The sequence below is a fragment of the Pelobates fuscus genome, chromosome 1, assembly GCF_036172605.1.
Source record: "Pelobates fuscus isolate aPelFus1 chromosome 1, aPelFus1.pri, whole genome shotgun sequence".
In the NCBI taxonomy this organism is placed as follows: Eukaryota; Metazoa; Chordata; class Amphibia; order Anura; family Pelobatidae; genus Pelobates; species Pelobates fuscus.
This window is the reverse complement of record NC_086317.1, coordinates 416538542-416660437: the sequence shown is the minus strand read 5'-3', so window position 1 is coordinate 416660437 and position 121896 is coordinate 416538542. Positions and strand designations below refer to the sequence as shown.

The 121896-nt window shown below is 41.8% G+C and overlaps 1 protein-coding gene across 1 annotated transcript; it reads right to left on the bottom strand.

The window, feature by feature from the left end:
• Nucleotides 1-9031: 9031 nt before the first annotated feature.
• ITGB7 (integrin subunit beta 7) lies at nucleotides 9032-113087 on the bottom strand. The gene is made up of 16 exons (XM_063428474.1): nucleotides 112999-113087; nucleotides 72419-72509; nucleotides 60087-60160; nucleotides 37222-37423; nucleotides 30905-31075; nucleotides 29970-30211; nucleotides 29456-29614; nucleotides 27930-28025; nucleotides 27343-27432; nucleotides 25396-25533; nucleotides 22971-23170; nucleotides 16533-16741; nucleotides 14595-14817; nucleotides 12162-12373; nucleotides 11407-11564; nucleotides 9032-10459 (listed from the first exon to the last, which is right to left on the bottom strand). The coding sequence occupies exons 2-16, from the start codon at nucleotides 72501-72503 to the stop codon at nucleotides 10397-10399; spliced, it is 2322 nt and encodes a 773-aa protein (XP_063284544.1). The 5' UTR covers nucleotides 72504-72509; nucleotides 112999-113087; the 3' UTR covers nucleotides 9032-10396.
• Nucleotides 113088-121896: the final 8809 nt, after the last annotated feature.

The window sequence follows — 121896 nt, the reverse complement described above, 5'->3', positions numbered from 1 at the left end:
TTGGCGCTATATAAATAATTGTAAATATTAATTGCCATCCAATTAAAGTTCAAGGCTGATCTAATTTTGCAGGCACTTGACATTGACTGGCTGATTAAACACGATCAATGTCAAGTAGCAACGCATGATGATTGGTCCACGGTTGTGGTCATAAGATTGGTCAAATAACATTCACAAAAACACAAAGTGCTGTGTACTCAAAAGGCACTTATATTCTAAGCAAGTTAAAACATATAAAATAATAGCAGCTACCGCATACATAAAGGAACTCTCATCCCCTATATAAAAAATACCTAAAAAAAAAGTAACAGAGAAACTGTGTGGAAAAATATGCGTTTTACCACTAGTTGTAATTGCGGAGCGCTTTACAAATATTTTACTCTTACCCCTAAGGGTTAATACAGCTTTTCAGATCCCTTAGGTTTAACACAACTTTTGGGAATCAGCTAAGCATCTAAAAGGAAAAACAATAAACCAAACATAGTGAAGTAAAGTATGGTACAACAAGAATTGTGCTTTTCAGAATGCACTCACAATGTATCTGAATAAACTGCGCCTTTAACTTTTTCATCCTGGGGATGTGTAAACTCCTTAATAAGTTGTTTCTTATTATTCGAGTTTTTACACGCTCTATTGAGATAATTTACTGGATATTGACCCAACTCCAGAAACTATTGTCCACCCAGGAGGTTTGTCCTTGTCGACTTTTGGCAAGTGATAGAACACAGGGATTTTGGGGTATGCTACATTTAGAAATCTGTATTCCTTCTGATTTAAAATTCCCAAACTTTTACCTTCTTCTACAAGTTTATCATATTCTGCTTTTATTTCTTTAGTTGGATCTTTAGTTAAAACCTTATAGGTATTCCCGTCACTAAGGAGCCTGAGAGCCTCATTTATATAATCTTCACTATCTAAAATCACAATCCCCTCCCCCCTGGCTTGAATTTCAGCAGAGCCTGTACCAATTTGAAGCCTAAAAGCAAAAGTCTGCTACTTGAAAGACAGCTGATGCTGGCACCAGGTCTAAATCCGGGAATTCTAAATCCTGAATCAAACTAACGAGACCTCGGAACTTGAGGCCGAGTGAGGAGTGAGGTGGAGGGCTGCCACCTTGCTTCCTTGTTCACTGCCCCACACTGGCTCTCCCACGCTGCAACTGACTCGTCCCGTTCCCCCCCTCCGTCCCCCCCCCATCACTGGACCAGTGGAGGTCATCCTGGTCCCCGCCAGCACACTTCTCTGCCGGGCCTGCTAATCTACATAGGCAATCAGCATCAAACCACTAAATACACCTAAGATGACGGCAACTTATGTTCCTGGACAACATGAGGCAGCAGAGGCGCACCTGAGGTGGAAAGAGGTCTTTCTGCTGGCTTATGAGGAGCCCTGCACACGCCTCTGTAGAGAGAAATATGCAGCTCAGCTTACCAACAGTTCACCCAGTGTTTTCACAGCCTGAAGGGTACCTGCATCCACGCCCCTCGATCGGCCATCATCATTCTGAGCAGCAAGATGTGAAGGGAGAGATCCCAGAATATGACTCACAGACTCTGATATGTGGAGTAACCACGGCTAAAGCCTTGCGAAAACGGCATGGAGAGGCTCCAAAATCTGGCGTGCTGCCCCCTAACCATATATGGGGATGGGAGTGCAAGACCAGGGAAACCCAACTTGCCACACTGAGCATCTCTTTGTGACATAGGCTGAAATCTTTCTGTTTTAAGTACGCAAGCCCACATTAAGCTTCTTAGTTCCCAACAGCCTCCATACTGTTTACTCTTGATTATTACAAATTATTTTGATTGCCTATCTTTAAATCCAATATTTTTTGTCTATCATGCAGGCCTAGCATATATGTCACTATATTGATATACTGACAGTATTTCTAAACAGGCCACTGGTAATTTTACATCATCTCTCAGAGTCTCTTGTAACTTCCTTACAGCGGCCTCAGTATAAGCAGCAACATACCTTATAGAACAGAAAATTATATATGCCAAGGTTTGAACCAAATTTTCAACCGGGGGGAGGGAGGTGGTACTGATGGATATAGAGAAAGATGTTGGGGAATCACAAAGACTTTTAAGTGACACTAAAACATATAAGAAACTCACCAAAGATCCTATCCATCGAAAAAGGTAAGGAAATGGGTTTTCTTAATAAAAAAGAATTTAAATATCACCTTTTATCACCTTCCAAAAATGCACAAAGATAAAGAGAACCCGCCTGGTAGACCTATAGTCTCAGGGATAGGGTCAATCTCACGTAGACTGTCCCAATATATCGATAAGTGTCTACAACCGATGGTTCAGAAATGCCCAAGTCACATTAAAGATTCTTTAGCTATTTTAAACATTCTAGAGGATTTTAACTGGGAGGATGATTTCAACTTAGTTACAGAGGACGTTAGCTAGCTCGTTATATACGAATATAACACATGAGAGGGGCTGCGAAGCTGTGAAACACTTTTTAGGTTACTTTGGAACATTTCCCCAACAACAAAGGGATTTTATTTTGGAAGGAATTTTATGGATTTTAAACAACAATTATTTTTGGTTCCAGGAAGAGTTTTACCTGCAGATTTGTGGGACAACGATGGGCACCAGGTTCGCCCCCAGTTATGCCAATTTATTAATATCCCATTGGGAATCTCAATGTATACATGAAAATGAGGACTGGGGTCGAGCCTGGTGCTCTACCGTCGTTATATTGATGATATCATTTTTATTTGGAGAGGAGATGAATTGTCCCTTAATAATTTTCTAATGTTTTTGAATTTGAGTAACTGGGGCATATCACTCACTATTTAGTGCAGTAAGTCCTCAGTGAATTTCCTTGATTTGAATATCTATGTGAAATATAATAAAATTAAAACACACACTTTGTTCAAACCAGTAGACGTTAATAGCTACATAGGTGAAAGTAGTTGTCACCTGTCTCATTGGCTATTAAATGTCCCCAAGTCTCAATTACTTAAGGTAAAAAGGAACTGTATGGAGGAGGCAGTATTCCAGGAACAGTCGCATAAAATTGTAGATGATTTCAAGGATAAAAGATACAAAGAGGAAACTCTAAAAAAAGCATATGAGGATGTAGCAAAGATGGAAAGACAACCCTTCTTAGAATACAAACACAAGAATCAAATAGAAAATGAAAACAAGGTAGCTCTGATCTGTGATTTTAACTGTGGAAGCAATATTTTCAAAAATATTGGCCCATATTATGGGGAGATGAGGTTCTTAACACTATACTCCCAGAGAAACCATTGATAATTTATAAAGGAGTCCCTAATCTGAAAAGAAATCTAATACATAGTCATATTAGACCCCGTAAAAGATTGAACATGTTTAAAGAACCAGCGGGATTTTAAGGATGCAGGATCTGTATTGCGTGTAGAAATACAGGTAGAAAAAGGAGATACCATAATGAATTTGGCAAACCGTCCGATACAACAGATAAACATCAGATTAAAGATCCTATTACGTGTCATTCGAAGGGGGTCATATATCTCATGACATGTACTTGTGGATTAAGGTATGTGGACAGAACATCGAAACTATTGAAAACCCGTATACAAGAACATAAGGAATATTAAGAATGGATTTGTAAAACATAGTTTGTCAGCTCATTTTAAAGATAAGCATAATCATTTTTTTTCGTCCCCCCTCCCTGCTTGATACATGGCAGGGAGGGGGGCTCTCACTCCCTGGTGGTCCAGTGGCATTGGCAGTTCAGTGGAGGAGGGCTGTCAGAGAGCGCTTACCTCTCCTGCAGCTCCTGTCAGCTCCCTTCTCCTCCCCGCCGGACCGGTCAGCACCTCTGTCAGCTCCCAGTGTAAGTCTCGCAAGAGCCTTACACTGGGAGCTGACAGAGGTGCTGACCGGACCGGCGCGGAGGAGGAGGAAGCTGACAGGAGCTGCAGGAGAGGTAAGTAACAGCTCTCTGCCAGCCCCCCTCCTACACAGCCCCTGGTCTGTATTATGGCAATGTAAATTGCCATAATACAGACATTGACTCGAGTATAAGTCGAGTTGGGGTTTTTCAGCACAAAATTCGGAAGTACCCGAATGTCTGAATTGCCGAAATTCGTCCGAATTCATATTTGGCCCGAATTGCACATGTCTAAACTCCAAGGAGGATACTTAACATCAAGAGGAAGCAGCTTGTTGTAACGAAAATATACCCCAACTCGCAGGATTCAACTTAACAAAAGACAACACAGAAGAGAGATACGTCTACCGGACCTTAGAATGGCCGGACTCGACGTATATGAGAGGAGACAGAGTCAGGAACGATCCGAGGTCAAGGACACAAAGAGACAGCGTAAACTAGGACTAACCGGGGTCTGGTACACAGTAAACATCAGGCCGGCAAACAGAACGGATAAGGATAAAGAGATAACGTAGTCAGAAACAAAGCCAAGGTCAATACGAAGGAACACAACTGAACACAACAAGCGCTAAAGGGAACTGCAACAGAAACCACGATAGGGCAAGGACTTAAGGGAAAAAGGTGAGTATAAGTACCTTCTAAATGAATGTGATTGTCTCCTGTCATATCCACTCCCCCAAAAGGTAAGTGTATGGGGAGTGTGGCATGACAGGGGCCAATGGGAGCCTTTTGCCAATTTAGGCTCCCACTGTTTCTTTAAGAGCGCGCCCGAGACCCGCGGCGCACTCTTAGATTCAGGCGGGACACATGACCGCTTCTCGCGGTCACTGCCCGCCTTCTTGTTGCAGCCGTCGGATGAGCCGCGCGCGGCTCGAAGAGAGGACCGCGGCCGTCTCCTGGATAAGGTAAGTAATGTTACAGTACCCCCCCCTGAGGACACGCCCTCCGGGCGGGTAGGGCCAGGTCTGGCAGGAAAACGAGAGTGGAAAGAACGCACAAGACGGGGAGCGTGAACAGCGTCAGCTGAAATCCAACTGCGCTCCTCAGGCCCTTCCAATGCACCAAGTACTGAAGTCGACCCCTAAGGAAACGAGAGTCAAGAACAGCAGAAACTTCGAATTCCTCGTGACCCTCCACAGAGACAGGAGGGGAAGGGGGAGTATGCTGGGTAAAGCAATTGCGTACATAAAGCTTCAACAATGAGGTGTGAAAGACATTAGGAATACGCAGATTCTTAGGAAGGCCCAAGGCATAAGAATATGATAAGGACCAATGAAGCGGGGAGCCAATTTCATAGAAGGCACCCGGAGGCGAATATTCCGCGTGGAAAGCAAAACCCTGTCCCCCACAACATAAGAAGGAGCCGCTCTGTGATGCTTGTCAGCCTGAGCCTTCTGGCGAGCAGCGGAACCCACCAAAGAACGCTGAACCTGCTCCCAAGTATTACGCAAACCAGCCAAATGCTCATCCAGAACTGGCATGCCCTGTGAGGAGAATGCAGCCGGTAGAACAACGGGATGCTGGCCATGGACAACGTAAAAAGGGCTTTTGCCAGAAGAATCATGAGTGGCGTTATTCCGAGCAAACTCAGCCCAAGGAAGAAGGTCAGACCAATTGTTCTGATGGTGGGACACAAAACAACAAAGGTACTGCTCCAGAGACTGGTTGGCACGTTCTGCAGCTCCATTAGACTGGGGATGGTAAGCGGAAGAAAATGAGAGAGAAATACCCATTTCTGAACAAAAGGCTTTCCAGAACCTGGAAATAAATTGGCTACCCCTATCAGACACAATAGATACGGGAATACCATGTAACCGGAATACCTCTCTAGCGAAGATAAGAGCTAGTTCCCTGGATGTGGGCAACTTTTGGAAAACCGATCTACTATCATCAAGATAACTGTGTAACCATTCGAAGGGGGTAATTCCACAATAAAATCCATGGATAGGTTAGACCAAGGTCTCTCGGGAACGGGTAATGGATGCAAAGCCCAATAGGAACCCTACGAGAAGATTTCATACAGGCACAAGTAGTACAAGCACCTATATAGTCAGTGACATCCTTGCGTAAGGAATCCCACCAAAAATACTGAGAAACAGCTGACATCGTTTTGGAAATACCAGGATGTCCAGCAGTTTTAGTATCATGATATAATGACAGAATATCCCGTCTCTCGGGAACATCAACGAACAATTTATCAATAGGCCTCTCACTAGGTGCCATGCTTTGTTTCGCCTGTATGGCCTGCAAGAGGGATGAAGAAATAGACAAAATAGTAGTAGTTATTATCCTGTCTGGGGGAATGACAGGAGTAACATCAATCTCCTGTTTGTCAGCAGTTTCGAACTGTCTGGACAGAGCGTCTGCTTTAATGTTACGATCACCTGGTCTATAGGTGATAATATAATTGAAACGGGACAAAAACAGTGACCACCTAGCCTGCCTAGAAGATAATCTTTTAGCTTCACCAAGGTAGGATAGGTTCTTGTGATCCGTAAAAATGAGGATAGGATCCTTAGTTCCTTCTAACAAGTGTCTCCATTCTTTAAGAGCTAAGATAATAGCAAGGAATTCGCGATTACCCACATCATAATTCTTTTCAGCTTTGGACATTTGTCTAGAAAAGAAGCCACAAGGATGCAATGGCTTTTCAGGCGACTCTCTTTGGGACAAAACAGCACCTACACCGATATCAGAAGCATCAACTTCAAGAATATAAGGCAGTGAGGGGATAGGATTCTGTAAAATAGGTGCAGAGGCGAATGGAGTTTTAAGAAATTCAAAAGCCTGAAGTGCCTCGGGAGACCAGATACGAGTATTACCACCCTTTTTTGTCATACGGGTGATAGGCGCTACAATAGAAGAAAAAACCCTTAATAAAGCGTCTATAATAGTTAGAGAAACCAAGAAAACGCTGAATGGCTTTCAAACCTTGTGGTAGAGGCCACTCTATGACAGCAGAAAGCTTCTGGGGATCCATACGAAAATCTTTGGCGGAAATCAAATACCCCAAAAACTGGACTTCGGATTGGTCAAATAAACATTTTTCTAGTTTACAATAAAGACCATTAGCAAGAAGGGTCTTCAGGACTGTTGTAACATGTCTGTGATGAGTGTGTAAATCTGTTGAATATATTAGTATGTCATATTAGTAAGTACACAATTACAAATGTGTGAATAAAGTCTCTTAAGACGTCATTAATAAATTCTTGAAATACTGCTGGGGCATTGCAAAGACCAAATGGCATAACAGTATACTCGTAATGACCGGATCTAGTGTTAAATGCCGTCTTCCATTCGTGGCCTTTCTTAATACGTATTAAATTGTATGCCCCTCTAAGGTCCAATTTAGTGAATACAGTAGCATGTTTCAGCCTGTCAAACAATTCTGTGATTAAAGGTATAGGGTATGCATTTTGATAGTGATTTTATTTAGACCTCTATAAATCGATACACGGTCTTAAATCACCTTCTTTCTTATATACGAAGAAGAACCCCGCTCCAGCCCACGAAGAGGATCTCCTAATGAACCCCTTTTCTAGTGATTCCTTAACATACTCCTCCATGATACGGTTTTCTTGAACAGATAAAGGGTACACCCTGCCCTTTGGAGGTATAGTGCCAGGCAATAAATCGATAGCACAATCATAGGGTCTGTGAGGTGGTAATTTATCAGCCTCCCTTTTATCGAATACAGTCTTGAGAAACAAGTACTGAGGAGGTATAACAGTAGACAAAGGAGGAGTAGTAGGAACATTAATAGAATTTAAAGGGGTGACTTTAATCATACAAGATTCGTGGCAGACTTTGCTCCATGATTTTAATTGCCCCGACTCCCAGTCGAAAATGGGATTGTGAGAACGTAGCCATGGGTACCCTAACACGATATGAGAAGAGGGAGAGGTGTTAACCTGGAACTGAACAGTCTCAAAGTATAAAACCCCTGTATACATGAATAATGGTACAGTTTCATGGGTAACAACTGGAGTACTTAAAGGTCTACCATCTATGGCCTCAATGGCCAAGGGTATCTCCCTTTCTCTGATGGGAATGTTGTTTTTCGTAACAAAACCAGAGTCTATGAAGTTCTCAGCAGCCCTGGAATCAACCAAGGCTAGTATGCTTTCAGCTATGCAACTCTCTCCCATATGAAGGGAAACAGGGAGAAGCAAACGGTTAGGAGGCAAGTTAGGAGACTTAGATATCACACCCAAGGCCAGTCCCCTATAAGGTCTTAGGTGCGATAGTTTTCCGGAAGCACAGGACATTCTTTATCAGAAACCATCTACTCATTGCACTTTACATTTTACCATTAGGATTTATTGCACTAGAAGCCATGTTGCTTTCTTTTCTCCCCAACCCTCTTCTTTTCCACATATGAAGATTATCTAAGAAAAAAGAGGTTAAGTGTCACCCGAGCACACGCAGCCAAATGTGATATGAGCCTGTCGAAAGTGGCTCTTTTCCATGTGAGTGTGCCTATTGAGATTTTACACTCCATGTATTTTTTGAACTTATTACACTATACTATTTTTTTTATATCTACAACTGTGAAAAGTTGTGTTAAACCTTAGGGCTCTGAAAAGCTTTTTTAACCCTTAGGGGTAAGCGTAAAATATTTGTAATGCGCTCCGCAATTGCAACTAGTGGTGAAACATATATTTTTTCCACACAGTCTTTAGTTTTTTAAATAATAATCACAAGACTGCACTTTAATTGTCTGAACAATTATCGAATCACCGAATTACGTTTGGTTAGTGTATTCTTTTTCAAACTAAATAACCAAAAACTGAAATTTTCAGTCTTTTTGCCATTTGTCCAAAGATGAATGCACTTGTCTACTCCCTGTCAACCTCATTATATGTGACTTGGCTGTGCCTTGACAGAAGTGGATTGTGATATCTTTTTTTTTTTTTTTGCTTATTTTTTTTATACACATTCTAAAGAAAAGAGCATATCATATATATTAAAAAAAAAAAAAAGGTGACCACAATTGTCACCATTCCAGCATCATCCTGGCATCAGTTGTAAATTGCCATAATACAGACAGTGACTCGAGTATAAACCGAGTTGGGGTTTTTCAGCACAAAAAATGTGCTGAAAAACTCGGCTTATACTCGAGTATATACGGTATATTAACAAACAATAAGTGAGGGACAATGGTGCACAGAGAATTAATGCCTCGTATACTTAGTACATACATATATATATAAAAATCCATAACAGAACATTGACTTCCATCAATCCTGAGGTTATATGAACAAGTGGTTTGTATACAACTTAATTTTCACATCCAAGACTTGTCTATTGCCCAGGATACAATAACAGATATAATCCAGTTTATGGGTCGACTGTTCAGCCCACCTGATGGGTACTATTGTACATATTGTGATTTATTATCTATATAATTTTACTAACATGCTAGTCAGCTTCAGCCTGGAGTGTAAAGTTACAAGTCAACCAGTTATTTATTTTTTATGGTTAATTACCTCCTCTAGGTTGTAAGTTCATTGAGTCCCTTCCACCTTTTGTTTCTGTTAACATTTATTTTTGTGTTATTTGCTGGTTATTCCCCATTGTAAAGTTGCAAAGTGTGGCAGAATATGTTGACCTCTATAATAATCCATCATTCTAGTTATTCATAAACCAGTGGTTATTAACTTTCTCTTTATCAAGACCCAAACGGTCTATGTAGCATTAGCATGGCAAGCTATTTAACTATAAAATTACCCCAGTAATCCGTTCTTCAGTTTGTACAATAGTATGTAGCAAAATAAATTCTGGAATACCTTAAGAAGACAGTTCTGCTACAGAAGACCATTTCTTTTTGGCAGCTGCCCGGTGCTTGATAAACATGATGTACCTGTTCTCTCCATTGGAGATTTAATAGAATTTCACGGGAAACCAATTTTGGTTCCTGACCCAGAGCTTACATTAAAAGATGAATACTACCTATATCCTGTTTAAACAAGAGGTGGTTTCTCATTTTCCTTTTTGTATTTTTGTTTACTATATATCCTCAAGGAAACTGCAGTTGCTCACATGAAAAAAGTATGGTATGCAGAAATACCACTTATTAAATATACCATGCTCCACTTATCTGTGGACCATTTTTTCCCCTTTATTATTCAAGCTAGAAGAGACCATTGTAATGAACCGATAGCACACAGTTCTTGAGTTGTTCTTTTGTATCCATGTACAATTTTTAAGGGGTTTTCAGTGTTTAAATTAAGGCATTCAGAACAAGTGTATTCCATCACATCAGGCATTCCATCAACTAATGTTATAATTATCAGGTTCTAATCTTGTTTCTTGCAGATATATCAAGGCAGGGTACCAGGGTTCCCAGAAGCAGTCAATACTTGTTCAATGGTGTGGGTTTACAGCTGTCAGCCACAGGTAAAGATACAAATATATAATCTCCAACCAACTTGTACTGGGCTTTAAAAAAAAAATGTACAAAACTGTTCCCAGCAGTCCAGATCACAAAAACTGTTATTCATTAATCCTGAAAATTTGGGTTCATCACGGTAGTTGTAGCACTTTTAAACAGTGGGTTATTGCTCTGAAAGAAAAAGTAGGGGGGAAATTATTTTTTGGTTGTCCTCTATCTGATTTAAAAAAAAAAAAATACTAACATATTGTGGATAAAACTTATAGTTATTTTGTCATTATGCAAACCAAGTAATCTTTGAATTTTGAAAAACGTTTTTCTTTTTTTTACACCAAAACCGATTCAGTATAGTGATCCTCTATTTCTCTCTTTTTTTTTAAATAAAACCACACAAGCTAAATTAATTATATTATCTTAATTGATTACTAAGTTGCAAGAGATCCAGTCTGCTTCAGTTGCTGTGTATGTTTGTACACCGTAGAACCTAATTTGATTTTAGAAATAAGAAGATGTAAGTGAAAAGATGTAAAAGGAGGGAAATCATCAATATGTTGAAAATATTTTCGGATACAGTTTTATGTTCTTTCACTATCTGCTCATCCTGTAGGAGCGAGGTGTTTAGTTTCCATGTCCAGGAGGACGTGGTCCTAGGAAGTCTAAGAAACAGGTCAATGACAGTGTGGTCTGACCATGATATGCAGTTTATGTCAATCATATCTACAGTTTGCATGCACAGTCTATCTACTAAAACCAAATTGATTCTTGAGTCTGTATAGTGGAGAGCTGAGAAAAACGAATAATCAACCGTATCTGGGTGTTGCACTCGCCACTCGAATGAATCAATTCCGAAAATTCCGTTTGTTCACAAATGAACAAAATCATACAAATTAAAATCATTTTAATAAGGATTTTAATTTCAGATGATTTGGTTAGTTTTTAAATTTACGGAATTTTCGTTAGGTGATTGCCAGGCATTTTATTCGGACAGATTTCTGAAAGCATGTTTTTGCATGTGTTTATTAGATGAGTATTTTGTGAAATAGTTACATCTAATAACATAACCGTAGTGCCATCTATTGGAAAACAGATTCTGTTTTTAGTTTGCGTTATTTACAGACCTCATTCCATCGTTCTTCATTTCTTGCTTTCTGGAAGCGTTTGTACTCTTGTCGGTCAATTACCTCCACTGCCACACGGTACGCTACGATGATCAACAGCCCAATCATTGCAGTGCCCAAAACCAGACCGATAATTAGATGTGTTTGATCTACAACCTCTGTGAGTAAATAAGAAAAAAAAACAGATTTAGAAAATATGTAAAGTATCATCCTCGTAAGTTCCAATACAAGCTGTGCATAGCTAAAGTTGGTGCCTTATAGGAATGTGAAATGAAAGGTGCTGAGAGTGAACTCATTCTAGAAAAGGAGATGCAAAGAGAATCACCCAGTGGAACCTTGGTAGGAAATTGGGGGGAGTGAGGGAGGTGGCAAGGACACTCCTGACACCACAACTGCTACAGATCACTGTAGGGGTTATGGTGCTTGAAATGTTCCTTTAACATAAAGGGACATATTTGTAAAGGCAACACAGGTGCTATTATTGAGCAAAGCGTAAGATGTTGTGAGTGATTTTTAAGAAAGCAAATAAAAGGCTAATCTTTGGGGGAACACTTTTGAGTATGTAAGGGTGGTAAGTATTAGATAAACATTAAAGGCTCTTAAGAGATGTTTAAAATAGATGTAGCTGTTTGATATACACAAACAATGCTTGCCGTGAGAGTAAATCCATAATATCCCATTGATGTATTTTCATTTGCTACCATCCCCCTTAATCATCAACATGTCCTCAATAATCCACTTTTCTTTTCTTTCACCTTTTTCCTTCACAAGAATATGAACCATTTTCCCATCTTCTGTGATATGGAATGTAATTAGAGAGTCCTCTTTCTTTTCCTGGCACCATCCTTCTCTGTCCTTCAATCTGGAATCTGACGCTTTGACCATGGTGACGTTAACATTTTCACATTTAGCAGAGCAAGTACTACTCAAGGGACCAGTTCCAAAGGCTTTGCACTCTGCACAGTGACTGCATGTCACAAGGAAAAATAAACAGAATGACTTGAAAAAATTAGAATTCATGCGCAGTCAAAATTACCAAAACATTCCTATTGAAGACAACAGCAAACGCAGAGCATTGGGTAAAGTCAATTATTCCAAAATGTTATTTTTATTTTTATTACAGTCAGAAATAGTGTACAAACGGTGGTAGTATTCTCTGAATGCAGATGCAATTTGATCAGGAGACTAAAGGAGCCATTTCTTGTTGTGATTTTGAAAATTCTTTCTTTAAGATGAGATTTTTAAAGTTGGTTAGATAGAAATTTATCTGCGTGGTTACCCTGATACTACCAATTTGTTTCAATTTGAGTAAGGTTTTGTTTGGTTTATGGTATAGGCAGACTCTAATGTTATTTCTAGTTTGAACAGACTGGATTATGATCAGACAGGGCCACTTTATGATTTTTTATCTTCTTACAAAGACTAGCAGTTGTGTTATAAGACATAATCATGTCAAGTCTGGAAAACGAGTGATGTCTATGTGAAAAGTGAGTGTATTCATTTCCAAAAGGAAACGTGTTCTCCACAGATCATATAGTTTGCATTTTCCAAAGGTATCTTGAAAAGATCTTGCCAACCACCTGGTTTTTGGATCAAGTTTTTGTCTTTAGCTTATCTTTTTCGACATTTACAATACAGTAAAAATCTCCAAAGAGTAGAAACGTACTCTTGATTCTATTGAGAAATTTATACAATATTCAGTTGATAGTGTACCTGTTTTTCATTAAGTGCATATACATTTGAAGAAAAAATATTTTATCGTTCAATTTGCATATCAGGAAAATAAATCTTCCTTTTGATCACATGTTTTCTGTATTCGTTCGTAATTAAAAACATTTGAAATAAGGATAGCGACTCCACATTTTTTACTATCTCTAAGAGAAGCCTTTATTACACTTGGATTTTTTTTTACTTAAAATTCTATTAGAATTATTGCCCTTCAAGTGAGTCTTCTGTATACCACATACATCTATATTGCTTTTATCAAGACAGTCTAGGAGAATGATTCTCTTTTGGGGTATATTGAGGCCTTTTACATTTAAAGTAACTATTTTTAATACATTATTCATGTAAATTCCCTAATAAATTCACTATCCAGAGTTGTCCACAGTCACCACAGGGCACACATACAAAAAAAAAAAAAAAAAAAGGGACAGCTATTCATCCCATCTATACATCCACCATGGGTCGCTTCCCATTTCCAGTCCCATTTATGAGACCAGGGAGAGATATCTAATACCTCCAATCTCGCCTTTTAAAAAAAAAATGTCCGCCGAGCAGGCGAGGACTCTTTATCCCTTATTTAGGGTAGGAGAGAGGAAAAAAAAGGATATTTTATCTAAAATAGGGGTGGGGAACCTTCGGCCCTCCAGATGTTCTGCACTACATTTCCCATAATGTTCTTACAGCCATAATGCTGGTAAAGTATCAAGGGAGATGTAGTCCAAAACATTTGGAGGGCCAAAGGTTCCCCACCACTGATCTAAAACATAAAAACACATCTTGTGAATTGACACATAATCATTTTAATATTTTAACCCATGTGTTCTCAGTGGTTATCTAGTCTATTATGGGATAAGTATTTATCCTATCGAGCCAACGTGAAGTTTTCCTTTAGGTTCCATAATTCTTACAAAAAATATTACTAAAGTGATATCCCCTTAACCAGGAGGGATTTCTATATAAATACATTTGTATTACAAGTGCGTATTAAGTAAAATGTATTGTATCTTTTGTGACCCTTTCTTTTCTCTTTACCTTTTGTTTATCCCTCTGTCTCTTTCCCTCTGTGTCATGTATATCAATGATTATTTAATAACAAAAAAAGGCTGAGTACTTAAGTTTTACTTATTCATTTTATAAGTGTATTTAAATTCAATCCCATTATTGTGTTACTCTTATTTATTTATTTTTGCTTATTCATTTTGTAAGTGTACTTAAATCCCCTTTCATGTGTTCATATGAAAAAAAGTTGTTAACTTTCTAACTTTATAAATGACTTGACAATGGTGACTACTATCAAACCACATTAAATGTATTTATAAATACAAGTTGTATAATGTAATTTATTACTAGCAAGCACATTGAGATAACAGCTTACAGACCCTAATAAGAAGCATGCAATGTTTATTTCTCTCCAAAGGTCTTTCACACGAGAGGGCCAATCACAAATACACCTGTGCGCTCACCTGTGTTTTTGGCATGGCGTCGGGCACTGAGGGCACTCTTTACACACTTTGTTGTGATACCCTTCCTCACAGATACACTTGTTGCACACACATCGTCCATGGCCGCTGCATATTCCTTCGCTGGTCATACATGCGCTTGTATCCAGACTGCAAGTGCAGTCATCGCCAGTGTAATTAGCCAAACATTTGCATTTCCCGCAGTCACAAATTCCTCTGGAAATACCTGGGTGAGAGAGGAATATTATATCTATGTGAGAATCTAGCTATCTAGCATCTATCTATCTATCTATCTGACCAATCTGAGTCCCCTTAATATATCAACATTTAATATATCTAGCTTACAATACATTATTCTATGTATGCTCCTTTAAATCACATGGAATCATATGAGAACCAAGAGAAATTGTATAGGTTTGACTCCAGGCACCATGCAAAAGCTTAGATATTTTTCCATTCCCCGAAAAAGATATCAGCTTACTATTAGCTTAGAGTTATAGCTCAGTGATCTAGAATGGTCATTATGGCACACATTCTTGCTGTAAACATTTTACATATTGTACAGGCATGCTTACATAAAGGCATTAACATATTTGTAAATATTCTCCATCCAGTATAATGGCTGCTAGTTGCATTAAAGAATGATAACTGCTACAATAGACCAACATTATCAGTATATGTCAATTCATCCTTGCAACAAAAACAAAACATCATAAATCTTTATTTTGAATTAAATATTGAAAATAGACATCCTTTTATTAGGTGGCTATATGTTAGGAGTCCATATAACCCCAACACAGATCTAGTCCCAATTCTAACAAGTAAAGACAGAAAAAGATAGAGAGACATATTGCCCTGGCTTAATGGAATATGTCAGAAGATGTAAAAAACTCCATGTCATATAAACATAGTCAGTCACCAAAGCTAGCTCTGTCCTGATACCAGAAATACACAAAACAGGGAATCCAGCCTGGTTCAGGTTAGAAATACACTCAAACTAGCCTGGGTGTGAATACTGAAGAAAAGGCTGAGTCAAAGCCAGAGAACACTAACTAAATACATTTAAGGCTCACCATACACTGCAAAGGGCAAGGAGAACAGAAATATTCCTTAAACTCCCAAGCACTATAACCACTGTCATCCTCTGTAGTGGTTATGGTGCCAGAAGTGCCATGGCATCCTCCTAAAGTAAGTAATCAAACCATTTAAGCATGACTTGACAACTTACCTTGAGACTGCCAGTGCCATCTCCAGTTAAGCTGGAAGCTGCTGCATGGAGGTTTTTTTTAGCTCCACTGAGCTAAGCCCTCCTGTTGCCTCGTCTGCAGCCGGAAGCTCCTCGGCTGAGCTAAGTCATGCACTGCGGATTTGGCTCATTGGCTGAAAGTGTCAGTAAGAATTCGAGATGTTTGATTTATGGTTTAAGAATTGTAGTTATATACTACAGATTAGGAAAGTGTCATAAACACTTATATCTCACTGAAATTGAGGCACATTATTCCAGCAACGGAACATTTCATGTGAGTGGCAGCTGATGGGAACAAGCATCTTCTTGCTCGATATGAGATCATCATGTATGAGATCCTATATAGAGGATTCCTTGGTCTTGTAGGAGCTTCCACTGACCAATGAGATGGGTTTCCAACAGATAAGGTTAGGAGCTGAGAGTAAGATGGTGGCTCCAAAGAGAGAGAATGAGAGGTTAAGATACATATGCCGACCTTTTCCCCAGGGCATCACAATGAAGTAGACATGTCACCTTGAGGTGGATTGCCTTTGTAAAAAATTGTTAAGACTCCATAAGTGAAAGATTTGCTATAAGCGATTGGCATGGGTAAATATAAGTTATATGTTATGAATCATTTAGATTACTTCTCAGAATAGCATCTAGAATGCAGTTTGCCTTTAAAATGTGCCGAGGGTGGTGTGAGATGTCTTTACCTCCACACACTTGGCCGTCATGTTTCTCACAGCCATTGTCGTCACAGTCACAAAATTCTCCTCTCACACCCATGTTGCATGCGCATCGTCCACATTCGCACCTTCCACGTCCATTGCAGGGCAGGGAATCCCCCACCCTGCAGTCTGATTCAGAGTCCTGCTTTTCTTGTTGACACTTGCACTGTTTTCCTCTGTAGCCATCGGGGCAGCTGAAAGGGAAGACAATACTGATCTATTACCATATGTTTCCTACAGATAGTCAGGTTCCATTATTTTATTATATAATTCCATGAACCTGGAAATTAAATTGGAAATCGGACAATAAATGGACTACAAATTTTCATATCTGTGCAAATCTTTTGTTAAAAAGCAAAATAAATCCATGACGGCACTCCTTTAGAAAGTGTAGCTCAGTGACATAACGTGGGGCATATTCAGGCAAAGCTCTACAATAGAACTATTCCTATGTGTGTGCTCAAAATACTACAATTAAGGACTTAATGAAGCTCAGCATCTTAGGTGACCCTAACATCAGTGCAAGATAATAATGAGAGAAGACCGTTAGTGATGTGGGGTCTGGTGGGGTAAAATTCTGCTTTGGCCACAGAAAACAAATATATCAGTGTAGTGGGAAGGAAGAGCTGTGACATAGACCAGCGGTTCCCAACCTATTTTGGGCCAAGTTACGCTTCATTGATATAAACATTTCTAATTCACTCCTTTTATTTTTTGTTTTTACCTTTAATCAGCAGCTTATAAATTCCACATTTACTTCTACTTTTAGCCAAACTGACAAGTTTCAATTAAACTTTAATGCTGATACTTATTTAAAAAAAAAAAAACTAAATTTGAACACTACATCTAACCAATTACAACTCTGGGGGTTATTATCAAACTGTTCTTCTCAAAAAGTGGTTTAACTGGGAATTATTTTCATTTTAATTTCTTTTGCTTAAACGGACACTCCAACCACAAAACCTTGAAAAAGACCTCTTAGTAGGTCGAAACGTTGCTGTTCTCCTTTTTGTTTCAATAAATCTGCCTGCGACTTTCACGCTTTGAGTGCCTGGGAATCTTTCTTGCTGCCTTGACGTGTTGGGATTGCTGGTCCAGTTCCGGAGCACCGGTGGCCGCTGGGAGTGAGTGCGGTTCCTGTGACTATTTTTACTCCAACCACAATGACCATTTCAGTGATTTGAAGTGGTCATGGTGGTAGGAGTCATTATGTGCAGTGTTTCAGCTTGAGACACTGCACATACTAAGCTATTGGCAATTATATGCCAGGAGCTACTTACACACCCAGCACGCATGGCTTCGACAGCCCAGAACTCTGTTCCGTGCTGCTTAATGTCAATTCCGTGCATAAATGTCTGTTGTCAGCATACACTGCACCCTGACAACAGATGTTAAAATCCCTTGCCTGCAAGGGGAAGGTAGATCTCCCCTCCCACCCTTCTTCAGACTCTGTGCTCCCTCACACCTTCCTCCATGTTCCATGATTTAAAAAAAAAACTCCCTCCTACCCACTATTAGAATCCTATTGTTGGACTGTGCGCAGCCCCAGTGGCGTTGGAGGTGGGTGCAGAAAACAGCACCAGGAGCTTCACCTGGTGCTGGACTGCAGGTAAATATTTTAAATAAATAGTTAAATAAATATTTTATTTGCATTCTTGAAAAAAGTGATTTAGTCAATATGCCACTTGTATAGGAATTATTTTAAAAACTTTTTCAAAATAGATAACTTCCAGCTAAATATTCTTAACAAAATCTTATTGATATGCTCCTTGTTAAAATAAGAACTAAAAAATCAAGACTTTACCCTTTTACAGCAAACTGTACAAATTTATTTATGTCATGCAATGATAACATAAAGCCAAACTATAAAAGTAGCACCCACATACTCTTGGCAATCCACTAAGAAAGTCTCCAACAAAAGACAAAATGAGTTTGGTTACCAAAGTACGCTAGGTACGCCAAGTATAGGAGAAAGAGCCTGCAGTGGATCAGTGTTAATTTTGGCGGCAAATTTCAATTTAGTTTTAGTCATAGTCTCTTGACTAAAAAGCCGTTTTATTTTTAGTCAAAGCCATCTGAGCTGTTGTAGTTTTAGTCTAGTCGACTAAATCTACTGGACATTTTAGTAGACATGACTAAAATCCAATTGGTTTAGTTAAAGCCTCTATCTGTCTCTCTTGTCCCTTCCCCAGCCCTTCTGTGTCTCTTTGTGTCCTCCCAGCCAGGGCCGGATTAACATAGGGGCTGATGGAGCTGCAGCTCCAGGCCCAGGCCCATGGAATAGGCCCATTTAAAAAAAAAAAAAAATTTTTTTTTTTTTTTTTTTTTTTAAACACACTACTCTTAGGTTTGCCACCTGACTGGTATTTTACTGGTTTGCCACCTGACTAGTATTTGAGGCTGCCAGGCCGTGCCAGTATTGCAGTAATAACGGCAATACAAATGCAGGTATTTTTCTCAGAATAAATGGAGATTACTCTGCAATACCAGCACCGGCCAGTAGGGGTCACTGTGTGTGGAGAGAGGCAGGGATAGGAAGTTACAGCATATCCCTGCCACTCTCTACTACTTACTGATCAGTGAGGGAGCAGCAACACAGCACAGAGTCCAGACTACAGCTCAGGTAAGAGAGGGATGGGGGGGGGGGGGGGAGGCAGCAGGGACACATGGGGACACTGAGACACTATGGGACTGAGACACTAGGGCACATATATGGACACAGACACTAGGGGACAAATGGGGACACAGACACTAGGGGACACTGAGACACTAGGACACATGGGGACACAGACACTGGGATACCTGGAAACACTGAAACACTTGGGGACACTGGAAAACATGGGGACACTGACACTAGGGGACTCATGGGGATGCTGTGAGACATAGGGACATTGGGAGACACTGAGACATTGGGACACAGAGACACTATGTCCCCATTTCTCCCAGTGTCCCCATGTCCCCCATCCAGTGTCCCATGTCTCTCAGTGTGCCTAGTGTCCCCATGTGTCCCAGTGTCCCCATGTATATGTCCACAACTGACCCCATGTCTCCCAGTGTCCCCAAGTGTCTGTCTCCCAGCCAGTGTCCCCAGTGTCCCCTAGTCTCCCAGTGTTCCCTAGTCTCCCAGTGTCTGTTCCCATGTCTCTGTGTCCCTATTGTCTTAGTGTCCCCATGTCTCCCAGTGTCTGTGTCCCTAGTGTCTCAGTGTCCTCATTTCTCCCAGTTTCCCTAAATGTTTCAGTGTCCCCATGTCTCTCAGTGTCCCCAGTATCCTAGTGACATGGGGACACACTGAGACATTGGGACACTGGGAGAAATGGGGACACTGAGAGACTAGGGGACTGGGCGACATGGGGACACTAACTCTGTTATGCATAGGGACACTGAGACACTGGGTGACTTGCGAGACTGAGACACTGGGAGCAATCCATCTATACAGCAGAATCAAACTGTGAGTAGTTTGTTGGTGATTTTACAGAATTTTCTCTGATTTCACTCCTTGTGATTAAACAAGACTGGTATTTTTTTCCAAGAAAGGTGGCAACCCTAACTACTCTTCACATACTCTTGCTTAAAAGAGCACTATAGGGTCAGGAACACAATCATGTATTTCTGACCCTATTATGTTAAAACCACCACCATGGCCCCTTCTTGCCTCCCTAAGTATAGTGAAATACAACGTAATAATGTATTCAAGTCTGCAGCTGCTGGCTCTGCCTCTGAACTGACTGTCTGCTGACATCATCAGAAGTGGTGGTCTGAGCAAATTACAATACTCTTCCCCATAGGATTGGCTGAGACTGTCAACTAGGCAGATCAAGGGCAGAGCCAGCACAATTCCAATCAGCATCTCCTCATAAAGATAAATTGAATCAATGCATCTGTATGAGGAAAGTTCAGTGTCTGCATGCAGAGGGTGGAGACACTGAATGGCAGTGCTGCACATTAGGCAGTACTGCCCCAGGAAGCACCTCTAGCAGCCATCTAAGGAGTGGCCAGTGGAGTTATTTTCTCTGAAAAGACAGTGTTTACTGCAAAAGGCCTGAATGGAATGATTCTACTTACCAGAACAAATACAATAAGCTGTAGTTGTTATGGTGACTATAGTGTTCCTTTAAGTTTGAAAGCTTAAGAGGGATGTATGGGAACAAAACTTGTGTGGACTGGCTGACAATAAAATTAGTTTAGATAATGCAGACGCTGGTCTCTCTAACACTGTGGCATGTCCCCTTTCTTCTACACTCACTACATACACCTTTTCTCTGTTTCAGACTATATACCAGGAACTTCTGCCTGCTAGTAAGAGACAAGTGGACATGTGAGTGCTAGGGGACAGTCCTTAAAAAGCATGGAGTGAACGCTACATTAGACGCATTTATGTCAAGCTTAGGGTGCTGCCTGCATAGTATGCCCTTAGTTGGACAGCCTGTAGGATTGGCAGGCAGCCTGACATGCATTCATGCTAGGCTGTCCTTCAAATTCTTTGGACAGACATGCCCCCTTTTTGGGCATGTTCTCCCCTTTTGGCAGGTCTTGTCACGTGATTCGCACCAGTGGCCCACCTTTTACCCCGCCCATTGACTTCCTGCTTCACTGGACACTGCTGTTAGGGGTTATGGATTTACTTGAAAGATGAAAGCAAAAATTAGAGAGAGATTAGAATAGAGTATGTGTTTTCTTATAGCCGCATCCTATGAGTTTCCCTCCAGCACCATCTCTATCAGATACATGACGCTTGGGAGGTATGACTGTTTTAGTGTTTTTGGTCAATAAGATTACGTAATTAGGCCCATCATAATTGTCAGCACCAGGCCCAGTGTGCTCTTAATCCGGCCCTGCTCCCAGCCCCTCCAGGTGTCTCTCCCCCAATCCCTGGTCCATTTCTTATGCTCCCTCCACAGACCCTCTGTGTTAATTTTGGCGTCAAATTTCAATTTAGTTTTAGTCATAGTCTTTTGATAAAAATGCAATTTTAGTTTTAGTCTTATTTTAGTCATCTGAATTGTTTTAGATTTAGTCGTATTTTAGTTGACTAAATCTCAAAATTTTTAGTCGACTAAAATTGTTGGTCGACAAAATTAACACTGCAGTGGATGCAAGTATTGAATCTCCTCTCAGCTCTCCTTTCCTCTCCCTCTTTTCTGATGCCTATTGCAAACAGCTCATTGTTTGCAAAGCAAATTTCAGAAATTACCATTGGGGAGAACTTTTGATAAGGGGACAAACATGATTTAGATTTTTTTACTCTTTAACCCCTTAACCCCTTAAGGACCAATCTTCTGGAATAAAAGGGAATCATGACATGTCACACATGTCATGTGTCCTTAAGGGGTTAAGGACACATGACATGTGTGACACGTCATGATTCCCTTTTATTCCAGAAGTTTGGTCCTTAAGGGGTTAAAGCTGCTACAACACAAGTTTAAGGTGTACTTTATTAACAGATATTTGACTGCCATTTGATAATCTGTCTTTTTAATTTTTTTATAATCATTTCATACTGCTGTTATTGTTATATTGTTTAAGTCTGCGAGTGAAACATTTGTATCTACTAAGAAGGAAAGGAATTCTTAGAGGGGCTCAGTCTGTGATATATTTGGATCCTTACATATAATTGACTTTCACACACCATGGGATGTTTTATAAATATGATATTGTTGGACTATACACTACTGCACCATGTGTGCTCCTATGTGTATTATTTTTCTGATAGATAGAAAAAAGAAAGTGAAAATTGGTTCCATATTTCAGTATAAGATGTGGAGAAATTATTTACATGATTGGGATTTATTCACTAAATGCTGAATTTTAGTGTTTTTTTTTTTTTAAAGAACTAAAAATTTTAGAATGAAATAGTCAAGCTGTGACAGCCAAGTTTGAGATTTTTTTTTTTCTAAATTTTGTAATTGCATTTTCAGTTCGCTATAGTCAGCAGTGAACAAGCTCTTCTGTGATTTTTGCTGCCCTACATTTATTAATCATGTCATATTTGATGCTTTTACAGCGGCTCTGTAAATTTCAGGGGTCCTTGAAAATTTTACAAAGACCTTTAAAGATGAAGTTTAATTTTTGTATGTGTCAGCCAAGTGTAGCCAAAAGTAGATATACATTACTTACCTGAAGCTCTTGCACCAGTACGAGAGTTCCACACAGAGGTCTATAGACTATCTCGCAAGGCATGGGATTCTCTGAAGACCTCCTTGACCTTCTCTGAGAGTCTTATGATATCTTTTGATTGTGTTGGATTTTCAATTAAATTTTATTTCATGAGTATTTCATGAAGATTTTATCTTTATGCAGTACTTATAAAATGACCAGAAGTGAGAGTCATTTACAGCATCTTTTTAAAATTGAGTTAGCTAATTGGCCATTGCCAAAATATCTAAGCAAGCTGGATGGAAATGGACTTATTAAATAATTTACCTGCAGACGCCACAGCTGTAGTTACCCAGACCTTCGTTGCAGTAAGAAGAGAACTCCTCATTATCCCCACAATTACAGTCACACAATGGCTCAATATGCACATTCAATTCCTCATTGAACCCAAGTACACGAAGCTTGAAGCTCTGTGCCCCATCTTGGCAGATTCTCCTGTTTGCCCACACTGTCACATCAAACTCTACCTGCAGGGGGCACAAGTGGAAAGAGCAGAGTAAATAATAACCACTATCTTAGTTGATATTCATGATGTTAAAATGTTTAACTAGTGCTCATATAGCATTTTGTTCCAGTACTACAATCTTCAAAGAAAAAAATATCAAAAGCGTTATGCACGGCCAATCTAAATTAAGCCTTCACTTTATAACAAAGGCCTCCATTTTGTCCAAATTATTTGGTTCAAAAACAGTTTATAAACATGGACTGTTTTTTTAGGACGATTTTTTTTCTGAATTTCAGATTTATTTTTTTAGTCAACAACAAATTGGTCGGCTGCTTGAGAAAGAACTGCAGATAAATTTGCATTGGAATGACATTTATCAGCCCTTTTCAATGACTAATCCTGTTTAAAAATATATAATAAACCAAAAAGATTAAATAAAAGCCTATGGTAGCGGTCAAAATTACCCCCACATTAGTATAAGGGAGCTTATACGACCACTGACCATGTGAGGTCATATCCACACAATAGCAAGAAGCCACTAGCATCTCACTGTAATAAACTAGCAACTGGCCAGCTATTGCAGGAGTCCGACAACTTTACATCACACTGATTCTTAGGGCTAAGTAGAACATGACTTCATCTTTTTGGTTGCCTATTCGTCACAAGAGTGGCATGTCCACCCATCTTTTGTAATTAATTATAACATCCCCCCAGCGCTAATGGGTGGAGGCTGGGAGGACATTAGATCCGTCCTCCCCGATTAATGATATCAGTAGCTCCCACCCGCCCACAATTTGTATTTTTATTTACATATATTTTTGCTTACTTATATTTTTTTTATGTATTTTAATATGCTTTTTAAAGTTTAAAAACCCTGATGTCCTTTTTGTGTAAGACTATAGTGTTCATGATGCACTAACCTGGTAATTTACTAATCATTAAATAACATAATCATAAGAACATAACAAGTATTAACCCTTTAATAACAATTTCAAAATGGCTCTATGCTTTTATTCAGTATTTGTCGACACTGGCCTGTAAAGTCCAACCTGTCAGATTTTAAGGGTCGTTTACTAAAGGGAGAAATTAAAGTGACTTTCAAATTTGAGGCCACACTAACTAAAAGCATAGCTAACTTAGAGACATTTCCAGTTCAGCTGTTTTGACCATAAAGGCCTACTCTAACCACCATGACCGCCTCATTGCTTAGAAATGCTCATGGTGGTAGGAATCAGTATGTGAACTTGATATCCTGCACATTCTGAGATATTGGCACTTCTGTACTGGAGGCTTGTTGCACCTCCGGCACACATGCCGTACATCAATTCTATGCCTTGAGGAAGCCTCGATGTGTCCTCATTTTCTCCCTTCTTTAGTTCCCCCCTCCCAATCAGCCCAATTTGTTTTTTTTAATTTCCCTTTTGCCTCCCTCTCTGTCTCCTTCCCCACCCCTGCCTCCCTCAGCTTGTTGAGCCAGTTAAGAGAGGGACCTAAAATAAAATGCTTATACTCATTTTCCTGTGACTTGGACACCCACAGCTCCTACAAACGAATGTAGCGTCCTTGTTACCTGCAACTACTTGCTAACTCCTTGTCTGCCTGTATGTGTTCCATTCATTAACACTTTTTCCCGATTTTAATTCTCTGTTAACCTTGTACACATAAATAAAGAATTTGGAGGGGGAACAAAGAGTTTGAGTGATCCTTTAAGTGTGACATTCACTTAAGTAAAAAAAAGTCTGAACAAGTAATCTATATATTGTGCTAGCAGAATTTCTAGGAAATGTATAGATTGTGATTAAAAACTCCCCATACCTGTCAATAAATCAAGTGACAGGGGATTGAATGACAGGAGAGAGCCGGAAAAACCCCCAATAGGCCTTAAACCATTTATTTGCTGAGATGAACCTGTCGTGTCAGGTGCACTTTAAATTAAAGGAAATATATTTTATTTACATTCTGGTTTAGCAATCTGATGGAACCTCTGTTTTTTTGTTAATATTAAGTTCATAATCAATGTTCTGTCTGAAATTAATATCAGCTTTAAAAAAAAAAAAAAAAAAAACATATTAAATATAAGCAGCAGAAAAGGAATTATCTAAAACCAATAATCTACTATTACCATTACATCTCAAACTGTACATTCCCTTGCTTAGTATCGAATATTTACCTCACATTACCTTGAAATAGCGGGGAATCCCCCAGCTCAGAATACGTTTTTTGTATGTAAAAGTTGTGGTTACTTACCGCCTGGTTAATTTTGACGCCAGAGCATTGCCCTGTGGGTTGTCCCTTGCTAGATGAGTCAGGACAGTGAGAATCAAACAATATATTGATCCCTTTAGGGAGATTTGAACGCTCCAAGTTCACAGTGGAAGATAAGTTCTAGAAGATAATAAATACATAGATGTCAGGAATTATTGTCAATAGTAAATTCTGATCCAAACGTTTTACAGATTATCAATCAACCATGAAAATCACACTGATTGACATCAGCCATAATCAGAATACCCAACAGTTTCATTAAAATGATCACAGTGTGTGGTCTTCATCATCGTGTGCATAAAGAAAACAAAATATATACTTACAGTAAAAATGTCATGGGTAAGGTTTCTAAGCTGTATATAACTTAAATAGGGCTATTGCTAATGAGCTCATTTTTATTTTATTTTTTTAATCTGAATGTAACTGCTGTAACCAAATCCATACAAATCCACCCCCAGCATCGGCATCCTGTGAAGTAGGCTGTCATTGGGAAAGGTAAAAAATAGGTAGACCAGTGATGCAAATCACATCACTGGCCCTGCCTAAAGGGGTGGACCTGTCTGGCAAAAAGAGAGCAGGTCTGCCCGAAGAACTGGAAGGTCAGCCTGGCATAAATATATGACAGGCTGCCAGCCAATTAAGGATGGTCTAGGCAGACAGTGCTATTTCAGAACCCTGAGTTTGGCAAGTGTGTTTAATTATTCATTCACTCTATGCTTTCTGGGGACAATTCCCTGGTGTCCCCCAGCACTCACTTGTCCAATCCTCTCCTTCCCTTCTTACTAGGAGGCTGGAGCTCCTGGTATTCAGTCAGACACAGAAAAAATGTGGATGTAGTAAGTGTAGAATTAAGGGGTCATGTCACATTGTTATTTACACAGTGTGCAAAGTCAGCTTAACTATAACTATTTTATAGTCACCAGACTATGCAAGTTTTGCTCCTCTACAATCCTCCTAAGTTACAATACTTAATTCCCTCTGCACAAGGCAAGAGCATTGGAAATTTAGTGTAAAAAAGGGCATGTCTGTTCCTATACTCCCTAGCCAGTGCTATCAACCAGTGTTAATTTTGGCGGCAAATTTCAATTTAGTTTTAGTCATAGTCTTTTGACAAAAATCCATTTTAGTTTTAGTTGTAATTTAATCATCTGAATTGTGTTCCTTTTAGTCTCATTTTAGTCGACTAGATCTCCAGTAGATATTAGTCGATGTAACTAAAATCTAATTTGTTTAGTTAAAGCCTCTATCTGTCTCTTTTGCCCTCAGACAGCCGGCAAGGTTTTTATTTGCTTCTGGTAGCTCCATGGAACCAACGGAAGTGGTAGGCACACACTGGGCTACACACCTGCCTCCACCACTTCTCAATGAACTGTATTACAGCTTATTGAGAAGACCCAGAAATTCATGATTGTGTGCGCGACTGCAGATTAAATATAGACTTCTCAATGAGAAACTTGTCATTGTTCAGTTTAGCAAAGACAGCATATCTGCAGCTTTTGCAAGTTTTTTTTTTTTTACATGCAGCCAAATGAGATATATAGAAAAAAATGCAAGCATTAAAAAATGTCAATGGAGTGTTAATTTTAAAAACTAACTGTGAAAACTTTGTTAAATATAACTGAATTGGAAAATTCTTCAATTCAATATTTTTGGGCTTTCACAGTCCATGTTCTGGGTTTTTCATCTACAAGAACATGACAAACAAACCCCCTTTAATCCTTTCAGTTCCAGGGTAAAACAAATGACTCATTATCGGAACATTCCTTGCATGATAATTGATCCTAATGTAGTTTATAAGGTGGACCTATCTGTTGTAATATACAACAACTTAAAATGTTACATGAACATAAAATGTTTGTAATTTCCCTGCTTTAAAAGACATTACAATCTCTAACATTTATTGTGATTTATCCCGCAGAAGAGACTTACGTTATAGGCTTCAGAGATGAGGTTCACTACATTGCTTGAATCCTTTGTCAATTCTCCAACCACAGATTTTGGAATCAGTTTGCTCAGCTCCTGCTCTTGGGATATCACATGGAAAACAAATAATGGCTTCTTTGATATATGATATAAAAGTACAGAAAATGTGTGGGTAAATTCGCCTGGATGCGAGTCTTTTATGAGACTTGGAAACCAAATTGGAAATACATAAAGTAGTTTTCTATTCCTGCCCAAAATCCATTATTACCTAAGCAAGTGCCACATACCGGGGTAAATTTAATTTGACAATTAAAGGCTGGAAGACAAACTGGCTTTCTGCATCGCTTTCTATGTGCGTTGCAGTTGATTTCACAGGCAAGAGCTCTTGACCATAAGCCAACAAGACATTGGTCTGTGCGTCTAGGAAGATCAGATGGCTCTGTTAAACCAGACCTACAGAACACAATGAATTTCAGAACTGAAATAATCAACAGTCTGTGTGTCACATATTTTATGTCTATATTCGTAGGAGAAATGCAATCACCCCAAACTAGATAGTTACACCCCCGATTGCTGCCATTGCACGTACTCACCTCATACGTGGAGATCACATCATTGGTGACAGCAAAGATAGGCTGAATATTAGCGGATGAGAGGACATGAGCTAAATGGCCAACTGAGGGATAATCCTGAAAAAGGAACATTCGAGAAGGTGATACATTTGTTTCATCCACAAAATACCCTTATTTACAAATATATTGACCATATATGCAAATTTCCGAATTTTAATGGTTTCAGTCATCTTTCAGATTGATTGTTCGCAGTTTACCTTTCTGTATTGGGTTTATAGTTTAGTTTATGATGTTTTAGGACAGCAATTTTATCATAGGTAAAGATTGGGCTACAAAAAATATTCTATCTGCAATGATTATACATACAGCTTCAACCTCCCCTTTTTTATATATGTCTATTTTCAGGATTTCTGCTGACAGTCATTGGTTTTGCAGGGGGCGTTCAGATTCTCTAGGCCCTAAAGAGAAGCTTGCATATTGTCCTGAATGTAGCTTGTGTATTATTCTGGGTTGTTGTTGGGTAACAGCACCAGTAGGTGGAGTTGTAGCTCAAAAATGTTTGATGCCCAACTATATTTAAAATTTACCAGCCAGCACTGAGTAAGGTTGACAAGAGAGCAGAGCTATATCTCAGGAATGCAGGGCTCCAAGGACAGGGGATGTACTTTTATTTTTTAATGAAGTTTTAGGGCAGTGGATAGTGGTGTAAAATATTTGTCCACCGTTATCTCTTTGTGGGTTTTATTTCCAGTAGCTTAAACTTTATAGATTAAATGGAAGGTTTAAATAAAAAAAAAAGTAAGATATTACCTGCCTTGGAAAGATCTAACATAGTTCTAGAAGGTTTTGAAGTTCCAACAGGAGACAGTCATCTTTAAATCACACAGACTGTCAGAGCGTACTACAACGTGACTCTTCTCCATTGTTTTGGTTGCCTACTCACTTCATAGCTGACTCACAGTTTCTGTTATTTTCTTTGATTGGAAGATGATAAATATCTTCTTATTTAGATTTTGGTTTAAAGGGACACTATAGGCACACAGACCACTTCAGCTCATTGAAGTTGTCTGGGTGCAGTGTCCCAGGTCCCTTAACTCTGCAATGGTAATTAGTACAGTTTTTGAGAAACTACAATAATTGCCTTTAAGGTTTGACGCCACCTCTAGTGGCTGTCTATCTATCAGGGGGACTTTTAGTTGCCTAAATACACGTTGGACGTTCTCATGCTATGCAACGTTTCTGGCATAATAGTTTCTCTTTAAATTGATTTCAGTTTGTTCTTGTATTATTATGTTTTGAGTTCATTGTTCCCACTGTTTCCTTCTTTAAAAAATTTACAAAACTTGGCAATGACCACACGCTTTTGAAACACCAGTTACATGGTATTTCATCTTCATTCTTCTTCTAATGATGTCTGTTTTGTATTTTTATTTCATTGCTATGCATTCAACCATATTCAACCACTATGAGCATGTTAAAATTTGCCATATTGCTAATAAAATTGCCTTATAAAGAAATTGAGTTTTCCACTTTGAAAAATCACTCACATAAATGTTGCTGTGGTCATATTCTCCATTTTCATTTAAATGGCAGTGACCATCGGTTGGCAAGTAAATACCGGCTAACTTTCCATCTCCAGCTGTATGAAAGACATCATCTGAGGCAAACACCAAGAGACGAGTAACATTCCTCCATCCAATGCGATCCTGGAGAAGAGATAAAAGAAATGTCTAGTTCAAGGGTTTTAAATTTGGTAATTAAAAGCCGTAACCCTGTCAAAATGTTTCTATTTCTCTAATTTTGGTGCAATTCTGCAATCCTACAATTTGCATTATGTGATTGAGCAATGAGCTTAGAATCACCATGTCCTTAAATTACTCCTTAACCCCTTAAGGACCAGACTTCTGGAATAAAAGGGAATCATGACATGTCAGACATGTCATGTATCCTTAAGGGGTTAAAGAGGGTTACTTTTAGGTCAGCCTGCTGATCAACCAGTTGTGGTAAGGTCTAACTGTAAATAACATTGAGATTGAATTACATTCCAAATTGGAACCTTACCGTGCATACAGCCGCCTGTAGCATGGCATCTAATCCACCCTCTGGAGAATCCAGATTACCAGAGATGTTTTCTGCACTGACCCGCATTTCAAACAAGGTGAGGTTGGAGGTCAGATCCAGCACATGCCGATAGCTGAATGGTGGTTGGCAACGCTCTGTACGAGATGGGCATGGGTTCTGCAGCTTGGATTTCATTGTACTTACATAGGGAAGCACTGTCTTATCCACAAAGGAACCAAAACCTGCAAAAGTAAAATTGTTAATCATCTACCAGTTCTATTAACCTCCAGACCCTGTGATAAAACACTTAAAAAAAATACTAAGTAAACTATAATTATCATTATGTAAAAGTATATTTAGCCATGGTTACCCATGATATTTCCATCATACAGAGATTATTTGATTACTGACTCTCGAGCAACCAAGAATAGTACTTGTGTGAAAGGAATACTGAACAAATGTTACAGAAATAACCATAAAGATCAATTTAATTGGATACATATTTAACACATGCATTCTTTGCCATTTGCTCACGGAAAGGGGCTTAACCTTGACTCCAATTTCTAAGCATTTCTTCTTAGGAGGACATACCTCAGACAACTGTGAATTCCAAAATTGGTTTGGTTATTTACTTAACCAAGAAGTGTCGGTAATTCACCAGAGGTCTTCAAAATATAATCAAATTGCAAACAAATAATTTTTTTTTTTTTCACCTTGGCCATTTTTGTCTTACGTTTTAAATTATCTAGTAAATGATATACGATATACAAGTTCTGGTTAAATATAAGACACTCTGATACTCTGACAGGGAGCTGGAGAAGACTTTCAGAATTAAGGAAGAAATTCAGCACAGTTTGTATTAATTTACATTGGAGTTTTATTTGTGTATTTCTCCTGGAAAAGGAGTTTTCAAACAAATATACATTATGTCTTACCAATGCGCACAGATTTGGTGACTTCGTTAAGAGCCCTCTGAATGTCACTACCCAACTTCTTCACATTTTCTAAATCATCCTTCATGGAGTATGACAAGTCCATCAGGTAATAAAGATCTATCGGATAACCCTCAGCACGTTTGAACTTCACCCGAAATTTCTTCTTTTCTTCTAAAATTCAGAAATAGGACAGGAAGTTTAAACAGTCATTGCACTCCACAGTGTATGAATGGTAGATAAAGTAATTTCATCCAAAAGGTGGATCACTTAACGTAAACATGCAACGTTAATTATGTTTACAATGTAACCTTCTATACAGTGACATGCAATAAGTTCACATCAAAGTGTATACAAAAAGAGATTCAGACTGCGCTTAAAGTGCATATGGATTCAGTGTTGAGAAATATATTGCCATCCAATGGTGTATCACACAAAAATACGATTACAATCCCAGGGAGAAGTTTCTTCAAAATACCGCAGGAGAAAAGAACTAATAAAGAATAATGCAAACACCATATAAAAGGCTGTGGACAGGCTCAGAATTACCACGGCTGAGTGCGATTGCTTAGCTGTGGTATATGAAGCGCTGCACATAGCTCATCTTACAGTCTTTGGCCACTAATTGTTGCCCTAGCTAATGGAGGGATTCCTTAGGTATTGTCAGGGTACCTGAGGTCTCTACCTTTGAGAAGGGTAGAGACTTAGTTGTTTATCCGTCTAGACACGCCATATCTCCCGTTCCTCGCGGTCCATCCAGTCATTCTAACGCTGGCCGCAAGGGATCCGCTTCCTTTTCTAACATGACGCTCGATACGTGACGTCTTGACGCTATCCCGAGCGACCTGGCACTCTATTGGCTTTATCCTATCAGCACCCAGCAGAGGCGTGTCTACTCTCCGGACTCAGGGTATTTAAGCTTACTTCTCTCGTCAGCTCATTGCCCTGTCGTGGTTCTAGCTTGTCTAGTCACTCAGTGCTCTTGTATTCTAGTATTCTCTTTGGTTCTGACCCGGCTTGTTGTACTATTCTGCTTATCTCTGTTATCCCTCTGACCCGGCTTGTCTCTCGCTTACCTGTCTTCTCGTTCCCTCGACCTCGGCTTGTCTCTGACTATTCTCTGTTATTCTCTGTACGTTAGTCCGGCCATTCTAAGGCCCGGTATACGTACCTTTCTACTGTTAGTACTCTGCGTGTTGGATCCCTGTCCCGATCCTGACATTACGACAGGGCCAATGGATCCTGCAGGTACTAACAGTCAGCTTGGTTCTTCCGACCCCAGGTTTGATGCCATGGAACACAGGATGGATCAGATGGCCCTAGCACTACAGGCGCTTTTGTCTCGTGCTAGTAACCCACCAGAGGAGACACGTACTCCTTCGATCTCTCCTGTAAGTTCAGGTCTAGAAGTAGCTACTGTAGGTGCTTCTTCTCGTATTACTCCACCAGTACGTTATGGCGGTTCTCCTGAGAAGTGTCGTGGCTTTTTGAACCATATCAGCATCCATTTCGAATTACAACCCCGCTCCTATCCTACAGATAGAGCGAAGGTTGGATTTATTGTTACGTTACTCATTGAGAAGGCTCTGAGATGGGCTAATCCTTTATGGGAGAATGATAACCCGTTAGTCTATAACTATAATGCCTTTGTAGCTGCTTTTAAAAGAACGTTTGACCCCCCTGGTAGGAAGGTCAATGCAGCTAGATTACTGTTGCGCCTTAGACAGGAAAATCGAACACTTGTGGATTATGCACTAGAGTTCAGATCCTTGGCGGCAGAAGTTAAGTGGAACGAACAGGCTTATATAGATGTATTTTTAAATGGGCTATCAGATGTAATCCTTGACGAGGTCGCTACTAGAGAGCTTCCTGAGAGTTTGGAGGATTTAATTTCTTTTATCTCTCGCATTGATGAACGCTTAAGAGAGAGGCAGAACACTCGAGATAGGACTCGTAGACCCTCCTTTAAACTAGCTCCTGCATTTCGAAATTCTGAGATCGAGACCTCACGTTTCCCTGAGCCTATGCAGATAGGTAATACTCACCTCACAGAGGAGGAGAGACAGTACAGGAGAAGGGAGGGTTTATGTATGTACTGTGGAGTCAGAGGTCATTTACGCCTAAATTGTCCCAATCGTTCGGGAAACGCTCGCACCTAAGTTTCTCTAGAGGACAGGCCTTGGGTGTATCTATTTTGTCCTCTGTTCACAATTATAAAGATCACAGGCTTCTGTTACCCGTTTCTTTGACTTGGGAGAAGGGAGTAGTAAAAACCATGGCTTTGATCGATTCTGGAGCCGCTGAGAGCTTTATCGATCAAGTTTTTGTTAACAAGCATACTATCCCATCCCAGTTAAGGGAGACACCCCTGGCCGTTGAGGCCATAGATGGTAGACCTTTACTTGAGCCTGTTATTTTCCGTGAGACCATACCTGTGAATTTAACTGTTGGTATCTTGCATGAGGAAGATCTATCCCTGTTGATCATTTCCTCTCCTTCTATTCCCATAGTCCTGGGGTACTCCTGGTTAAAGAGACATAACCCTATCATTAATTGGGAGTTAGGGGAGATAGTTTCATGGGGTCAGAATTGCCAAGAGAAGTGTTTGCGGAGGGTCTCGCCTCTTTGCCTGGCAAACACGTCGGCTAGCTCCTCTAATCCTACAGAGATACAAATACCGCCTCAGTACCTGGATTTAAAGGCAGTATTTGATAAAAAGAGAGCCGATACCTTACCTCCACACAGATCCTTTGATTGCAAGATTAACCTACTCCCTGGTACCATGCCTCCCAGGGGTCATGTATACCCGTTATCTACTAAGGAGAATTCAGTTCTAGAGGAGTATATTCACGAGAATTTAGACAAGGGATTCATTAGGAGATCCTCCTCCCCTGCCGGGGCTGGATTTTTTTTTGTTAAAAAGAAGGATGGTTCACTTAGGCCTTGTATTGATTATCGAGGTTTGAACAAGATAACCATTAGGAATGCTTATCCCATTCCTTTGATTACTGAACTCTTTGATCGTTTAAAGGGTTCTAACATTTTCACTAAGTTAGACCTCAGAGGGGCGTACAACTTGGTGAGAGTCCAGCAGGGACACGAGTGGATGACGGCGTTCAATACTCGTTACGGTCATTATGAATATACTGTAATGCCTTTTGGGTTATGTAATGCACCGGCTGTATTCCAGGATCTGATAAATGAGGTTCTTAGGGAATTTCAGCATGAGTGTGTCATTGTATACCTGGACGATATACTCATTCATTCTAGAGAGATTGAGACTCACCACGAACAAGTTAGAAGGGTTTTGCACAAACTTCTTCAACATGGTCTGTACTGCAAATTGGAGAAATGTAGTTTCGATCAATCCCAAGTAAATTTCCTCGGTTATGTGATCTCTGGGGAGGGATTTAAGATGGACCCGGATAAACTTCAGTCCATTCTGGATTGGCCTCTACCCAAGGGTCTCAAGGCCGTTCAGAGATTTATTGGGTTCTCCAATTATTATAGGCGCTTTATTAAGGGGTATTCTTCTATTATTGCGCCCATCACCAATATGACCAAACAGGGGGCTGATACTAAGAATTGGTCCACGGAAGCTCTCCTTGCTTTCAAAACTCTCAAGGAGCTTTTTGCTTCCGCCCCAATTTTAGTTCACCCTAATACCACTCTTCCTTTCCTACTTGAGGTAGACGCTTCGGAGACTGGCATAGGTGCTATCCTATCCCAAAGGCTAGGTGTGGATAAACCATTACATCCATGTGGATTTTTTTCTAAAAAATTGTCTGGTACTGAGAGCAGATATGACATTGGTGACAGAGAACTACTAGCTGTTATCAAGGCTTTAAAAGAATGGAGACATTTATTGGAAGGGACATTACATCCTGTTACTATTTTAACGGATCACAAGAACTTGTCCTATATTGGAGAGGCCAAGCGATTGTCTTCCAGGCAAGCTCGTTGGTCGTTATTCCTCACCCATTTCAATTACATTCTTACTTATAGGCCTGGTTCAAAGAATTCTAAAGCCGATGCTCTATCTCGCCAATATGAACCTTTGGCTTCTTCTGAACCGGTTCTATCCTCTATAGTACCCCAATGCAATATTATTGCTAACACGAGTCTTAAAATCCATTCTCCGTTGCTTGCCCAGATCTTGAACTTACAGCATCTGGCACCTGGACAGACTCCTGAGGGGAGAAAATTCGTTCCTCCTGAACTCCAACTGGAGCTCTTACAGTGTTTCCATGAAAGCAAGGTGGCTGGTCATCCTGGCATTCGCAAGACTTATTCCCTGATCTCCAAGGATTTCTGGTGGCCTTCCTTACGAAAGGATATTAAGGAGTTCGTCGGAGCTTGCGAGACTTGTACCAGGACTAAACAGCCTCACGCATCTCCTTGTGGTTTGTTGCTTCCCTTGGACATTCCTGAGAAACCATGGTCCTGTTTGGCCATGGACTTTATTGTGGATTTACCTGCTTCCAAGAGACAGACTGTTATTCTTACGGTGGTGGATAGATTCACTAAGATGGCTCATTTTGTGCCGTTGCCTAAACTCCCCACGTCTCCTGAATTGGCGGAGATTTTTGCGAGAGAAGTTTTTCGCTTACATGGGATACCTTCTGAAATCGTTTCTGATAGAGGCTCTCAATTTGTCTCACGATTCTGGAGATCCTTCTGTTCTCAATTAGGTATCAAATTGAACTTTTCCTCTGCATATCACCCTCAGTCTAACGGAGCCGCTGAGCGTACTAATCAAAAGATTGAACAATATCTGCGCTGCTTTGTTTCCGAACACCAGGATGATTGGGTCGGTTTGATTCCTTGGGCAGAGTTCGCACACAATAATCTCGTTTGTGATTCTACTCGTTCCAGCCCCTTCTTCATGAACTATGGCTTTCATCCTTCCATTTTTCCTTCGGTCTCTTCTTCCCAAGGAGTACCGTCGGTCGATGATCATGTCGCCAATCTGAAGAAGTTGTGGGATCAGACTCGTCAAATTCTCCTGCATAATTCTATGTTGTTCAAAAAACACGCTGATAAACACAGAAGGGCGGCTCCAGTTTTTGTCCCTGGGGATAGAGTATGGCTGAGTACCAAGAACATTCGTTTAAAAGTTCCCTCTATGAAATTTTGCGCCTCGATACATAGGCCCTTACAGGGTTTTGTCTCGTATCAACCCGGTTGCGTATCGCCTAGCCCTGCCATCGGCCTTACGTATTCCCAACTCCTTTCATGTGTCTTTGCTGAAACCACTGATTTGCAACAGATTCTCCTCTACGGTTTCCTCACCTCGTTCGGTTCAGGTAGACGGTCAGGAGGAGTACGAGGTCAACTCCATTATCAACTCCCGATTCTCCCGGGGAGGATTACAGTATCTGGTCGACTGGAAGGGATATGGTCCTGAGGAGAGGAGTTGGGTACCTCAGGAGGATGTTCATGCTCCCCGTCTCCGCAGGGCATTTCACTCCCGCTTCCCATCCCGTCCCGGTTCCTTCCGCCCGGTGGGCGTATCTGAGAGGGGGGGTACTGTCAGGGTACCTGAGGTCTCTACCTTTGAGAAGGGTAGAGACTTAGTTGTTTATCCGTCTAGACACGCCATATCTCCCGTTCCTCGCGGTCCATCCAGTCATTCTAACGCTGGCCGCAAGGGATCCGCTTCCTTTTCTAACATGACGCTCGATACGTGACGTCTTGACGCTATCCCGAGCGACCTGGCACTCTATTGGCTTTATCCTATCAGCACCCAGCAGAGGCGTGTCTACTCTCCGGACTCAGGGTATTTAAGCTTACTTCTCTCGTCAGCTCATTGCCCTGTCGTGGTTCTAGCTTGTCTAGTCACTCAGTGCTCTTGTATTCTAGTATTCTCTTTGGTTCTGACCCGGCTTGTTGTACTATTCTGCTTATCTCTGTTATCCCTCTGACCCGGCTTGTCTCTCGCTTACCTGTCTTCTCGTTCCCTCGACCTCGGCTTGTCTCTGACTATTCTCTGTTATTCTCTGTACGTTAGTCCGGCCATTCTAAGGCCCGGTATACGTACCTTTCTACTGTTAGTACTCTGCGTGTTGGATCCCTGTCCCGATCCTGACAGGTATCCAATGATACCTGGGACTCCATGGTACCAGCAGGTTCCAAGGAGCAGTGTGAGTCTAAGCCAAGGGAGGTGTGGCTACAGCTGCATAAACAAAGTGATTTAACTCCTAAAATGCAGATCATTGAGCAGTCATCTACACACAAAAAAAACACTTAATTAAGCCTATGTTATGTTGGTGCTTAGAGTATCCCTCTAAGAGATACAATGTGATCATTATGATTCTCACCAGGGCGAAGCTTCAGGTGGACACTTTGAGGAGCTAGCTGTGTGACCACCTCCTGGTCAGCACTGTCACTCAGAGGAGTGTCCTTTATAATGTTCACAACCCCCTTGGGTTGTATCAGATGCTCTGAGTCACATCCTCTTTGCTGAAGCTCCAAAGCTGTTGCACATCGAGATCCTTCTGACTCCCCTCCTTTTGTGAAATTCTGTTTTGAGAAATTGGAAAACAAAATAAGAAACAGAGAGAAACAGAGGGTAATATAATAGAAAATGGCTAAAAAGTGATCTGAAGTTTACATTGCTCTTCATTACAATATATGAGTCACTAAATAATAATTAATTTGGAATTTTTGATCTTGGTCTAGAAGATTGCTATGTAGAAGTATAGATGCAGGCATAGGCAACCTTCAGCACTCCAGATTCAATGGACAACTTCTGCCCTCATGCTTTGCCAGCATTATGGCTGTAACAGCATTATGGTAGGTGTAGTCCACAAGATCTGGAGTGCTGAAGGCTGCCTACATCAGATCTATTCTATACAAATATTGTGCAGATCGAAAAGAAAAATGTTTTGTTATTTCATCAAGTCAACAAGTTTAAGGGGCTGGGTTGCAATGAGCGCCAAGATTGTCTGGTCATTATTTATTAACCAAGTCATACATTTACAAACTCTAAACTCTCATGCTATATATGATCCTCATGAAATACATTTAAAGCGGCACTGTCATGGCCACATCCATTTTTTATTTAACCCCCCTCCCAACTACACTAAATCTAATTGTCCCCTAGTTACTCCCAAATCCCTGTAGATCCCCCACCTTTTTTAAAACTTTATTTTGTGACCGGACCTAGGTTCTGGGCGCCACCATCTTAGTGTGGGCAGATGAAGGACTCGTCATCTGCCCACACTAGATAGCACTGTGAAATTCCCGCTCATGCCAAGTTAAACACTTGGGCATTCGGACGGGAATTTCATCCATTCATTCATTCGTTAGAAAGACAAATAAATGAATAGGAATTTCAAACGAATGAAAGGAGACCTCTTCGTTTGTTCGTTCAGTTTATTACAAGGAGGGAGCTACCGGCTCACTGCTCACTCCTAGTAATATGTGAAGATAGAAGCTGCAGGGAGCAGTGCTCCCCACCACTTCCTAACCCCTCCCCATGGCCCCCCCATCATTCTATGACCCCAATATTAGCATAAGGGAGATTAAAATCTCCTGAATGCCCCTACTTGCTATGCTGCAAGTAGGGGCATGTCTACTAAACAGTGAGCGACCAGTGGCTGCTCACTGTTAAACAAACAAAAAAAGACCCACACTCTCCGAATCAAATAAAGAATAGGTTTGCCATGGTGAGGCATCTTCTAAAATAATTAACAGGGGAGGACAAAGTGTCCCTCCCCAGGCCCCACCCATGATCAGTGGGTGGGGGCCCTAAATAACAAAAAAGGCGGACATACTGCCTCACCCCAGCCCCCACCCATGAGTGGCGGGTGGGGGCCCCAAGTAACAAAATGGGGGGACCTATTGTCTCCCCCTCCAGACCCCACCCATGAGCGGCGGGAGAGGGCCAAAAGTAACAAAAGTTGGGGCATACTGCCTTCCCCCGGCCCCCACCCATGAGCGGTGGGTAGGGGCTCTAAGTGGGGGCTCTAAGTAACAAAAGCAGACCTATTGTCTGCTCCCCAGCCCCCACTTATAAGTGGCAGGTGGGGGCCCTAAGTAACAAAAGAGGGGGGACCCATAGTCTCCACCCCCCTGGCCCCCACTCATAAGCCCTGCCCATGCCCCATGCCTTCCCACGCCCTGCAATTTGACTGAGAGCTCTCTGATTGGTTGGTTTAAGCCTATCAATAAGAGTCCTCTGATAGGTAAATTTGAGACTTGCAAGTTACCAACCAGAGCACTCTTATTGATTGGCTTAAACCAACCAATCAGAGCACTCTAAATCAAATTGCAGGGCATGGGAAAGCTTTACAAGCTGGGTGAAGATGGATTTTTTTTTTGGGGCGTCAGGGTTTTCTTTTTTCTGCGTGGTTTTTTTTGCACTTTTTTTTTGTTTGTTTTTAATTCGGCGGGAATTATGGCTTTTTATTTGTCCCTTTTAGGGCTGAAAAAAAGAAGGTTTAAGAAAAAAAGAAGACATCTAATAAGTAGTAAGTATAATTTTTTTTATTTACAGGTATTTCATTTTTTGTTCCCCCCTGACTATTTTATTTAGGGTGAGGGGGTAAGTAGGGTTTAATTTTATTGTGGAGGGGGGTGACTAGGGGCTTGGGGACCCATAGTCACTTGTGGGGGGTATTTTTTATAGTTAGCCTCCACCTGCTGTTTATGGGAGGGGGTGGGGGGGGACAATAGGTCCCCCCCTTTTGCCCTCCACCTGCCGCTTATGAGTGGGGGCTGGGGGGACGTTAGGTCCCTCGTTCAGTTTAATAGCCCCCACTCAGACAGCATGGGTGGGGGCTCGGGAGGGGAGATACTATGTCTGTAGCAGAATGTCCCTTTTTCATTCCCTTTGTTCAGCTGTCCATACACCTCGTTCGTTTACCGAACCCATCTGTGTGGTTCCTGCTATTCGTTGAACTTTCGTGGAGTTCTGAGATATTAAAATATGTTTTATGCTGTTTTACAGTATTGTATATTTTCTGTACCTGGGAGATAATGTAATGAAAGAGTTGTTCTTACTCAATTATCTCCCAGGCACAGAGGAGGAGTTTGTAAATTATTTACTTGTCCCTTGTCCCCACAGGGAAAACCCTTGGAATGTAATTTAAGAAACCCCTTGCATGGGGAGTTACATAAAAGCCAGCTGTGGCTGAATAAAAATCAGTTGGCTCCCAGAACTGCCTGTCGTCCAGTTACTGGGGGGATTGTGCCTTGGATATCGTATTGCTTCTTCAGCTACAAGGAGTCTACAGCAGAGATATTGATGCTGAATATTGGAGCTCCGCTACAATGTCCTCCTCCTTTATTATTATTGTCCTTTATTATTATTGTCCTTTATTATTTCTATAGGAGGGGGGTTGTTTCTTTTTTTTTTTTACAGCAGTGAGCAGGCTGCTCACTGTTTAGTAGACATGCCCCTACTCGCAGTATAGCGATGTTCTCATTCTGTTAGGGCGAAATTTGGTAGTTTCGCTGTCCTATCTATGTGACAGGACGTTTGGGAATACTGACAGGAAACACCGCGAGATCACGGAGGAAAGGGTGGGTATTGCGGGAAAATGTATTTGACCCACAGGAAGAGGGTCAAAGTGGGTCAAGTGTATGAAAAATACATAAGACAAAGTAATCCCTAGATGAGATAGGAAGAAACAGAGAACAGATCCTGAGAGAGGGAGAGAAGAGGAAGCAATTGGGGAAAGGTAAGTTCATTTGACAGTGCCGATTTAAGTACTGAAAACAGAAATGCTGCTTTTCCCATAGGTATTTAAAATTACATGAACTAATTGGGAGCTTTTTCTCTAGAATGACCATACTGTTTTGCAGAACAAAGATGCAACTTCCTGAATATAACTGACTTAACAACAAGTTTGCTCTTATTCACCTGTGCTTAGCCAAAATGCTAACCACATATTTATCAGAACTACATTTCAGCATAGATGAGAGATACAGTGCATAAGTGTGAATTATTGATGGAAAACACTAGAAGTTCACAAACATTCAACTTCAGAGTTCCCAGAGCTTTCAAGCTATATGTTCATCCAACACAGTGGCGTCACTAGGGTTAGTGTCACCCGGTGCGGTAACTCACAGTGTCACCCCAACCCATCCATGTCCCTTAGTGTTCCTCTCCCCTCCCTCCCCTGTCCTTTAGTATTCCTTTCCCCTCCCTCCTTTGTCCATTTGTGTTCCTTTATCCCCCCCTTACTTGTCTTTTAGTGCCCCCCATTCCCATTAATATTCCTCCCCCCCTTAGTGTTCCTCTCCCTTCTCCTTTACTGGTCCACCCCCACCTATGTTTCTTTTCCCTTCCGTCCCCTGTACCTTAGTGCCCCCCCCCCCCTTAATGTTCCGCTCTCTCCTCCCTAGTGTCTCCCCCTTGTCCCATAGTGTTCTTTCCCCCCCCCAACGAATGTCCCATAGTGTTCTTTCCTCACCCCTCTCCTGTCCCATAGTGTGTTTTCTCCTCCCCTGTCCCATAGTGTTCTTTCTACCTCCTCCCCCGCCCATGACGTTTCCCCACCCCGCACCCCCCCCCCCCCCCCCCGGGCCAAAAGTATTCTTTCCTCCCCGTCCCATAGTGTTCTTCCCCCGCTCCCCTCCCCTGTCCGATAATGTTCCTTCCTCCTGTCCCCAGTGCGTCTCCTACCTATCTGGTAGCGTGGCCGGGCGGAGCAGACCGCGGTACAGGAGCTTCAGTTTCCTGTACCTGGGGGGACTGACAGGAATAGCTCTCTTTGTGACGCCACTGATCCAACATACCTTCATACAATTTTGCTAAATAAATAATAAATAAACTGTGTATAGCTGGCTAACCATGGTAGCAGAACATGTTAATTAGCTCCTCCTCTCATCTAATAGGATAGGAAAAGATGCAGAAATGAGTTAAAGGGACAATATAATTAACAAAACAACTGTAGCTTAATGAAGCAATTTTGGTTTATAAATCATGTCGCTTCAGTCTCAGTGCTCAGTTCTCTGCCAGTTCTCTGTCATTAAGGAGTTAAATCACTGTGTTTAAGCAGCCTTAGTCACACCTCCCTGCATGCGACTTGCACAGCCTTCCCAAACACTTTCTGAAAAGGAATCTAGGTAACTTTATTGCAAAGTCTAATTTCTTATCTCCTGCTCTGTTAATAGCCTTCTAGAGCCTGCGGGAGCCTCCTGTGTGTGATTAAAATTCAATTTACAAACCAGGAGATAAAAAAAAACTTCCAAAGCGAGTTAAGACACTTTAGTTTACTGAATATGTGTAAATAAAGTGTCCTATTTTATTTTTCGATTTGCAAAAAGTGCAGATTTCAATCGAAATGTACCATTTTAGAAATTAATCTGGTTACACCACAGCAGATGTCAATCAGACAGCATGACCTATTACTTTGGTTAGCTCAGTGGAACTAAACTCAAGAGGCAGGCAATTGCCCAGAACACTTGCCTTGCACAGACTTCTTATTGAGCTGTATTGGGAAATATGTGATGTCTGGGCTGGGTTAGAAGGGGAGGAAAGGCTGCAGACAAGATAATTGCAGGTTTTGCAATCTGGTTGAGAAATACATAATCGTTTATGCAAGTTTTCATTTGGGTATATCTATTAAACAGTGGGTTTATGGAGTGTCCCTTTAACATCTGAATGAAAAAAAAACTATTTAATGGAGGCTGTGTGAGTTACAGCCAGGGGTAGTATGACTATGGCTCCATAACAGACACACAAGTAAATTAACTCCCAGATGACAGAGAATTGAGCAGTTGATCCTCCTAATAAATAATAAATGGGTATCTAAGCTTTATTATTTTGCTAACTATGAGAATTCCAATTTGATCTGCTGCCCTTGTTAGCCATGAAAACAGAAAGGTGTCGCATATATGTTCCTTTTATGAATCCTAATACATAATAAATGTTCCTCACAGAGTTATTTAAATCAAATTCAGAGTTAAATATTCAAAATGTAAGCAACATATTGAATAACTGTATTTTTTAATGTTGGCTATTTTTGCCTAAAATATATGATTTATTATTAACTCCAATGACTTGCGAATTAGTGAATAACACTTTGCAGCAATAATAAATGCAGACTAAAGTAAATACAGTTTGTGTATTGAAAAATATTGGTTCAGGACCTTCAAAGCCCCCCGGTGTTCCCGATTGAAACTACAAATACAGCCAAACCTCAGTGACCTGCAACTATTGTTTATACATTAAGGAAACCTTCTGCGAATTAACTTTGATATCTCCCATGGAATGAACGCACTCTGGACAGCGGACTATTAACATAAAGATTTTACAAGGATTTACATCCACAATCTAGCAACTCTGTTTTTTGATGGTGAGATCTGACCAATACTGATATTTATTTCCTTTTATTTATTGAGTACTCAGAATATATCTTGTGAATTTTCATTTTTTCTTTTTTTCTTTTTGTCTATTTTTTCCCCTTTTTTTCTTTTTATAAGCCTTGAGTATCTTAAGAAGGCTAACCTATAGAGAGAGACATACAAAAAAATGAATTTGGGGGTTTTAAATTGAATAGACTTTTCTATTTTTTCATTTTTTTATTTTGTATGGTAACAATGGGCAGTATGATACAATTATGGGAGGAACCATTCAATGTATTAACCCTATCATGGATTTTTTCAGGTCTTTTGGCAAAAGCATAGATTGCAGTATTAACTGGGCCAGGATTTAATAAATTTTTTACCCTTACTGTTCATTATTTATGGTATGAAGTGATGCACTATAGATTGTATCTGATTTTAAATTGACTTTGTGTATAATATAAATGAAAAAATTATTTTTTGAGCATCAATTAGCCGGCTAATTTTACCGCCTTACGCCGCTTAGGCCGTCGTCGCTGTCTCCGGTATGTCGGGCTCGTGGTGTGTGCAGTAGGACGCTTCGGGGAGTAGCGGGATGGTTCAGGAGGTGCCTCAGTGGTCTCAGTGGGTGTCAGCCTGCTCTCCAGCTCCCTCCAAAAGGCATTGAAGATTGCCTCTAGGAGCCGGTATGTATCAGGTATCTCCCCTCCAGGGGTATGGAGACGCGTGTCGTCCGCCATCTTAGATGGTGATCCACCGTGCTCGCGGGTGTTTGCGGCTCTGCTGCGGCTCTCCGATAGGATTTGGGAGCCATCAGGGTGGGGACCGGGATAACCCCCACCGGTCCAAAGGGGGGCGGGGGGTTAGCAGGGCTCCAGGTGCATGTTCAGCACTTTGATCGCGCCAGTCTGGGAGAGGGATCGCCTCTCCCCTCCTCAGCGCTCACTAGGCCTCAGTGAAGCTCGGTGTCTGGAGTGCTTGAAAAGACTGTTGGAAGCATTCGCAGGTCGGGTCTTCGTTACATGTAGTTAGGGGTAAGTCGCTTGGTGCCCGGTTTTGGATATTTCAGCCAAAATAGCAGATTTGCTTAGTGTGTTCCTGGGAGCTCACAAGAAACACAACCAGTCGCCATGATTGTCAGGCCCCGCCCCCCTACTCCTGTTTTAATTTCAAATCCACGCGGGCTGCTAGAGGGCTACACCAGAGGGTACACTTTAAGTCCACGGCAGCGGCTAGAATGAGATACCGACTCGGGAGCTCTTCTTACACATGTCACATTCACCTGCGCTGCTAGGAAGCTTAACCAAGAGTGATGTATGTATGATATAAATGCATGTTCTGTTTAAATTGTTTAATTCTTATGCATTAGAGAGCTGTATATCGTCATTAAAACCAGTGGAAATTTCCACAACAAAAATAAAGAATTTAAAAAAAAATGGTAAAAATTCTCATAGAAATAAGATGTTTTGGGAGATATTTGTGTTGTTCCTCACAATGAAGAGAGAAAGAGTTACAGGGTTATTCACTAAATAGAGCACTAGAGAACTATTAAATGATACTTCCCTGAAGCCTGATTTGACCTTGAATCGAAGGCTTTTATTGCCATTTATTCAGTTATACCCCCTCACATCACTATTGATAGACTCGATGCACTACATGCTACATATATGGGTCCTATCACTAGCTTAATCTACAATTTTTTTACAATGCATTATTATATATACTTTTGTTTATTATTTCTAAATTTGCAGATGTTTACATGTGCATGTGTGATTTTGTATTATCATTGATTCTATATACTCAGGTCTCTGACCGTCTTAGATGGTAGGTCCTATAGTTAGGCCCACACTGGTAGATTAGGTGTCTGTGTATATATAGTACCCATGATACTTTATTCCTGGGTGATTTAGGTGCAACAACCACATTTTTATTTTCTTTTTGCAAGTGAGGAAGCTAGACTTCTGATATTAATTGGGGCTCTGTCAGGATCGGGACAGGGATCCAACACGCAGAGTACAAACAGGAGAAGTACATATACCGGACCTTAGAATGGCCAGACTAACGTAAGGAGTAAGCAAAGAATGGTCTAGAGACAAGCCGAGGTCGAGGGAACGAGAGAGCAGGTAAACGAGAGACAAGCCGGGTCAAAAAGGTAATAGAGGTAAGCAGGGTAGAAATAATACAAGCCGGGTCAGAACCAAAGAGACAAATAGAAATAAGAGCGCTGAGTGACTAGACTAGCTAGAACCACGACAGGGCAATGAACCAATACACAAAACCTTATTTTATACCCTGGTTCTAAATAGACGATCACGCCCCCGACGAGTCCTGATTTGTGCTCAGGACTGATTGACAGGTCGGAACGGATAGTCGTCATGACGTCGGCTACTAGAGCCGCGTCATAAAAGGAGGCGGATCAGAGGCGTCCGGCGTGTAAACGGCCGAGAGGACTGCGAGGAACGAGTGAGTCAGCCCCTCTGAGAGGGCGGAATTCTAAGTGTCTCACCTCCTCTGAGGTAGAGTCAACAGGTACCCTGACAGTACCCCCCCTCTCAGAAACGCCCACCGGGCGGAAGGAACCGGGACGAGACGGAAACCGGGAATGAAAAGCCCTGCGGAGGCGAGGAGCATGCACCTCCTCCTGGACCACCCAAGACCTCTCCTCAGGACCATATCCTTTCCAGTCCACAAGATATTGTAACCTCCCCCGAGAAATTCGAGAATCGAGGATGGAGTTGATCTCATACTCCTCCTGGCCCTCAACCTGAACAGAGCGAGGGGAGAATGCAGCGGAGGAAAACCTGTTACAAACTAGAGGCTTCAACAAGGAAACATGAAAGGAGTTAGGAATGCGCAAGCCAGGTGGAAGGGCAAGGCGATACGCAACAGGATTAATTCGAGTCAGAACCTTGTAAGGACCAATGTAACGAGGCGCAAATTTCATAGAGGGAACCTTCAAGCGAATGTTTCTGGTACTCAACCATACCCTATCCCCTGGAACAAAAACCGGAGCCGCCCTTCTACGCTTGTCTGCGTGTTGTTTGAACAACGTGGAATTATGAAGGAGAATTTGTTGAGTCTGATCCCACAACTTCCTCAAATTGGCAATGTAACGGATCACCTGGCACCCCGACTGAGTACCTCCGTTAAAGGATGCTCCTAGCGCTTCCTGAGGACTCCAAGCACTCTGGCAGACACCACAATCACCGAATCCGAGAAACCTTTTAAATTCTCCCAAGCGTATGAATGCTGTAGACCATTGAATAGGAACCATACGAATAGGCTTGTACTCCTAGCAGTCAACTGGAACAGCATGCAATAAATCCTTCCCCCCAATAATGAGACGACACATCACTTTGAGGGTAAAACAGGAACTCTGGACTGGCTCATCCAGCCTGGCTTTTATTACCATTGTACACATACAGGCCACACCCAGGGGGAGGCATAAAATAACCAATAGTATCACGGGTACAACCCACACATCTCCTCCCCTCAGATAACCAGTTAACATAATTATACAGCCAGGAAAACTACAGTTTTTATACATGTGCTATAACTTTAAATCCATACATCCAATCTTCCCAAAAACCACATATTTGGAATCAGCACACTTTAAACATACACCCTTCCAAAAATCAGCCAAATCCCTCCAGTGGATCCAAAGTTAGCTGGAGGTCCCTTTATGACCGACCGCAAGCACATTTTCCTGCCCAAAACAGTTCCATAGATTTGGGCTGTGCGGTCGGTCAATTTCATGCCGAAAAACGACTAAGTCCCATTTCGAACGGGACTTAGTCTCTGGAGCTGCAAGTTCAGTATGGAAGAAGGTAAGGGTCAGCGGTGTTCGGCAAAATGTGTAGCCGATTTTAGTTCCACAGAATCTTTAGCATACACCGCTGACCGCGTTCGACTGAACAAAGATGGCCGCCGCCACGTGCAATTAACCTGCAGTAACCTCACAGCCTGGGAGGTAAATTGCCTGCACACTTTAACTTCTGGGTGGTCCGCCTGTGTGGTACTTGGTTCAGTAAGCCCTATTTACTGAACCAAGTGGGAGAGAGCCAGGGGCAAGTTATTTTACAGGTCTGGGGACATAGTCTTAAAGGGGTATTGTTCACCAAAGTTACAAGATGTCCCCAGACGGTTCTTAAAGGGCCATACACACAATAAAAGTCCATACGTTTTCAGGGGCCATAGTCTTAAAGGGTATTGTTACCCAAAGTCTCAATATGTCCCCAGACAGTTCTTAAAGGGCCAGCAGCAGTACAATAAAATACCATTCACTGTGCTTAAAGGGCCAGCAGTCGCACAATAAAATACCATATGCCCCAAATAACCCAGGGGCCATAGTCAGTAGGTAGGAGGCTAGCAAACAGGCTTCTCCAGGGCCCAGTGGCGAGGTTGGTTTCGCCACAGGCAACATGGACATCAACCGACGGTACCCCTTGGGAAGGGGAAACCGAGGGAAGAATAGGAGGATGAAAGCCATAATTCATGAAAAAGGAGCTAGAACGAGTCGAATCGTAAACGAGATTGTTGTGTGCAAACTCCGCCCAAGGAATCAGACCGACCCAATCGTCCTGGTGTTCGGAAACAAAACAACGCAAATATTGTTCAATCTTTTGGTTGGTGCGTTCAGCAGCTCCGTTAGACTGGGGATGATATGCAGAAGAGAAATTCAATTTGATACCCAATTGAGAACAAAAGGATTTCCAAAAACGGGAAACAAATTGGGAACCTCTATCAGAGACAATTTCGGAGGGTATACCATGTAAACGAAAAATCTCTCTCGCGAATATCTCAGCCAATTCGGGAGAAGACGGAAGTTTAGGTAAGGGCACGAAATGAGCCATCTTAGTAAACCTGTCAACCACCGTGAGAATAACAGTCTGTCTTTTAGAAATAGGCAAATCGACAATAAAATCCATAGCCAAACAGGACCATGGTCTCTCGGGAATTTCCAAGGGGTACAAGAGCCCACAAGGAAGCGTATGAGGTTGCTTAGTCTTCATACAGACCTCACATGCCCCGACGAAATCCTTAATATCCTTACATAATGAAGGCCACCAGAAATCTTTAGAAATCAAGGAACACGTCTTGCGTATGCCAGGATGCCCAGCCACCTTGCTGTTGTGAAAGCACTGCAACAGTTCCAGTTGGAGTTCAGGAGGAACGAAGTGCCGTGCCCCGGGAGCCTGTCTGGGAGCCAGATGCTGTACCTTCATGATCTCGGCAAGCAACGGGGAGTGTATCCTGAGATTCGTGTTGGCGATAATATTGCACTTGGGAACTACAGAGGACAAAACCGCATCAGATATAGTAGAGGGTTCATGTTGGCGAGACAAAGCATCGGCCTTAGAGTTCTTAGAACCAGGTCTATAAGTGAGCACATGATTGAAATGAGTGAGGAATAAGGACCAACGAGCTTGCCTGGCGGACAAGCGCTTGGCTTCCCCAATATAGGACAAGTTCTTGTGATCTGTCAAAATAGTAACAGGGTGCAAGGTCCCTTCCAATAAATGTCTCCACTCCTTTAAAGCCATAATAACCGCTAATAGTTCCCTGTCACCAATGTCATATCTGCTTTCAGGCCCAGACAATTTCTTTGAAAAAAAACCACATGGATGTAACGGTTTATCCACACCTAATCTTTGAGACAAGATAGCACCTATACCTGTCTCCGAGGCGTCTACCTCGAGTAGAAAAGGCAAAGACGTATCAGGATGAACTAAAATCGGTGCTAAAGCAAAAAGATCCTTGAGTGTTTTGAAAGCAACGAGAGCTTCAGTAGACCAAGTCTTAGTGTCAGCCCCCTGTCTAGTCATATTGGTAATAGGCGCAATAATAGACGAGTATCCTTTAATGAAGCGCCTATAATAATTGGAGAATCCAATAAACCTCTGAATGGCCTTGAGTCCCCTGGGCAATGGCCAATCTAAAATAGATTGGAGTTTAACCGGATCCATCTTAAACCCGTCCCCAGAAATAACGTACCCAAGAAAGTTTATCTGAGACTGGTCAAAACTACATTTCTCCAATTTGCAGTACATTCCATGTTGTAGAAGTTTGCGCAATACCCTTCTGACTTGTCTGTGGTGAGTCTCAATCTCACTAGAGTGTATAAGTATATCATCCAGATATACAATAACGCAATCATGTTGAAATTCCCTAAGAACTTCATTAATCAGGTCCTGAAATACTGCTGGTGCATTACAGAGACCAAAAGGCATTACCGTGTACTCATAGTGCCCGTAACGGGTATTGAAAGCTGTTTTCCATTCGTCTCCCTGTTGAATTCTCACCAAGTTATACGCCCCTCTGAGATCTAACTTGGTGAAAATTTTGGAGCCTTTTAAACGATCAAAGAGCTCAGTAATCAAAGGAATCGGGTAGGCATTTCTAATAGTTATTTTATTCAATCCCCGATAATCAATACAAGGCCTTAATGTACCATCTTTCTTATTCACAAAAAAGAACCCGGCCCCGGCAGGGGAGGAGGATCTCCTAATGAATCCCTTGTCCAGGTTCTCACGAATATACTCCTCTAAGACTAGGTTCTCCTTAGTAGATAAAGGATATACCGTGCCCCTCGGAGGCATGGTACCGGGCAAGAGTCTGATCTTGCAGTCAAAGGACCTGTGTGAAGGTAGAGTGTCAGCATTCTTCTTGTCAAAGACTGCCTTTAAATCCAGGTATAGGGGTGGTATTTGTAAGTCTGTAGATTGGGTAGAATTAACCAGTGTGTCAGCTACGCAAACCGGTGAGACCTTCTGTAAGCACCTGCTTTGGCAACCTTGACCCCAAGAGACTATTTCACCCAATTCCCAATCGATAATGGGGTTATGTTTCTTAAGCCAAGGATACCCCAAGACTATTGGAACAGAAGGAGATGAAATAAGCATAAAAGATATACCTTCCTCGTGTAAGATACCAACAGTTAAGTTAACAGGTATGGTCTCATGAAAAATAACAGGTTCAGATAATGGTCTACCATCTATGGCCTCAACGGCCAAGGGTGTATCCCTTAGCTGGGATGGGATAGAGTGTTTAGTGACGAAGACTTGGTCAATAAAGCTTTCAGCAGCTCCGGAATCTATCAACGCCATAGTATTTAATACTCCCTTCTCCCAAGCTAAAGAAACAGGTAGTAGAAGCCTATGATCTTTATAGTCATGTATAGAGGACAAGATAGAAACACCCAAGGCCTGTCCTCTAGAGGAACTTAGGTGCGAGCGTTTCCCGGGCGGTTAGGACAGTTTAGGCGTAGGTGACCTCTTGTTCCACAATACATGCACAACCCCTCCCTTCTCCTGTACTGTCTCTCCTCTTCTGAGAGACGAGTATTGCCTATCTGCATAGGTTCTGGAAGCGCTAAAGTTGTAGATTCAGGACTTTGGAATGAGGGAGCTAGTCTAAAGGAAGGTCTACGGGTTCTATCTCGAGTGTTCTGTCTCTGTCTTAAACGTTCATCAATTTGAGAAATAAAAGAAATTAAACCCTCCAAACTTTCAGGAAGCTCTCTTGTGGCAACCTCATCTAGAATTTCGTCTGATAGTCTGTTTAGAAATACGTCCATTTAAGCCTGTTCATTCCACTTGACTTCTGCTGCCAAGGATCTGAACTCTAAGGCATAATCAACAAGGGTTCGGTTATGTTGTCTAAGACGTAACAGTAGTCTAGCAAGATTAACCTTTCTACCTGGAGGATCAAAAGTCCTTCTAAAAGCAGTGACAAAGGCATTATAATTATAGACTAACGTATTATCATTCTCCCACAAAGGATTAGCCCATCTCAAAGCTTTATCAATGAGTAGTGTGATTATGAATCCAACCTTCGCCCTATCTGTAGGGTAGGAGCGGGGTTGTAATTTGAAATGAATACCTATCTGGTTTAAAAAACCTCGACACGTATCCGGAGAGCCACCATAACGTACAGGAGGAGTTATACGGGATGAAGCAACTACTGTGGCTACCTCTAGGCCTGAACTTACAGGAGAGATGGATGCAGTACGCATCTCTTCTGATTGGTTACTAGAACGAGATAGTAAGGCTTGCAACGCTAGAGCCATCTGGTCCATTCTATGATCCATGACCTCAAATCTAGAGTCAGGAGAACCGACCTGAGTGTTTGTACCTGCAGGATCCATTGGCCCTGTCGTAATGTCAGGATCGGGACAGGGATCCAACACGCAGAGTACAAACAGGAGAAGTACGTATACCGGACCTTAGAATGGCCGGACTAACGTAAGGAGTAAGCAAAGAATGGTCTAGAGACAAGCCGAGGTCAAGGGAACGAGAGAGCAGGTAAACGAGAGACAAGCCGGGTCAAAAAGGTAATAGAGGTAAGCAGGGTAGAAATAATACAAGCCGGGTCAGAACCAAAGAGACAAATAGAAATAAGAGCGCTGAGTGACTAGACTAGCTAGAACCACGACAGGGCAATGAACCAATACACAAAACCTTATTTTATACCCTGGTTCTAAATAGACGATCACGCCCCCGACGAGTCCTGATTCGTGCTCAGGACTGATTGACAGGTCGGAACGGATAGTCGTCATGACGTCGGCTACTAGAGCCGCGTCATAAAAGGAGGCGGATCAGAGGCGTCCGGCGTGTAAACGGCCGAGTGGACTGCGAGGAACGAGTGAGTCAGCCCCTCTGAGAGGGCGGAATTCTAAGTGTCTCACCTCCTCTGAGGTAGAGACAACAGGTACCCTGACAGGCTCAAAACGATGTACCGATAACTATAGCATACCTATATGTGCCTAATATCCATTAAATTTACTTTTTATAGAAAGCATTTAACAAGATAGACAAAATAAAAGTAGGCCAACTATATCTATGTGTATATTTTAACTGTGTACTGGATTCCGTGCTAGATGTTATTAGCCAACATAATGCCTTCATAATGTATGGTACTGTAGACAAGACTAAAAAGTAATACATTATACATGTTACAGAGATATGGGTTGTTTTAAACTTGGAGGTCTTTATATCACACAACTAGGGACTACTCAGTCTAGTCTAAAGTACACACCACATACTCCCCCATACATATGTGCTTAACTGATTATGCTAATTTACAAAATCTCCAGAAGGTACATATAAACCCCATGGATCATGCTCCTCTGCCGCCTGTATTTGTTACTCTTTATCCTGTTCAAAGAAGGGGTACTTTGTGTCTTAATTATGTGCTTTTGGACAGGTATATGAGTTAAATCAACCCTCTCATATTTCTTTAGTGAAAATCCTTACCAAAATCTCTCTCTATTACCTGGGCAGCACATAAGATAAAAATTGGTTCTGGCATTAAAAAACAAATAAATGCAGGTCGATCATGACTGCTCCAAACCCTGGCCACCTTAGAGACCCAACATAAAGCAAACCCAACAGAGTCCACCCAGTCCCAAATTTCTAAAACTAGAAGGAACTTGAAACTACAACTACATATAACTGAATGAAGACTACATAAAATTAAAAAACAAAAATATATTACGCCCAGGGCCACAAAGCTTTGAAACTTTTAACATCCCAACTAAAGAACAAATAAAACAGCTAAAATTCCTTACTCATATGACATGCATTGAATTAAACTTAGAAGCCATGTACATAAAGTTACCGAGCTTGCAAAATTCTATAAAAGCTTACATAATTTGTCTCAGGAAGGATCCTCATGTTACGCAACCATCCATGATGATATAGTCAAAAACTTAGATGAGATTGGTCTCCCTACTATTTTACCACGTAATACGCAGGATCTACAAAAGACTATTTCACAGGATGAAATTGTATAGGTAATTAAGTCACTCTCAAAACACAAAGCCCCAGAACCAGATGGGTTATCAAATGTATATTGATCTAAGTTTGTGGATATTTTAGTGCCTCATTTAACCAATCTATTTAACCATATTAGTGATACATGGACCGTACATCTGGAATTTTTAGAAGCCAATATAATCACACTTCCAAAATGATATGCTAAAGTGATAGCCAACTGTCTAAGAACTTTACTCCCCCTATTGGTATTTGAGTAAAAAAGCAGGGTTTATCCCTGGCTGTCAAACTTGGTGCCAGAGCTTTTATTTGCACTAGATGCTGCAAAGCCTTTGATTGCTTTTATTGGCGCTAAATGGTAGCAATGTTTAAGGGGTTTCTATGGGGTGTTATTGCCTATATACTAATCCTACTGCTAAAATCATAAATACAAGATTTCTGTCTCAACAATTTTAAATAAAAAATGGAACTAGGCAGGGATGCCCTCTTTCTCCGCTGATTTTTATCCTAGCCTTTTGGACAATATTAAGAATGACCCTTTGAGCAAAAACTACCGTGGTTCGCAGATTATATTTTGTGACTAATCCCCAGCAATTCATACCATATCTGTTGACCACTCTACAGCGCTACAGGAAAATGTATTTTTATAAAAATAATGAATCAGAAACACAGGCCTTACCAATAAGTTTACAACATAACCTTAAAATATCCTTACAACAGGCCTTTTGTTTTGAATGGAGTGGAAAATCCATCACTTATTTAGGCATACAACTCACAACATCGAAACAACACTTATTTTCTGAGAATCACCCTAAGTTTATAATAAAATACAGGGCGTGTTGGACGGTTGGTTTGGGGTGTTATGGTTGATATTGTACTTATTTCCCACCCTGACGATAGACATTTCCAAGTCCTTTGTAAGCAAATCTCCACAGACTATATGGAAGTGAAACCCACCCAGGATAGCACATACATCTGTTCAGCTCCCTATGTATGTGGGAGGTTTGGGGATGCCAGATAGCAAAAAATATTATGCAGCCACGATAATAGTGCAAATGCTGACATTGCATATAACCCAAGACACTCCACTTTGGCTTCAATTGGAAAATTTACTCATACGCCCACATTCCTTTCTTTCATTGATGTGGGTGCCAAGGCATACCTTCGGGTATTACACTCATGACCACAACATTAGTTTCCATTATTAAATGGATGACATGGTTTTCTAAGTTCTTAGGCCTTGCCCCAAGATTGTCAGTTGCACCATTGGAGTGCTTACGATATTATACATTTGACCTACCCCTGTCAAAATGGTGTAACGCTGGTGCCGGGTTCACAGTTTAGTGGACGGAGCCCAAGATGCAGAGGAGTGATGAAGGCAATGGACCAAGTTCGCAGTACAAAAGGATCAGACGAAAAGAGTAGTCTGGGAAGCCAAAGGTCACAACAGGCTGCACAGGTTCAGAAGCGATGATACAGGTAAGGGTCAAAATACAACAGGATAGACACTGAATGTCTTTACACAACCAGGAGCACAGTACAAAAGAGCGAAGAGTGAAGGGTGTGCGTGGCTTAAATAGGGAAAGTGGGTGGTCTAGTTTAATGAGGTTCCTTTCTGGTCTCCACCTCCTGTAACTTAGGGAAAGTGGGTGGTCTTGTTTAATGAGGATCCTTTCTGGTCTCCACCTCCTGTACCTTTAAAAGGCTCTGTTTCGTCGTGCATGCGTCATTTCATTCTTCTGAAGTTCTACCTTCTGTGTGGATGCACGTGGAAGCAACAGCATTTTCACGAACAGAGTTCTACCTTGCTGTGTTCGGTAACTGGCGTCCGGTAAATTACACCCTAAATGGTAGTGAATTAGGGAAAACAACACACGAGAAGGACTTGGGAATTGTTATAGACAACAAATTAGGCAGCAATATGTAATGACAATCTGCAGTTGCTCAGGCCAGTAAGGTTTTGTAATGTGTAAATAGGGGCATAAATTCTCAGGATGAAAATATAATTTTGCCTCTTTATAAATTGCTGGTAAGGTCACACCTTGAATATGCTGTGCACTTTTGGGCACCTTTTCTAAAGAAGGATATCATGGCACTAGATAAAGTGCAGAGATGAGCTACAAAATTGATAAAAGGAATGGAGCATTTTAGTTATGAAGAAAGGTTAAAAAATGTTAATCTCTTTACTTTGGAAAAACAGCACCTCAGAGGGGATATGATAACATACACATATTTGTATGATAACATCATACAAACCATTATCTGAAAATCTATTCATAAACAGAGCTTAACATAGGACACGAGGTCACGCAATTAGGCTGGAAGAAATGAGATTTAATCTAAGGTGAAGAAAAGGTTTTTTTACAGTAAGAACTATAAGGACGTGGAATTCTCTGCCTGAAAAGGTGGTTTTATCAGAGTCCATACAGATGTTTAGACAGCAATTGGATAAATACTTGTAAAAACATAACATACAGGGATATCATTTCGAATTCGTAGGGTAATAGATGCTTGATCCAAGGAGATATCTGACTGCAATTTTGGGGTCAAAATTGATTTTTTCCCTAGTTTGTTGCAAAATTGGAAGTGCTTCAGACTGGGTCTTTTGCATTCTTTTGGATCAACAGCAAAAACATATGTGAGAAAGGCTGAACTTGAGGGACGCAAGTCACTTTTCAGCTATGTAACTATGCAACTACTCAGTGTTTTCTTTCTTATGAACCCATTAAAAAAGTGGCCATCCAGCTCCCCCATTTAATGGAAAATAATAATTCCAGCAGATAAACACAGTTGTAGTATACAACAGATATATCTATGTCCTGAAAAAAGTATGTTTGATACGGAGGTTGGGGGATAGTGGAGTTGGATGGGAGAATCCTCAAGAGAACAAATGGAAAAAATATATTTTTTAGAGCATTGATATAAACAAGACATCAGCCATCAGGATATGAAAAATAAAAAATAAGCAAATTTAAGAAAATAAAGATACAACACAATAGATTTCTAGTAGTAGAGATCACTTGGTGACCGTCTTTGGTAGGTATCGTTCCACCTAAAAAAAAGGTGGTAGGTTAGCGCTAATAATATAATGAACAGGCAGCAAGTCTAGCGGTGTAGGGCCAAGATTTAACTAAACTAAAGTGAGAATTTAAAGTAAATTCAAAATTGATTTCATATTTTAGGCCAAAGTAGCCGAATTGTAAACATATCTGACTTACAAAATGTTTCCAATTTGCCTATATTGACCTTACATTTGAAATTCACTTTAAATTTTATCTAGCAAATAGCTTTGTTAATTCTCTAAGATAGTCCTTGAATCTAGAAAAGGTATCCCATCTGATGAGCAGCAGCAATTGTGTGGACGACATTTGAAATGAATACCCGTCTACTGCAAAAGAAGTGGTCAGAGGTTTTATGGATTGACACCATTTAATGGTGGATCTGCGGAAGTCCAAAAAAAACATGTGAGAGCTTAAAAGGCCTATCTCCCTATTGTGGCTGCCAGAATTATAAATCTATCAATAAAGTTTAGGAAGATTATTATTATTTCTCGTGGAACTTTCCCAGGGCCTTAGGGGGCATGGCAATACAGTAAAGGCAATTTAAGATTGGTGGCTACCTCTGCATCGATGGAGAAGGATGGTGAATAGCTGTTAGAAAAAGCGCCGGAGTTCCAGTGCGGCAAAAGTTTCATAAAATATTATGGTTGCTTTTTTTTGGATGGGGGGCGGGGGGTTGAGAGTTTTGTAGCCTTTTTACTTTAGTATGAGTTTGAATTTCCATCAAGACATGTCAAGACATTGACATTTAATTGAGACATTTGTGAAATTTAGGATAGAATCCAGCTCACACACACACACACACACACACATAAATCTTAGCAGGATAGGGGTATGTAGGTGAAATGTTATTCATAGATCCAAAATTAGGCTGCACATTATGAAATTTTAGTACCAGTTCCACCATCCTGGCTTTGTTCATTGGTATTCCATTTCTGGGAAAACCTCCCAGAGTGTCTCCAGAATCTTATCATTGGTCTCCCTTGCATTTGGCAAACTGAACTCAGGATATTATTCCCATATAAGTGTATTTCTACTGTGCTCTGTTCATGGGCCTCTGAAGTAGGCCTGACCAACATAGCTGCTAGTTATCATATCGTAACATATTTTTTTAGTCAGATTTATCCTGGAGAGTATGCATATCGTAACATATTTTTTTAGTCAGATTTATCCTTTGTCAGGAGGGCCCAATTCTACCAGTGATAGGCATGTTGCCATTGGAATTCCTCCTACTGGCCCACCCCACCCCTGACCCACATTCATACCTATGGCTTATAGTCTACTTAAAGAGACACTGTTGTCACCAGAAAAACTACACCTTAATGTAGTTGTTCTAGTGTCTACTGCCTGTCCCTGCAGACTTTTTAATTTAAACACTGCCTTTTCAGAGAGCAGAGCGGGGGAGGAGCAAGCCTGAGGAGGCCTGCGCAGTGCTGGAAAAAGGTGGGTAAAATCCCCTTTTGCCTTGCTGACAGTGAGGTCAGGGGCCTAAACGGGGATCTTAGAGCTGTTACGAATACACGTTTGAATTCCTGACACTATAGTGTTCCTTTAACACATTTGGTCAAACTGAGAATCTTTGATATTCCTTGCGTGTAAAGGTTTTCTTTAGCAAGTGCTTTTTTTATCATCAATCAGTGACTCATTCAGGAGATTAATACAATGTATGTGTCTGTACCGCTTGTAACATCATCCTTCTCACTTCTGGAGGTTCTCACGGGCTGAAAAAGGAAGTGATCAACAGCTTAGCATCCGGAGTGAAAACCTCAAGACATCTGCTTATCAAACACCAGAATGTAGTCCCTGCCATCTGACACATAACTGCACTAGATATCCGATATCATATATCAGTGTAGCAAGATTTACCTTTCATAGGCTTTGGTCAAATAAGGATCTCATGAAACAATTTTTGTTACCTCCAGGTCTAATAGATGTGAGGACACAGGGCTCTGAAACAACTGAGCATGTTAATGGTCACCTATGGTGCTAGTTAAACTAAACAATACTGGGCATCAGGACATCTGATGGAACCAAGGAACTTCTGTATTCAATATGATTCCCACAAGATAATGAGAACAGACTCATAGAAGAATGGCTGGAACTATAAGAATAATGAAATAGCTAAGACCAGGGAGAGTAGAGCCAACTGCTCACATTATCTATAATGAACACAAATTAAGGAGTCACTCATGGTGTTTAAGGAATTTGAACCTCTATACCAGTGGCATTTCTAGGTGGAAAAATAACAGTGCATTCAGAGGGAATATTGTAAGCCTCCTCCAACAAATATTGACTAAAGCCAACCTAAAAATCTACACTATAACACACCCATTCTTAACCTTCAACTCTAACATGTTCTATAAATAACATTATGATACCAAATATGTGAATAAATTCAGAATATTATATAAACCAATATTAATGAACTACCCTCCTGTTGTATTAACCAAACACTAGGTTGTATTAATCTTGCACCCACAGAATTGACCCAAACCTTGCAGCATTATACCCACTCCCACTGCATTAAAACCCTCCACCCACAGTAATACTCCCACATTCATATACATAGACATTCATCTTCACACACTTATATAGACAAATACGCAACACACACAGACTCATACACACAAAGACTCCTATAAATACACACACATTCACATATACATACACACACAGATACACACATGCATACAAACAATTTACATTTAATTTAAAAAAAATTAGAGGTGGGGGGGGGAGTTACAGTGAGGACCACCCAGCTTCCATTTTCTTAGAGCTGGAGTGGACACTCATCTCTGGGATCCAGTGGGCAGCTGCAGGAACCAGTTTCTCCACTGATTTCCGGGCTCACTTCTGCTCTGTAATATTGCCAGGGTGGGGTAATGTTGCACCCAGTTGGGGTAATGTTGCACCCAGTTGCACTCCAGTTGCATCATCTGTACAGGTCCCTTCAGATAGGTGGGAAATCAATATAAAGTGATCCCAGCTGCCCCATAGCAGGCCTTACTGCAGCCTTACATGACCACCACAGAGCAGGCACCTGCTATACAGCAGTCCCACAGGGGAGGGGGTGCTCTGTGCACCTTCTTGCCACCTGTCGCTTGAGGTAGCCCGTCCCTTCAGAAAGTATGCTACTGCACATTACTAGTTTGGGAGTCAACCTTCTCATAGGAATGAAGACTGGGGCCAAGCAAATCCATAGATGTGGTGCCCCATAGGTGGTTACTAAAGTCACCTTATGCCTATTCTGTACTGTGCAATTAACTTCATATATGTTGCATTAAAGTGACCCCCTGACAAATGACATCATTAGAGGTTTTATTACACATTTTTCAATGTTACAAGGACTCTGCGCCAACACTGAAAATTTGCAAAAATTAGCTACATCCCAGGTCAGTCCCTCCCTATCAATGTCACTGCCTTGTGCATCCTCGGATGGTTCTCCGTTGAAGTCTAGTTGACTAAAGGTTAGGTTTCTTCAGTCATGATCCCCAAACTTGAACATAGACACTCAGTCCTATCTCACTAATGCTAAATCCACTGATAAACTAAAATCCAGCCTAAAGACACTCAGTGGAACCTCTGATGGATGAAGCCATGGTAAACTAAATGGTGTGGTGCAGGCAACTATCCTGCCACTACTGATTGGGTGACAATAGTTTTAAAAATTGTGAGGAGTATTAACCTATTTATGAATATTATGTATGTTTGACATGGACAATTTACATTTGTGAAATGAAATATGTTGAAAGCTTTTAGATGTAGAATTTCAGCTATTCAATGTATTCACATGTCTACCAACATACAAAGGACTGTATGATTTTATACCGCATTACCATAGAAAATCAAACCGGTACAGTCAAAAAGTGTCAATAATATTGCTATTTATGATACTGATTGGAAGGTTGTGAAGCACATTGCACCAGACCATATTCACCTGTTTATATTATTATTAACAACAATAGAGAATGCCCCCTCCAAGGAGCAGGGGTATGCCATAAAATGCACTTGGAAAGACCAGAATATATACATATATGGCACGTGGGAGTTACTGACCTTATCAGAACACCAGGCGCAGATAGGACTGTACATAATGCACTCTGCACAGGATGCTGTGGGTTCACAGATGTCTGCAAAATTAAAAAATATTAGTTAAAGGCTTTTAGTAATTTCATTTCATCATGGAGTCCAATTGCCAGGAGAAAAGATATTGAGTTTTTGTGAATTTACATGCCTGCTTACCAATACTGTTTGTACCAAAAGAAGCATATATTGAGTCATGGGCAGTGTCTTATGATTTGCGCTGGGCTAAGATATTTCATGCCAGAACCAAATACACATATTATCATGCATGGAATTTAATGTATCTGAGCAGATCACATATTTTTTAACGTTTCTTCAGTTTTTTTTAAATTGCCCAGTTGGGATTATTGCTAAAATGGATAATTAAAAAAAAAAAGATTTTAGCCTCAATTTTACAATTCGGTATTCAATTCACCACAATTCAGTTTTTAGTGAATACGCTCCAACCTTTACTTAGACATAAATATTAGCATATTTCAAACATGGCCAAATGACATACAATTCATTGTAACTAAATGGAATCTCTGGAATTTTGTAGCATGCATTCTGTGTATGTAGTAATAAGTAAAACATGACTTGAATGCATTTGACAGACTGTGATGGGAAGAGTGACGAATGCTCGTTATCTCTCTTTTCCCAAGGCATGCTTTGTAAATGTTTAATTATAATATAACTAGAAATGCATGGTTATTTTTTAAACTGGGAACTGTCAGTGAAACTGCAAAGTTTCAGACAAAATAGACAAATTGGTAAAACTGCCCAATTCAACATTTTTACTGTCTAGACAATGTTGCCCCAAATTTGCAAATATTATGTCAATTCTTTATCACTGTCAAATGTCACTGTAAGAGTCTATAGATATGTAAGTTTGCCCTGCGCGACCACAAGTCATCCTAATCTTGTTTTGTTTTTAGTTTGTTGAAAGCTTATTAACTTTGTTCTCAAAATTATTTCCACCCACTCGTCTGCCCTTCGTCTACCACTATTCTGTGCCTACTCTCTGTGGTTTACTGAACTGCATGGATTTCCCCTTTTAGTCTGTATTTATTTTGGTTTCTTAGAAACTGGGGTTGTACAATAAAAACTGACACCATGTGCCACATACTCTGGGTCTCAAACCATTCATGGAAGGGATTCCATTTTTTTATTATTATTATTATTATTATTACCATTTAAATAGTTCCATATATGAAAAGGGTATATTACAGCCTAGTTCTGCTTTATATTCCCAAAATGTTTCTGCTTTCACTTTGTCACATGCTCAGGTATTTACTTCTGCTTGGAGTTGAGTCATGCTCTGGTATTTAGGAACAATAGTTGCAATGTCACAATGTACAATGTACTGTCACCTTGGGAGTTGCATTCAGTTGATCAATGCTTATATACACATTATATTAGGCTGTGTATCCAGAAAAAACGTCACATCAAAAATGTTCATTTTAAAAAGTAGGCACAAAGTACACATATTCTCTACAAACTAAGTGTATACAGATTGCCATTATTTTTTTATTTAAAAATGTGACATTCTGGGGGCGGGGCCTGACTGCCATGGTGGAGAGACATATCTTGCTTGAGCTCCTCTCCAAGTGTGACAATTCAAGCAGCTATAGCCTTATGAAAGCTAAGAAATAATCTTTCCCAGCGACTATTATACCCCTGGACCAAGCTGCAGCACCCTGTGGGGTTCCGAGACTCGACAATCTCCTTGGCGGCAAACCCTGAAACATGTGGCCTAGAGGGAACCGGACGGGAGAGGCGGCCGATCTCCCAGGCCGGTGCTACAAGACGGTCCTCACCGCTGTACTGGCGCCACGTTCGCCTGGATATCTAAAGTATCATTTCTGTAGGCCTGGACTCACACACCTTGTTGCCTCGCACCTGGGGGCCTCCTACCGGACTCACGATACCTAGTTAAGCACAGTTATAACACCCCAGTTAACACCCTGTACCTTATCGTGATAACTCAGACACACATAGTGTTTCTCCAAAGCTAAATGTTTTTATTTCAAGCCATACTGTGTATGTCTTTTACTCCATCATATTTACTCACACGGTAACAGGCTAGGCAGCATGTACCCAGCAACTTTTATGCATGCTACTGGTTTGACACATCTTGAGCTAACCTGACTAAATTCTCATAAGTTTGTTTCACTACTGTTCACTCCTAAATATAAACAAAAAAGTGCACTGTTTAACCATGCCATACAACTGTGCTTTTATGAATATGGAAACCCTGGCATAAGCTGTTGTGGCATTGCTGGTGTAAATGTATCTTGTCTTAACTGTGCACTACAAAATAAAGAATAAAAAAAAAAATAAAAAAAATTGTTTTGACATTCTAATTCAAACTAATGCAAAAGTGCCTTGAGACCTAAACAGGGGCAGAGGGAGACCAATTTGACCTTGCACTAGGATGTGCTTGGGCATACCTGGCACACCCCTTGCATACACTAAATGGAAAAGGATCAGCGCTTTTAAAAACCAAACACAAAATGTAGAATATATGCAAATGAGGCAACACACCTAAATGGTAGGGCTCCCTCTAAGCCCCACAAGTAACTAAAAACTAAAAAAAGAGGAGATAAGCTTGCGCCAAAACAGTATAAACAAAGTATAGTTACAAATATATGAAAAAGTCTAATATAAAAATAATATTAAAAAGCCCAATAAGAGTCCCAATAAAACTTGCCAGAAGATATATGTCCAGACTCCAGAATAGTTCTTCTAAAACAGTGTCTGATCAGGGTATTCATTCGTATGTAATAACAAAAGGAAAGACAGATAGTGCAATATATCCCATAAATAGATAATTCCAGTATAAAAGGTCCAATATAGTCCTACTCATGTTTTTTAGAGGTTATAACCATCTCTAGTATGAATAGTGTGCAGTGGTACAATCCCCACTTAGGGATACGTGGTGATATGTTAGGAAGATGTTGAATCAATATGTAGACCATAAAAGAAATTTAAAAGAGACAACAATAGTACTCACTGTGTAAAATGAATGCCAGGAGAATGAAATTTAAAAATTACTCACACTTAGTAGAGCAGACACACTGTTCACTGTATAGGGAGTCAGTTGTATAATCCCTACCTTGGATTCTTTAGGAGTAGTCCCCACTGGAACACAAAATGGATGCCAGGTAGAAACTAAAAGAACAAATATATTTAATACTGCTATATCGATATTTTATATTGTTTTAATAAAAGTATTTTGACTACTTCCATTTGTGAGTGTGCCATTTTACTTTTTTATTTCAGCCAATGAATGACACATTTTCTACTGGGCATCCATTTTATGTCCCAGTGAGGACTGCTCCTAAAGAATGGGGATTATACCAGTTACGCCCTAGACAGTAAACATTTTGTCTGCTCTACTAAATGTGAGTAACCATTTATTATTTCATTCTCCTGGCATTTTTTTTCACACATTTTTGTTGTCTCTTTTAAATTTCTTTTATGGTCTACATATTGATTGTAACGATCGCTTACCTTTCCCCGCCAGTCCCGCGCAGCGCGGCATTCTCCTCCCATGCTTCCAGGAGGCGGCTCAGTCCTTCTGACGCTGGCCGCTCGGAACACGCCCACTTTTATGACACGCGCATGCGTGCCAACGTCAGAGGGAAAGTGCCGCCAAAATTCAAACGTGGCCACGCTCCCGGACCTTTTGGGGGCGTGGCTTTAAAGTTAAAGAACCCACACTATATAAGGGCTATCATGACACTTGTCAGATGCCCTAGTGTGGTTCTTGTTTAAAGTTCCCTAGTGCTATTTAATACTGTTTGTCCTTTCTGGTATTTGACCCTTGGCTATCTCTCCGACTATTCTGTTTTCTGGTTTCCCGTTACTTGGCTTGGATAATCGTGTGCCCGTCTTCTGTAATCCCTTGACCTCCGGCTATTCCTCTAACTATTCTCAGACGCTAGTCCAGCCGCTCTAAGGTCCAGTAAACGTCTTCCTGTGGGTTTCACGCTGTGTGAAGGGGTCACTGTCGTGACATTGATGAAACATCTACCAACCAACATATCATCACGTATCCCTAAGTGGACATTGTATCACTGCATGCTATTCATACGAGAGCAGGTTATAAGCTGTACAAAACGTGAGTAGCACTATATTAGACCTTTTATACTGGAATGATCTATTTCTGGGATATATTGCATAATCAGTCTTTCCTTTTGTTTTTACATATGGATGAAAACCCTGATATGACACTGTTTTAGAAGATTTAATCTGGACATATTTGAGGCTATATCTTCTGGCAGGTTTTATTGGGATTTTTATTGGACTTTTTAGTATTATTTTTATATTGGACATTTTCGTTTATCTGTAACTATATTTTGTTTATACTGTTTTGGCACAACCTTATCTCCTCTTTTGTTTAGTTTACACTCCTTGCATATGCCTACTTGCCAGAGGTTGGCAGGGTCATGGAGTGAATATCTCCACTAACCAAGCCAATGTTACTAGCTCCATTGGGAAATTAGAGGTCAGTACGTCTGTTTTAACAGAGGACTAGGAGGGATGAATGACACAGACTTCTATGTGAATTATTGATCCCTCACCAAAATCTACTGGCAAACAAGTGTTTAGGAATTATAAAGATGCTGTCAGAGAACTCAAACATTAAACACAAGGGCAAATGCTGTGTTCAGAAAGGAAGGGTACTGTAAACACCATTACCACTGTAGTGATTTGAAGTGGTTATGGTGATTTGAGTCTATATGTGCAGTGTTTTGCTTTGAAATACTGCATATACAGAGTTTAACTCCTCTGCTGCCAGAGGTGTAAGTCCACTTCCAGGAGCATCACCGGCATGTCATCAGCCAGCCCCGACATTGCTCAATATGTCATTTATTGGCTAAAAGCTCTCAGCTAGGGATGTGCATGGGCAAAAAATTTGGTTCGGTTCGGAAATTCCGAAATTCTGCACTTCTGCAATTCGGGACTTCCGAAATTCGGCACTTTGGTTCGGTTCGGCACTTCCAAAATTTGGGACATCGGCAATTCGGCACTTCCGAAATTCCCCTACCCTACCCCTACACCTAACCCTTACCTTAACCTTAACCCTACTTTCTACCCCCTAACCCTACCCCTAACCCTACTCCTAGCCCTAACCCTACCTCTACCCCTAATCCTTACCCTAACCCTACCCCTAAACCCAGGGCCACCATCAGGGGGTGACAACCATAACGGTTGTCATGGGCCCGGCGACCCTGGGGGGCCCGGGCCCCATGTGTAGCAGTGGAACTGCCGCCAGTTGCACCGGGGCCCGCACGCTGATGGGGCCTATCGGGTGGCATGCGCACTTAGGGCCACCCGATGGGCCCTATATCTGTTGCCATGTAATAGCGCAACCTGGCCCCTTTAAAGAAAAAAACCGTAGCCACAGCAAGTTCCGCTGGGAGGAAGTGGTCACTTCCTCCCAGCTCACTCTGCGCGGGAGGAGAGCCGTAAAGAGGGAGAGCCACGCCGACTCCTATCAGCCCCAGCCACCCTCCTGCAAAGAAAAGGTAAGAAACAGGAGGGTGGCTGGAAAATTAGCTCTGTGTATGTCTGTATGAATGTATGCATGTCTGTCAGTATGTATGAATGTATGTATGTGTGTATGTATGTCTGTATGCATGTATGTATGTCTGTCTGTCAGTCTGTATGAATGTATGTATATATGTTTGTATGCCAGTATCAATGTATGTATGTCATTATTAATGTATGTATTGTAACGGACACCTTCCATTGACGGATGCACCTAGCGCTTCCGGAGGACTCCACACACTGCAGACGACACCACAACCACCGCAGACTCCACAGCCGCCGTAGCTTAACTGGAGCCGCGCCGTCTTCCGTCCACCCTGGAATCAGCCTCTGTCCTCCAGGACCGTGTGGGGAAGACCTCTCCTCCAGGAGAGCGTATCAGGAACAAGAACAAGCTCTCAAAAGAGCTAAGTGATTAAAGCTCAAGGGAGTATGCAGAGCATAGCAATCCCCAGTGTGATATAGCAGTTCCCTCCAATAACGAGACAAGGCTACATATTGAGGGTCAAGAAGATCTCTGGTTTAATTACACACACTCTGCTTTTATGCAATTCTCCCCTGCAAGGGAGACGCCCACATACAATTATCCATTACCCAATCACACAATAGTTACATCCCACAGATTCACTCCCCTTGAGAGGTAACCCAAGTATAACGTACAATTTAAACATACATTTTACCCAACTTTCATAACTCTAAAACCATACATCCAATATTAATAACAGTTACATATTATTAATCAGCACATTCCAAATACAAACATACCCACAAATCATTTGAATCCGTTCAGCCGTTCGGGAGATAGGTATAAGTCCTTTATGACCGACCGCAAGCACATTTTCATGCCCAAAACAGTTCCATGGATTTGGGCTGTGCGGTCGGTCTATTTTGCACCGAGAAAATGACTAAGTCCCATTCGAACGAGTGTGCGAATCTTCGAACGGGACTTAGTTTCCAGCCGCAGTGTCGAAGTAGGTTCGGGTCAGCGGTGTTCGTGCAATTGGGTAGCCGCAAACAGTTCCATAGATTTGGCTGCACACACCGCTGACCGTGTTCGAACAAGTTAAAATGGCCGCCGCCACGTGTTCGTTTGTCGAATGGCGGCCACTTCGACAACTTCTGCACTTCGACGGCTTCGGCACTTCGACTGCATTCAAAGTGCCAGTTTAAAAGTTGTAACCCTGCTCCAAAGCATTTAAAGGGCCAGGAACAGCATTAGAAAATCCATTATGCCCAAATGTAAGTCTTAAAGGGCAATACATTCCAGGGCCATAATTGCAGGGCAGGAGGCTAGCGATAAGTCCTCTCCAATTCCCAGTGGCAAATGGCAGTTTGTCACATGTATGTATGTGTGTATGGAAGTCAGTGTCTGTATGCATGTATGTCTGTATGTATGCCAGTATCAATGTATGTCATTATGAATGTGTGTGTGTGTGTATGTCTGTATGTATGCGTGTATGTCAGTATGTCTGTATGTATGTATCTCTGTAAATCTGTATGTCAGTATGAATGTATGTCATTATGAATGTATGTATGTGTGTATGGATGTCAGTATGTCTGTATGTATGTCTGTCAGTATGTATGTCTGCATGCCTTTATGAATGTATGTCTGTATGTGTGTATGGATGTCAGTATAGAAACATAGAAACATAGAATGTGACGGCAGATAAGAACCATTCGGCCCATCTAGTCTGCCCAGTTTTCTAAATACTTTCATTAGTCCCTGGCCTTATCTTATAGTTAGGATAGCCTTATGCCTATCCCACGCATGCTTAAACTCCTTTACTGTGTTAACCTCTACCACTTCAGCTGGAAGGCTATTCCATGCATCCACTACCCTCTCAGTAAAGTAATACTTCCTGATATTATTTTTAAACCTTTGTCCCTCTAATTTAAGACTATGTCCTCTTGTTGTGGTAGTTTTTCTTCTTTTAAATATAGTCTCCTCCTTTACTGTGTTGATTCCCTTTATGTATTTAAATGTTTCTATCATATCCCCCCTGTCTCGTCTTTCCTCCATGCTATACATGTTAAGATCCTTTAACCTTTCCTGGTAAGTTTTATCCTGCAATCCATGAACCAGTTTAGTAGCCCTTCTTTGAACTCTCTCTAAGGTATCAATATCCTTCTGAAGATAGGGTCTCCAGTACTGTGTACAGTACTCCAAGTGAGGTCTCACCAGTGTTCTGTACAATGGCATGAGCACTTCCCTCTTTCTACTGCTAATACCTCTCCCTATACAACCAAGCATTCTGCTAGCATTTCCTGCTGCTCTATTACATTGTCTGCCTACCTTTAAGTCCTCAGAAATAATCACCCCTAAATCCCTTTCCTCAGATGTTGAGGTTAGGACTCTATCAAATATTCTGTACTCTGCCCTTGGGTTTTTACGTCCAAGATGCATTATCTTGCACTTATCCACATTAAATGTCAGTTGCCACAACTCTGACCATTTTTCTAGTTTACCTAAATCATTTTCCATTTGGCTTATCCCTCCTGGAACATCAACCCTGTTACATATCTTAGTATCATCCGCAAAAAGACACACCTTACCATCAAGACCTTCTGCAATATCACTAATAAAAATATTAAAGAGAATGGGTCCAAGTACAGATCCCTGAGGTACCCCACTGGTGACAAGCCCAAGCTTCGAATATACTCCATTGACTACAACCCTCTGTTGCCTGTCACTCAGCCACTGCCTTACCCATTCAACAATATTGGAATCCAAACTCAAAGATTGTAGTTTGTTGATAAGCCTTCTATGTGCAACAGTGTCAAAAGCCTTACTGAAATCGAGGTAAGCAATGTCTACTGCACCACCCTGATCTATAATTTTAGTTACCCAATCAAAAAAATCAATAAGATTAGTTTGGCATGATCTCCCTGAAGTAAACCCATGTTGTCTCTGATCTTGAAATCCATGTGTTTTTAGATGTTCAACAATCCTATCCTTTAACATGGTTTCCATCACTTTCCCCACTACTGAAGTTAGGCTTACTGGCCTATAGTTGCCCGACTCCTCCCTATTACCTTTCTTGTGAATGGGCACAACATTTGCTAACTTCCAATCTTCTGGGACTACTCCTGTTATCAATGATTGGTTAAATAAATCTGTTAATGGTTTTGCTAGTACACCACTAAGCTCTTTTAATAGCTTTGGGTGTATTCCATCAGGTCCCATTGACTTATTTGTCTTTACTTTTGACAGTTGAAATAGAACCTCTTCCTCTGTAAACTCACGTGTAATAAATGACTCATTTATCCTTTTTCTTAACTGAGGTCCCTTTCCTTCATTTTCATCTGTAAATACCGAACAAAAATATTCATTGAGGCAGTCAGCTAGACCTTTATCCTCATCTACATACCTTCCTTCTTTTGTTTTTAATCTAACTAATCCTTGTTTTACTTTTCTTTTCTCATTTATGTATCTAAAAAAGGTTTTGTCCCCCTTTTTTACTGACTGTGCTATTTTCTCTTCTGTGTGTGATTTGGAAGCTCTTATAACTTGCTTAGCGTCTTTCTGCCTAATCTTATAGGTCATTCTGTCTTCCTCACTCTGGGTTTTTTTATAATTACTAAATGCTAACTTTTTGTTTTTTACTATTTTGGCTACATCTGTGGAGTACCACAGTGGTTTCTTGAATTTTTTGCTTTTACTGACAAGCCTAATGCAATTTTCTGTTGCGTTCAGTAGTGCAACTTTTAAATAATCCCATTTCTTTTGGACTCCATTTAAATTGCTCCAGTCTGATAATGACTCCTTTACACATATTCTAATTTTGGAAAAGTCTGTTTTTCTAAAGTCTAAAACTTTTGTTTTTGTGTGGTGTGACTCGGTCACTGTTCTTATATTAAACCACACTGACTGATGATCACTGGATCCTAAACTTTCACCTACAGTAATATCTGATACCAAATCTCCATTTGTTAACACTAAATCTAGTATGACTTCTTTACGAGTTGGCTCCTCAACGACTTGTTTTAGAGACAATCCCAGTAGGGAGTTTAGAATATGTGTGCTCCTGGCACAAGTAGCTATTTTTGTTTTCCAATTTACATCAGGAAGATTAAAGTCACCCATGATGATAACTTCCCCCTTCATTGTCATTTTAGCTATTTCTTCAACTAGTAGATTATCTAACTCTTCAATTTGTCCTGGGGGCCTATAAATCACACCTACACGAGTTACTGTGTGATTACCAAATTCTAACGTAACCCAAACTGACTCTATGTTCGCCTCACTAACCTTTATTAGGCTAGATTTTATGCTATTCTTTACATACAGGGCCACCCCTCCCCCTTTCTTGCCTTCCCTGTCTTTTCTATATAAAGAGTACCCTGGTATTGCTATGTCCCAGTCATTTTTCTCATTATACCATGTCTCAGTAACAGCGACTAAATCTACACTATCAGTTGCCATTATTGCCACAAGTTCATGGATCTTATTCCCTAAACTGCGAGCATTTGTAGACATGACTCTAAGCTTATCATTTTTTAACACACTTGCTACAGGCACCTTCTGTCCTTGTTTTGGGGGACAATTGGATTGATGTTTTATCACCCTTTTGCCCCCCCCTCCTAGTTTAAATACATCCTAACAAAACCTCTGAACTGCTTACTGAGAACATTTGTTCCCTTTTGAGAAAGATGCAAACCATCTTTTTTGTACAGTTTATTTCCATTCCAAACAGAGCTACCATGAGCAATAAAGCCAAATCCTTGCTCCCGACACCATACACCAAGCCACAAGTTAAAGTCCCTAATACGCATCCGCCTGTCATTCTGAGTGTTATGCACAGGCAGAACTTCAGAGAATGACAATGTGGAAGCAACCTGCCGTATATCATTGGCAAAAACACTAAAAACTTCCTTAACCTCATACCTCAGTATGTATGTGTCTGTATGTCCTTATGCATGTGTATCTGTTTGTATGTTAGTATGTGTCTGTCTGTCAGTCTGTATGAATGTATGTATATATGTATGTATGCCAGTATCAATGTATGTATGTCATTATTAATGTATGTATGTATGTGTGTATGGAAGTCAGTGTCTGTATGCATGTATGTATGTCTGTCAGTATCTATATATGCCTGTATATCTGTCGCTGTATGTATGCCAGTATCAATGTATGTCATTATGATTGTATGTCTGTGTGTGTGTGTGTATGTCTGTATGTATGCGTGTATGTCTGTATGTATGTATGTCTGTAAATATGTATGTCAGTATGAATGTATGTCATTATGAATGTATGTATGTGTGTATGGATGTTAGTGTATGTATGTCAGTATGTCTGTATGTATGTCTGTCAGTATGTATGTCTGCATGTCATTATGAATGTATGTCTGTATGTGTGTATGGATGTCCGTATGTATGTATGTGTCTGTATGTCCTTATGCATGTGTGTCTGTTTGTATGTTAGTATGTGTCTGTCTGTCACTATGTATGCCTGTGTGTCTGTATATGTGTTTATGTCTCAGTATGTATGCCTATATGCGTGTATGTCTGTTTTAGTATGTGTGTCTGTTAGTATCTGTGTGTGTGTGTGTGTATCTGTGTCCTTTTGTATCAGTGTGTGTTTGTTTCTGTGTGTTTATTCCTGTGGGCGGGTTTGGAGGCGGGCCCCTGGGGGCTCAGACCCTGAGCTGAAGTAGGGGCCCGAAAATTTCTGGTGGCGGCCCTGCCTATACCTACCCCTAACCCTAACCCCTAAACCTACCCCTACCTCTATCCCTTACCCTAACCCTACCTCTACCCCTAGCCTACCCCTAACCCTACCCCTAACCCTACCTCTATCCCTAACCCTTACCCTAACCCTAATTCTAACCCTACCCCTAACCCTACCTTTATCCCTAACACTACCTCTACTCCTAACCCTTACCCTAACCCTATCCCTAACCCTACCTTTACCCCTAACCCTACCTCTATCCTTAACCCTAAACCTACCTCTATCCTTAACCCTAACCCTACCCCTAACCCTAACCCTACTAAGGGTAGGGTTAGGGGTAGGGTTAGGGGTAGGGTTAAAGTAAGGTTGGGGTAAGGGTTCGGGGTAGGGTTAGGGCTAGGGTTAGGAGTAAGGTTAGATTCCTGTCATCATTCCCTTAATTTTACCTCCCTCTCCTGTTTTGCCACTTTTCAAAAATCTGAAGCACTTCGTCACTTCCGAAATTCAGCACTTCGGCAATTCGGTTAGTTTCGGAACTTCCGAAATTCGGGACTTCGGCAATTCAGGACCTGAGCAATTCGGTTCTTCCAAAATTCATCACTTCGGAAATTCGTAACTTCGGCAATTCGGACATTTGGAAGCTTCCGAATGTCCAAATTGCCGAAATTCGGTCGAATTTAAATTCAGACCGAAACGAATTGCATATGTCTACTCTCAGCTAATGAATAGCAATGACATTGGAATCTGCAGCATTGCATAAGCAGAAGCATATCACCAAACCACCTGGAAGCCTCGCTAAATGGTTTGTCCCAAAGAACCGGGCCAGGAAGCTCCTCACATTATAACCACTACAACGGGCTGCAGTGCTTATAATGCTTGGAATAACCTTTTAAGATTTTCAAAAACATTCCTGTTGTATTTTAGAATGGGATATTTAGAAGTCCAAATACTAAACAGTAGATGTTTAATCCAAGAAGAATGTTTTCATTATACCATTTGTTTTTAATACAAAGATTTTCTAGTTCCTATTATCAGGGACTCCCACCCAACCACTGTGTGTAACGTCACATGCAGACTGTCCCTTTTGATTGGAGTTTGATACCTTTCTGAGGTTTTTGTTCTGTCTTTCCAGATGTCCAGGAGACATGGAGCAGTACAAAGCTCGAGACCAATGCCACAAACTTCATTGTTCACTGAGGAAGAAAAAAAAATGCCTATTTTTAGAAATCAATCACAATACATCCATATGTTTTCATTAAAGGGACAACATATTTATATTAAAAAATCTAGTAAACATTGTTTTATGCTCCACCAGTCTTCCAAGAACACAGAAAATGCATTAAATGTAAGAAACATGGTTATGTCCTAAATTATTTTTATTGAATACAGTTAGTTAAATAAACACTCCAAGCACTTTAAACATAACAGCTCGCTGTCCGGGTTATAGTACCATAATGTCATCATCCAACTCCCCTCCCACCCCCCCATTTTTAAAATGTATTTTTTAGATGATTATTGATATTTTTGCATAACAATATATTAGTAAGACATCAGACACAAAGCGGAGAAGAACAGTCACAAGTAATTATTAATTAGGGAGGTTCACCATGTGTGGGCTGGTCTTAAACAGAATAGAGAAGAAAGAGCCAAGAGAGAGGGGAATGGTATTGCAGAGAAATGCAGAAGAATATGTCATCCTTCCCCTGATTTGTAATGAGTCAAACTGTTTTAAACTATTTGACTTCTTACCTATTGTCTGTCGGTCATCTCTCCTCACTATCAAGTCAAAAAGACAGCTGATCGCTTTCAGCCAATGAGCTAAGTCATGCTTTACAGATCTAAGAGAAGTTCTTACTTAAGAACTTCTGGCTCTCTGACTGTGGTAGTGGAAGTAGGGAGAGGTAACCGGCAGATACCTGGTCAGAAATCAATCTTACCCATAAACTCAAAATTTTTATATTATTAAAAAAAGTATGACTGGTATTCACTGGTAGTAAAGCACAACCATTCTATGTAACATTGTAAGAACCAGCCCCCTTAGTAGACTATCCAGTAAGATTCACGCATATAACAAATAAAATAAATAAATCACATTGTGTACACCACTCAGAACATCAGAATAGAAAGAAAGCAATGTTGTGTACTCTGGGTCTTATAGGCTGAACTAACTCTTCTTTTTCAGTCCATTTCCAACACATGAATCTACATGATCAGAAAGAGTTCAAGTGTTCTTTATAAATCAAAAGTAAAACTCCAGCTTGAATATGCAGTGCAATTTGGGGCACCTGCTTTAAAGAAGCATACTATTGAACTAGAAAAAGTACAAAGGAGGGGGACAAAATGAATAAGGGTAATGGAAGATATTAATTTTGAAGAAAATGTAGAAAACTCAGATTTATCTACTTTAGGAAAAAGTTGTTTCAGAAGACATATGATAAAATTATACAAATACATAAAGAGTCAGTACAAGCAGCTAGCTGTAAACCTCTTAATTAAAAGAATATTCTAAACATATAAAGCACTTTAGCTTGCTGAAGTGCTTTATGTGTGAAGAGTTTGTCCTCTTTTTCATTTTACAAAAAGTACAGATTTCAGTAAAAATCTGAAAACTGAGACTGTTACTTCGTGGTAGTTTACCTCATTGGAGCTAAGCTCAAGAGACAGACAATTGCCTTCTTATTGAGCTGCATTGGGAAGTCTGTAATTGGGCAGTCACCGAAATTCTGGAATGTGGAAGAAGGGGATTGATTTTATAACTAGAAAAATAGAGATGTAGAATTACATACCTCGACAAGGTTGTTTTGCCTGCATATATTTAATCTATACAGATTCTGTAGGTATTTTGTTTCAAATATGTCATTGAGGATATACATCCAAGAATTTCGACATTTCATCAAGCAGAATATTGACAATTTTTTTTTTCCAATTTTGTGGTAAAATTAGAAATCACTTCAAATTGTGTTAATTGCCTTGTTTTGATGTGTGAAAGTCAAACATCATCTAATGCTGGGAATAATTTGGGAACCATTGTAAGGACGAGAAGGAGTCAGCATGACATTGCAAAAAGTGGATTGAGTGGCTACAGAGAATGCATTTCAATGTATTTTCATTACATTCGGGTGGGGAGGGCATTAATCTACACAGTAAGTAGAACACTATACAGTCAGGAATTGTGAGGAAAATGGAAGTGCATCTGCTTACTAGGAGAGAGTAGAAATGAGTTAAAAAATGTTTTGCCATCTTGTTCGCAGGTGCCATCTTTTTCAGAGGTGTTTCAAGTCCTTGGTATTTTTGTAAGCATGCAAAGATGTTTTTGCGCACTTTTTTCGTTCTCATTATTTGTCTAACAGTTTTCTTTACTCGGTATGAAAGGCTTGTTCTACTAACTGCATATCTTGTGTATCCTGTCCTTGAAGTGTGGTATTTGAAAATCTACATATGGACGCCTCATGTGCCTCTCATATCCTTGTTAGGCTAAACGACCAGAACAGTTTCTGTCTAATTATATTATCAAGTATAAATCAGTTATTTTATGCTCCAATATAAAGTATGCATGTACTAACCTATTCTTTAATATGCATACATTTCAAGTACTTGTGTTAACCATAAATCTACCTCCGTTACTAATGCAGTGTATGAACAGGATGTGGGTGACAGCTTAGACGAGGGTGACAGAGTAACAGGACAGAAGAGGAGAACCCTCTCTCTCACTCTTTGTATGTGGAGAGCAGGCTTGTGGTTGAGGATCTTCATATTCTTTTGGTCTGTCAGGGCTGCTCCAAGCCCAGAAAAGAAGAGTGACTCAACATCATAACTCACTATCTGTCCACTCACCTCACATGCAGGGAGCCTGGAGCATTCCTGACAGACACGAAAAGAAACATGGAGATTCCAGCCATGGTACTGCTCTCCACTCTGCAGCAGGATTAACCATAAGGTGATCCTAGGCAGCCATCTAGGGCCTAATGGATTAGACAGGGGAACCATGAATTGTTTGACCCTATTAACCATCCCTGTATGAAGAATGAAGGGTGAACCCACACTTGTAAACTGCCTAAGACCCAAGGGCATCTTAATAATTCTATACTCCCCTTAAAGGATCACTATAGTGCCAGGAAAACAAATCGGTTTTCCTGACACTATAGTACCCTGAGGGTGCCCCCACCCTCAGGGTCCCCCCTACTCACCTTATCCCACCGCCGGGCTCCCTTACCTCTCCTCCCCCGCCAACGTCAGCTCCCCCATCTGACGCCAGCGTAGCAGAATGCGCTTGCGAGGCAGTGCCGTGAGCGCATTCAAAGTGTCATAGGAAAGCATTTACTCCCATAATATGCCTCCAGCATCGCAGATGCGCCTCTAGTGGCTGTCCGGAAGACAGCCACTAGAGGCTGGCTAAACCCCAAATGTAAACATAATAGTTTCTCTGAAACTGCTATGTTTACAGCAGGCAGGGTAAACCCTAGAGGGAACTGGCACCCAGACCACTTCATCGAGCTGAAGTGGTCTGGGTGACTATAGTGTCCCTTTAATTATCTGGGACCAAGTAAGTGGGGGGACACCAAGGAAAACACACAAGATGGTGAAATGTAAGGGGAGACACAGCATATTGTAATTGGGAAAGAAAAGGAACAAACTAAGGTGAAGTAAAAAGGAGAGACACATAAGGGGTAATTGAGTCATCTAATGGCCTACAAGGGAATATGAAGAGGCACAGATTGTAGGGGTATAGAGAGACACAAATTAGGGTGAGGGGGTTAGAACAGAAATCAAAAGGGTTTGCTTGGGGTATGGAAAGACACAATGGGGTAGAGAGGGAAGGAGATGCATAAAAGGGGGTGAAAGGTGTAGAGAGACAGGCAGCGAGAGAGAGTGCATGCATGCTCAAGGGGCCCATCGGGTGGCCATCATTGATCAGAGGCCAGGTCATGCACTTTGGCCTTTGACAGCGTGACTGGGTCCCCTCCTCAGTGTGAAGGCGCAGTGCTGGGAAGAAGAAATGTCACGCTTACCAACAAAGCGCGATGGAGATGGAGAGAGGGGAGAACCAAAGCCTGAACCAGACTACCATCAGACTCAGCAAGATTCCACTGGACCCGAAGGCTGCCACCCTCCGGCACCAAAAAGGTATGGAAACAGGGGATGTCAATAATATGCAAATGTGATCGTTGTGTGTATGTGTCTGTTTGTGTGTATTTGTTATCTGTGTGTGTATATATATATATAGCAGTAGAAAGAGGGAAGTGCTCATGCCATTGTACAGAACACTGGTGAGACCTCACTTGGAGTACTGTACACAGTACTGGAGACCCTATCTTCAGAAGGATATTGATACCTTAGAGAGAGTTCAAAGAAGGGCTACTAAACTGGTTCATGGATTGCAGGATAAAACTTACCAGGAAAGGTTAAAGGATCTTAACATGTATAGCTTGGAGGAAAGACGAGACAGGGGGGATATGATAGAAACATTTAAATACATAAAGGGAATCAACACAGTAAAGGAGGAGACTATATTTAAAAGAAGAAAAACTACCACAACAAGAGGACATAGTCTTAAATTAGAGGGACAAAGGTTTAAAAATAATATCAGGATGTATTACTTTACTGAGAGGTTAGTGGATGCATGGAATAGCCTTCCAGCTGAAGTGGTAGAGGTTAACACAGTAAAGGAGTTTAAGCATGCGTGGGATAGGCATAAGGCTATCCTAACTATAAGATAAGGCCAGGGACTAATGAAAGTATTTAGAAAACTGGGCAGACTAGATGGGCCGAATGGTTCTTATCTGCCGTCACATTCTATGTTTCTATGTTACTATGTTTCTATGTGTGTGTATATGTGTTATCCATGTGTGAACATGGTGTGTTATCTGTTTGTGTAAATGTGTGCATCTGTTATCTGTGTGTGTGTCTATGTGTGTATGTATCAGTGTGTATATATATTTTATCTACGTGTGTTTGTATCAGTGTGTATATATGTTTTATCTGCGTGTGTATGTGTGTCAGTGCATGTTTATGTTCTATCTGTGACTGTGTATGTGTGTCAGTGTGTACATACGTGTGCATCTGTGTGTGTACGTGTGCATCTGTGACATATACGCACATTCAAACGCAAACACTAAACACAAGTATACCACTGCTTTCAAATAGCAACTGTACACATGGTAGATCCCCAGCTCAAAAAGCATTGGGGGAGCTGTACGACAGATAGGGATCTACTTTTTGGCCATGCTTGCACTAGAGGGACCCAAAAAGAAATTATTTTTGTACCAAGGCACTCTCTACATTAGTTTCCCAACTGGCCAGAGACACAATGATTAGAGAACTATGCGCACCATAACCCATACTATCAGCATCATTTTCATGGTGCTTAAGGTAACCTTTTAAACACACGTCACAGCTGAGAATCCTTCATGTCAAATACTTGCAAATGTAGGAGGTACTGAAATCCTGTGTAATGCTGTGTATTAAATCACAGTTTCATATTATTAACATCATTTGTGAAAGGCTTCCTGAATCATCTCCTTTTCCAACATACTTTCTTAATGATGGACCCAATCGTCAGGCTGATCAATCACACCTGCATTATTCAATAAGCAGGATAGTTTTATCAACTAACACCATCGAGTATCAATATTCTGTAAGCCCCACCTTCAAACAGTGATTTATGCACTAAACGATGACCTATTCATACAGCTTGGAAGATATATTAATTTCAGCTGCTTAATGAAAATATTAGTTTCAGAACGTGCAGAATTATTACTTCACACGTGGGATTTATTCACTGAAGAATTAATTTAGTTATAGTAAACTCTAAATTAAATTGCAGAATGAAGGCAAAAAATAGCTGATTCTGAATTCTGTGATAACCACAGCCTGGCTATTTTAGTTTCAAGTTAGGTATTTGCCTTTCAGATTACCACAACACACTTTTTGGACTTTCTGCTAGTTCAAGTAGTTTTTCAAAAAGTCTATTGGGTTAATTAAAACATTAACAATCAGGAACTAAACAGGAAAGTACCTAATTTAGTAAAAAAAAAAAATCTGAATATTTATCCATTCTGAATATTTATCCATACTTTGCTATTTTAGGCTAAATTTTTCAACAACCAATTTTTCATCATTTTGTGAATTAGCCTGGGTTCTATTCACTTAATAACGAATTTGAGCAAATTGCTAAGCACATGGCAACATTTACACCTAAATAGCTGATTTTTAAAAAAACTCAGCTATAATCTGACATTCAGATTTCAATTCCCAATCCCAACAATGCAAACTTTACTAGAGAAAAGTCTGGGTGCCTTATAGTGCTAGCAATCTCGTTAGCCATTTAAATTGCTAATTTATTTTTCTCATTTATGTGTAGGCACTCATGAATAAGGATCTCTGTTCCAGAACTCTTAAAATATTCAAAATAAATATTCAAAATAAATATTCATCTGCCCACCATTAGAGTTGTTTTTTTTTAATTGATGCTTTATTTACCCATCAAACACAAAAAGTTTCAACCTTCCTACTTGCACGTGTGTCTTTGGGAAGTCTTTATGCTATTTTGATTGTTATATAGAGCTGGCTGTTTTTTATATAATTTATTTCGTCTACACACTAAATGTTTTCCTCCTCGTCTTTTTAGGCTTTTCTTTTTAAAATAAACAGAAACAACTTAGCATATAGTGGAATAGACATAATTCAGGAGATAATTTCAGAAAACAGATTGTGGTTAAAAGCAGTAAAAATGAATAGTGGGACCCACCCATACCTCATTTTCATATCACTACCCCTTTGATTTTGTGCATGTATTTAGAATCGCACCTGTCTTTAACTAATCGTGTGGGTTAGGAAAACGATCCCACCCATGCAGTTATTGCAGTTCTTGACCTAAATACGTAGAAATAAGCAATTTCCTGTCGTATTTTGTTAAATGTGAAGCACTATTTAATTTCACACATTTGTTGATGCTGAGTTGTGATTAAACGGTTAATACACATTTGAAAAATCCAAGCGAGTGCTCCTGTTTCTTACCTTTATATCTACTGGCCTGGAGGCATCCTGGTAATATATTTTTTATAACTTAGACTTTTTTTGGGTTGAGTGCTGGTCTGATATATATATATATTAGAAATTAAGAAATTTGGCACTCACAGGACCTTAAATCAAAGATTTAAATCTTGAGAAATTAAAGGGACACTCCAGGCACCCAGACCCCTTCTGCCCATTGGAGTGGTCTGGGTGCCAACTCCCACTACTCCTAACCCTGCAAGTGTAATTATTGCAGTTTTTTATAAACTGCAATAATTACCTTGCAGGGTTAACTACACCTCTAGTGGCTGTCTACTAGACAGCCACTAGAGGGAACTTCCTCCTTTATAGCACAGGAAACCTGTGCTAGAGCGTCGCTGAACATCCTCACACTGTGTGAGGACCTCCAACGTCGCTCATTTCCCCATAGGAAAGCATTGGAATTATTTTTCAATGCTCTTCTATGGGGAGTGCTAATGCGCATGTGCGGCATTGCCGCGCATGCACATTAGGTCTCCTCGGCCGGTGGGCGGGATCAGTCTCGCCCACCGGCCGACGCAATGCAGAGGAGGAGCGGCGTGGAGGAGGAGACAGCGACGAGGGACATCGCCGCTGCCTCAGGTAAGTGACTGAAGGGGTTTTCACCCCTTCAGTAACTGGGGATTGGAGGGTGGGAGGGAGAGGGACCCTCCAGTGCCAGGAAAACGGATTGTTTTCTTGGCACTGGAGATTCCCTTTAAGAAAGGATCTTGAGAAAGGACCAGGCTCAGTTCCGAAATATTGATGAACAGTGTGATGTTATTCATGGATTAAAAGTATTTCACCTTTGATTTAAATTCCTTAAAAAAGTGCCCACTTTTGTGCTTTTTACTGTAGAAAGATTGTTCACTGTGGTAGCACCCAGGCCTTGAAAATCTAAAAATTATATTATTGTGATCATAATCAACAAGGAAAAGAGAGTGTCTTCATATCAATAGCCTTCATATACACACTACAAACGTGTGAAATGAAATATGTATGCATGCATATTTTATGATTTTAACATAGGGAACAATGGCTCATATTAGCACCCCTGAATTTCTGTTTTGCTTTATGTATAGAAGATGTGATTTAAATCATCGAAGTTGTCTATTGTGTGCAAACTGGAAACATTTATTCTGACAATCTGTGTTTGACAGTATATGTGCGTAGGATTAGAAGATAAAATTTCACATTCGTCATTGTTTTACCACAAATTTAGCAAACTGTGAGACTGACTGTTAAAGTTCAGCTTATCTGATCAACTTGTCACCATAGAAAAACTTCATGGATTGTTAGTTCATTTGAATAGGTAATTCATCACATCCAAATTCTTCTTTCTATAATTGTAAAGCAGTGCACAATATGTTGGTGCTATATATATATGCTAATAATAATAATAATAATACAGACAGACAGATATAGATGGATGGATGGATAGACAGGCAGACAGGCAGACAGACAGATAGATTGATTATTATTATTATTGGTATTTACATAGCGCCAGCTTATTCCGCAGCGCTTTACAATAAAAGGGGAATTTACCAAATGAGACAATAACAAAATGTAACAGGAACAATAGGTAGTTAAGGACCCTGCTCAAACGAGCTTACAGTCTAGAGGGGTGGGGTATAAAAACACAATAGAAAGGGTATTGAGGGAGAAAGCAAATAGACATGGTGGGAAAGTGGCAGAATTTGAGGTGAGAGTGGAGTTGGCCCTTTAGGAGAGAGAAAGAGGAAGGTTTGAGAGATAGAAGTTACTCCTGGAGGCCATAAGCAATCCCGAAAAGATGGGTTTTTTCTTCTTAAAGGATTGAAGACTAGGGGACAGTCTGACAAGGGTAGGCAGGCTGTTCCAAAGGAAAGGAGCCCCCGTGAGAATTCTTGCAGGCGTGAATTTGCAGTAAGGGTGCGAGCAGCAGACAGGAGAAGGTCACTAGTAGAGCGGAGAGACCAAGAGGGGGCATACCCTGTAAGAGGGGCTAGAGTTGGTTAGAGCTTTATAGGTAAGGGGTAGTATTTTAAATTGACATCTGTAGGGTACAGGAAGCCAGTGTAAGGATCGACAGAGGGGTGAGGTGTGAGAGGAGCAACAGGAGAGAAATATCATCCTGGCAGCAGCATTCATCACAGATTGTAGGGGGACAGTACGGCTTCTGGGGAGACCAGTTAGGAGAGAATTACAGTAATCCATGCAAGAGATTACTAGAGCATGAACAAACTCCTTGGCAGCATCTTGCATAAGAATAGGGCATATTCAGGCAAGGTTTTTAAGCTGGAATTTACAGGTTTTAGCAACAGACTGAACATGAGGCGTAAAGGTGAGGCCAGAATCAAAAATGACACAAAGAGAGCGAGCTTGAAAGGATGCGGTGAGGCAGGTGCCGTCAACCTGCAGGGAGAGTGAAAAAGGAGGATCAGTGTAATGAGGAGGAAAAATAAGAAACTCTGTTTTAGATATATTGAGTTTCAGAAAGCGGGAGGACATCCAATCCTAGATAGAAGAAAGGTAATTGGTGACACATTGTAGGACAGCAGGGGAGTGATCAGGGGAGGAAAGGTATATCTGGGTATCGTCAGCCTACAGATGGTAGTGGAATCCAAATTAATTAATGAGTTTGCCAAGTGAGGCAGTATAGATAGAGAACAAAAGAAGACTTAGAACTGAACCTTGATGGACTCCGACTGAGACAGGACAAGGACAGGAGGTGTTGTTGATAAAAGAGACACGGAAGGAGCGTTGGGAGAGATAGGAGGAGAACCATGAGAGGCTGTGTCACAGAGACCAAGTGATTGAAGAGTTAGGAGAAGGAGGCCATGATAAACAGTGTCAAAGGCAGCAGAGAGGTCAAGAAGAATTAGTATGGATTAGTGGCCTTTGGATTTAGCTGCAATAAGATACTTTCTAACTCTAATTAGAGCAGTCTCTGTTGAGTGGAGGGGGCAGAATTCAGACTGAAGAGGGTCAAGAAGAGAGTTGGAGTTGAGGAAGCAAGACAGATGGGTAAAGACAAGTCTTTCCAAAAGCTTTGAGGAGAAAGGGAGCAGGGATATTGGATGATAGTTGGAAGGGGAAGTAGGGTCAAAAGATGGCTTTTTGAGGACAGGTACAACAGTAGCATGTTTAAGAGGAGCAGGGACAACACCAGAAGAAAGAGAGCAGTTTAGGATGTGTGTTAACAATTGCACTAGATAGATAGATAGATAGATAGACAGACATATATTTTCTTTTTATTATAGACAGGTATTGGAAAAGCTGAGCATGGGTGTGTGTGCAGCCTGTGCAATTGCCCAGTACAGAAATAGTTTGTCGGTGGAATGCAGACAGCACTGCAAGCACTGCAAGATTTAGCCCATCTGGCTACCCACCTCCCTCTCCACCAGTCACCCATGTGACATCTTCTACAACATGGTCAATGCATCAGTGCTCAGTGCAGTGTTTTGCCTTTTTTTTTGTTAAATGTATTTGTTCTTGTTCATTTAACAAAGTACAGTTTGCATAGTTACACATATTTGTAGAGTGCCTTCTACAAATACTGATTTTCAAACAACTGTACATCATACGTAGGCAATGCATTAGTACAAATAGTATAGTGTTTTAATCCATCTCTTCTCCAGTGGAAAAGCTTCTGACTCCGATTCAATCCCAGGTGAGGTCTACAAAAAAGGTGGCACTGCTCTGACTGAAAGGCTCAATCAGATGTTTCTACTCATGTGGCAACAGTAGACGGTTCCTCTCCAAGTTCAAAGATGCCTCTATTGTACATCTGCACAAGAGGAAAGGGAACTGGCAGGCCTGTGGTAACTATAGAGGTATATCCGTATTCTCTATCTCAAGCAAGATATTTGCCAGGTTCCAGCTGAATCACAGAGGATATTTTATTAAAATGTGTACACACGCAAAGAAACAGACAATTATCAGAGTTGCTAGCACAAATAGAAGAAATAGACACTTCCCATAAGAACTCCCAGTCAGACAGTGTCTATAAAGAGCTATTGGATGAAAGACATAAACGAAACACACTATTGGCATAGAAACATTTGCTGACTCTTCGTAAATCAATTTGTTTTTTCTATGAGCATTTGAACACGTTTCCACCTACTGGCTTGAATATTTCATTAGTAGATTTTAGAAGAATTTCCAAATGCTCACCCGGGAATGCGTGCCACCTAGATGATATATCAACGGAGTTTCACTCCAATCACTCATCTATATACAACTTGTAGGGTATGCAAGTGGCTTCACAAGAGGAAGCTAGAACATAAAATATACACCATCAAGTCTACCCAATCTAATTAATTCCCAGGTCCAGATGGCTTGCCCCTTCTTATTACAAAATGTTTGGAAGAGTTACAATAGAGACTCACTCAGTCCCCTGGTCACGTTGGAAAAAATGGGTTTTGGCCCCCAGCTGAGGGTTCTGTTTGGATCCCTATTTACCACCTTAACAGCTCAGATTCGAATTAACGGAGCCCTCTTGAGCCCAGTATCCATACGTAATGGCATGAGACAGGGTTGTTCCTTGTCCCCACTACTTTTGTCTTCTTTTTCTAGGCGTTTCTGGTAGCCATCAGGGGATTTGAAGGGTGGAGACAGACACATAAGGTAACGACGTATGCTGATGAACTCTTACTTTAATAATGCAATCCCGGATTTCACTGCTGGGTCATAAGCCGAACACACTGGAGGGGTTGTCTCCTGAACTACAGGTGCAGGGCGAGGCATTAAACATCCTTCAGCTGAGAGATGTCTTTTCTGAAGATAAAATTATTGCCAGTTAACTCCCTTCTGCAGGGAAGAGTACCAACTCTTGATTATTTTTTTCCAATTGCAACACTACTATCAGACTTTAACCACTTACAGGTTTTGAGCCATTATATCTTGTGGGGAACATCTAAGTGGAGGCATTACCTCCTTGTACAGACTTCTCTTGAAACCTGTGGTTTACAGTCGCCTGTGAGGGGGACCTTGGTAAGACTTTTTCAGACAAACAGTGGGAAAGCATTTTCCTGTTGGTACACAACCTTTATAGACTCAAAGATCCAGAAAATGAATGACAAATTGTTAACAAGATGGTACAGGACCACAGTGGCATCGAATATGTTTGCCCCATCGGCCCCTGTTACATGCTGGTGATGTGGTGTTGTCCTAAGATAAAACCCTTTACTGTAAATGTGTCCAGCGAAATAGCCAAGTTGACTGGAGAGGTATCTCCCACACCCCTGAATTCATGTTGTTACATGACATACCTCTTCCCAAGTACAAAAAAGCATTATTAGACACCTACTTAATACTGCAAACGCCCTGATACTGCTTCTCTGGAAAAAGACAGAGACATAGTAGATAGGCTATACTTGCAATTAAAGTTTGATATCCCTAAGGGAAGGGAATCTATCAGTGATGCCAAAGATAGGGGAGAAGCTGCATAAGGAAGGCCCAACCAGATCCCGAAAGTCAAGCAGCAACGTAGTGGGTGGCAATATATGTGGGTAAAACAGCTTTATCTGTTTTGGCACTCAAATCAAATAAACCAGCTTCCAAGGTAGCTTCCAATGTGATTCTATATACACCCATTGCTGGTGGAAAGACCAATCCCCTCTCTTCACCAGTCTCTGTATAATTTGAGTTTCTGCCCTTGCTTTTGTTATTGTTACATAAAAATCTAACAAAGATGTATTGTAAGTTGTGTATATATTCTTTCAGTATTGGATTCTGCAATGTGTTGGAGTTTAGACAATAAAGACATTTTGATGGCTGCTATTTGCCCAATCCAAGAATTACATTTTCTGTAGGGTGTCTGCAAATTCCTTAAATACTTTAATATTGTTGTGGCAAAATAGGGCTGTAAGATTTCTTAGTGATCTTAATGTCCAGATAAATAAAGTAATCAGACCTCCAAATGAATTGGAACAGCTCTTTCAAATTAGATATGATTCACCAAAGCTTACTGCTTGGGTCTTAAAAATGTTTAGCTTATAGTAGAAGTGTGGGCTATAGTCGAGATAATTTGCTGCGTGAGAGTAGGAAGTACATCGTCTGCAAAAAGGGTTCAGTTTGTATTCACTCTCAACTACTTCTGATACCGGAGAAACTGACGGAAGCCAAGCACAGAGAAGTGGACACAGGTTTCTTCAGGAAGGAAGAGATTCTTTATTCGATTCACCGACCGGGGCTCAGAGGGACTAATGTCACCAAAATACAACAAGATCTGAGCCCAGAACTGACTGTGTAAATGCATAATATAGACATATAGCTCCTCCTATAGTTAACTCTACCCACATATACTCTTTACACAATCAGCTGAACAAAGCCTAACTTCCCTTACCTGTTAGACCACATGGCTCACCCAGAACAATGGAGGAGGGGTAGTGTTTTCAGTTTCTACATTCCTGCACTTGCTCAATACAGTGTTGATTGTATCTTAGCTACGTGTAACTGACTAACTGATACACCAACATTTACACATATGCCACATGGCAATCTTGTCCTAGTAAATGTATTTTTACTGAGATTCCACCACACTTCTACCTCGTGAATTGAGTTGTTTGCCCTTATGGAGGATTCCAGTGGTTCAAGTGCCAACGCAAAGTGGGGACAGTGGACACCCCTGTCTCGTTTCACTTAAAATACCAAAAGAGTCTGATATTAACCCATCATTAAGAATCCGGGCTGTCTGAGTGTTGTAGAATGTTTTAATTCTTGAAAGAAAGTTAGTGGGACCACTTCAAAGAACTCCCAATTAAGGTTATCAAAGTCTTTCTCTGCATGTAGAGAAAGCAACAGCCCACTTTTTTGCTCTGTTGCAAACTATAAAGCAAATCTAGCAGCATTCTAGCATTGTCTGAGCCTTGTCTCTCTGTAACAAAACTCACTTGATTGCTGTGTATGATTTGGGGTAATATAGGGCCCAAGCGGCTATATTTTGGCAATATATTAACATCAATATTCAAGAGTGAGATTGGGTGGAATTTTTGGCATTGTGTAGGGGATTTGCCAGGCTTGGATAGAGTTACCACATGTGCCATTAGCATTTCCGTTTGGAGGCCCTGTAACTCCACTGCCAAGTTAAATAATAATGCCACATGTGGAGCAAACAATTGATTGAATTTTTTCTAACACACATTAGAAAATCCATTGGGACCAATGCATTTATGGGATGTGAGCGATTGTACAATTTTAGATATCCCCTCTAGTAAAACTGGTGCCTCTAAAATTTTAAATGTTCAGCCTTTGAGAAAGGGAGAGCAACAGAGTTTAAAGGGACACTATAGTCACCAGAACAACTACAGCATATTATATATGTGCTGGTGAATATAATAATTCCCTCCAGGCTTTGTGCAGTAAATACTGTCTTTTCAGAGAAAGTGCAGTGTTTACATTACAGCCTAGTGATACCTCCACTGGCCACTCCTCAGATGGCTGCTAAATGTGCTTTCTGGGGCAGTGCTACACAGTGTGCAGCACTGACATTCAGTGTCTCCACCCTCTGCATGGAGACACTGAACCTCCCTCATAGAGATGCATTGATTCAATGTATCTCTATGAGGAAATGCTGATTGGCCAGGACTGTGTTTGGCTTGTGCTGGCTCTGCCCCTGATCTGCCTCCTTGACAGTCTTAGCCAATCCTATTTGAAAGCATTGTGATTGTTCAGAAAATCACTTCTGATGATGTCAGCCAAGTAAACAGATCAGGGGCAGAGGCAGCAGCAGCAGACTTAAAAACAAGTGTTTACTATATTTAGGGAAGGCAAGGGGGAGGAGGGGGCGCTGGGGGATAGATGGTGGTTTTAACACTATAAGGTTAGGAATACATGTTTGTGATCTTGACCCTATAGTGTTCCTTTAAATAGTTGCCGTTACCTTCTCTGGTAAGTTGGGGAGTGCCTGGAGTGTTTTTTAAGTTACAAAACCCAGAAGAATAATTAGCGAATTTGTTGCTAATGTTTTCTGTTTCATCACCTTTTCTTCACTTGACGATATTATATGTGAAAGCCTCTCTTATGCTTGCCTCTCATTCTGGTGACCATATGCCAGTAGTTTGCTGGCTCTGTTGCCTTGTGAATACTGCATTTCCTTTAGTTCCTGTAGCCCATATCCCATTTAAGAGCTTGGTTGCTTCATCTAAGTGTTGCTTTTAAGTGTGTGTGGTTGGAGATATTCTGGAGAGTTCTACAGAAGCTTCAACTGTCTAAGATTTGTGCTAAGAGTTTTCTTTTTTACTGTTACAGGTAAGATTCATCTGTAGGAAAAGGTTACTGATTGCACAAGGTTTGATTTCCTGTTGGTAATTATAAGGCATTTTATTGGATTAGGTAGCTACTTGCTATTGATTGCTGTTTAATTAGCTATTGTTTGCAAATAAGCAGAGGCCAACCCAGGTGTTAAACATTCCTAGTGGGTGGTGATTTTAGGAGTATATAATGGTTGTTGTAGAGCTTGGTTACTTTATATAAGTGTTGCTTCTAAGTGTGTGGTTGGAGATACTCTGGAGATAAACTGGAGGTAATCTGAGGTATTCAGGAGGATAAATAAAAAAGTTAAGATTCGTTTGATTTAAATTATTCACCTCATTTGAATGGCAGACTTAGTTCATAGTTGCTATGCATTTGTTTCACGTTCCACTTTTTGGAGGTTTGGTTGTTGTCAAATCTGTAGACAGTTCTCTATCTTGCGGCAGGAGATTGTATATTTTTTTTATAAATTCTTTATTTTCATTTGTGCATGGAGTAACATTTAGGTTCTCTGGACCACAATAGTTACAGAGAATTTGTGAGTAATAATACATAACATATCATGTCAATAACATTGCACACATTTTTAAGACAACAAATATTAAGTCTAAAACTATGTATGAGTATAACCGGGCTTGTCAGGCGTTTGAGTTAGTGGTTGAAGACAATGTATAGGGTGAAGGGATTGTATGTAGGAAAGCTTATAACGTGTCATTCGCCAGAACAGTGTCGTTGTAGTTGTAAGCTCGTATCTATCTAAACGAGATACTTTTTGACAGACATTTCCAGTTAGTATGCATTCTTTTCAAAACTTAAGATTATACATCAACAGGTGTGCAGAAGAAAACTTAGGGTGGCTTGCGCAGAAGCCTATGCTCTTGTGGTTATTAAGGTGGTTTAACAGAAAGGAAGGGTTTGGTTAGTAGCATGATCATTGATTGTTGGTATCATACAGTTGGTTTGCGCAGAAACCAATACTGCGGGCTTAAACAATCTTGCCCGTCTTGGGTAGCTATTTCTTCCAATTTGATTTCCCTTATCGGGTGTACCTGTGGAGGCATTTGTTGTCTAGGTTTCGTCGGGGGGGGAGGGGAACAGGTAAAATAATTTGGAGGTGGGGGTAAGGTTATAGGGTTTGTAAATCGTAGTCGTATGTTTTATTTTGGCTAAACGTCACCAGCTATTGTCTGTTTCAGGTGTTGTAGAGATTCGTCTGCTATGTGGCTTTTAGTCTCTGGTACGACTGTTTCTGGTATGGTTCTGGGGGTTGGGGAGTGGGGTGTTTGAACTTGGTCGGGGGCAGGGTAGTTCTCCGTCTGGCGATGTAGCCGGGGAGGTTATGGTCTAATCTCCCACGGTCGAGGAGATTGTATTTTTTAAGTCTGAGATTTGTAAATTATCTGGTAAACAAACTCAGGCTTGAACTGCTGCAAAGCCACTGCCGCAGAGACATACTAGGAATGGCAGATGGATTACTGTAGGATCTGGAAGACTTAGAGTTGTGGATAAAAGGCATATTGCACAGTCTGTTGCTCTACATAATTCATTTTCTGCACTTTCAAAGTGTAATGGTGTTATGGAGACAGGCACTGAGGGTAGTGGTGTTGTGGGGAGAGGCACTGAGGCTTGTCATGTTGTAGAGAGAGGCATTGAGGCTAGTGGTGTTGTGGAGAGAGGTACTGAGGCTAGTGATGTTGTGGAGAGAGGCATTGAGGCTAGTGGTGTTGTGGAGAGAGGCATTGAGGCTAGTGGTGTTGTGGAGAGAGGCATTGAGGCTAGTGGTGTTGTGGAGAGAGGCACTGAGGCTAGTGGTGTTGTGGAAAGAGGCTTGGAGACTATGGTAAGGCCTAATAGAAAACAGTTGTTGTTGGGGGATTCCATCATAAGAGGTGTGGAGATGGACAATGGTGGTCTTGTGAGGTGTCTTCCCGGAGGTACTGCTCACAGAGACAGGAGACGTATCTGTAATATTGTTAAGCGAGCAAAGCAGGAAGGCAAATTGGATGTACTTGTCCATCTAGGGACAAATGACTTGGCTTGCAATGAGGTTTCAGAGGTTAAGGAAGTTTTTAGTGTTTTTGCCAATGATATACGGCAGGTTGCTTCCACACTGTCATTCTCTGAAGTTCTGCCTGTGCTTAACACTCAGAACGACAGGTGGATGCGTATTAGGGACTTTAACTTGTGGCTTGGTGAATGGTGTCGGGAGCAAGGATTTGGCTTTAGTTCTCATGGTAGCTCTGTTTGGAATGGAAATAAACTGTACAAAAAAGATGGTTTGCATCTTTCTCAAAAGGGAACAAATGTTCTCAGTGAGCAGTTCAGAGGTTTTTGCTAGGATGTATTTAACTAGGAGGGGGTGGGGGCAAAAGGGTGATAAAACATCAATCCAGTTGTCCCCCAAAACAAGGACAGAAGGTGCTTGTAGCAAGTGTGTTAAAAAATGATAAGCTGGGGTGGGGCCTGACCAACATGGCCGAAAGACGTGCATGTGGTGAGCTCCTCTCACAAAGCACTCCAAGCCAAGCTAAAACTAAGCTAATTCCCACAAAAAGGCAACAAAAGAGACAGTACCTACACGACGGGGAAAGTTCACTGGTGACTCTGGAGACTCACCCGCCGACCCGACGCCAAAAGACACCTCTGAGGCCTACACACGTGGCGGAACCCACGGGGGGAGGAAACGACCGATCCTCCAACCTGGGTCCGCAGTATTACAGCAAGCATCCCGTCCCCCGTCCCCCCTGGGCCGGAGGGAGTCATCCCGGCCCATGCTAGAGGAAAAACAGCAAAGCACACTTTACTGAGCGACAATGCGACATCCCGCTCCCAAGCCGCAGCCATCATGGGGGACGGAGCAGGGGACGGCGAGGAAACCACATGGGAAAGCAGGTTCAACGCCAGATTTGAAGCGGTATGTGCAGCGTTCTGGCGCTGGCTAGAGACCTGTGCGGAGCAGACGCAACCGCCAACCACCCCTACCTCGCAGCTCCAGACGGCAAACAATTTGAAGACCAGACCCACCAAGTCTGCGGACCCAGTTACGCGCCCGGAAGGCGCTGTGGTCTGCATCGCATACTCTTCTTCTGAGCTGGGCATTCACTCGGAGATACCCCTCCAGCGCCAGCCGTACACCCGGGGAGGCATCCGCAATGCGGAGAAATCCCAGGCCCACGACTCTCGGAAAGGGACCGACGGCAGGAAGGCGCGGGTGCCCCTTAAAGCCTCAGGCCGAAGACAGACGGCACACGGACACCGCGGATCCGGGAAACAACCAGCACACAGGTCAGCCAAACGATCCCCTGCACTAGAGGACATGCCTAACAAAGCGCTGCTGACCCTTGTACACTCACAGGACAGACGGGGACTGCCCGCGAGACCCGAACCTACGTTCCCATGCCACACAGGCCTACTCGGTAGCTACCTCCTCTTCAGAGCACAGTGGTCGCCACACAGGATGGGGATAGGATAAAGACGCTGCCCTGGGATATGGCCTGATGTCCCGAGCGGCTGCCCTGACATCTTAAGTACCCACTGACTTCCTTTTACGGACTCCTGTGTTCGATCTGCTCCCAAGTCTATGTGCTTCTGTTTTGTTTGCAGTATTAGAACCAAAGACATTGGGAGATTATACGAACCCTCCTTGATGGACTCCCAACCGCGGACATGCTTAACACGTGGCCCACGGGTAACTACTAGCAGCTCTCAGCTATTCTGTATGACCTACCCGGGTATAACGACTTGCCTCTAACTGATGCCTCCATAGCAGCCTACGTTTGTTCCATCATTTATGTTGTTGCCTTGAGCTGCATGTCTGGGACTTGGCCTACTGCATAATTGCCACTAAGCATGTTGACCATTTTGTATTGAGTTCACTTAACTTGAATGTTTGCTAGCTTACTGTACTGGGAATACTAGTATTAGCCAACACACAGTCATGCGAAACTTATGCTGGCTCCCCAAACGCCCGCATGGGCTGTCATACCATTACATCTTAAATTAAAAATGCGTGCAGTAACTAAAACACCCCAACAGGGCATCGGCCGATTCCGGCACAGAGCGACCGACCCAAACAACTACAACTCGCAAGGACGGCACCGCTTTGTTATAATTACTTTAGTCTCAACGCATTTTGTTTCGCAAAGTTTTTCATAAATTGATTAGTTCTAACAAGCGCATCCAAACCTCCTACACCCAGCACACTATTAACCCTAGCAACCCAGTCTCTCAACTAGCGGTCTACTCTAAGCAATTAAGCGCCGAAACTGCACAGCATGAAACCCGCTGCCCCTAGCATACCCTGTAATTGTGCTCTCTCAGTAATTACTTCACGCTTTAGTCTATAATATAAAACATGTTCTTAGTTAACAGGTACCAACTGTTAACATAAATTGTATAGCCTGGCTGTCTCATTGCATGGTTGTTATAACTAACTAAACGCTTAAGGCGAATAAGCATATGTGGTTACTTGTCAACCAGCTAAAAAACCCTGATACCCCCACACACCCAGCCTGTTTAACATAAGACGCTATCTTGTAATACAATACTGTTACACATTTATACTAGAATACTTAATTGAAACTCATCAGTTATACTAAGCCTGTTTTTAAAAAAAAAAAAAATGTGCACCTACCGATGCCACTGTTTAATCTGTCTAATTCTTTGTACACTGTTGTAGCATTTGACCCTAATATGTTCTCTTACAAAACTAAAAATGTGCTGTATACTCATATGCCATGTTATGTTTCAATTGTTTGTTACATTACTGTTTGTGACTGCTATTGTGGCTGAACAAGCCTATTGTTATACCATGCACAACAAAAATAAAGAATAAAAAAAAAAATGATAAGCTTAGAGTCATGTCTACAAATGCTCGCAGTTTAGGGAATAAGATCCATGAACTTGTGGCAATAATGGCAACGGATAATGTAGATTTAGTCGCTGTTACTGAGACATGGTATAATGAGAAAAATGACTGGGACATAGCAATACCAGGGTACTCTTTATATAGAAAAGACAGGGAAGGCAGGAAAGGGTGAGGGGTGGCCCTGTATGTGAAGGATAGCATAAAATCTAGCCTAATAAAGGTTAGTGAGACGAACATAGAGTCCGTTTGGGTTACGTTAGAATTTGGTAATCACACAGTAACTCGTGTAGGTGTGATTTATAGGCCCCCAGGACAAATTGAAGAGTTAGATAATCTACTAGTTGAGGAAATAGCTAAAATGACAATGAAGGGAGAAGTTATCATCATGGGTGACTTTAATCTTCCTGATGTGAATTGGAAAACAAAAATAGCTGCTTGTGCCAGGAGCACACATATTCTAAACTCCCTAGTGGGATTGTTTCTAAAACAGGTCGTTGAGGAGCCAACTCGTAAAGAAGTCATACTAGATTTAGTGTTAACAAATGGAGATTTGGTATCCGATATTACTGTAGGTGAAAGTTTAGGATCCAGTGATCATCAGTCAGTGTGGTTTAATATAAGAACAGTGACTGAATCACATCCCACAAAAACAAAAGTTTTAGACTTTAGAAAAACAGACTTTTATAAAATTAGAATATGTGTAAAGGAGTCATTATCAGACTGGAGCAATTTAAATGGAGTCCAAGAGAAACGGGATTATTTAAAAGTTGCACTACTGAAGGCAACAGAAAATTGCATTAGGCTTGGCAGTAAAAGCAAAAAATCCAAGAAACCACTGTGGTACTTGAGAGTCAGTTCCTGGTTAGGGTACCATGATGACAGGAACTGCAACATCACGTTGACGTCCCAAAAGGCAGAAAAGCGAGGCCGAGGAGGACGAGCGAGGCGAATACCCTTGAGAAGGCGACATACGAAAGGATGCCTGCCGACAGGTGCACCGTCCAAACCCTTGTGACCGGCCGAAATAGCCGAGCGGGAAAGGTTGATCGTGCGGTATGCCTTGCCCGAGTCAAACAGGAACATGAGGAACTCCAGGATCAAATGGAGAGGGGCAGATACGGGATCCATTGCCCGTTCCACGCACCAACCAGACCACGACCTCCATGAAGTTCGATAAGCTGCTCGTGTACCCGGAGCCCAGGCGTTATCGAGGAGCAGGAGAGTTGTCCGCGGAACATCTGGGACAACCCAGGGTCCCCTAAAAGGAACCACGCAACCAGGGGCAACTGGTGCTGCAACAACAGCCCATGCTAGTTCCCATCCGGATCCAGAAGGAGGTCCTGGAAGACCGGTATCAGTCGAGGGTAGTCTATCGACAACTCCATCAAGCGAGGGAACCACGGTCGGGATCTCCATAGGGGGGTGACTAGTGCCAGACAGCAGTCGTGGCGAACTAATTTCGAGATCATGCGCGCGATCATGTTGAATGGGGGAAAGGCATATAGGTGACCCCGCGGCCACTCTTGGAGAAAAGCTTCCGTCGCCACCACTGCCGGGTCCGGCCTCCAACTGTAGAACTCCGGCAGTTGAGTGTTCAGTTGGGATGCGAACAGGTCCATCTTGAACCTCCCCCACAACTTGTCCAGGCTCTGGAACACCGAAGCGTGTAAGTGCCAATCCCCAGAGTCTCTTAAGTGTCTGGAATTCCAATCCGCTCCCGAGTTGTCCAGACCCGGGATGTGTTCCGCCGTCACCGAGACGTTGTTGTAGAGGCAGAACTGCCAGAAATCTTTTGCCAGAATCGCCAACATCTTGGATTTGGTTCCCCCTAGGTGATTTATGTAGCGGACAGCCGACACGGTGTCCATCTTGAGAAGAACACAGCAATTTGCCCGTCCTGGGGTAAGGCTGCGGATCGCGAAGGAGTTCCCTGCCAGGAGTTCCAATCAGTTGATGTGTAACGACTTCTCCATGTCGGACCATCTGCCTCCTGTGGAAACGTCGCCACATTGAGCACCCCAGCCGTGTAAGCTGGCATCGGACTCTATCACCACGTCCGGGATGGAACCGAAAATGGCTCTCCTGTTCCATGCCTCCATGTGCACCAACCACCACACCAACTCGTCCCTGGACTTCGCGTCCAAGCGTATCTGAGATTCGTAGGAGTGACCAGATCGGAGGTGTGATCCCTTGAGCCGTTGGAGGGCTCAGTAATGTAGCGGGCCCGGGAATATCTCCTGAATAGAGGCTGCAAGAAGTCCAATAATTCTCGCCAATTGTCTGATGGACAAGTCCGAAACTCGAAGAGCCCGCCAAATTTCCTTCTGGATGGCCTTTATCTTGGATCACGGTAGGAATAGAAATTGCTGGACGGAATCCACGTGGAAGCCCAGAAACTCTATCGACTGGGCGGGGGTCAGGACCGACTTGTCCCAGTTGATCAGAAAACCCAACTCAACTCAAAAGGTTGATCGTCCATTTCAAATGTAGCAGGAGATCCTCTTTCGATTGGGACAAGATCAAAATGTCGTCCAGGTAAATAATTAGGCGAACCCCCCGGGTTCGGAGGAACGCCACCACAGGCTTCATAAACTTGGTGAAGCACCAAGGAGCCGAGGAGAGTCCGAACGGCAGGCAGGTAAAGCGCCAACGCCGCCCGTGCCATGTGAAATGTAGGTAGTCCCTGTACTCCGATGAGATGGGGACCGTAAAGTAAGCGTCCTTCAGATCCAACTTGGCCACCCAGTCTGACTGACGCAGAAGGTCTCTGAGGCAGTGTATACCCTCCATCTGGAAGTGTTGGTAACGGAGGAATGAGTTGAGAGGGCGGAGATTTATCACAGGGCGGACCCCGCCCCCTTTCTTTGGCACCAGGAACAAATTGCTCGTAAAGCCTCTGGTTGCACGGAAACCACGTCCGGGTGGACGGTTCCTGCTACGCCCGGCCCCTCCGAAAACCTTGGGCGCGAACACGCGTTTCATGTTCGCCTGCTCCTTATCAATCGCCGTAAAGGTCTTGACATAAGAACCCATGTCCTTAACGAAGGAGGTGCCGAATAGCAAGCCCTCATCAGCCGGATCAGGTTCTGCCACAGTCATAGCGGCCAATTTAGGGTCGATCTTTAGGAGGATCGCTTTACGCCTCTCTGAAGACATAGCCGTGTTAGCATTCCCCAGCAAGCAGATAGCCCGTTGGACCCATCCAATGGCCACGTCCACGTCCAAAACTGAGTCCCCAGTTCTGGCGGCATCGAGAAGCTCGTATAGCTTCGATAAGGGCCCCAGAGTATCCAGGATCTTGTCCTGGCATCCCTTCAGGGAATGGTCAAGACCCTTCTTGGGTTTCCAGCCCGACTTATTCAGGAACTGGGCAATCTGGGGGTCAATGTCTGGGGTCTTACAAGCTGCGCCCGGGAGGGAAGGTCTTGGGCATTCGGCACGCAATTTATTGCGGCCTTCTTTAGAAAGGGGCGTGCGAATACGCTTAGCCACATACTGGGCAATATGATCTGGAGGGACCCATTCAGCAGACCGCGGGTGACGTAGGTCGTCCGGGTCGAACAGGGGGTTATCCTGTGGGTCAAAAAGCGTTTTGTTATCCCCAGAGGGGCCCAATACTTGACTCCGGGCCTTGGCAGAGGACCCTGAGGGGGTCACGCCCGTAGGGGGCAAATCCTCGCCAGAATAACCCTTGTCAAAGGAATCGTACTCCATAATGTCGGATTCGTCCTCCACACTCCGGTCGGTATCCAACCCATCATCCAGGTCTCTAACCCGTTTCCACAACCTAGCCTTTTTAGCCCAGCCAGGGGCTATTTTGCGCGTGGGGTGCGCGCTATCTGTGACCGCCTCCAGCGTGTCAGTCATGGCAGGTAACAGCTGCATCGAGGAGTGGGAACCGACATGTCTAGACTTGGCCTTTGCCTTACGGGCTCCAGGCACAGTCTGTGCAGGGGAAGGGGACCCCACACCCAGGGGGCAGGTGTGGCCAATGCAGGCAAAACCATAGAATTTAGGGACTGTGAAAAAGAGGAGGAAACAGCTCCCATGGCTGAGGCAATAGCCTTCTGCAGGGAAGAAGCCATAGTGGCCTCTAGCAGGGCCTGAAACTCTTGGGAGGCCATAGCACCCTCAGCATGATCCAAGTGAAAGTCCCCAGAGGGACCTGCAGGCCCATCCTCCCTATCCTGCATACTGGGCAACAATAACAGTGAAGGATTAATGAAAATAAATGAAAAGGAGCTACTACAGGGAAGAAGGGTTGATTAACCCACAGTATAATAGTGTATGTACAAAAAAGGACCAGACCGTTAGTGTTCCCAGGGGACCCAGAGAGGAAACGAGGCGACCGACCACACGGCAGCACAGCAAGCAGAGTAAGGTCCGCCCAAAATGGCCGCCGCACGTGAGGAAAGCGCTCGCGGCCGGGCATCCGGCGGGGGAAGGGGCGCGTGCACCCTACCCGCGCGGGCAGCCTGCGAGCGGGGAGAGGAGTGCACGCAGCCGCGGCAGAGAGGTAGCGACGGGTCCCGCGCGGAAGCACGGGGGAGCAGGGGAGGGCAGGGAAGGAACCTCCCGGTCGAGGGAGAAAACCCCCAGGGATCCCTGAGGCACACTAACGATACAGGTCAAAACAAATAGAGAAGAAATGCACAATCAGGCAATCAAGAGCAATATCAAATCAAAGTATATACAAATAAAAATGCAAACAGAAAATCACAATATCAGAATCAAGAACAAGAGTAAAACACTTATCTGTCTGAGGAAGCAGCAAAGAAAGAGGGGGATTGTGGGAGACACAGGACTTATATAGTTACTTCCTCTGTTATGTGATTGGTTGCCTGTATGCCTATACAGTTTTTTCTTTCATTTTGATAATATTTATATTCCTCTATCTTTGCTGCTGAGGAAATAAAGAAAGAGTTATGCATAATATGAGCCTCCGTGTCTTTAATAAAATTCAATACAGCCAAGACTACATCTAAGGTCAGAAAACAAAACTGCAATTCTTAAAGCACAATCATCTTTATTTATTACACAAGGTATCTATTCATGATACATGTGTAAACATGTTGGAAATAACTTGTATACATATTCTTTGTGAAACAGAAAACTATATAATGCAGCAGGAATTTTTATTTAAAGTGTACATTTACTTTACATACAGTGTTTCCTGATACTGCTTGAGTAGAAATATTATTTCAATATATACATTGTACTGACTATATTTAACTCAAAATTACAAATTTGAATAAAAAAAATATATATATTTTTCTTCATATTTCTTATAGATTCTGAATAAATCCAAATAAGAATACTAAATCTTTTTTTTTTTCATCATGTTTTTTTTCCAGCACATACATTTTCCACTTTAGCTAAGCCTGTCTAGGCATGGTATAGAATGCTCAGGCAAGGATTTGAAGAATGTGGATATGCTATGACTCCATATAGTTAGGGGGAAAAAGAGGAATCGTGGTGCCTCAGGGTGCCTAGTTTATACGTGATGCAACACAGTTAGCTACTGAAAGATACTAGTAACAATGAATTTTCTTCCTTCTCATATCGTCTTTCAAATGTCATGTATGTCACTTATCGTAAGGGTGTCTGGAAACCAGATAAATGCAGATGTTAAGAAGTCATTTCGTTGATGGGTTGATAGCATGTTTCTTGAGCTAGAACATTTAGAAATCAAATTGACCTAATTGAATGTGTATGAATGACTTTCTGTTTAATTACTCTAACTGGAGCATATAGAGACTGGAGCATATACAGACAGACAGACAGAGAGATAGATAGATAGATCACAGAGATTCTCTCATAGATACAAAATTCTTCTCTCACCCTGGTATTTTCAGAAGAGTTTGTGACTTCGGGAAATGCAAATGTTTGATTAAAAACCCTGGCAATGACTGCAGTCTTGATACATTAATAAGAAGGAATACCGCAATCTCCAAACTCCCAGGGTGCAACTGGGTAAGTTGGTAAACTTATTGGAGAAAAAATCAGCCACATTTCGACCCCATCAGGGTTTTTGTCAAACTGCTAGATGCACTCAAATGTTGTACATTGCAGGTCTCCCCCCCCTCTCCATACCCCCAGGTGCCATGCCCCCCAAAAACTTGTGTGGTTCCCCCCGGCGGTAGATGCCACCCCCACTGTAGTGCAGGTTAGCCCTCCATATCACCCTGGCTTGGTGATCTGCAGATTGCACTGATATAGTAAGCCCCCCAGAGTACCTGGCTCATAGTTACTGTGTGATAACCAAGTTCTAACGTAACCCAAACTGACTCTCCAAACTGTTCTCCTCACTAGCATTTATTAGGCTAGATTTTATGTTATCCGTTTATACAGGGCCACCCCTCTCCCTTTCTTGCTTTCTCTGTATTTTCTATATAAAGAATACCCTGGAATTGCTATGTCCCAGTTATTTTTCTCATTATACCACGCCATTATTGCCACAAGTTAATGGATCTTATTCCCTAAACCGTGAGCATTTGTAGACATGACTCTAAGCTTATCATTTTTTAACACACTTGCTACAGGCACTTTCTGTACTTGTTTTGAGAGGCAATTGGATTGATGTTTTATCACCCTTTTTGGGTTCTATTTAGGCCCCGGCAGTCCCGTGGCTGGGAATGGACCGCGCTCTCTCTTAGTTAGGTCACGTGGCGATAGGGGTCCCCTTCATGGTGTGGCCTCTTTGTAGTGACCACTGCTCTGAGGATAGCTAGGAGGGCCTACAAATTCCAGATTATTCCGGTGGCCGATGTCAGCCATTGCCCTTTTCCCCCCTCAGCTCGGTAGTATACTTAAATGTTGCAATTGCATAGAGTCTTATCTTTAACAGTCCCAAACCATGTATGGAGTATTCCCCCCCTAAACCTTCCTTGCCTTCCCATATCGCCTCCAACATGTGGGCCATTACCCAGTGGCGTGATGCCGGTGCCCCATATTGCCATGGTGTCCCTCTGGTAATTCCCCAACCCCAGATCCTCCGGGCTACATCCACAAGTGTGCCATCTCCCTTCTGAGTGGGGATGCCACCCAGTAGATAGCGTACCCCCACTTTGGCACTTGGCCGGCAGCCTCACCATACCCCCAGGTGCAGTGCCCCCCACGTGTGGTTCCCCCACGGCGGTAGATGCCACCCCCACTGTAGTGCAGGCTAGCCCTCGATATCACCCTAGCTTGGTGATCTGCAGATAGCGCTGCTATAGTAAGCCCCCTCCCCCCCCCCAGAGTACCTGGCTCATAGTTACTGTGTGATAACCAAATTCTAACGTAAGACAAACTGATTCTATGTTCTCCTCACTAGCATTTATTAGGTTAGATTTTATGTTATCCGTCTATACAGGGCCAACCCTCCCCCTTTCTTGCTTTCTCTGTATTTTCTATATAAAGAATACCCTGGTATTGCTATTTCCCAGTTATTTTTCTCATTATACCATGTCTCAGTAACAGCAACTAAATCTACATTATCAGTTGCCATTATTGCCACAAGTTCATGGATCTTATTCACTAAACTGTGAGCATTTGTAGACATGACTCTAAGCTTATCATTTTTTTAACACACTTGCTACAGGCACTTTCTGTACTTGTTTTGAGAGGCAATTGGATTGATGTTTTGTCACCCTTTTGCCCCCCCCCCCCTCACCTTCCCCTATTTTAGTTTAAATACGTCCTAGCAAAACCTCTGAACTGCTTACTGAGAATATTAGTTCCCTTTTGAGAAAGATGCAAACCATCTTTTTTGTACAGTTTATTTCCATTCCAAACAGAGCTACCATGAGAAATAAAGTCAAATCCTTCCTCCCGACACCATTCACCAAGCCACAAGTTAAAGTCTCTAATACGCTTCCGCCTGTCATTCTGAGTGTTATGCACAGGCAGAACTTCAGAGAATGACAGCGTGGAAGTAACCTGCCGTATATCATTGGTAAAAACATAAAAAACTTCCTTTACCTCTGAAACCTCATTGCAAGCCAAGTCATTTGACCCTAGACGGACAAGTACATTAAATTCCCCTTCCTGCTTTGCTAGCTTAACAATATTACAAATACGTCTACTGTCCCTGTGAGCAGTAGTTACAGGAACACATCTCACAAAGCTACTATTGTCAAACTCCACACTTCTTATGATAGAATCCCCCAACAACAACTGCTTTCTATCAGGCCTCAACTTATCCTTTTTGTCATTGGCTGCAGTCTTGCACAACTTTGACGTAGAGGATGGTGGTTCCACAAACTCGGTGTCTGAGCTTGTCTCCATAACACCACTAAACTTTATGCCTAAGCATTTCTCCACAACACCAATACACTTGGTGCCTGAGCCTGTCTCCATAACATCACTACACTCGGTGCCTGAGTCTGTCTCCATAACAACACTACACTCTCAGAGTGCTGAAAATTAATCATGTAGAGCAACAGACTGTGCAATATGTCTTTTGTCCACAACGCTAATACCATATCCTACAGTAATCCATCTGCCATTCCTAGGACGTCTCTGCGGCAGTGGCTTTGCAACAGTTTCAGCCTCAGTTTGTTTAACGGATAATTTACTCAGAGAGACATACATTCATACAATATATAGGGCAACATATCAAGAACATATAGGGTAATATATATGTGAAAGAATTATATAACATGTGGGGAAATTACACTGTTTTCCAAGTGTAACTTTATTTATTTGGTTAATTATTTTTTTAAAGTTATTTTGTCCAATCAATATTTTCATTTCTGTTTCCATTAAACCATTCACACTAGCATTTTCCATACACAACTGCAAGGCTATACAACCTTATCCCACAATAGTGTATACATAATTAGCATGATTGCAAATTCCATTTGTTTATTGCAAATTAGTTTAGTTTGCAAATTATGCCAAAACTACTGTCAGAGAACTCACAACGCAACTGCACAGAGAGCCAAGACACTGTAAGTCTCTGAGCGACAAATACAGAGACTAACTCTCTGTATCCAGCACTGCAAGTCCGCCCTTCAATATAACTACAGCTTCTTATACACACACAATGCAACCCCTATTTATTTTTGTTCACTATTGATGTTAGTGAAGCCTCATGGTTGAGTTTTGCCTAAGGCTTCACAAAGTCTAGAGCTGCCACAGCCTCGACACACTTGGAACACCTGATGTACACAACTGTGCACATGGATTAAGACTGTGGTGTCAAACCACGAGTCCCCTGTTTGCACTGCAAATTTGGTGAATTGACCGTTGGTGTGCTTGTAAGGACTGCATATTAATGTATTTCCCCTCTGAGGACCAAGACACGCTCTCCTCTTTATCTCTTCTGACATGTAAAGGGTGCAACTCTAAGATTAGGTGTTATAAAGCCTTTATTGTGGTTCTCAAACCGAACAGTGAAATTTTATATTTAACATATGTGGTCAGAATCATCGATAATTATTGTCTGAATAGTCTATGTGTGGCTTCACATATACCTCATCACTTCATTCACTGTCAAAATCTGGGGCTCTGACAGTAAGCTGACACATACATAGCCTGTGGCTTTCACTATACTGGCTCTTTGTGCTGTAACAGTGTTTTTGGTAAAGAGTGACAAAGTCAGTCTCAACAGGAAATTATTGTTTCTAGAGAAGCATAGGCCCAACAAAAGTAGTTTTTTTTGTTGTTTTTTTAACTCCAGTGTATTAGGGCTTATACGGATTGTAAAACACAATACAATATTATGTAAACTTCCTAATATCTGAATTTAGTTTATCAAGTTAAATGCCTAAGATTGGGCAAAAAGTAGGAGTTTAGTGGATATACCAAGTGTACTAAGCATTCTAATTCTTTCTTTGTTCTCTTGTGGACCTGAACATCAACTGAGTGAGAGAGCCATTCTGCCCAAATTACTGAAATACTGCCTGCTTCTAGAACAGGGGTTCCTAACCTGTGAGGTGTTAGTGGGGAGGTGTGACATTCCTCATTAACATTTTTGTAATTGATTTTTTTTTTTTTTTTCAATTTAGTTTAGATACAGTTGAGTCATGACATCCGGATTATAAAAAATGTTGGAGGCGTCCGGATGATCAAAAATTGTTTCATCGAAATGTTCGGTAGAACAAAGACTTCTGTTTTTGTGTGCTGTTGTGTTTGGTAAAATGAAGACTAACTGTCTGTTTAGTTTAATCTTGTACCAAACCCCCATGCTAGAAATGACTCACACAAGACTTGCTTATAACAATCACAAGAACAGTAGAAGAGCAGACACACGATAACTCCGCACTCGGCGACCGTTATTGTGAGATTGCAATGCACAGTCTGAATGACCGCAAAAATGAATTTTTCCAAGACCACTCAATTTTAATTATTGCTAGCTTAGTTAACAGTTTGTCTTTCCTCTTCAATGCTGGAGCAACTTCCAGCATTGGAAGTTGCTCCATTATTAACGCCGCTGCTATAAGAGTATATATAACAATTCTATGCCCTAAGAGAAAATGCCAACAACAAAAAAGGAAATACGGTAATGAAATACATATTGGTTCACACTCTAACTGGGCCATGATGGAATTGAAAAAATGCAGTGTTTTTATGCGCAAAAATGAATACTGGCGAAACGAGCGACGGGACAGTTTAAAGCATTGGGGGCAGATCTCTCTTCATTACTGTACGGTATTTGGGCATTGGATACTATGGGAGTTTAGACATTTGTTAAGGGGTGCGCACACGCAGTGCGTGTGTCAGTGCGTGTGTCAGTGCGTGTCTGAGTGATTGTGTGTGTCTGTCAGATTGTGTAAAATCAGTAAAATTGTGTGTCTGTCAGATTGTCAAATCAGTGAGTGTGTGAGTATGTGTGTCTGCCAGTGAGTGTATGTCAGTGTATCTGAGAATGTGTGAGTGGTCAGTGAGTGGGTGTGTCTGTGTGTATGTCAGTCAAAGAGTGTGTTAGTGTTTAACAGGTAGAGGTGTGGCCTTGACCAGAAGGGGTGGGTCAAATTTAAATTAGGGGGTACCCCAGTTCTGTCATGCCTAGGGCAGCACAAATTCAAAATACACCACTGCATAAACAGGAACCTGAATACACACCTTTACTGATTGAGAAAGACGATTTACAGCAAGAGGGTCAATCATCACCTTTATTTTTATTGTAATTGTACACTTTTTTAATTTTATTTTTATGGTAATAAAAGGTATATTTTAATTTATACTTACCTTTGAATATCCTCAATCTCCATCTGGGTTCCACACAGGGGAGTGTCACCCTAAACTGACACCAAGCCAGACACCTTGGAGACAGTTCTATAGGCTCCATACCAGGTGATAGTTTTTATATTAGTGCACCAGATATAATTAATATTGCACTTAGAAGTTTCTACTTTTTTATCGTATTTCCTTCATCTCCACATATACTACCGATCGACAGCTGTTTGCATCCATAGAAGAAATGTTGTATATGCCACCTGAAGGCACACACGTCTCTGAGTTTAGAGCCTATATCCACAGAAAAGGCTCTACACCATGTGAGTTTATTTCCATCCACCTAGGATAACATGTACGATGGATAATAGAGAAAGCCAGAGAGTTCCAGAAAAACATCTACTTCTACTTCATAGACTATTCTAAAGCCTTTGACTGTGTGGATCACAACAACATGTGGCAAGTTCTTAAAGAGATGGAAGTACCAGATCATCTCACCTGCCTCCTGAGGAATCTGTATGTGGACCAAGAAGCCACAGTCAGAACCGAACATGGGACAACAGAATGGTTCAAGATCGGGAAAGGAATGCAACAAGGTTGTATATTGTCACCTTATTTATTCAACTTATATGCAGAATACATAATGCGTAAGGCTGGGCTGGATGAATCCAAAGCTGGAATCAATATTGCTAGAAGAAATATCAGCAACCTCAGATATGTGGATGATACTACTCTGATGGCTGAAAGTGAGGAAGAACTAAAGGACCTGTTGATGAGGGTAAAAGAATAGAGTGCAAAAGCTAGCTTGCTGCTTAATGTTAAAAAAGATCATGGCAAACAGCAATCTTAGTTTCTGGCAAATAGATGGGGAAGAAGTGGAGGCAGTGTCAGATTTTATTTTCCTGGAATCCAAGATCTCTTCAGATGGTGACTGTAGTCATGAAATTAAAAGACGTTTGCTTCTGGGGAGTAGAGCGATGGCAAGCTTGGACAAGCTGATAAAAACTAAAGATATTACACTATGAACAAAGGTCAGCATAGTCAGAACTATGGTATTCCCAGTAGTAACATACGGATGTGGGAGCTGGACTATAAAGAAGGCTGAGCATCGTAGAATTGATGCCTTTGAACTGTGGTGTTGGCGAAAACTACTTAGAATCCCTTGCATTGCAAGAAGATCCAATAAATCTGTACTACAGGAAATCAAGACAAACTGTACACTGGAAGCTCTGATCATGAGGCTGAAGCTCAAATATATTGGCCATATAATGAGAAGGCAGGATTCTCTAGAGAATGCTGGGAAAGATTGTAGTCACACGAAGAAGGGGACAACAGAGACGGAGATGGATAGATGAGGTCACTGAAGCCACGAACATGAAGTTGTTGGAGCTCAGAGGGGCAGTGACTGACAGATGTACCTGGTGTGCTATGGTCCACATGGTCACGGAGAGTCGGACTGAACAACTAAACAACAACAACAACGATAACATACTCACCTTATCTTCACAGTAACACACTATATATATATTTTTGATCTCTTTCTGTTTTATGTAAATCCAATATATATTTATGTGAGGGCTAAGTCCCAGTTTCATACTCTAGCGCTGCAATTGCACTTTCTGTTGTGAAGGATTATCACCTAAACAATTGAGTGACGGGATTATCATATAAGCAATTTTTAGTGCGTTTGTTAAAATTGTATATTGTTGGTGGGCTGTTTGGAGTGCTCACAAAGTGTTTTCAGCGGCTATAGATCTGACACTTTTCAAATCACTAAGAGCCTCTTTATCACACTACTGTGTTTCTTTGTTTATATAAAAGACGATACAGGACAGACATCCAGATCTCTCCATATTAGGAGTTCAAAGCACCAGTCATAGTATTGTATAATTGACAAACGTTTGTATCAGTCCTTTGAGAATGCAGGTAAAAACATTGTTATATAAGTTAGTTATGTCACCGACATGATTATTTACAAATATATTTAGATTATTTTCAGATTCAAAGATCCTGTAAGGTCCCAAAAATCCAAACATTTTAATTGAGCATTATATCTGTCAAACCCAATGTACATACAAGTGCTCACATTCATTCTGCATTGTAGAGCAAGAAAAAACTAACATAAGTCCAGATATGCCCAGGTATCATTTTCTTTGCTCCAGAACTGGTTTTTACCCTGCAGAGAAACACATTTCTCTTTGCAGAGTCCATTTCTATCTGTTTGTATTTTTGTATTTTGCAAAAGGACTGTAAGTAACCCCCCCATTTCACAACAAGTCAAACGTCATCACTGTATTCTTGCAATCAGAGACAGGAGAGGGAAGTGTATATTTCCATTTCAATGATGACGCCCAAAAATATCATCAGTCTTCCTACACATGGGTGGTGCATTTGATCATTTCTATTAATCTATTTTTGTAACAGCTACCAAAATGATCATTCGCTTTTAAATTATTTCTGTTATTGTGCAAGATTTGCTATATCAAGATATCTCTAAAACATTCTCACAAATATTTTTGTACAAAGACGGAAAAAAAGGTGACATTTAGAATTGTGTAAACCTGGATTCTCTTTTTAATTAGGTATTTGTGTAATGCAATCTATAAACAAAGTTTATATTTTATTCCATGTTTATGTGCTAGCTAGGATTTTTGTTTTCAAAGAAATATTTCACTAAAATAACTAAGTAGTGAATGGGGAAAAAAAGCAACAAAACAAGCCAAATAAAATCTAGAAAACTGGAAATTAAAATTAAAAAAACGAAAAATGGGAAATGAGAAAAACTATTTCCTAGAGATCAAGGAAAAGAAGAAGTATTTTCATTTAGAAGATTAAATTGATTAGATAAACAGACATGCAGACAGACAGATCAATAGATAGAAATAGATAGATAGACAGAAAGACAGATCGAGAGGTGGACAGATGGTTGGATGAGAGATAATATAAATAGAAAGATATAGATAAAGATAAAGAGTATAAAGAGATATACAAATAAATAAATAGATGGAGAATATTAAACAGAAAGATAAAGAAAGACATATATTGATGAGATTAGATACAGAACTAGAAAAGCTACAATTTCTGGGGAAATTGTGTGAAGTGTCCTTGCCTCCACCAGTAGTCTACAATTGGAGTGGGCGGAGTAACTGGGTTGAGTGGCTTGAGTAACTGTTCTGTGATTGGAGTGGCTGGAGTAACTGTGGAAAGGTTGGACTGGGCGGAGTAACTTTATGGAGTGGGCAGAGTAACTGTGTGGAGTGTTTGGAGTGAGTAAAGTAACTATTTGGAGTGGCTCAAAATAAATTTATTAAATGTGATATTGCTCACTTTTGTGTTATCAAACCTGTAGGAATGATAGCAGTTTAGAGAATGTGTTTCATCTAGCAGCCTCTGTGTTCCGGAACACTCTGCTGGCTGCCAGGGCCGGCCTTAGGCATTTGGGCGCCCTGTGCAAAAAATCTTCACAGCGCCCCCCCTTCCCGTCCCCCCCTCCCCCACTCCTTACCCCTTCCCACACACCCTGTCACACACACACACACACACACACACGCAGACAGTCACACACACGCGCAGACAGTCACACACACACACGCGCAGACAGTCTCACACACACACGCGCAGACAGTCTCACACACACACACAGGCAAACAGACACACACAGGCAGACAGCCACACACACACACAGTCAGACACACACACTCACTAACAGACAAACACACTCACAGACACACACTAACAGACACAGACACACACTAACAGACACACACTAACAGACACACACTAACAGACAGACACACACTAACAGACACAGACACACACTAACAGACACAGACACACACTAACAGACACAGACACACACTAACATACACACAGACACACACTAACAGACACAGACACACACTAACAGACACACACTAACAGACACAGACACACACTAACAGACACAGACACACACTAACAGACACACACTAACATACACACAGACACACACTAACAGACACAGACACACTAACAGACACAGACACACACTAACATACACACACACACTAACATACACACACACACACACACACTAACAGACACACACACACTAACAGACACACACACACACACACTAACAGACACACACACACACACACTAACAGACACACACACACACACTAACAGACACACATTAACATACACACACTAACATACACACACACACACCCACATTAACACATTTTTTTAACATTTATTTAGACCCCCCCAGCCTCCTTACCTTTGGGAATGCTGGGGGGGGGGTCTCTTCCTCCCTGGTGGTCCAGTGGCTGCTGGGCTGGGCGGGCGGGCGAGCGGGCGGCTGGCGAGGGAGCACTTCTTCTGAGCTGTATGCTCAGCTCCCTCGCGCGCTGCAGAGTGAGGCTGCGAGCCGGAATATGACGTCATATTCCGGCTCCCAGCCTCACTCTGCGGCGCGCGAGGGAGCTGAGCATACAGCTCAGAGGAAGTGCTCCCTCGCCAGCCGCCCGCCAGCGCCGCCCGACCGCCCAGCAGCCAGGCATGTCTGTTAGCCGCAAGGCTAACAAGACATTTGCCTTGGGCATTTGGGGGCGGCTTTTTTTGCCGCCCCCTGGAAAATGCCGCCCAAGGCAAATGTCTTGTTAGCATTGCGGCTAACAGACATGCCGTGTGAGCTATGCGGCCGTAGGGCGCCCCCTGCACCATGGCGCCCTGTGCGGCCGCACAGCTCGCACACCCCTAAGGCCGGCCCTGCTGGCTGCTCACACAACTGGGTTCCTATGGCAACTCACTCTACAGCAAGGGCAGAGAACAGCAGTTAAAAACAAACTGCTCCAAATTGCTTACTTCACTGGTGGTTGCCATCTTCAAACGGTCGTAGTTTTAAAGACTATAAATCCTACAGCGAAGAGCTTTTTATTGTGAGAATCACAAGACCCAGACCTACATTTTGATACATAGTATGTCTCTGAGATATTAAAAATGGAGGCACAGTCGCAGTTTAAAAATTGCCCTTCAATTTTGAGGTGGCTAGAGTGGAGTTTTTTAGTGGCAGCAGGGATAGCTGAACGTTTTGAGATAAGATTTGTGTAGGTGGGCTTGAAAATGAGGGAGTGGTGGCAGTTTAGAAATCATGTCCTGATTTTTCAGTTTTTGTCAGCTCTCACTCTAGTTTTGAACATTCCACCATTCATTACTATGGGACCAATTTCGCCACAAAAACGACGATATTTCGTGAACCATTCAACGAAACGTTCCACAAAGTAATAGCACACCGATTGGGAACAATCTGCATGTTTCTGTATATTACTGTCTATGTAGTGTAAAAACTGTGGGAGAAGTTAGGGTGGTAAATTTGGCTATAATAAGAATAATAATATATTTGTGAGATAATTGTAAGTGGTCTTGCCATGCAAGAACACTTAATTATAAATAGAAAGTTATAGATAGAACAGATTAAATAGAAATTATTATATAGAGAGACATTTATATATAGTTGTGATTAGAAAAATAACAGGCAGATAGAAATTAAGATGGCAGTAGCCACAGTAAAAATTCAAAATAACAAAAATTTAAAAAGTAGATACATCAATTCCTATTGCGCTGCTGACACATTCCAATGCAGTTCCAAGCAGGGTTATAATTGACAAAACCAAAAAGAAAAAGAAGAGGGCAGCGCTATCAATTACAAAATGTGCACACCAATGGCTACATACAAGTTTATTGGAAGGACAGAAAAGTACAAACATTTAGGGTTCTCCCCTTTCTTAATACATGTCATGTATTAACAAGCATTGAGAAAGAGCAAAGGGGAGAACGTGAAGCGTTTGTACTTTTCTGTCCTTCCAATGAACTTGTATGTAGCACTTGGTGTGCACATTTTGCAATTTATAATGCTGCCCTCATTTTTTTTCTTTTTGGTTTTGTTAATATGACAGTATTTTTTTTTAACTCTTTCTTCTCTCACATCCCAGCATAATATCTGACCAAGACTGATGTGCTTTGATTACCAAGTGTTGACTATATCTTAAAACTAAAGTTGCAGACATGTGCAACCTGCTAGAACGCAATTAAAATGCCAGATTTCGGGTATGTTAGTAATACCTAAACAAAATGTGTGTGGGAATCTACCATGATCTGTAAGAAAATGACTAATTTCTTCGATCGTGCAAAGGGTAGCGGAATAATAATGCATTTAAGATTGTACTGCTTCACTACTGAGCATGAAAACAAAAACACCAAAACCACACAGCATTTGCGTCCATACTTATCCATCTGGGGACATCTATGAAAACTGAGATGTATAATGTTATAGCTATTATTTCAGTACCACTTGTTTCCAAACCTTCTGTTAAAGCGGCACTGTCATGCCGAATCCCGTTTTTTTTTTTTAACCCCCCTCCCGCCTCCACTACATCCAATCGACCCCCTAGTCACCCCCAAATGCCCCTAAGCCCCCCACATTACCTCTTTTTAATTCTTTATCTTCTGCCCCGATCTTTATTCAGGGCGCCGCCATCTTTGTGTGGGTAGGTGAAGTCCCTGTGGGACACTTCATCTACCCACACTACACAGACTGTGTGATTCCCGCACATGCCCAGTGAAACACCTGGACATGCGAACGGGAATTTCATCTATTCATTCATTCATCAGACAGACGAATGAATGAATAGAAAAAATCAGATGAACAAACTAACACTGTGTATCAGTGTTAGTTTTTTCGTTCAGTTTATTACAAGGAGGGAGCTACCGGCGTGCAGCTCCCTCCTTGTAATATGTAACTATAGAAGCGGCAGGGAGCAGTGCTACTCGCCACTTCCTAAGCCCCCCATGTCCCCCCTCACTCTATGGGGGTCAATATGACCCCCATAATAGAACAAGGGAGATTAAAATCTCCCCAATACCCCTACTCGCTATACCGCGAGTAGGGGCATGTCCACTAAACAGTGAGCAGCCTGTGGCTGCTCACTGTAAAAAAAAAAAAAAAATGGTAATAAGGGGGGGACCTACTATTGTTTTTATTAGGGCCCCCACCCACCGCGCAGGGGTGGGGGCCAGGGGGGGAGGACAATAGGTCCCCCCCTTATTGTTTTATTAGGGCCCCCACCCACCGCTCAGGGGTGGGGGCCGGGGGGGGAGGACAGTAGGTCCCCCCCCCTTATTGTTTTTATTAGGGCCCCCACCCACCGCGCAGGGGTGGGGGCGGGGGGGAGGACAGTAGGTCCCCCCCCTTATTGTTTTATTAGGGCCCCCACCCACCGCGCAGGGGTGGGGGCCGGGGGGGGGACAGTAGGTCCCCCCCCTTATTGTTTTATTAGGGCCCCCACCGCTCAGGGGTGGGGGCCGGGGGGGAGGACAATAGGTCCCCCCCCTTATTGTTTTATTAGGGCCCCCACCGCGCAGGGGTGGGGGCCGGAGGGGGGGACAGTAGGTCCCCCCCCCCCCAATCTTTAACCCCCGCGCAGGGGAGGGGGGGTGTTTATTGTTTTTTTTTTTTGTTTTTGTTTTTTACAGTGAGCAGCCACAGGCTGCTCACTGCTTACTAGACATGCCCCTACTCGCGGTATAGCGAGTAGGGGCATATTATTTACTAATACTAAGTAATCTTTACTTAGTATTAGTAAAGTTGGCTGAAAGACCAATTCAGGTCTTTCAGCCTTTTAGTAGATAGCTCCCTGATACCGTGGGAATTAGGGAGTTATCTACTAAGCGGCTGCAAGATGCAGCCGCGGCAATGAATAGGATCGGAGTTTCATTCATTAGAATGAAATTCCGATACAAACAAAGTACCGAATTGCATCCTAACACCAATGGAGAATTCTGTTAGGATGCAATTCGGCAGTTTTGCCGGCGTTCTGTCTAAGTGACAGGACGTTTGGCAATACTGACAGGAAGCATTGTGGGAACAGGGAGGAAAGCTAGGGATCATGGGAAAATTGCTCTGACCAGCGGAAATGAAGCACACTTTCCTCCTCCGCTGGTCAGAGCTGGTCAAGCGGAGGAATCCCATAAGACAAAGAGTCCCTACTTTGTCTTATGGTTTTAAAGAAAACTAAAGGAGACAGGAAGAAAAGAAGAACAGATCCTGAGAGAGGGGTAGAAGAGGAAGAGATTGAGGAAAGGTAAGTTCGGCATGACAGTGCCGCTTTAATAAAGTTAATAATTATGGCAGAAGGACAAATCTGATTTTTTTTTTTTATAATACTGTAGCTGAGGCGGCATATATATATCGAAAATTATATTCAAATACATTAGTATTCCTGGTGTTTTCCTGGTATATTTAGGAATCCAAGTTTCCAACATGTTAGCTTAATGTAGGATATATGTATGTGTCTGCAAGTGGCTACACAGTCACAGAGAGTCAATACATCAATAGTATAATCATCAGAATATTTGTGGGTTAAAATATTTACTCATCTCGAGTTTTCTTCATTTTTTTTTTTTTTTTCATTCCATCCCCATTCCATCTTCAAATTGTTAACACAATACTTCATGCAAAATGTTAAAAGTGTTAATGGATTTGGGAATTCTCACAATCTAAATCATTCAGTTAAGAATATTTTAGATTAATATCCTTTTTCAATTTCCTTTTAAGTCAATCGCCATTGTGCAATATAAATAAATAAATAAATCATGAAAACTTTGCTAATTATTTTATAATTAAAAAAAAAAGCATTTTTACGAGAATCCTTGTATCCCAATGTGGAGAATATTTAAAGGTAATAGAGCAAACTACAACAGTAAAACAGATTAAGCATTACATTACATATTCTTTACACAGTTAGTGATTCAGTCTGCCTTTTAAAACTATTTATCTAGATTTATTTCCCAAAGCTTTTGTTTTATGGTTCAAAGAAATTAAAATAAATTAATAAATTAATTTTAAATGAAAATACCGAAGTTAGAAGACAGAAAATAAACACAACAAATATCATAAAATAACAATTGCCCACTCAAGTAAAATATAAATGTTTTTGACTTTTATTTTGTCTTCTTGGTTTAACCCACTTTCTTGGGTTAATGATATATAATAAAGTTTGATGTTTAGGACCCTAAAACGACTTTTGCTCCCTGAAATTGTTCTGGTAACGATGCTAACTGTTATTCAAACCACACAATAGTAGAACGGTAGTAAGCAAAAACAATATACTTTCATATACAATGCATGTCTTTATGTGCATATGTCAAGTTTTTTAGGTGATACTCATAAAAATGTACCCCATGCTAAAATAGTTTAATGAACAAAAATGTACTTTTATACCTAAAAAAAGTTGTTTTATCCCTGTTCTTCTGGGTTTTATGTGTTAATCAAGAAAATAGTTAAAACGATCTATAGAAAATGGATTTATAGTTCAGAGTAAAATAAAATAAAAAAATTATGTACTCACAGTCTCGCTCAGTTTACTTTGGTTTTCAGCTTTTTCAAACAAGAAGTGAGATCTCTAAGCGACGAGAAACAAGAAACATATGCATCAAGTCTTGTAGAACAAATTACAAAGTATCGCCCACTCAGACGTTAAAACTAAGACATCTTCCCCAACCTCCCTTCCTTATTGTACATGCAAAAACCACAAGACAAAATTGCAAAGAGGAAGCAATCAACCAAATCTAAGTACATCACAACTGGGGTAAAAGTCAAGGTTATACAAGTAAATATCCGTAGTGTTATGTCCAAGTGCTGTTCTCCCCTTGTCAGGGCTTCAGTAATCTGAAGTCCAATTTTATTCTGCATATTTACTTCTATCAAAGCTGCAAAATTGAAAATATAAGTTTGCTGCCACTTTGAGTGATAATTTAGAATTCATAATTTAATTTTCAATAATTAAAATTTATGTTTACTTTGCACTCATAACCCCTGCTGTATTGGTCTGTGAAGAGTGGAAGAGATTTATCAACCCAAAACAGGTGCTGTGCTATTCTTGAGTATACAATAACGAGAAAATGCCAGAGAATAGGATGTCTCTCAACATTTAGCACTTCTGTATTAAAAGCAAATTAAGACCACACTGGGCCCTAGACAAGATGGCAGATTGAGCAAGGCCTTGCCTAATGTCCTTGGATCTGCCCCCACCGTGTCTGTCTTTACTCTTGGTGGTACAGGTTCAGGAGTAGTGACAGATGAGCAGCAGGAGATGCACTCTGAAGCTGCCTGATGTCCACGTGTCATTCTCCCAAGGAGCATCTCCCAGACAGTCACAACAAACAGTGTATTGCAAGCTGGTCTTAACTTAACACAGTACTATATCTAGCACACACTTGATTGGCACCATTTGTTAAAGATCCACCAAATCCATTACTTTAAACACAGAACTTCAGTTATAAAACTTTAGATTGGGGGAGGGGGTCTTCAATAAATGGTGCCAAATGATTTGAACAGTATCATGTATATTGCGACATGAGTCTCCAGACCCTTGTCTGAGACCGGTACCCCGGGCAGCCACTCAAAGGGACACTATAGTCACCAGAACAGTTACAGCTTATTGTATTTGTTCTAGTGAGTATAATAATTCCCTTCAGAGTTGTTGCAGTAAACACTGTTTTTTGAGAGAAAATGCAGTGTTTACATTTTAGCCTGGGGATACCTTCAGTGGCCACTCCTCAGATGGCTATTAAAGTTGGTTCAAGGGGCACTGCCGTTCAGTGTATCCACCCTCTGCATGCAGACACTGAACTTTCCTCATAGAGATACATTGATTCAATGTATTTCTATAAGGAGATGCTGATTGACCAGGGCTGTGTTTAGCTTGTGGTGGCTCTGCCCCTGATCTGCCTCATTGAGAGTCTCAGCCAATCCTATGCTTTCCTATGGGCCTGTGACTTGTGTTTCCGTCTGGGAGAGGATTGGAGAAGAAAGCTGGGAAAAGACGGCACATTCCAATCGGGTAAGCGTATTGCGGATAGCAGTCCATGAGGACTTGTCATCCTTTTGGGGAGTCACATCCTGCTTTGGTTGAGGACAAATTCAGGTGAAGTGTGCTCTGGAATTCACGTTAATTGTAGCTGGCTGCTGGTAATTCCTGACAGAATGTTTAAAATTGCTGGCATTTGTTAAATGAATGCTGTGGCTGTTGCCTTACCCACTTAAATGGTGTTATGTGTTTATTGGAAATGGGTTTGGGGTTTGTTGGGTTCAAGGGGTCAGAAATCATGAGGATTTTGAGCATAAGAAAGCAAAAATAAGGAGGCAGATGCCAAATCAGCAGAAATAACACACTATGAGGCTTAATAGCAGCTCCATCTAAAGCTGGATCAGTCCACTCTGTAAGGATCCCAAAAAGCTGTTTCTCTGATTGGGCAGACTGCCACCTCCAGTCTTCCTGTGCGATCGGCTAGTCTCCCAGATGCCGGACGCTGTGCTGACCTCAGGCGATGGGCAGTAAAATGGGTGGGAATTACAGGCACCCTCTCACATTTTGGGGGCGATGCTATACCCCCAAACATATAAAAGCACATTTAGCCAGTGTTTCAGTGCCCTGTTGTGGATCCTACTTTTCTAGTGTCCCAAGAGTGCATTTGTATCATTTTTTTTTGCTATTTTGATATTGACTCGGCTTTTCCCTGACTACTCTGATTTCTGGTTCCCTTGATTCGGTTCTGGTATTTCATTTTGGTTGTTCTCTGTCTTCCTTTGACGTAGGTTTGATTTTGACTATTCTCTTTTTTATAAATTTTCAGTGCAGCCATTATAAGGTCTGGTGTAGGTAATTACTTTGTACCTTTTGGAGGGTGTGACAAACTCTCCTTTTTCTGTGAGTTTGCCACAAGTTTTTGGAGGGGCCTGTTTGCTTGCCTCCTACCCTGTGACTATGGGCCCTGCAATATACCTTGCCCAATACACTTTAAAAGGCTCCATTCATGTAATGTAAGTACTTTTGTACTCCACAAAGAGAGACCGACCGCTGGTCCTAATTCCCTGGAATTGTTTTGGGCATGAAGCCATGCTTGCAGCCGGTGAAAAAGAGACTTCCATGAAACCTTTGAACCCCTGCTCTGATCTGGGTGATTTTTGGGGGTATGTTATGTTTTGGGGTACTTTCTGAACTTTGTGAAAATTTTGTTTTTCTGCCTGGAGATAATTGAGTTACTTACAGGACTTTACTCAATTATCTCCCAAGCAGAGGGGAGGGATTGTGTGCTGTATATGGGCGTGTCACAGACTGTATATTTGTTCTGATTGGTTCATGTCCTTTGTGTGCCTGTGCCCCATCTGGCCTGGAAAATTGTATAAAAGCCAACCTGAACCATTAAAGCTCAGATCATCTTGCACCTTCATGAAGTTTGGGAGATTGGAGAACTACACTCTGGGGGATTGCTATAATCACTATACTCCCCTGAGTGTAATCACTAAGCTCTTGTAAGAGCTTGTTCCTGCTATGCTCTCTGGACTAAGAAACCAAGCTGTGGCGGTTCATTGGGTTTGCAGTAGTTATGGTGTGTCACATAAATGCTCTTGAATAGTCTTCACCTGCAACAGACTGCAATATGGGCCTATGACGGACCGCCTGTCACCCTGACTGGCGGTCCACCGGGACACAGGAGTGTTTCAGCCCCTAACCATGGAAGTTTGCCTGGGTTTCCTCCATCACTTCCCACCCTTGAACAGGGTCCTGGGTACACCTTCAAGTGATTAAGCTCACCAGAATAGAGTATAGCCGATGCACATTAGCCAGACTGAGTGAAGGATGAAAAGGAACTGCTTTATTATGGCCAAGTTGCCTGCTTAAATACCCAACCCCCATTCTACACAATACAATGCAAGTCCCTCCCAAAGATCTCTGTGGGAAATAATCTATTTAAAGACCGTAAGCTAATTATCTTCCAGGAAAAGAGAGGCAAACACAAAAAACATAAACCATAGAAATACCCCAAAACATCATAACAATATACAATAACCCTACAAATAATACATCCCCAAATCGTCCTGATCTGAGCGCCCAAGTTGTCCAAATAGCCACCGTGTTAAAGTTCTGACTAGCCGCACACGTGGTCCTATGCCCAAAAGAGTTCCAGGGCCTTTGGTGCTTTTGCCGGTCAACTTTCGGGAGCTCCTGCGGCCACAATTTGGGGTGCTTAGTCTGGCTCTCATGTAGCATTTGTTCCACTTAGTCTCACGCACCTTCCCTCCAAAAAGCGCTCTCCTGACAGGTTGCAAAGTGGTTCAAAACCCCAGACCAAGTTGTCCAGGAACTGCACAATTACCTCATGCCGAAAACAATTCCATAACATTCGCGGTTAAGTTCCGCTGAGGTGACTGGGGACCCACAAAGTCCTTGTGCCAAAATTATTTTCATAGCAGTCACGGCTAAGTACCGCTGAGGACCATTTTGGGGTTTGGTTCATGCAAACAGCCACCAGGGAGCTAGCAGTTGGTTCCATACGAATTAAGGTAAAGTGCCAAACCAGGTGCACCCAGGGAAAGCTGCTAATAGCAGCTGGGCAGGGTAACTCCCAAACGGTGTTTCAAACCTGGACCATAGTTGGTGGGCAGGAGGCAGGCTTGCACACTCCTTCAGGAGTCCATGGCAAATGTTTGTGGGAAGGAGCGTTTGTCACAGAGTCAATACATGAAGACCATGGGTTCTTTAGCTCCTGCTTCCTAGACCAGTGTCTACAGAGAGCCCAGCAGGTCACATGTGTTGTTGCCGAGATCTTCTCCTAGGGAGAGGGCCTACTTGATTAGATAACATTTTCAAGGCTCACAGCCTAAGTTAGTGGCGACTTAAAATTTGAAGCTTGACTGCTTGGAAGTGGCTGGGTGGCTGAGGGCTTATAATCCTCATGTCGATCTGCCTTCTAAACATAAGACTACTGCTCAAACCACATCCAAAACACAGATAGTATCCCCATCTCTAAAAGCTTTATCCGTATTGGATCCCCCATCACTCACTGCCAATCCTTTGTATATTGCTGTTTCTGCTGTCTGTCCAACCCACTTTTCTAGCATTGCTCGAAGAGTTGCCAGGATATTAGCTGAGCTCTGCTACTGATCCATAACCTCAGCACGTAGCAGAAAAGATCTGAACCATACAATGTCACTACACGTGTCACATGACGTGTCTCCTGCTGCACAGTTTGGCTGCCATTAACATGCTGTTAGAGAAAAGAAAGTGTGCAGCATACTAGGGGCGGCCCATATGTCTGTGGTGGAGTGCACACTCTGTCTGCCTGCCTAGGTAGATCCTTTTTTTAAAGTGATAAACAAAACACTAGTGGTACAGAGAGGGTACTACTTTCCTGCTAAATGTGTTTCAGGAAGGAAGGTGGTAGCTGAGAGCTAAAGCCTATCAGTTGTTTGAATTGCTCCCCTTCTGCTAGGACAAAATAATCTCCCCCAACAGCAATAAACTGGCCTATCAATCTTTTTACCTTATTTGACAGCTGCTTTGACATGTTCCTAAAATGTCGTAAAGGGTCACTAGTCACTGATGGTGTCCTTTTTTTGTTGTTGTCCCTCCTGGCACAAGCATGGGGTGCTGCTGTTGTTGCCGAACCTTCCCTTTCCTCCTGCAATAGAACAGCCTTGTGATGTGTGTGGATATGTTTGTTTGTCCCTGCACTTGTCTAATGTCCCCAAACTTTTCCTGCTCACCTCCTTGCCACACAACCTGCATTTTGCCAAGCACCCATTTCTCACACTATCAAAATGATCCCACACTTTCCTGTGCTGTAGACCTGCTTCTGCACTACACATAAATGCACACCTACATTAAAATGCCAACACTACACACAAATGTACAATTGCATGCAAATGCAAATGCTACTTACAAACACACCACTGTATTCACATTCTACTTACAAACACACCACTAAAAACCTGCAAGGATGGTAAATTGGTAGATCTGCAACTGGCAAAACATTGCAGGAGTTGCACGGTAGTTAAGGATCTAGTTTTTAGCCATCCTTGCACTAGAGGGGTCCCAAAACAATTTCTTGCACCAGGGCCCTCTCTACATTAGTTCTGCCATTGGACGGATTGTATACAAGATAGTTAATAGCAGGGGCGGGCTGGGCCAGGTGGCAGGGAGGCAATTGCGCCCCAGGCCGTCCTAAATAATTAGAAAAACGGCTGCTGCAGGGCCGGTCCCTGGTGCCAGGATGAGGGGGGCACCACGTGGAGCAGGCCGATGGCCTGTCACAGGGAGCCCAGCAGGTGGCCAACTGGCCACCTAGGGCGCCCAGGTAGCAAGGCAGAATAGGCACCTGCTTGTCCTAGATGGCAGGTGCCTACTCGGCAGCAATATACTGGCCGCGTGAGGAAGGAGGCAGGCGGCGAGGGAGCACTGCCTGTGCTGATGATCTTCCTGCTCCCTCATGCACCCTCTCTGGTGATGCCGGGAGCCGGAATATGACATCATTCCGGCCCCGCATCACTAAACTGCGCAAGGGAGCAGAGAGGAGCAGGAAGATCATCGAAGACACTGGACCCCAGGGAGAGGCCCCAGAGAACTCCTAAAGGTAGGAGCAACAAGAAATACAATTAATTTGTGAGTGTGTGTCTGGAAGTGAGTGTGTGTGTGTGTGTGTGTGTGTGTCTGGAAGTGGGTGTGTGTGTGTCTGGAACAAGTGAGTGTGTGTGTGTCTGGAAGTGTGTGTGTGTGTGTGTGTGTGTGTGTGTGTGTGTGTGTGTGTGTGTGTAAGTAAGTGAGTGTGTGTGTGTGACAGTGTGTGTCTGGAAGTGTGAGTGTCTGTGTCTGGAAGCGTGAGTGTGTGTGTCTGTCAGTAAGTGTGTGTATCTGTCTGTCAGTGAGTGTGTGTATCTGTCTGTCAGTGTGTGTGTGTGTGTGTGTGTGTATCTGTCTGTCAGTGAGTGTGTGTGTGTGTGTGTCTGGAAGTGAGTGTGAGTGTGTGTATCTGTCTGTCAGTGTGTGTGTGTGTGTGTCTGGAAGTGTGTGCATGTGTGTCTGGAAGTGAGTGTGTGTGTCTGAAAGTGTGTGTGTCTGTGTCTGGAAGTGTGTATGTGTGTGTGTCTGGAAGTGCGTGTGTGTGTGTGTGTGTGTGTGTGCGCGTGTCTGGAAGTGTGTGTGTCTGGAAGTGGATGTGTGTGTGTGTGACAGTGTGTGTCTGGAAGTGTGAGTGTCTGTGTCTGGAAGTGTGAGTGTGTGTGTCTGGAAGTGAGTGTATGTCTGTCAGTAAGTGTGTGTGTGTGTGTGTGTGTGTGTGTATCTGTCTGTCAGTGTGTGTGTGTGTGTGTGTGTGTGTGTGTGTCTGGAAGTGTGTGCATGTGTGTCTGGAAGTGAGTGTGTGTGTCTGAAAGTCTGAAAGTGTGTGTGTCTGGAAGTGTGTGCATGTGTGTCTGGAAGTGAATGTGTGTGTCTGAAAGTGTGTGTGTCTGTGTCTGGAAGTGTGTATGTGTGTGTGCCTGGAAGTGTGTGTGTGTGTGTGTGTGTGTGCGTGTCTTTAAGTGTGTGTGTGTGGAAGTGTGTGTGTGTGTGACAGTGTGTGTCTGGAAGTGTGAGTGTCTGTGTCTGGAAGTGTGAGTGTGTGTGTCTGGAAGTGAGTGTGTGTCTGTCAGTAAGTGTGTGTGTGTGTGTGTGTATCTGTCTGTCAGTGGGTGTGTGTGTGTGTGTCTGGAAGTGTGTGCATGTGTGTCTGGAAGTGAGTGTGTGTGTCTGAAAGTCTGAAAGTGTGTGTGTCTGGAAGTGTGTGCATGTGTGTCTGGAAGTGAGTGTGTGTGTCTGAAAGTGTGTGTGTCTGTGTCTGGAAGTGTGTATGTGTGTGTGTCTGGAAGTGTGTGTGTGTGTGTGTGTGTGTGTGTGCGTGTCTTTAAGTGTGTGTGTCTGGAAGTGTGTGTGTGTGTGTGTGTGTGTGTGTGACAGTGTGTGTCTGGAAGTGTGAGTGTCTGTGTCTGGAAGTGTGAGTGTGTTTGTCTGGAAGTGAGTGTGTGTCTGTCAGTAAGTGTGTGTGTGTGTGTGTCTGTCTGTTAGTGTGTGTGTGTGTGTGTGTGTGTGTATCTGTCTGTCTGTGTGTGTCTGGAAGTGAGTGTGTGTGTCTGGAAGTGAGTGTGTGTCTGTCAGTAAGTGTGTGTGTGTGTGTATCTGTCTGTCAGTGTGTGTGTGTGTGTGTGTGTGTGTATCTGTCTGTCTGTGTGTGTCTGGAAGTGAGTGTGTGTGTCTGAAAGTGAGTGTGTCTGTCAGTAAGTGAGTGTGTCTGTGTCTGGAAGTGTGTATGTGTGTGTGTCTGGAAGTGTGTGTGTGTGTCTGGAAGTAAGTGTGTGTGTCTGTCAGGGCCGTCTTTCTGCATGGGCACGCTGGGCAGTTGCCTGTTGGCCCCACAGGCATGGGGGCCCTACCGCGCTGCCCAGCATGCCCGGCCGACAGGGGAGATCCTTTGATCTCCCCTGCCAGCCAATGGAGAGGTGGCCCTGTTTTCTGGCCTTGGGCCTAGGTAGCTAGGACCCAGGGCAGCAGGACTGGCCGACCTGTAAGACAGGTCGCTCCTCCCGCAAGCAGGCTGTGTGGAGCGTTGCCGCGCATTACCATGGCAATGCTTCACACAGCATTCTGCATGCAGGAGGACAGGAGACAGCCTGCAGCCAGACAAGCCGCAGGCTGTATAGAATTCACAACTGGACCACCAGGGCTGGCTGTGTCCCAACCTCTTTCACCAAAGGTAAGAAGAAGGGTGGGGGGGGGACATATAGATTTCATTTAATGTACAGTAGTATTAAAAAACAAAAAACATTTGCTACCTGCACCCCTCAAACACACACACAGCACCCAACACGCATATAGCACTCCACACACACGCAGCACCCCACTTACAACTGTATTGAAGCCTCTGAAGTTCCACGGACATCAAGGTGTAGAATCCTCCAGAGTCTTGCAACTGTGCATAAACCTTCTATTCAGCCACCACTATCCAATGCTCACAAGCAGAAACGGCTGCATTGGGCAGAAAAATACATGAAGACTAATTTTCAAACAGTCCTGTTCACTAATGAGTGCCGTGCAGCCCTGGATGGTCCAGATGGATGGAGTAGTGGATGGTTGGTGGACGGCCACCCTGTTCCAACATGGCTGCGAAATCAGCAAGGCGGTGGTGGAGTCATGTTTTGGGCCGGAATCATTGGAAGAGAGCTGGTCAGCCCCTTTAGGGTCCCGAAGGTGTAAAGATGACCTCTGCAAAGTATGTGGAGTTTCTGACTGACCACTTTCTTCCCTGGTACAGAAGGAAGAACTATGCTTTCCATAATAAAATCATATTCATGCAAGACAATGCACCATCTCATGCTGCAAAGAATATCTCTGCATCAATGGCTGCTATGGGGATACAAGGAGAGAAAGTCA

Bases quoted from the DNA above. Each gene is read 5' to 3' on its own strand.
- ITGB7 (XM_063428474.1), bottom strand. From the start codon at position 72,503: ATGAAGTTTGTGGCATTGGTCTCGAGCTTTGTACTGCTCCATGTCTCC. The intron at 31,076-37,221 runs GTGAGAATCATA...TCTGAATTTTAG, and splicing joins CCACCTGAAGCTTCGCCCTG to AAGAAAAGAAGAAATTTCGG. The intron at 28,026-29,455 runs GTGAGTGATTTT...TTCCTTTTTCAG, and splicing joins ATGACCACAGCAACATTTAT to GATTATCCCTCAGTTGGCCA.